The 142,713-nt window shown below is 44.3% G+C and overlaps 4 protein-coding genes and 3 long non-coding RNA genes across 9 annotated transcripts; 5 read left to right on the top strand and 2 right to left on the bottom strand.

The window, feature by feature from the left end:
* Positions 1-1,344: 1,344 nt before the first annotated feature.
* CASP9 (caspase 9) lies at positions 1,345-35,317 on the bottom strand. Its single transcript, XM_036745558.1, has 11 exons — positions 35,164-35,317; positions 30,650-30,857; positions 30,258-30,271; positions 28,205-28,286; positions 21,133-21,179; positions 20,316-20,501; positions 15,852-15,941; positions 12,606-12,753; positions 8,255-8,425; positions 6,702-6,811; positions 1,345-1,903 (listed from the first exon to the last, which is right to left on the bottom strand). Exons 1-11 carry the CDS (start codon positions 35,293-35,295, stop codon positions 1,811-1,813), a joined length of 1,281 nt encoding a protein of 426 aa, XP_036601453.1. The 5' UTR covers positions 35,296-35,317; the 3' UTR covers positions 1,345-1,810.
* Positions 35,318-41,116: 5,799 nt separating this feature from the next.
* On the top strand, positions 41,117-44,729 carry LOC118840302 (V-type proton ATPase subunit S1-like). Its single transcript, XM_036747784.1, has one exon. The coding sequence runs from the start codon at positions 41,401-41,403 to the stop codon at positions 42,826-42,828; it is 1,428 nt and encodes a 475-aa protein (XP_036603679.1). The 5' UTR covers positions 41,117-41,400; the 3' UTR covers positions 42,829-44,729.
* Positions 44,730-45,054: 325 nt separating this feature from the next.
* Positions 45,055-53,779, top strand: LOC118837537. The gene is made up of 2 exons (XR_005009568.1): positions 45,055-45,595; positions 49,106-53,779. It is a non-coding gene; the product is annotated as an uncharacterized LOC118837537 (long non-coding RNA).
* A 626-nt stretch (positions 53,780-54,405) lies between these two features.
* On the top strand, positions 54,406-61,951 carry LOC118837538. The gene is made up of 2 exons (XR_005009569.1): positions 54,406-54,529; positions 57,305-61,951. It is a non-coding gene; the product is annotated as an uncharacterized LOC118837538 (long non-coding RNA).
* A 699-nt stretch (positions 61,952-62,650) lies between these two features.
* Positions 62,651-70,930, top strand: LOC118837536. Its single transcript, XR_005009567.1, has 2 exons — positions 62,651-62,835; positions 66,209-70,930. It is a non-coding gene; the product is annotated as an uncharacterized LOC118837536 (long non-coding RNA).
* A 764-nt stretch (positions 70,931-71,694) lies between these two features.
* On the top strand, positions 71,695-107,561 carry DNAJC16 (DnaJ heat shock protein family (Hsp40) member C16). Of its 3 annotated transcripts, none has more exons than XM_036747248.1 (15): positions 71,695-71,913; positions 74,741-74,925; positions 79,922-79,988; positions 80,948-81,287; positions 91,234-91,418; positions 93,952-94,056; positions 94,705-94,863; positions 96,065-96,195; positions 97,137-97,320; positions 98,197-98,379; positions 99,497-99,573; positions 100,284-100,364; positions 100,457-100,552; positions 103,414-103,584; positions 104,086-107,561. In XM_036747248.1, the coding sequence occupies exons 2-15, from the start codon at positions 74,759-74,761 to the stop codon at positions 104,483-104,485; spliced, it is 2,346 nt and encodes a 781-aa protein (XP_036603143.1). In that variant the 5' UTR covers positions 71,695-71,913; positions 74,741-74,758; the 3' UTR covers positions 104,486-107,561. The 3 variants fall into 3 exon arrangements, with proteins under 3 accessions (XP_036603143.1, XP_036603144.1, XP_036603145.1); XM_036747249.1 differs by having other exon boundaries at positions 103,417-103,584; XM_036747250.1 differs by lacking the exons at positions 71,695-71,913; positions 74,741-74,925 and adding an exon at positions 91,022-91,104.
* On the bottom strand, positions 106,874-117,600 carry AGMAT (agmatinase). Its single transcript, XM_036747251.1, has 7 exons — positions 117,154-117,600; positions 114,593-114,795; positions 112,972-113,020; positions 110,944-111,139; positions 109,682-109,861; positions 108,832-108,916; positions 106,874-108,103 (listed from the first exon to the last, which is right to left on the bottom strand). Exons 1-7 carry the CDS (start codon positions 117,552-117,554, stop codon positions 108,030-108,032), a joined length of 1,188 nt encoding a protein of 395 aa, XP_036603146.1. The 5' UTR covers positions 117,555-117,600; the 3' UTR covers positions 106,874-108,029.
* Between the last annotated feature and the right edge of the window lie 25,113 nt (positions 117,601-142,713).

Genomic DNA, 142,713 nt, shown 5'->3' on the forward strand with positions numbered 1-142,713 from the left:
TAATGGTTTTCAAGGATTTCAACTGTTTTTGATAGTAGACACATCACATTTACCAGTTGTTCAGTCTTTTGTATTTATTTTTATATTTCTTACATCACTAAACTTTCAAGTTTTTTTCCTCCATTCTATTTTTAAGTATGTTCACTACCATGATAAGGTTTTTCATCTTCTAACCTATTTATTCCTTTTCAAGGGCTCTAATTTAATTCTTTATTTCTTATTTCAACTCTTTATTTATTCCTTCCACTCTTGGAATCCTTTTGTCCAATACACTCTTTTTTTCTGGAGTCCTATTTGTAATTGTTGCTGAATTATATTCTTCTAGGATTTTATCTTGGGATTCTTTTAACCTATGATACTTCTTAAAAACCCTAGGACCATAGACTCATGGAACTATAGCTGAAATAGACCTCAGAGACCACTAGTCCAAACCCTATATTTTATAGATTAGAAAACTGAAGCACAGGAAGTGACTTGTCCAAGGTCACGCAGGTACTAATAAGCATCTGAGGCAAGATTTGAACTCAAGTCCTCTTTCCACAGTATCACAATGGCTCTACTACTTATGTCTTCAGTTTTAATTCCTGTATTGGGAATTTGTGCCAGGCCAGGCTTTGCTCCCTACTACAGGGATGAGGTAGCTATGACTATGTGCCCTCCTCTGCCACATTAGTGAAGGGGGATGCTACTGTATCTCTCAATTCAGGTTGGATGTCACAGCCCTGGCACAGCTCTAGATTGGGGGGAAGAGAATTGTATTCTGATTCCGACTTCCCTTCTGTAGCCCAGGGCTGGGAATCTATACAGACTCCTTTCACAGTGCCAACGCTGGGAGCAGGATCCGAGCCCAGGATCCATCCCTCACCACCACCCCCAGGCAGGAGGTCATCAACTTCCCCCTGTGCCTCCTGACACAGCCTGGACCAAGAGACCTGCCAGTTTCAAGCCAGGCACTGAGGCCAAAGATAGAATGCTGAGTTCTCGTGCCGTCTCTTTTCCATTCTGGGTTCCTCCCTTTATCAAATGGAAAGAGCAATCCCTTCCATTCCCCTTTCACAGTCTTGTGGTAAGGAATAAGTCAATTTATGTAAAAGCTTCTTGACAACCATAAAAAGTCCAAGTCACTTCATTTCTCTGGGCCTTAATTGTCTCATCTGTTAAATGAGGATGAGAATACCCAGCCTGGACATATACAGAGCTGTTCTAGAGACAAAACAAGATAACAGACATGAGGAAAAGCATTTGTGAAAATTAGCACTGGCCATACAAACCTGAGTGGAAGGCAAATACTGTTCAGTCCAAATGGCAGAATAAATAGACAAAGAATCAGGATTTATAAAAGAATTTTTTTTATGAAAACCACAAACTGTAGGAAAAAATAAACAATTTCTAAAGCCTTTTTCAAGCTCAGAGGTTTCCATTTTCTAGGATCTGGTGGCACCCATCTTACTTATTGAAGAGTTGAGATTTCCTTGGGTGCCTGCAGCCCACAATTCCAAAGAAACCAAGTCACTAGAGTGGGTATGAATGTCCATAGGCCTTCTCTTACTCCACTCCTTTTAGTCTCTAGCTCTGCTCATCACTGGACCTGCTGCTGGTGGGGGCGCAAAAGCCAGGAAGGTGCCATCTCCTATAGCTCCAGGATCAGCAACATATGTAGCAGACCAGAGGGGGCTGTTCAGAGCACGGTAGGGGAGGCTACCTCCTCCCCATTCCTAGGCAGGAAAGCCCAGAGCCCTTGCCTGCGGCTGCTCCCAGGCACAGAGAAAGGAGAGTTTCAGGTAGGAGGAAAGAAGAGCAGTACCCATGCTCACTTGGTTTTAAAGAAAAATCTTTTCCGGAGGAAATTAAAACAACCAGGAATCTGTTTGTATACCCCTTTAGCAGACACTGCATTAGACACCTGTGGAAAGAAAAGCAGAAAGAGGACTGTGAACTAGCTTGACAATAGGAGGGACAGGCCCTCACCAGCATGGGGTCCTCTGTCAAGTCAGTAATCTTCAAAATCAGTTACTATGGCTCAAGTCCTACCTCTGACCCCTGACACATACCCTGGGTAACTTACTAACTTCTCAGTGGCCCCCAAGCCACTATCTGTGGCAAAGAAAGGGCCAAAACTGCATTGATAGAGAGAATTTCCTCATTAAGAGGAATGATATACCTATACCAATAATATCACTGTGGGTCCAATTCAAATTCAATAAATACAAATATACACACATGTATATATACATGGATATGAGTGGATAGAGTACCCAGCCTGGAGTCAGGAAGACCTGAGTTCAAATCTGGCCTCAGATACTTATTAGCTGTGTGACCTTGGGCAAGTCATTTAACCCTGTTTGCCTCAGTTTCCCCAACTGTAAAATGAGCTGGAGAAGGAAATGGCAAGCCAACCCAGTATCTTTGCCAAGAAAACCCCAAATGGGGTCAGGAAGAGTCAGACATGACTGAAAAACCACAATGACAATGTATACACCTGTGCGTATGCATCACAGACAAATATATTACACATTATATATATATATATATATATATATATATATATATATATATATATATGTGTGTGTGTGTGTGTGTGTGTGTATATAACAATGTATAGATATTGGTAGGTAGGTGAGTAGATAGAAAGCCAGATAGATAAACAGGCAGATGGATGGATAGACACACAGATGGACAGACAGACAGACAGACAGACAGACGGACAGACAGACAGATAGATAGACAGATAGATGGATGGACAGACAGACAAATGGACAGACAGGCAGACAGATAGATGGAAAGATAGATGGATAGATAGATAGATAGATAGATAGATAGATAGATAAAAAGACAGTATAATGTAGGTAGAAAGCTGGCCTCTAAGTTCAGGTCTTCCCTCTGACCCATCCTGTCTATGTGACCCAGGACCTAACACCTTGTACTAAAAACTCTCAAAGACTTTAAGTTGCAGAAAAGGTGCCAATCTGTGTTGGAAGAAGGAGTTTCCTCATTCAGGAGCTCCCTGTTATCAATGAGATCACAAGCCCAGTCTCTACTCCCTGGATTTATATCCAGACATGTATATGTGCATTTGTATGTATATAAATATGTTTCAACAACCATTTTAGAAACCACTAGGTGGCACAGTGGGAAGAACACTGGGCCTGGAGCCAGGACAGAAATGGATAATTGTAGAGACATTCGGGTCTTTTAAGACGGCCTGTCCCTGTTCTGCTGCAAGTCTGGTGAAGCATGTTTAGGAAGTTAAGTTTTGAACATGCAGTGGGGTTTTTACCAAACCTGTACAATCATAAATATTAAAAATTGGCAGGGTCCTCAGATTTTATAGTTTGACCTCCCTCATCCATGTTGTTTGAAATTCACAGACCCACAGAATCTCAGGCAGCTAAATAATGCAATGATAACAGCACTGAGACTGAAGTGAGGAAGCCCCGAGTTCAAATCTGGCCTCAGACAGTAGCTAACTTTGTGACCCTGAGCAAGGCTGTTTGCCTCAGTTTCCTCATCTGTAAAATGGTGATCATAATAGCACCTATATCCCATAGCTGTTGTGAGATTCAAAGGAAATAATTTGTAAAGGACTTAGCACAGGGCCATACAGTAGGCCTTTAAATGCACATTCCATCCCTTACTCCATTTTACTCAGCACCTACTATGTGCAAAGTACATCCACAGACATCCCTCTCCAAGACCAAGACACAGCATGATGGTGACCCTGGGTTCCCAATAACTATATCAACATATAAAATCAACTATAAATTAGCTTAGTTTGGAGGACCTTGTCAAGCTTTACACAGAATTTCTCCAACCTATCCACCTCTGTCAGGGATGCTGTGCATCCAATAAAATGATGTATCTTATGTCCTTTGCATACACAATGAAAACCAGCACTGACAAGTCCAGCATTCATCCACCCAAGAAGGAGAACTTCTGTACCTTTCCTTCCATTTAGCTACAAATTATTTATGTCTTCTGACTTTACTATACAGAAAGAATGTGAACAATGACCCCTAAAAATCCAGTTCTAATGAGTCACATAGGAACAAAAATACCACCAAAAGAAACCAAGAAAGCATCGCTAAGGATGATGAGGTTGTGAACAAAAAAACCAAAGACTTTCAGGATCCTGGGGATATTTTCATCAGTTTCATCATACTGATGGAACAGCTGGCCAAGACGGTAATGTCCAAGAATGGGATTTGGATTTCTGGACCACGGCTTAAAGTATAGGAATAATAAATAGTCTCTTTGCTAGGGAAGGCACAGCCATGAAAAGGGTTTATAACAACCAAGTGGCTTGGAATCTTGTGAACCTAATTAAGAGAGTTTTAAACTAAAAAGGGACAGAGATGGAGAAAATGGCCCAAAGAGATCTGACAAGTTCAATATCACAGACAGTAGAAAGTACGACCTAGAAATGTCACAGCCAAAATCGAGACCTGCCTGACTTTCGACTATTTTCTACCTTCCTTTTTTAACACTCCTGTTCTTCCACCCCTATTCTTGCTTATTTTCTTTTAGAATTTGATGTATTTCTATGTGTGTGAGTTTGTTTAACTCTCCTTTGACCTTCTATGTCAAAGAAAAAGCACGGAGGGCAGGGCCAAGATGGCGGAGAGAAGGCAGGGACTGACCTGAGCTCTCTCTAAAACCCCTCCAAAGATGTTTAAATAATGCTCTAAAACAAATTCTGGAGTGGCAGAACCCACAAAAACACGGGGTGAAACAATTTTCCAGCCCAAGACAATTTGGAGGTTCAGGAGGAAAGATCTGTTGCACCAGAGTGAGAGTGGAGTGCTGTCCAGTGCACGCCACAGCAGCATAGACTGGGCCCCAGCAAACCAAACAATAGACCTTGGGAGTGACTGAACCAGCAGCTGTAGCAACTGCTCCTGGAGCTCTCAGCCCACAGATGGTAAGGGGGTTGAACAACTGCTCAGAAAGAGACCACAGGGGTCTCTTTGCCCAGGCATGACTCTGTTGCTTTGCCCAGACCCTGTTCTGGGTCGCAGTCCTGGATGGCAGTCCTGGATGGCAGTCCCAGGGCAAGGAGGAACAGAGCTTGCAAACACAGGGGAATGGGGACCCTTATCACAGTTACAGGACAGAAAAGAATGCAGAGCACAGGCCAGGAGAGTAGTAAATCCCTCTCCTTACATTGCCTGGAAAGAACTGAGAACTTAGAGATCCCTAGAAGTATCTCTGAAAACAGCTGCACAAAAGCTCTGAAGCTTGGAACAATGTGCCTTCACCCTGGAAGCAAAACCTTCCTTTAACAAAGTTAGAAGTCAAGAAATAGGCGGGGAAAATGAGCAAACAACAGAAAAAAATTCTGACTGTAGAAAGTTACTATGGTGACGAGGAAGATCAGAAGACAACAGCAAAGTCAAAACTCCTACATCCAAAGCCTCAATGAAAAATATGAATTGGTCTCAGGCCACGGAAGAGCTCAGAAAGGATTTAAAAAATCAAGTAAGAGAGGTGGAGGAAAAATTGGGAAGAGAAATGAGAGTGATACAGGAAAATCAGGAAAAAGCAGGCAGGAAGAAGTTCAAGGACTAATAAACCAGTCAGCTTTGACTATACAGGAGAGGAAAGCACAGGGTACAATATTTAAAGGATCAGAAGTCTGCCTGGCTTTCCACTATTTTCTACCTTCCTTTTTTAACACTCCTGTTCTTCTACCCCCATCCTTGCTTATTTTCCTTTAGAATTTGATGTATTTCTATGTGTGTGAGTTTGTTCAACTCTCCTTTGTCAAGTTCAGATGGCAGTGAAGCCCCCAATATCAAGGAGCTCTAATATCCACGTTACATAGAAAATTAACGTAATTATTTAAGACCAAGCACTCTTTGGCAATCGATAAGTAGTCAAAGGATATGAATAAATGATTTTCAAAACAATTACAAACTCTTAGCATCCATATGAAAGACTAATAAAATTAGTAATAAAAAGAGAAGTGCAAATTAAAACTACAAAGAGGTTTTACCACCCACACAGTAATTGGACAAAGATGACAAAAGTCAGAAATGTGGGAAGACATTCAGCTTTAGAACTCCTGCCTGAGAGCAGAGCTGAAGTTATTCTAATTGGTGAGTGATTAAATAAACAGAAACTCATGTGGGCCACTCTGTCTAGCTCTATCCAACAGGTTATGCTTCATATCCCATTCATGGTGGCCATTTTCTTGCTATCTGCTGGGCCGCAGAAACCTCCAGAGACCATGCTCTGAGGGACTTAATAGACTGAGTTCTGAAACTTTCACCCTAGGGCTGAGCTGTTCAGATTAGTGAATGGATCCCTGGACCTCCTCCCACCTTTCTGCATGGGATAGGCAGAAATATTTCTTCCAAAAGGGGCTTTTAAGGGCAGCTAGGTGGTGCGGTGGATAGAGTCAGGAGGACTTGAATTCAAATCCAGCCTCAGACACTTGCTAGCTGCATGACCCTGGGCAAGTCACTTAATCCTGATTGCCTCCCCCCAAAAAAGGGGGGGGGAGGTTAAAAGTTGCCAAGCACTGCTTCATAGATTCCCTAGGAGACCATCAATCTAATCCTGAAGTGTCAAATTTAGCAGCAAAACTCCCAGATCAACCTTAATTTCAGTTTTCTAACCCTCAGGGACTTTTTCTATTTGAGTGTGACATCTCTGCCTTAAGCCCCCACCCATGAAACCCAGAGAAAAAAATCAGACGTCACCATGAGAAGAATACTCAGTAAGTCTTCATGATCTGCCCACTCCTCCAAGACTCTATCCAAGGTCTCTATGTACCATGAACCACTCTTCGTATCCCTCCAGGAGACAAAACCTTAGAAGAAAGATTGACAGGCTACATTATCAGGACTGTACCTAGGAACTTTTGAGCCCCAGGCAAGCAATATAAAACATGCCTTCCACTGGGGCCAGACAGATGGAGGGTAGTGGGGTAGGGACTTTATTTGAACTCAACATCTGATAGTTTCTTATTTTAACTAATTATTCGTGCTAAGTTCGAGCTAAGTACTGTTGTTTCTTTCCTGATGGACAACTACAAGGCTATGAGTGCCCTAAGCTCAGTACAACTCCATCTGTCCATGGTGTCCAAAGTTCTGACTCTAACTCAGCGAATCCCATTGAGGGTCACCTTCCCATCCTGTTGCTCAAGAGCAGGGAGGGGCAGCCCTAGACTTTCCTCCTTGTCACAGATATTCATTCCCAGATCAGTCTGCAACCAAGGTGGTTAGACTTCTGTCTTGGCCTCAGAGGGAAGACCTAGGACCAGTAGGTGGAAGTTACATAGAGGGACATTTGGGCACAATTTAAGGAGGGACTTTTGAGAAAGCTCTAACTCTTAGAGCTGTTAAAAAACAGAATAGTGGTAGTGACTGGTAGTGAGTGCTCCATCATTCAAGTAGAGGCCAGATGATCACTTCTCAGGGGATGCTTTTGTGCAAAAGATCCAAGCTTCAGGTTATGTGACAGTGCAGAGGGAGGGATTTGCCTTTGGGAGACCTGGGCTTTGATCCTAGCTGAGTGGCCACCACGCTGAGCCTTGGTTTTTTTATCAATCATAACTGCAATCCTCACCTCCCAGGGCGGGTGAGAAGAAAGTGTGCTGCAGACTTTAAAGTGTTACAGAAACCTGAGCTAATTTTTATTCTTCATCTCCCACCCAGCTGCCCTCCTTGGGATTCTCCATCAGGCCCCTGAGCTCCATACCTTCTCCCACACCCACACCCTGCTCATTCATCTTCTTTCTGTGTGTTGTGTTCCCTCATTAGATTCTACAGGCAGGGAGTGACTTTTTTTTCATACTTGTATCCTTAGCACTTAACACAGAGCCTGGCAAATAGCAGACACTTAATAAATGTTTGAGGCAGCTGCGGGGTGCCATAGTGAACAGAGCGCTAGGCCTGGAGTCAAGAAGACTCATCTTCCTGAGTTCAAATCTGGCCTCAGACTCTTATTAGCTGTGTGACCCTGGGCAAGTCACTTACCCCTGCTGACCTCAGTTTCCTCATCTATAAAACGAGCTGAAGAAGGAAATGACAAACCACTCTAGTATCTCTGCCAAGAAAACCCCAAATGGGGTCACAAACTGAAAAGCAACTGACTGAAATAAATGCTTATTGAGTGATTATCTGACTGTGGTAAAGAAAGGATTCTAACCCCTCTAAGGTCCCTTCCAACTCTGATATTTTAAGTTCTTCCTTCAAGTCAAGTTCAAAAGACGTAAGAGAGAAGGCTGAGATTTCTTCTAATGCTCTCTCACCAGGAAATGTAGAATAGGACACCAAGATGTCACTAGGTGTGGGTAAGCTGGCCACAGCATCGGGCTGATCAAAGTTATTTTGAAAAGGGGTGGCATCTGTCTCAGGGTCACTGCTGGGGGACTTGTCCTCAGGAGTATCAGAAGACACCTGAAATCCATGGTCTTTCTGATCTGTAGGAAGCAAGAAGAAATAGCGTCATAAAAGAAGTCAGTAGCGATCAGTGGTGTGTGGATAAATGAGTCCGTAAACACCAGCTCTCTGAGGGAAAAATATGTGCTCAGGACATACTTTGAAGTTTAATCTTAATTTTCTCCAACACTGTCTTAAGTGTAGGGTATCAGCAAGCCCTGAGATGTAACATGTGTCAATGTCCAAGGTATAGAGAGACAGATAACAAGATGTTAGGTATAGATAGTTCAAGGTATACTGAAAATTTAGCGATCAGTTCTTGGGAGCGATATGAGCTGACTCCAGTGCACACACACAGTCTCCATGCGCCTCTTAAAAGGAGTATCGATGTGGCAAAGAACTGGAAATTGTGAGGGTGCCCATCACCTGGTGAATGGCTGAACTAGTTATGGCATATGAAGGAGATGGAATACTACCATGCTATAAGAAGTGGCGGGGAGGGGAGAGGGGAGGAAAGGGAAGAAAATCTGAAACTCAAGAACATGTAAAACTAAGTGTTGTAAACTAACAATAAAAAATCTAATTAAAAAAAGTGATGGGGGGGGCAATTAGGTGGTGCAATGGATAGAGAGGTTAGGTGGTACAGATAGATAGACTCCAGTGGCCCCGGAGTCAGGAGGACCCGAGTTCAAATCCAGCCTCAGACACTCGACACTTACTAGTTATCAAGTCATTTAACCCCAAATGCCTCACAAAATGGAAAAAAGAAGTGATGAAGAGGATGGTTTCAGAGAAACCAGGGAAGATGCAAAGTGAATTGAGTAGAACCAGGCAAACAATTTATACAATAACAACGATATTGTAAAGACAAACAACTCTGAAAAACTTGGGAACTCTGTTCAATACAAATTCCAGAAGATTCCATGATTCCAGAGGACTCATGATAAAATATGCTACCCACCTCCTGAAAAGGATCTGATGGGCTCAAAGTGCGTACTGAGACATTTATTTTTTGAACATAGCCAATACGAGGATTTATTTTTTGCTTGAATTATACATTTATGATGGGGGTTTTGTTTTATTTTCTTTCTCAATAGGTGAAGGGAATGTGGACTTTCATTGAATGAAAAAAATTAAAATTTCATTTAAAGTAAATAAAATTTGCATGTTCTCAGAAAAAATATAATGGAAGTTAGAGACTCTAATTAAAATAAAACAGGCATCAACATGAATTGGAGGATGACTAAAGAAACTGTAGTGCATAAATGTAGTGAAATGCTACCATGTCATATGAAGCAAGGGATACACGTTATAATTCTTCTTTGCAATATGACTAATGTGAAAGTGTGTTTAATAGGAATGTATGTGTCAAGACCATATCAAATTGCATGCCGTCTTGGGGAGGGAGGAGGAGAAAATTTAAAACTTATGGAAGTGAAAGTTGAAAACTAAAAAGAAATAAATTAATAAATTAGGAGAAAAAAAGAAACAAGGAATATAAATAATACAGAGATGCATGAGAAGACTTACATCAACCGATGCAAATCAAGTAAGCAGAACCAGGAAAACAATTTCCATGAGGAAAGAATAACCAAAAAAAATGAAAACTGAGGGCTGTGAAACCATAATGACCAAGCTTGACCTTCAAAGGAGAGATATAAAAGGTACCCTCCCTCCTTCTTTGGAAAGGCGAGAGATTCTGGGTACGGAACACTGCCAATAGCGTCAGACTATTTTGGTATCTTGGTGGGTTTTGCTGAAATTACTTTTCCCTCTTTTGTTCTTTGTTATAATCACATTTAAAGTTTGCAGAGCTCTTTACAAATCTTATGTCACTTGATCCTCACACCAACCTCAGGAGGGAAATGTTATTATCTCCCTTTACAGATGAGGAAACTGAGGCAGAGGTTAAGTGATTTGCCCAGGGTTTCAAGTGTCTGAAGTGGGAGGGGAGAAAAAAAGAAAGGAAGAAAAGTAAACCAAAGGCAGTGGGATTCCAAACAGGCACAGCAAGTAACACAAAACAAAAACATATTTTTCCTAATTTCTTATTTGTTGTGCATTCATTTGGTTCTACAGTACCTTGTTAAATGTTAAGGGTTTGTTTGTATGAGATTTTATTCCTTATTCTATGTGTTTATTTGATTATTTCTTTCTGTTAGCAATTATCACATTTATAAAATGTTAAGAAAGAAGTAAGAACCTTAGCATGCTACTTTTTAAAAGCTACCAAGCCCTGAGCTATATCATATCTAGCACAGGGGTCCACAGAGTGAGGGCTCCTACTAGCCCCTAAGCCTCACAAAGGTAGGGACTGAGCAGCCAGCAACAGAAAGAACCATAAGAGCTGACTTCCAGTCTGAGTGTCAACATTTATGAGCTTGTGTGACACTAAGAAAAACTATCTTCTTTTTCTCAGAAATCTTTTTTTTTCCCCAGGGGAAAAAAAAAAAAGCCTTTCTGAGCATCAATTTCTTCATCAGGAAAATGGAAATAGGAAGCACTGTACCACCTACTACACACAGTTGTGGTGTTAGGAAGGTGCTTTGTAAACGTTCATGATGCTTTAGAAAAGTGAGTTACTTAGATGGAGTAAAAATGATACGATACTGTGGGCTCTGTGTTGTAGGCACAAGCTTGCCAGAAGCAGTATTTATTCCTTTCAGAGAATTTAGAGGCAGCTTAGGGGCAAGTGATCACTAGGCATAGAGTCAGAAAGTTGTGAGTTCAAATCTGGCCTCCAACACTTACTAGCTGGGTGACCCTGGGCAAGTGACTTTTCCACCGTCTGACTCAGTTTCCTCAACTGTAAAATGGGGAATAAAAATAGCATCTACCTCCCAGGGTTGTTGTGAGGGCTAAAGAAGATATTTTTAAAACACTTAGGGCAGGGCCTTGCACATGTTGTTCAGGTTTTCAGTCATGTCTGACTCTTCATGACCCTATTTGGGGTTTTCTTGGCAGAAATACTGGAGCGGTTTGTCATCTCCTTCTCCAGGTTTACAGATGAAGAAAATGGGGAAACAGGGTTAAGTGACTTGCCCAGGGTCACACAGCTAGTAAGTATGGGAGGCCACATTTGAACTCAGGAAAATGAGTGTTCCAGACTCCAGGCCTGGTGCTCTATGGCGCCACCTAGCCGCCCCTTGCGGCATTTAATAGATAATTGCTTCCTTCCATTCTAAATAGAAGCATTTTTGAACTTAAAAGAGAAAAATGTCCAAACTGATACAAGTCCCCTTGTGCCCTTGGACATCTCTCTAACTCCAGTCATTATGATGTCCCAATTTCATAGAATTCTTTTTTAAAGTATATTTTACTGTCTCTACTGAGCAAGGGGCCAGAGTTCAGGTAAGAGTTCATTTTTTGCTTCATCCAATGGAGTAAACAGTCACTTAACTTCTGACCCACCCTTGCAGAATCATTTTTTCCTAAGACCATTCCATCCCTCTTTCATTCCTCCCTTCAAGTTTTCTTCTCTCTAGCCTTCACAAGCAAATGGGACAGATACTCCATTACCCAAAATAATCAAAGGGAATTCGTCCTTCTCTTAGGTGCATCATTAATTGCCCTAATGCCTCCAGCGCACGGGGGAAAGAAGCTACTACTCTTAGGTGGGTCAATCCAGATTAAAGGTGACTGGGTATGTGGAATAGGAGACAGAGGTCTTAATCTGGAATTAGGAAGACCAGAGACAAAGGCAGTCTCTGATACTTTGCCAACTTCTTTCAACCTCTGTTTCCCCATATGAAAAACGGGGGAAAATGGTAACAGTACCTCCCTCACAGGGCTGTTGTGAGGACCATGTTGTAGTTGCAAATTTCAAAGCACTACATAAATGCGTATTATTATTACTGTTATCTGTCTTCTCAGATCACCCTACTAATTACTTTAGGGAAGCGCCCTGCCCTTCCTCGGCTGATCTGGAGAGGCAGGAGCAGGACATTATTTAGGAACTGCTAGGTAAAGGACCACTGAGAGGGTTTTGCTTTCAGATTACTTCAGAGAAGGATAATACGAAAAATGCTTTCTTGATATTTCTAAAAAAAAGGAGTGGGGGGTAGAGATGCGAGGTCAGAGTGCTGTGTGTGAGGAAAAGGCCTGCTGAGTGGATTTGAAAGGAAAGAGAGATCGGAGAACCTGATGCCTTTTCCTGGGGCTGATGCTTCCAATGCCCGTGGTCCTAAAAGACAGCAGCAGTAACATGGGGAAAGTGCTTACCCCCACCACAGGCCTGGATGAAGAAAAGCTTGGGTTTCCCTCCCAAGCTGGGGCATCGGGACCCACTGAAGATGTTCACAATTCTCTCGACTGAAATGGAGGCACCGTCTGTGCCATAGATGGCTCCAGGAAACTGGATGTGACTGGACTGAGAAAATAGTAACAAAAAATGTAAGTATGTATACAAAAGTAACAAAAAGTAACAAAAATATAACAAAAAAAGACAACTCACACTTCTTTCTACAATGCTTTATGGTCTCCAAAGCCCTTCCCCACACAATACCCCTAGTACTACTTCCCTACTTTACAGGGAAGGAAAGGCTCTGAGAGGTTAAATGTCTTGCCCAGGGTCACAACATCCTGAGACAGGGTCTGAACCCAGGGCTCCTGTGGCAGCAAGCACCCAGCATACCCAGGATGGCCTGCTAGCACAGGTTCTTTGATCTGCCTTTCTAGGAAACACTGCTGAAAAAGGGGTTAACAATCCTACTTTTAATTACATTCACTAGTTCAGGGGAAGGGTCAGCACCCTGAATGTCAGAGAAAGTACAAGCAGAGAAAATACAAGCAGAGAAATTAGACCAACAGACAGGGCTCTAGCTGCCTGACCAAAGCAATATTGCTATGTGCTTTACATACACCACTGGATCGAGAGAGCCTTTACATCTGAGCAGTCGGGGAATTCTGAACATTCAGCTACTCAGAGTCTCAACCAGGGAATCAAAAGATCCTTCTCATAAGAGAATCCCCAAAGCAAAATACCAAACCAGAGTACATATACACTTCTCAGAGCCAGAAGGCATCACAACCCTCATGACTCAGTGCCTAATCAACTTAGTACCAAAAGCTGTGAAAGCCTTCCTACAAGCAAGCCTCCCTTAATGGGCTCCATATGAGACCTATTAGTGGGCAGGGAAGATCTTCATATCCTATTAACATTACAGCTCTTGACTCCAAGTATGGTGGTCTCTCCCTCCAGGCCAAGCTGCCTCACAGAGAACAAGGGTTCTTGGTACGCAACCCACAAGGGACCAGGACTCCCAAGCCCTGGCAGGTGATCCCAGAAGTGGAACCTTTCTGCTCTTTAGCTCAGGAACAGGGCTGTCTGTCAGGGGCAGGGATGTGAACTTGTGCTGTGACCATGGGGAAGGCACTTGCCCTGCCTTCCACATATTCTCTCCCTGTAAGGCGTGAAGCCCCCTCTCAAGGGGAAAAACTCCAGGAGCACAGACCTGGAGCTGGAAGGAGCCTCAGATGCCATCAAGTCTAGGCCTCTGCTTCACAAATGAGACACCTGGGGCCCCAGAGTGGAAGTGACCTCACCAAGGACTTCAGTCCTCCTCCGAGAGCATGAGGGGAGTGTGGACAGGAAGAGTGGGCAAAAGGTTGATTCTGGTTGGATGTCAGGAAGAACTTCCTATCAAATGGAGCTAGGCCAGGATGGGCTGGGCTACCTGGGCTCCCCCTCACTGGGGGCCTTTGGGAAAAGGCTGGGAGACCCCTTGAAGGGATGTCATAGAGGGATCCATGTTCAGCTTTGGTTGGACTCCATGCCTCAGGCAGCAGCTACACTAGCCAGCATCTACAGAGTGTGGAAAGGTTGGCAAAGCCCCTTACCTAGGGGATCTCACTTGGTCCTCTCAGCAACCCTGGGAGGCAGGCGTTATTATCATCCCCATTTCACAGATAAGGAAATGGAAGCTGAGACAGGTAAAGTCACTTGCCCAGGATCACACAGCTAGGAAGTGTCTGAGTCAGGATTTGAACCCAGCTTTTGGAGGCTCAGAGGCTGGCTCTCTCACTGTTATCTCATGCTGCTGTACAGTGTGTAGATTTCTGAGTGGATCAAACCTGGGGGATCATCACAGTGTAGGGAAGGAAACCCGGTAAAGAAACATCTCCCAGTGCAGATTCGCCCCTGCTTCATCCCTCCCTCTTATCCAGTTGCCTTCAGCCCTGGGAGTTTAGCGATTGGCTCAGGGTGATGAGGCCAGCATGGGTCAGAGGCAAGGCTTGAACTCTGGGCTTCCTGGTTCCATAGCTATCCCAAGCACTACAACTGCCTCCATCAGTCTACGATGAGTAAATTTAATTAGGAGGCTCTTATGGATTTCACTTCATCCTCTACAAGCGACATCAGTACATGATGATCAGAGTGGCCTTTTTGCAAGTGCTTCTCATGAGCACTGAAAATTGAGATGCTCAAGCTGGGTGACCACGGGAGAGTCAGTCACCTCACCTGTGAAATGGGATCTCTCCTTCAAATAATGACAACCTTACAGGATGTTCTTGAGGAAAGCTCTGTCTGTCTCAGTAAACTCATCTGTAAGATGGGGATAATCTGTGTAACTGTAAGGTGCCCCAGAAATGTAGGCTAAGGATGATAACGTAGAAAGACATTTGGACTTGGATTCAGGATTTCCAAGCTCCAACCCCACTTTTGCTATGTGACTCTGCATATTCATTTAATATCTCTGGGTTTCATTTTCCATAAACAGGGTGTCCCCAAAGTCTTAATAAACCAATAAATAAGCTATTAAGGCTTAAAACTGCCCTAAGGCGTGCTGTATAAAAAAAATCAGGGGATTGGACCAGATGATCACTGAGGCTCTCTTCCAGCTCTAAATTTTAGGATTGTTATTATCTTCAAGAGAATCATAGGGTTATAGCTTTAGGAATGTAAGGGAAATTAGGAGGCCATCAAGTCCAGCTCCATCATCTTCCGGAGGAGGGACGTTAGGGGACTTGCCCAGGGTCACACAGCTGGTAAGTGTCTCAGGCAAGTTCTGAACCCACGTCTTCCTGACTGCAAAGCCAGGGGCTCATCCTCTGGGCCCTGCCAGGACAACTCACAAATGCCAGAAGGGATGGGATCCATGCCTTCCCTCCCTCTCTCCTAAGGCACAACTGCCTACAGAATCCTTCTCTTCCTTCCTAGCACAGCTCAGGGGCCATGCCCTCCTCAAGGACTTCTCTCATTCCCCTAGTACTTGAGGCTCTCTACCTCTGGGAATTCCTCTTTCATTCTGGATATACCCTGTGCTTCTTTATCTGTGAATATCTGTTTCTCCCCAGGAGAATTTAAGTTCTCTGAAGGCAGAGACTCTCTCACTTCCCTCTCTGTATCACCAATGACTAGCACAATGCTGGGCCCACAGTGGGAGCTTAATAAATGTGTCTCTTCAAGACTTCAAGCAGATGACAAGTCAGAAGCCTGAACCAGTCATCTCCATGGGGTGCTTGTACCTGACAGCCATGAGACAGAATGACCACCACGCAGCAGTCCAGGGTGCTGTGGTCCCTCTCAGCCAGCTGCTGCAAGGCTGCTCCCATTGCCTGTGGGCAAGAAGACCCCTGTAAGTCAGAAAGCTGAGGTCCTGGGCTCTCTTAGACATCTCCCCAAAACTCCCAGGCTCAGCTGTCAAGAGAAAGAAGCCAGAACAACCCAGGGCGTGACCAGGGACAAGGACAAGAATTTGGAGAGAGAGAGAAAGCCTGAGTGAGAGCCATTTGTCCTGTGCCTGCCCATGCTAGGACCTACATGGATCTGATGGAAGCCACCAACCTGCCATCTAAGGAACTTCTGGGATCTTCTACAAACTTTTCTGGGTCGTATTTCACTCTCTTCCCAAACTTGTGCTGTCCTTCCTAGCTTTCTAGTCTCTGCTCTCTCAGGAGCCATTTGCTATTCCCCACACACTACCATCTCCCATCTCTGGACTTTTGCACAGGCTGTCCCCCACATCTGGAATGCCTTTCTACCACATGGTCCCATTCTTGCAATACCTGGTTTCCTTCAAGACTCAATTCAAGTATCCCCTCCATCACGGAGCCTTCCCCACCCAACTACCACCACCCCCCACTAGGTACTAGTACCCTCCTTCAAGGCTGGTCACCTTGTTTTGGGTGTGTACATCTTTTATTCATACTTTTAGTCATATTTTAGTCATACTTTTATTCAAGTATGTTATCTTCCCCACTAGAATATAAGCTCCTTGAGGGCAGGAGACTCTTAACTTTTCTCTTTGTAAACCCAGCACAATGGCTGATGTTTGTTGATTGAGTGACTGATTCTTATCATCATCATTTTCAAACACTGGCCAGATATGATGTCTAGAAACAGGTTGCAGGAGAGGGGGGAATGAGTGAACCTTGCTCTCATCAGATCTGGCCTGAGGAGGGAATACCATACATACCCAATTGGGAATCTTACCCCACAGGAAAGAAGAGGGAAGAAGATAAAAATAAATGGGGGGGGATGACGGAGGGGAGGGCTGATGGGGGTGGAGGTAATCAAAAACAAACACTTTTGAAAGGGGACAGGGTTAAGGGAGAAAATTCAATAAAGGGGGATGGGTTGGGAAGGAGCAAAATATAGTAAGTCTTTCACAACATGGGTATTGTGGAAGGGTTATACATAATGATACACATGTGGCCTATGTTGAATTGCTTGACTTCTTAGGGAGGGTGGGTGGGAAGGGAAGAGGGGAGAGAATTTGGAACTCAAAGTTTTAAAAACAGATGTTCAAAAACAACAAAAATGTTTTTGCATGCAACTAGAAAATAAGATACACAGACAATGGGGGGTAGAAATTTATTTTGCCCTACAAGAAAGGAAGGGAAAAGGGGATGGGAGGGGAGTGGGGTGACAGAAGGGAGCGCTGACTGGGGAACAGGGCAACCAGAATATAAGCCATCTTGGAGTGGGTGGGAGGGTAGAAATGGGGAGAAAATTTGTAATTCAAACTATTGTGAAAATCAATGCTGAAAACTAAATATGTTAAATAAATTTAAAAAAAGAGAGAAAAATAGAAACAGGTTGCAGGCATGCACCTGATTTAATTCAGCAAACATTTATTAAAGCCTTCCTTGATTTCCGCCTGTGCAGAATGACCTCCCTACTCAGACCTCAAGGCAGCAAGATGGCAAAGAGGATACGGCTAGGAATCAGGAAGACTCATCTTTCTGAGTTCAAATCCAGCTACTAGCTGTGTGACCCTGGGCAAGTCACTTAACTCTGTTTGCCTCAGTTTCCTCATCTGTAAAAATGAGCTGGAGAAGCAAATGGCAAGAATCTTTGCCAAGAAAATCCCAAGTGGGGTCAGGAAGAGTTGGACATAACTGAACAACAACATCAGAAAATAGTCCGTCTGTGATTCCCTTATCATGTGATGTCTATGATAAACATCTGGTTAGTGTCTTAACCCTCTACTCCTTGAGGGCAGGGCATTTCTTATCTTAACTTCATTTGTCCCAAAGGAAGTAGTACAGACTTGGTACTTTGGGGCTGCTTAACAAATGTAAAGAAAATTTTCTAACAATGAGAAACACCCAAAAGTGAAATGAGTCACCCAAGGATGTAGTGAGCTCCCCACCAAAGGAGGTATTCAAGCAGAGGCCAGATGACTACTTGTCACGGATATTGTTTCAATCGTTTTCAGTCACATCTGACTCTCTGTGACACCATCTGGGATTTTCTTGGCAAAGATACTGGAGTGGTTTGCCATCTCCTTCTCCAGATCATTTTTACAGATGAGGAAACTGAGGCAAACAGAGTTAAGTGACTTGCCCAGGGTCACAAAGCTATTAAGTGTCTGAGGTTGGATTTGACTTGATGAAGATGAGTCTTCCTGATTCCAAGCCCAGTGGTCTATCCACTACACCAGCTAGCCAGGGATGTTATAGAGTGGATTTTTGACCAGGCAGATGACCCTTGAGGCTTCTTCCAAACTATTTTGTTAAAATGAATTATTTTATGAAGCATTTACTATATAAAAGGGCAGCCTGGCTCAACTGAACTTAGAGTCAGTAAGACTTGATTTCAAATCTTGCCCCCTCTTGGCTGTGACAGTGACTTCACCTTCTCAGACAGCTACTCCAGTGTCGAGAGACCTCCAGTAGGTCCTGCCAAAATGGAAAAGCTTCAAGCTTGAGCCCAACAATTGTATGTCTTTTATCTGAGGATCGGCCCAGCTTAGTGTGGACAGGCCTATCCTTAGAAGGCTGGCCGCCAAGTGACCACTCTTTCTGACCGCAGCCAACGTTTATACAGTCCTTTTAAAAACTCAGAAGCACTTTACATACATGATTTCATCTGACTATCACAACAACCCTATAAGGAAGGCAGGATTATTCTCATTTTACAAATGAGAAAACTGAGGCTTACAAAGGTTAATTGACTTGTTTGTGGTCATACACATAAGTATTAGAGGCAAGATTCAAATCCAGGCCTTCCTGACTTTATCCCGTTATCTATCCTTCCTCTCTTCCTTTTTTTTTTCTTTTGTAATTCTTTTTATTTTTAATTTATGGAATAAAACAAGCATTTCCATAACATAGTTCAATTTTAAAAAATGATTGTACATGCAACTGTAAATCTACTATGCACAAACTCGCTATTCCTTTCAAATATACAACAAAATTATCATGTACATTTCTTTTTTTTCTTCTCTCCCCCTTCCCCATCCTAGAGATGGCTACCATTAGACACAAATGGGCATAGGTGAATAGCGTCTTTCTTCATACACCCGTTATAGTTAATTTGGGTATTTATAGTATATTTATTCACTCAAAGTCGTTCTTAAAACAATATTGCTTTTACTCTATACTATGTTCTCTTGGTTCTGCTCATTTCACTCTTCATCATTTGTGTAAGTCTTTCCATGTTTTTTCTAAAATCACTGAGCTCGTCATTCCTTATAGCACAGTACAGGACGTTCCTGAAGTTTGGACAAATAGGTAAAAATGCATATTTTCTAGAAATGAAATGAATGAAATTTCCAACATTTTATTCAATTGGAATATTAACAAATAACATGTTCAATACGATCTCCACCATTTGTGATGCAAAGGTTGATGCGCTTTGCAAGGTTCACATGCACTCGATACGATAACTCCACATTGCTGTCAATTTTAGTACATTCACTTTATGCGTTCAATCAAGTGTGTTGCATCTGTAATTTTCACTGAGTACACTTCCTCCTTTAGCATACCCCAGAAAAAGAAGTCAAGGGGGCTAAGGTCTGTTAATATTCCAAATATTTCAAAATACACATTTTTGCCTATGTGTCCAGACTTTAGGGACACCCTGTAGTATTCCATTACATTCATATACCACAATGTGTTCATCCATTTCCCAATTGATGGGCATCCCCACAATTTCCAGTTCTTTGCCACCACAAAGAGAACTAATATAAATATTTTAGAACATACAGGTTCTTTTCCTTTTTCCCTGGATCATCTTTGGAAATAGACCAAGTAGTGGTTCCTAAGGGAACATTTTGTGGCAAAGGTGGTCTCTAAGCCGAGCATGAATTCAGGAAGACAGGGTCTCTGAAGGGCACAGATGGGGAGGTCACATAGCTACTCAGTAACAGAGATGCAATTTGAACCCAGGCCTTCCTGATTCCAAGCCCAGGACTCTATCTACCACTCCAAGCCACTGCTGCCTCCCAGGCTGACCTGCCCCTACTTCCTGCTATGGAGGAGACACAAAACCAAATAAGACACACGGTCCCTCTTCTCATTGTACCAAGGTCCGTATCCTAGACAGTAAATTTTTCCATCTCATTCTGGTCCTTAAGACTTTGCTTGGATTTTGTGTGTCTGACCCTGGCTTGAGAGAAAAGAGGTCAATGAGAAGGTGTGTGGGTTAGCCGCCCTGGTCAAGCTCTGTCTCTCCCACGGGAGCTGGCCCACCAAGGACATTACCTTCGCGCTCAGATTCCACTCAACCTCCACAGCAAAATGCAGCGCTTGGAAGCGTTTCTGCATCTTTTCACAGTCAATGTTGGAGCCTGTTCGGACAGAAAGGCCAGAGGAAGAATGGAAGTCCACGTTGTTGATAATGAGGCAGTAGCCACATGGGTCTGAGTTCAGAGTATATACCTGTCCAACCTGGAAGAGGCAAAAGGTAAACCTGAGCCTGTCTGGAAGAGAAAAAGCCCCTTGGGATGGGTCATTATAACTACCCAGGTGAGATGATGCTAATCAGGCCTGCTTTAGGAAGACTTATATGAACTGATATAGAAAAAAGCAAGCAGAACCAAGAAAACGAATCACAAAAGGACTGCAACAGCATCAACAAGAACAACAAAAGCTGGTATAAAATTTTAATTAATTTAAATAAATTAAATTTAAATTAAATCTGAAAACTGAGTTTAAAAAACTATAGTTTAGTCCCCCAAGAGGAAAGGAGAAAATGCACCTCAATCCTTTCTTTGTATAGGTGGTAGACCATGCATGTAGAACGCTGGTCAATTTTGCTGAGCTCTTTTTTTTCTTTCTGTTTTATTTTTTGTTATAAGGGATGACACTCTCAAAGGGGTGGGAGAAGAGGACATATTTGAGAAAAATGAAAGACATCAATACAATTTTATATGATGTTAGTGATAATAATAATGGAATCTTAGAGGTAGTTGGCTGCCTTTTCATTAGCCCTAAGGGGAAATGTCTGTGGGCAGGGACTGGTACAATGTTAATGAGGAACACAAAGGTGGAAGTGGGCTACCACCTAATGAAGACTCACCACACCAGTGTTTCTCCCACATCTGGTTTGTGTAGGCCCCACAGCACCTGTGTTAAGCATCGAAGAAAACATGACATGTGAACAAAGAAAATAATCCCATATTCACTAACACATTCACAATAGGACTATCTGTAAGAGCAAGAAGCTGAAAACAAATCTGCCAAATTCAGAACCTGAGAATCTCCAAGCAGGAAAGGACATTAGTGACCATTCTCTCTAACCTGTAACTGAAAAAATATACCCCCCACCCAGTCTCTCCTGTTTATAGCTTGTCTGTACATAGTTGTTTGCATGTTGTCTCCCGCCATTGGGAGCTCATCACCATATATTTTTGCTTTTCTTTGTATCCCTAGGGTTTAGCCTAGTGCCTGGCACACAGTACGTGCTTAATAGATGCCTGTATTTACCTCTTTCCACATCTAATTCGGCCCTCAGAGACCAAACATACCAATCTCTCATTTGTCTCAAGCAGCATAATCCTTCAAATATTTGAACACAGTTATCATATGTATCAACAACTCCCCATCATCCCAGTTGCCCTCCATTGGATGCTTTCCAGTGTATCTGTATCCTTCTTCAAATGTGCTGTCCCAAAGTGAACACTGTACTAAAGATGTGGTCACTGAATAAACTCATGGTCTAGGAATATAATGAAATACAAGTATGCTGTAAGAAATAAACAAGCTGGAGAAGGAAATGGCAAACCACTCTAGTATCTTTGCCAACAAAACCAAAAACGGGGTCACAAAGAGTTGGGCACGACTGAAAATGACTGAACAACAATATGAAATAGTGCAAATGAGGAATTTAGAGAAACATGGGAAGATGTGTACAAATGGATAAAGAGCAAAGAAATCAGGACCAAATGAACAATACATATAATGGTGACCATGATGTAAATGAAGGCAAAAGGGAAAGACAGCAGAATTCTATCAAATCCCACAGTGGCTGACACTGTTTCCGGTGACCATCACCAGGAGCCTGACTAGGAGCCCATTATTCACTTCCTTTCTTTTAAGAATCGGTAAACTTTTGTTACAAGTCACAATTCTCAGGTAGGGGAGTAAGAAGCAACACACTTGGAAATAAAAGAGAAGTTAAAAAAAATGTCACTAAAATTTTTTAAGTAATATCATCATTAAAAAGTTATAGTTAGTTTAAAAAGAAAGAAAAAGAAATGAACTCCAGAAGTGGAATGTGCTGTCATTCACAAATGCTGGTTCATGATTTTGCTTACCCTTTTTTCTTTTTTAAAGGAATGACATCAGGAGATCTTGATGCCAACTGTCCAAGCTGCAAACTCCACCTCTGGCAGAACTCAGCTGCCTATCCTGCATCCTGAGCTTCTGATTGGTCAGAACTCATCTTACCATGCCTGGATCAACACCCACTATGCCTTTTCTTGGATATCTCCATGCAGTACCACCATGAATGTTGTCAGTCAACAAGCATTTATGAAACATTTACTACATGGCAGGCAGTGTGCTAAGTGCTAGGGATACAAAGAAAGGCAAAAACTCTGGTCCCTGCCTTCATGGGGCTTACGTTCTAACGGGAAGAAATGGGGGGAACAGCATTCTAACAACCACATATGTACAATGTAAACACAGCGTAAATAGGAGTGAACCAGCAAAGAAGACTTGGAGTCAGAAGATGATGCAGAAAACAGAAGGAAGGTCCGTGTTGCTGGATCATTAAGTACATGCGGGAAATAAAGGGTAAGAAGATTGGAAAGGTAGGAAGGGCCATGTGGTGAAGAGTTTCAAAAGCCAACCAGAGAATTCTACGTTTCATCATGTTCCCTACCCCCGGTTCAATTTCTAATTCTAGCTTTGAGAGCGATCATCAAAATGACATTACCATTCCTGGAAAGACACGTCGATCGATTGTCCAATGACTCCTCTGACTTCCCTGTCTAAAAATTCTTTCCTAGCCGCTGTCAGTCAATAAACATTTATTAAGCACCAGGCACTGTCATATATGTGTTACCTTCCCCATTAAGCTCCTTGAGGGCAGAGGCTGCCTTCCTTACTAGTCATTTTAATCCTCAGCTCCTGGTACATAGTAATCACTTAAATGATTTTTCATTCATTCATACATTCATTCATAGGCCTTTAATGGGAAGTGATTATTATAATAAAGCAATCCAATTTTTTTTAAGATCAGGGTATGATACAGATGTCAATCCAATTTAACTCAATATCTACTAAACACCTCCGAGGCCTAAGGCTCTGTGCTAGGCACCAAGGATACAAAGACAACCAAAAAAGCCCCTGCTAGTGGCAGCTAGGTGGCGCAGTGAGTACAGCACCAGCCCTGAAGTCCGGAGGACCTGAGTTCAAATTCAGCCTCAGACACTTGACACACTTACTAGCTGTGTGACCTTGGCAAGTCACTTAACCCTAATTGCCCTGCCTTCCTTCTCTTAAAAAAAAAAATCCCCTGCCCACAAGGAGCTTACATTGGGGGCTACAAGGCATAGGTAGATGAGTAAATATAAAAAATCTCTATACAGGAATTTCCAGAAGGATGGTACTCGGAGTACTAATAACAGGGCACAGGGCTGTGGATCCTGTAAAATATATCGCCTCTGCTGGGTTTTGAAGAATGCTGCAGGAAACCAAGAGCAGCGGGATGGTCACTGGCACCAAGAAGCCAACCTTAGGGCCCACCGTCCACAGTAAGGATAGCTGGCCCAAACCTGAACTCACTGAGGACCAAAACCAAGAAATTGGAGAGGCATTTGATCTCTGCATGACAGATGGAACTGAGACAGCAGCAGTGAAGAACTCAAAGTGGCCGTGAGAGCTCTGGTCTGTGAAACCAAGAAAAAAAAGAGGACAAGAGAAGCCTGGAAATGGCTGAAAAGGACAGTAAGGAAGAAATTCTGGGTCTTTGGTGATGATGAAACAAGAAAAATCTCTTTCAAAAGCCTAAAAGCTGTGCCCAGAGAACTCAAAGAAAGGCTCACTGGTAAGGAACCACAAGAAATGATTAAAGATGAGCAGCACAGAGGTGAAGGGGTCAAGAAATAGGAGTTCCTGAGGATCATGGAGAAGGGCAGGCTCTCATTCTTCAAATGGGAAATGGTCGATGGATATAAACAGGCACCTTTAAGGGGAAGAAATTCAAGTTATCAAGAGCCATATGAGAAAAAATTCTCAAGGGTCAGCTAAGTGGCGTTGTGGATAGAGCACCAGCCCTGGAGTCAGGAGGACCTCAGTCCAAATCCGGCCTCAGACACCTGGGCAAATTACTTAACCCCTACTGCCTCAAAAAAAAAAAGGGGGGGGGGAGGAAAAATTTTCTAAATCACCAATAATTGGAAAAATGTAAATTAAAACAACTCTGAGGCAAACAACATCCAGTTGGCAAAGTTGACACAAAAGAAAAATGACAAATGTTGAGTTATGGGGAAACAGACACATTAATGCACCCTGGGTGGGGTTGGGAACTAGTCCAGTCATTGTACTTTGGGCTATGCCCCCCAAAGCTATTATACTGTGCATCCCCTTTGACCCAGTGATGCTGATACTAGCTCTATGCCCCAAAGAGATTAAAGAATGAGTTTTGGGCTTTAAGGTACAAAGATGTTAAAAGGAGCTCTTTTTGTTTAGGAATAGAATGGAAAATGAGGATGTCCCCATCAAAATCCATTGGAGAATGGTTGAACAAGTACGGTATGTGAATGTGGATGGTTTGGAATGACGACGTGGATGGTTTCAGAAAAGCCTGGTAAGAATTGTACGGACTGATGCAAAGTCGAAACCAGGAGGACAATTCAAACAATAACAGCCATATTGTAAAGATAAGCAATCTGAAAAACTTACCAATGCAACGAACAACCATAATTCCAGAGGAAACACACTACACGCCTCTTGAGAAGGCACCCTGCAGCATAGATTTTTGGACATGGCCAGCATAGGAATTTGTTTTGCCTGACTACCAATGTTTGTGATTATTTATGTTTTTCTTGCTTTATGAATGGCATGTTGTTGTTGTTTGTCCTTCATTTTCAGAGGACTACAACATCAGGAAGATGATGCCATGTGATGCAAGTGAGCAGTATTCAAAGGAGGGAGGGCTGTGCAAAGTCACCAGCCTCACTTTCTCCTCCAGAGCCACCTGGGGCCAGTGGCAAAATATAAATCAGGACACCTGGAAATGGCCCCCGAATGACATGAAGTAGGAACTGAAGTGGGAACAAAAGAATATTTCCTTTAAGGTGTGGATTTTGATGTAAAATAATCTAGGAAATGGTTCTCTTATCTGTTCCAGTTTAATGACTCTTTTCCTTGTTGACAGAGTCAAAAAGCAACCAGAAGCTTATTAAAATGTTTCTCTATGCTTTGTGCCACTGGAAGAATGTTCTGAGAAATCTGACTCTGTCTTCCCTTATTAGCTAGCAAAATCTCTCCTGGCTCATTTGACAGTTCTCAGTCCAGTTTACTGGCACCTGTAAAATCCAAGGTACAACTGAAAACCAGGTCGCCTAATCTCTAGTCCAGCACTATTGCCAGGACACCAGGATGCATCTCTACACAAACGTCTATCCTTCTTTCAGGGCCTCAAATTGTTGTAGCAACAAAATGACCCTGGCATAACTGAGAAGGGAACAGTCTAGCTTTCTCCTGGTGGGAGATAAAGAAATATATGCACCAACAAGAATTTATTAAGCTGGGCAAAGTGCCAGGCCCTGGGGGTATAAATGCAAAGAATGAAACAATCCCTGTTCCTAAGGAGCTTACAAGCTAAGACCTCAGCTGTGTTCTGAAATGTTAAGAAATAATATTATGCCAGAGTCCCAGAAGGCCTTGGTGTCACTTGGATCACGGACCTAATCAGTCTTCCTTAAAATGATTTATTCAGCTCCAGTAAGGGAATGGATTCTCTAAAACCAAGAGACTGAATGCAGAAACAGAACCGAGAGTCCAGCTATCTTCTATTAAGCCAGACATTAAAGATGTTTTTAAAACTATGGAAAACAATACTCACCTCACTAATTTTTTTTCTCATTTCTCATTAAAAATGTATTTATGATAACATGAAATGGATATTTTTGTTGTTTTTAACTGAATTGATAAGAAAATATTTGTTCTAATTTCTAATATTGCAAATATCAATAGATCAAACCTACATCAACAAAAGCTCTTTGGGTGGTGGTCTTCAATAATTTTTAAGAGGGTAAAGGGGTCCTGAGACCAAACAGTCTGATAACCTCTAGTTTATTCCAATTAAGAAAAGACTCTCTTTGTTCACTTTTGACCAAACTGAAAGGCTCATAGTTAAAAAGAGTCTCAGAAAGATATTTCTCCAAAGGGTATGACAACATTAACATTATTATTACTCTGTTTAAATTCAACTTAGAAATGCACAAACAAAGCCAATGCAACCAAGATTAGAAGGGAAGCAGAAAGCTGGAAAACAATTTTTGTAGCCAGTGTCTCTGATAAAGGCTTCATTTCTAAAATATAGAGAGAATTGAGTCAAATCTCTAAAGAATACAAGTCATTCCCCAATTGATAAAGAGCCAAAGGATGTGAAGAGGAAGTTTTTGGATGAAGAAATTAAAGCTATCTATACTCATATGAAAAAATGCTCTAAATCACTATTGATCAGAAAAATGCAAATTAAAACAACTCTGAGGTACCAGATCACACCTATCAGATCAGCTAACATGACAAAAAATGCTGGAGAAGATGTGGGAAAATTGGAACATTAATGTATTGTTGGTGGAGTTGTGAACTGATCCAGCCGTTTTGGAAAGGAATTTGGAACTATGCCCAAAGGGCTATATACTGTACATGATTCAGCAATACCACTACTAGGTCTGTAGCCCACAGAGATCATTAAAAAAGTAAAAAGGACCCACATATACAAAAATATTTATAGTAGTTCTTTTTATGGTGGCAAAGAATTGGAAATTGAGAGGATGCTCAACATTTGGGGAATGGCTAAACACGTTGTGATATATGAATATAATGGAATACTATTGTTCCATAAGAAATGATGAGCAGGCAGACTTCAGAAAAACCTGGGAAGGCTTGCATGAACTGATGCTGAGTGAAATGAGCAGAACCAAGAGAATACTGTACATAGTAAACAGCAACATTGTTCAATGACCGACTTTGTTAGACTTAACTCTTCTGAGCAGTGTAATGATCTAAGACAATTCCAAAAGACTCATGATGGAAAGTCTGTCCACATCCGGAGAAAGAAGTATGGAGACTGAATGCAGATTGAAGCATACTATTTTCTCTTTTTTTGTTGTTTTTTTTGCATTTTCTTTCTCATGGTTTTTCCCTTTGGTTCTGATTCATCTTTACATGACTAATGTGGAAATACGCTTAATATGACCATACATGTATAGATAGCCTATATCAGATTGCATGCCATGCTGGGAGTGGGGAATGAAGGGGGGGAATTTAAAACTCAAAATCTTATAAAAATGAACGTTGAAAACTAAAAATAAATAAGTACATTTTTTAAAAAAATAAAATAAAAATAAATTCATCTTAAAAAGTTGAGCTTAAATTCTATACCTTTGTTTTGCTCCACCATGGAATATTGTCTTCTGTTTTAGGATTATTATAAAATGTAAGTGGAAATTGCTTGAGTGATCAGGAATTCCAACGAGCAGGGCCACTGTCTATAGGCATCACTCTCCAAGCAGGAATGCTGATTCATTAAGAAATTATCTCTAACCAACTCTGGCTAAAATGATGGGTACAGAGTTTTTCTTCTACAGAGGTGACTAAGTCAGCATGAGAGGCTAACTCGCAGGTTTCCTCAGGAAATGCAAAGAAAGTGAAGAAGGTCATTAATTGTGGTTTTTGTCTTGATTATAAGGAAGGCTCAGTGAGGAAGGGTAGCAGGAATACATCCAGAAACTGATGCAAAAACAAAGGCCAACTTTAGAAGAAGGCAGAGGAGGAGGCCAGGAACTATGTCATCTGTTGGAAAAGATTTTCATCCAGAATAACAAACTTTGATGCTTAAAAAAAAAAGAACACGAATTCTAATGACACAGGGAAGTTACACTGAGCACAGGCAAGAACTGAGTCATACATACCCCGTGCTAGATCCAAGTATGATGCCCCTGGGTCTTCTTTCCTGCTGGTTTGTGAGCCTGGGGTCAGTGGTCTCATGGGAAGCTTCACATCTGGAAGAGAAGCAGTTCATTCATTTCTGAGGAAAAGCCTGTTTCTGAGACTCAACGTTTCATAGACAATATGTTTCCCTCCTATTCTTTGCATATTGAAATGTTCATTTTTGTTGTTGTTTGTTAACTTAAAAAAAGGGGAGGGGGAATTCAATGTTGAATATTCTCCACCCACCCCAAAGCACCACTGGACCACAACAACCCACTCTGGTCCATCAAACGATAAAGGACCATAAGAACAGAGCCAGAAGGGACCCCAGGGGCCATCAACCACCTTGTTTTACAAATGAGAAAACTGAGGCCAGTGAGATAAAGTGATTTCTCTAAGGACCCCAATCTAGTGAGGGTCAGATGAGAGGGGTGAACCCTGGTCCTCAGACACAAGAGTTGGTGTGCTCTATACTGGAATGAATGGTCTGTTAGGTCATCCATCAGGAACCGGCAAAATAAATAAATAAATAATGAATGAATAAATGGATAAAGTGGATGGGAGATAGAGAGTGAGAAGGGGAAAGGGAGAATGAGGCAGAGGGCCCAAGGATGATGCAAAATGAATGGGTTAGATCAAAAGATCTCTAAGGTCATCATCCCCCCCTCCCCACACTCCCTCAGTTCTAAATCTTGTACTGCCATGAAAACCTGTCATCATTTCAAACCAAATCTTAAGAGCTTACACAAAAGGGGAGGTAAAATGTGGGAGGAAAGGACAGAAAACCACCAACTTAAACTCCTGGGTTCTAATTCTGACAGGGCGATTTCTTTGTTTTAAGCAAGACCAACCATATTCAGATGATAGATCCTTATCTATCTCTTTACACATTTTTCTCCAAGGAGTCTATTATTCTTCTTGTATAACCACCTGTGTTTTATAGTCATCTTTTTTTTTCTTTGTTTCACCCGATTTTACTTTGAGTAGTGTTTACCTTATGAATGCTACCCTAAGAATCTGTATTTGAGGAGATTCTTACGTCATGCTTGAGGCAGACTGCTGTCCACCATGCAATCTGCCCTAGCTGAACAGAATAAACAGCTACATTGCTTTAATTGACTCATTAATGCTGACCCCAGCCTCAGGAACCCAAATGGGTAAGCAATGACCCTCTAGAGTCCCTAAAAAATTCCACTACAATTCCAAGAACACTAGCCAACAAGCCCACAAACGCACAGTAAGTGCTTCCACTGTGCTAAGAGCCAGTGCTAAGATACTACCCTAATTCTTTAAGGATGCTGAGGGCATTGGATGATCAAGTGAATGAATGGGGGATGCTTAGCTTGGAGACTTAAGGTAAGACTTAAGAGAGACACAACAGCTGTCTTCAAGGTTGTAAAGGGGTGCCATGTGGATGAGGGACTAGGCTTGCTCTAATCTAGAACTTTTTAATAATGAATGTCTTAAAGTAGAATGGATTGCCTTAAAAGGTAGAATGTTCTCAATGAGGATCTTTGAGCTAAGGCTGGATGACTACTTGACAGGTAACTGTAGGCATTCTTAAAGAGGCTGGAGTACATGGTCTGTGAGATTCCTTCCTACTATGACACGGAATAAGCATTTATATAGTACCTACTATGTGGTGCTCAGCACTTCACAATTATGATCTCATTGGAACCTCACAACAACCCTGGGAGAAAGATGTTCTTATCCCCATTTTACAGATGAGGAAATTGAGGCAAACAGCAGTCAGATGACTTGCCCAGGTTCATACAGTTATTTAAACTTGAGACTTCCTGACTCCAGACCCAGCACTCTATCTATTACACCACCTAGCTGCCTGAGATTCTGTGGGGCTATGAATTTCATACAACATGGATGAGGCAGGTCAAACTAGATGACCTCTGAAGTTCCTACCAATTTTTAACATAGGCAAATTTGATAAAACCACTGCATGTTTAAAACCTAACTTCCCAAACACGTTTCACCAGACTTGTAGCAAAACAAGAACACACAACTTTAAAAGTACTGAACAGCCATACAGTTATCTGTATTCATTCTCTCTAGACCTCGAGATCAAGAGTATAAGTTATATCGAATTCTGGACAAGAATAGCTGGCATTTATATAGTGTTTCATAGTCTGTAATGGGCTCCATAAATATTATTTCATTTGATCCACCCCAGCCACCCTGAGAGATAGGTGCTACTGCTATCTCCATTAATAGTTAAGAAAACCGAGGCTGACCAAGGTCAAGTGACTGCCCAGGGTCATACGGCTACTTGAAGTCAGGGCTTCCTAACTCCAGGTCCAGTGCTCTGTACACTACGGCACCACCCAGATGCCTCTGGATCTCAAGAAACCCAGGGCCCTAACCAACACCCCCTTCTATTCAGTAGGCATACTATCCCATCTTTCAATACTTACTGCTTAGTTCCCCAGATCTGACTATTTCAATTGGTTTGATGTCAATGGGGTCCAGTCGCTGGGTCGTGTTGCTTTCACGGAGCAGAGTTGCTAGAGCCCATTGGCCGGTGTCTTCTAGGCAAGAGATGAATGTAGGAAGGGCACGCCTCCCTCGTGTCTGAAGATCCGTGATCAACTGCCTAGCCTGGTCTCTCCGAGTACCAGCCCTCTATTTGAAAAAATGCATAGAAAGGAGATATATCATTCAATAACCTGGTGAGTTCCACCTTTTCTCCCTTTCCCAACTTGCCAGGACTGTGTGAAGGACACTCATTATTTTGAGATTTTAATAATATTTTTTTTCCAATTACATATAAAAACAATTTTTAACATTTGTTATTTCTAAGTTTTGGGTTCCAAATTCTATCCCTCCTTCCCTCTCCTCTCCCCTCCCTGAAACGGTAAAAAATTTGATATAGGTTACACATATACAATCACGTAAAACATTTCCATATTAATCATTTTGTGCAATAAAATTCAAACAAAACAAAGGAAAGAAAGTGAAAAATGGTATGCTCCAGTTAGTATTCAGACATCAGTTCTTTCTCCGGTGGTGGATAGCATTTTTCAGCATAAGTCCTTTGGGATTGTCTTGGATCATTCTATTGCTGAGAAGAGCTAAGTCATTCACAGCTGATCATTGTACAATGTTGCTGTTACTGTGTAAAGTGTTCTCCTGGTTCTGCTCATTTCACTTTGTCAGTTCACGTAAGTCTTTCCACGTTTTCTAAGATCATCCTGCTTGTCATTCTTATAGCACAATAATATTCTATTACAATCATATACCACAACTTGTTCAGCCATTCCCCAACTGATGGGCATCCCCTTGATTTTCAATTCTTAGCCGCCACAAAAAGAGCTGCTATAAATATTTTTGTACAAATAGGTTCTTTTCCCTTCTTTTTTTTAAATCTCTTTGGGATGTAGAGCTAACAGTGGTATTGCTGGGTAAAAGAGTATGCACAATTTTATAGCCCTTTAGGCATAGTTCCAAATTGCTCTCCAGAATGGCTGGATCAGTTCACAACTCCACCAACAAAACCACACTAATTTTTAAAAAGTATTATTTGTAGGTAGCCAAAAGATAATGAAGAGTTTTCAAAAGAAAGGGGGAGGAACAAATACTTATTAAGCACCTACTATGGACCAGGCACTAAGCTAAGCACTTTACAAATATTATCTTATTTGATCCTCAAAACAACCCTGGCAGGTAGGTGCTATTGCTAACCCCATTTTACAATTGAGAAAATGAGGCAGACAGAGGTTAAACGATTCGTCCTGGGTCACATAGCTAATACACAGCTGAGGTCAAATTTGAACTCAGGTCTTCCTGAGCCAACCTGCTGCAAACTCTCAACACCCAGTTAAAAGTGGCCCAATTCCTAATGTGGAAATATGTTTAATATGATTATACATGTACGGCCTATATCAGATTGCATGCCATCTTGAGGAGGGGGGAGTAGAGAGAGGGAGGAAAATTAGAACTCAAAACCTTATAAAAGTGAATGTTGAAAACTAAAATTAAATAAATTTTTAAAAGATTAAAAATGCAAAAAAGCAAAAGCTAAATAAATAAAAATGGTCCAAATCACTAATAATAAAAGATTTCCTTTATTAAATGTAAATTAAAACAACTCTGACGCTTGATCTCACCTCCATCAGGCTGGCAAAGATAACAAAACATTTACTATTGAGTTACAAATGCTGGAGAGGCTGTGGAAGGACAGGTACACTAATGCACTGTCAGTGGAATTATAAATTGGCCCAACCATTCTGGAAAACAATTTGGAATTATGCAAAAAAGTTCACTGATTATACACACTCTTTGACTCAACAATATCATTAACAGGCCTATTTCCCAAAGAAGTCAAGACAGAGGAAATGGTAGCATATACATAAAAATGATTTCTAGCAGCACTTTTATAATGTCAAAGAACAAGAAGGAAAATAAGTGCCCATTAACTGGGGACCAGGTTAAGAAATTGTGAATGTAATGTATGAATGTGAATATGAAACACTATTACACTATGGAACGCCATGAACTAGAAGGAATTCATAGAGACTTGGGAAGACGTGGATGAGCAAAGTAAGAGAATCGGGAGAATAATTTTCAAAATAAACACAATAAAAAATAAGAAAACAACTCCGAAAGATTTCAAAAGTTCAGTTGTGAGTTCAGAGGGCTTGAGAGTTGGCACATGCATCTTGGCAACAAGTTACACATGAGGAGGTGAGAAAGAATGAGGAATCCAGGATATGAGCCTGGGGAACTGGGCTCCAACCAGTTCAACATCAGAGAGAAACTGAGGCACAAAGAAATTAAATTTCTTTCCAACTGTCATGTGGCTAGTGTCAGAGGCAGGAATGAACCCAGGTCTCTCCTGATTCCAAATTGAACCTGGTAGCGACACAGCTCGGTATGGCAGAAAGGGCACTTGTATTTGGAGTTTGAACCCTAGTTACATCCCTTCCTGTCTCTGAGCTTCAGTTTCTCCCTCTATAAAATGAGTTATACTGGATGACTTCCAAAGTCCCTTTCAGCTCCAGATCTTGGAATCTCCCACCATATGGAGTCTCTTCATGACATATATGAAAGCATTGCGGTCTAGTGGTTTTGGGAAACCCCAAAATGTGAGGGCATAGGGTATGGTCTAGTAGTCTTGGGAAACCCTGAAATGTGAGGGAATAGGGCAAGGGTCTGCCTCAAAAGAATTCAACCACTCAAGCCTTCTTTCTGTCCAAGTAGCTTATCGGGGTGGGTGAGATTCCTAGCAAGTCTGCCATATTTGTGACACCAATATAAGCTAGCCAGATTTTAAGAATCTGTGCAATTTAATGGGGGCAAGATGAACACTTTTGTACAGAAAGACTATGGGAAGATCTGTATGGGATCTAGAGGTGGCAAGCAGCCTGGGGTGGTCTGGAGGTTAACAGATAAAGGGGTCTAGATGGATTAAGGAGTGGGGAGTAGCCTGGACTGGGCTAGGTGCAAACAATGAAGGCCACGATGAAAGGGCAGTTGAAAGGATTATAGACTGGGATGGGCAATGCCTTAGGTGAACGCCAGGGACTGGGCCATGCTGGAAAGTCCAGGACCTTTTAGGGATCTATCATTAGCACCCATCAAAAGCACCCAAAGAGCCTAGGGATATTAAGCACTTTAGGAAAACTAAAGAGTTAAAGGGTTTATTTACTGGTTAGTGTTAGAGCAACATTTTTGGGAGGAAAACAAAATTATTTTTGAATGCTGAGACCTGCATTTGATTGACTTGGGGAAAGTTTTTCATATACATGCCCTCAATCATAAGAAAGACAGGATGCTCTAATGGAAATCACAATAAACCTTGAACTGGTATCAAGAGTCCCAGCTTTAACATTCCAGCCCTCTGAACAGGAAATCACTTAACTTCTCTGAGCCTCAGTTTCCTTGTCTGTTAAATGATGGGGTTGTTCTCAAGGTTCAGCTCTCTCTCTTAGGATCCTAAGTGTCTTTCTTCACCTCTTTAAGTCTTTTTCCTCACCCATGAAATGGGAAGGTCAACACTTGTACTACTTGCTCCACACGGCTTTGCGGAGAGTACCTTAAAGTACCACTAGTCATTTGGGACACTGGAAGTCTCAGGCCTAGAAGGAGAGGAAAAGGGGAAGTGAGATGGCACAGGAAAGGAGCACAAGAAATGGGAGGTGCTTATTCTAGGCCCTGGGGGATCTGGGGTGGACAGGGCTGGAGCAAGGCAGAGTGGCACAATGATCTGGGGAGTCAGTGCTCCCCTCGGAAAGACCACTGCCCCTCTCTAAACCTCTGTTTCCCCCTGTGTAAATGGAGGGAGTTAGACTAGATCAGTGATTCTTAAAGTCTAAAGGGTCCAGACAGCCTTTCGGGGGCCCTATGAGATCAAAACTCATTTCATAATTATACTAAGATGCTTTCATTTCTAATAGACCAAATATCAACAGACACAACCACATAAACAAAAGCTCTTAAGGGAATACTTAATAATTTTTAAGAGTGTAAAGGGGTCCTGAGACAAGTTTGAGAACCACAAGACTAGATGATCCCTAAGGGCGCTCCCAGCTCTGACATTCTGTGTTCTAAGGGCCCTCCCAGCTCTGATATCCTGTGTTCTAAGGGTCCTCCCAGCTCTGATAGTCTAGGTTCTAAAGTCCTTTTTAACTTTCTAGGTTCTGAATTCCTCTGAATTCTGTGTTCCAACATTTCAGGTTCCAGGCTACCTCCCTGATCTCAATTCTCCAACATCCCATGTTGCAGGCTGCCTCCCGGCCCTCAGTTCTGTGCTCTGGCACCCCCTCTTCCAGGCTCCCTCCCGGCTCCCAGTTCTGTGCTCTGGCACCCCCTCTTCCAGGCTCCCTCCCGGCTCCCAGTTCTGTGCTCTGGCACCCCCTGTTCCAGGCTCCCTCCCAGCTCCGTTGCTCCCCACTGGAGCCTAGGAAGGGAAGCCAAAGCTCCTGCCCACCTGGATGTCCTCGATCATGTCCCGAGTGAACAGCTCCCGGGCCAGCATCAGATCCCAGAGCGGCTCCACCTGCAGCTCCTTCACCAGGGGCAGGCGGTTCCGCTGGAGGAGCTCCCGCTGAGCCTCCTCCATGATCTCACCCAGGCCAAGCCGGGGTGAGGAGCTCAGTCCGCTGACCCCCGGAGACCAACCCGCCTGTTTCCGGGTCTGGCCCCGCCTAGGGGGCGTCTACAGACCTCTGCTCCTCCCCTAGCGTTTGCTAGCCCCCGCCTCCCCTTCATACTACTTTGGACACAGCCTCGCCCCTCTCTTCTCGTCTCTTCTTTGGGGAGAGCTTTGTATTCCACCGCTCAGCCACTCACTCCCACCTCCAGCCGGACTTCCACGTGTCTATGCCCCTTTCCCCTTTACTTCCCCTCCTCTCCCCTCCCCTCACTCTTTCCTCTCTTTTACTTCTCCTCCCCATGTTCTGTCCTCCCTTTCTCCTCTCCTCTCACATTAACTCTGGAGCTCATAGATTGGGTAATAGGTCCCTTCCCTCCTAGCACAGAGTGAATGTAAATATCAAATAGTAACTGTTTCTCTTTTGGTCAGGAACCCTGAGGGTCTTCCCTTCCCAGTTTGATTTTTTTTTTTTGAGCTTTTGATTAAAGGGGCTACTCCGTCACAACTTCTTAAAAAGGCCTATTCACTGAATGGGCTTTACCTCTCTCAACATGAGAACCTGAAAAGACCTTAGCTAGAAAGGGCCAGGGTCTCCCAATGCATCCTGGGCAGCCTCCAGTCATCCTGGTGAATATCAGGCCCCTGGACCCAGATGGCTCTGGAGGAGAAATCGAGGCTGATGACCTTGCACAGTCCTCCCTCACTCAAATCAAAGTCAACTGCAAGTCATGTCATCATTTTCCTGATGTCATGGTCCTCTTCAAGAATGAAGGGCAAACACAACCACCTCTCCCATTACCCACTCCTACTCTCCTTATCCTTCTCCCCTGTTTATCCCTCCCCCAATTTTAAAAATTCTTTTCCCTCCTCCCTCCCTCTCTCTGTCTCCCTTTCTGTATCTGTCTGTCTGTCTGTCTCTCTCTCTCCCCCCCTCCTTCCCCCCCCCACCCCTGTCTGTCTCTCTCTCTCTCTGTCTCTCTTTGTCTCTCCCCCTCCACCTGTCTGTCTGTCTCTTTGTCTCTTCCCCACCCCACCCCTGTCTGTCTCTCTCTGTCTCTCCCCCCTCTCTCTCTTTCCTTCTCCCTCCCTCTCTCTCTCCCTCCCTCCTTCCCTCCCTCCTGCTTAGGTGTTTCCACACACTTAGGGTTCTGGCCACAGTTAAATGTCTGAGCAGCCTTCCCTTAGTCTTCCATTAGTCACAAGGTTTGTGCCCTTCTTATTTCTTGTGAGGCTGATATAAAGTCGCTGCTCTGCCCGGAGGTCTATTTACACTTTCCTCTTCTTCCAAAATGCCTCAATCACCCAGAGGTGGCTTGTTGCTATTTTTCATGTCTTCTCTCGTTTCTATCTGGTCTCGAGGATGCCAGAAACATCCTGTGATATATTTAACCGTATAACCGCACTTCCAGAGCCTTTCATCATCTATACCAACAACCACCTGCGACACCAAGGACCCATCCCTCTAGCTGTCCCAAATCCTCTCCTCTCATTTAATAGGTATCCATCGATCAAAAAAATTATTACGTCGTTAGTATATGCCAAGTGCTGTGCTAATCCCTGGAGATACAAAGAAAAGCAAAAAGAGCCCTGTCCTCAACGAGCTTGTGCTCTAATGGGGAAACAACATGTAAATAAACAGCATCACAGAAGATAGGTATAGAATGGGTTGTTAGTGTTAGAGGGGAAGGTCCTGGCAGGTGGAGGAGGGGGGACGGGGGGGATGGGGGGGGGAACGACAGAAAAGGCCCAAGGCAGAAGATTGCCCTTGAGTGGAGGAAGTGGGAAGGGAAAAGGGGTGTCCTGTGTGAGGAACTGGAGGAAGTTCAGTATGGCTGAATTGGAAAGCTTGTGGAGGGGAGTAGAATGTAAGGAGGAAAAGCAGGATGGGGCCAGGATGTGAAGAGCTTTAAATGTCAAATAAAGGAGGTTATATTTGCAATTGAAACTCCTCTCTCCACAGTTCCCAGTGATCTCTTAGTTGCTAAATTGAACAGCCTTTTCTCAGTCTTCATCATTCTTGACTTCTTTGCGACTGTTGCCAGTCAATCACCCTTTGTGGAGACACTCTTCTCCTGGTTCTCCTCCTACCTGTCTGAAGGCTCCTCCTCAGCCTCTTTTGCAGATCTTCACCCAGGTCACCCCCATCTAACTTAGGTGACCTCCAAAGCTCTATCCTGGTCTCTCTTCTCTCTTTTCCTCTTCTTTCCTCTCCTCTCTCTAAACTATACTCCCTCTATACCATTTCACTTGGCGATCTCATCAGCTCCCGTGAATTCAATTATCTCTGTACAGAGAATTCTCAGATCTATCTGTCCATCCTGAATTTGTAATCTTCCATCTCCAAATGCTTATTGAATACCATGAACTAACTGTCCCATAGTCATCTTAAACTTAAAACATATCCAAAAATGAATTCGTTATCTTTCCCCGCAAAAATCTTACCTTCTTCCTGACTTCACTATTACTATCCACCCTTCTAGTTACTCAGGCTCACAATCTGGATGTCATGCTGGATTTCTCACTCTCTCTCACCTTCCCATATCCAACCTGTTGCCAGGTCCTATGATTCTACCTTCCTGACATCCCTCCCTCCTAAATACCCCCTTCTGTCCTTTGACACTGCCACCTCATCAGTACAGCCACCCTTACCTCATTACTGGGCTACTCATAGCCAACTGATTGACCTCTCTGCCTCAAGTCTTCCCACACCAGTCCAACATCCACTCAGCTGTCAAACTAATTTTCCTAAAGATCAGATCTAAGCATGTCACCACCACCACCGCCATCCTCCCCCATTCAACAAACTTCAGTAGCTGCCTATCACCTGCAGGATCAAATATAAAATCATCTGTTTGATATTCAAAGTCCTTCATAATCTGGCTCCCTCCCACCTTTCAAGTCTTCTTACACCATTCAATGGCTCTGACCTCCTTGCTGTTCCTCACACAAGACATTCCATCTCCTGATTGGACATTTTCACTACTGTCCCCATGCCTGGAATGCTCTACCTTCTCATCTCTGCCTCTTGGCTTTCCTGGCTTCCTTCAAGTCCCAGCCAAAAATCTCACTTTCTACAAGATCTCCCTTGATACTGGTGCCTTCCCTCAGTTATTTGTCTCCAATTTATCCTGTATATATCTTGTTTGCACATAGTTGTTTCCATGTTGCCTTCCCCATTAGACTGGGAGCTCCTTGAGGGTAGGTTCTAGTTGTGGTTTTTGTTATTGGGGGAGGGGAGAGAGGAATAGGTAGGAAATATCCCCTATTATATGCCTGGCACATAATAGGCACTTAATAAATGTTTTTTATTAATTTATTTATTTTTAGTTTTCAACATTCATTTCCACAAGATTTTGAGTTACAAATTTTCTTCCCATCTCTACCCCTCCCACCCCAAGATGGCATGTATTCTGATTGCCCCTTTCCCCAGTCTGCCCTCCCTTCTATCACCCCACTCTCCCCCTGCCCCTTATCCCCTTCCCCTTTATTTTCTTGTATGGCCAGATAGATTTCTATACCCCATTGTCTGTATATCAAAACATGTCAAAACAATTTTCAACATTTATTTTTAGGACTTTGAGTTCCAAATTCTCTTCCTTCTTCCCTCCCTACCTAACCTCCTTGATAAGGCAAGCAATTCAATATAGGTTATACATGTATCGTTATGCAAAACACTTCCATAATAGTCATGTTGTGAAAGACTAACTATATTTCCCTCCATCCTATCCCATCCCCCAATTTTCTCCTTTGACCCTATCCCTTTTCAAAAGTGGTTGCTTTTAACTACCTCTTTCTCCAATCTGCCCTCCCTTGTATCATCTCCCCCCTTATCTCCTTCCCCCCTACTTTCCTGTAGGATAAGATGCCCCATTGAGTGTATGTATTATTCCCTCCTTAAGCAAATCCAATGAGAGTAAGGTTCACTCATTCCCTTTCACCTACCTGCTCTTCCCTTCTATTATAACAACTTTTTCTTACCTCTTTTATGTGAGATAATTTACCCCATTCTCTCTCTCCCTTTCTCCTTCTCCCAATATATTCCTCTCTCACCCCTTAATTTTATTTTTTCAGATATCATCCCTTCATATTCAACTCACCCTGTGAACTCTGTGTGTGTATATACATGTGTATATATATGCATATGTATATATGTATGTATATATATGTATATGTATGTATATTCCCTTCAACTACCCTAATACTGAGAAAGGTTTCATGAGTTATAAATATCATCTTTCCATGTAGGAATGTAAACAGTCTCTTACAATTTCTCTTTCCTGTTTCGTGCTTCTCTTGATTCTTGTGTTTGAAAGTCAATTTTTCTATTCAGCTATGGTCTTTTCATCAAGAATGCTCAAAAATCCTCTATTTCATTGAAAACCTATTTTTTGCCCTGAAATATTATACTCAGTTTTGCTTAATAGGTGATTCTTGGTTTTAATCCTAGCTCCTTTGACCTCCGGAATATCATATTCCAAGCCCTTCAATCCCTTAATGTAGAAGCTGCTAGATCTTATGCTATCCTGATTGTGTTTCCACAATATCCACAATATTTTCTCCTTGACCTGGGAACTCTGGAATTTGGCTACAATATTCCTAGGAGTTTTCTTTTTGGGATCTTTTTAAAGAGGCAATAGATGGATTCTTTGAATTTCTATTTTACCCTCTGGTTCTAGAATATCAGGGCAGTTTTCCTTGATAATTTCTTGAAAGATGATAATAAATATTTGTTGATCAGTTGTCCAGGGTAACACTGATAGAAAAAAAAAACCAAAGGGAAGATTTGAACCCAGAACTATCCTGAATCTAAGCCCAATTTGCTATTTATTATGCCATGCTGTCTTTACTAAAGCATAGAAATGTTCTGATGGCTATCAGTGAAGAGGAGCATTCTGGATACTTGAAAAAATAAATGATTATTTATTATCATTGTGATCCTCTATAGGTTATACATAGACCTATAGATTATCTATAACCTTCTCTATAGATGCCACTTCTTTATACCTATCTGTTCATTTATTCCTGTTATATATAATTATTACATAATACTTATATTCCAAATCAAGGCAGTTAGGTGCTTGTAGTCAGAAGGAAGTCCTGAGTTCAAAACCCCCCTAGTATCTGTGTGACCAAGGGCAAATCATTTAATCTATCTCATTTTCCTTATCTGTAAGATGGTGGAAATAATACCTGCCTCACAGACTTCTTGTGAGTTTCAAATAAGATAAAGTGCGATGCAGTTTGCAAATCTTAAAGAGCTATAGAAATACTGTTATTTTTATCATGTGAGGATAACTAATTACACAGTAGATACCATGTTATATTATTTTATATAAGTATATATTAATTATAATGTATATAATTATATTATAATAAACCGTAACAACCTATGTCCAATTTTTACTGGGAAATGTAACACATTTTGATATCATCTGATGCTTCTAATGACTATCCCTAGGACTTTGTCCTTCACCTGTCTCTTTCATTGCCAAATAATGTCCCATGGAGAGGCAGCCCTGTGCAGTTGAAAGAGATCTAGTATGGAGTCAGAGGACCAGTCGCCTGTATCTGGGCAACCCTGGGCAAATCACCTCTCTCTTTAAGCCTCAGTTTCCTCAGATGTAGAAGGAGAGAGGTGGGGGAAGGAGTGAAAATTACAAACTGCAAATGACTAAATGAAAACATGTTCCACATCCCTAATAATAAAAGAAACAAAAATAAAAGCACATCTGAGGCGCGCGCGCGCACACACACACACACACACACACACAAACACACACACACACACACGCTGGGGCCATTCAATGCTGTGAGAAGGGCCAGCTGTCCCTTCTTTCTGCTGTTCTCCCACCCTTCCCCCCTCCCTGCAGCTTAGGCTCGGCTGCTTCCCTCCAGCCCCAGGGTTGTGAGGGGAGGGATGTCGGGGCAGCGCAGCCACGCCCTCCTCTGATCAGGACCAAGCTCTGCCAATATCGTCTCCACTGCGGTAGGCTGTGGAGGCTGCGCACTGTGCGGGGACTGCGGTAACAGCGGTGGCGGCGGCGGCTGGCAGAAGCTTCAGATGCCGAGAGAATGACCAGGGCAGCGGTGCTGCGGCAGCCGCGGGGCTGCCCCGGGCGCCGGCGCATCAGGTTCCTCCGGGGGCTGCTGCTGCTACACTTGCTGCTCCTGGCACCGCGGTCGGAAGCCTCGGATCCTCAGGTACCCCTGTTGCTGTGGTCCAGTTCCCCGGGTTTGCGGCCCTCCGTGGAAAACCCCTATGAAGGCCACATCTACACCCGTCCTGAACTTTACACCTGCCTGGACCCCATCTTGGAGAAGGGCCCCCAGACTGTACTGCTGATCCTGCAGGAAAAGCTGAGGCTGGAGGACTTCACAGCTTTTGGTGAGGTGCTTGGTGACAAGCTGGAGAGCCCCTTCCCCAACCTGCAGGAGGTCCTGGAAAGGGCCCCCTCCTCCTTGGTGCTGCCAGCGGTGGGCTGGTCTGCAGCTGCCACCTTGACCTCTTACCTGACCCAGAAGTTGGGTACCGGACCTCTCCATGTAGACCAGGCATCCCTAAGAGAGCTGAAGCTGAACACCACCCACCCTCTACTGCTCCTAGTGTACATACCCTCAGCTGCCAGCACTGACTTGGGGGCTCACAAGGAAGCCCTTGCTGGCCAAGATAAGATCCTTGGGCAGGTCCTGAGCAGGCTCCAGGCAGAAGGAAAACCCTACACAGCCTTGCTCACTGCTCTTCGGCCTTCCAGGGCAGCCAGAGACTTGTCACTTGTGTCCCGGGGACTGGGGCAGCAGCTCCTGGGGGAGAGCCAAGAGTATAAAGCCCAGCCAGCCTGGCCACAAGCCCTACCACCAGTAAGCTACAGTGACACGGAGCCTCGCATCCTGTTCTGGGCCAGGCACTTCTCGGTGAGCTATGACAGCCAGACACAAGACCTCACATCCCTCACTTTCGGAGCCCCAGAGCTCAATTTGACTGGCTCCAGCTGGAATGACTCCACCGCCCAGCTCGTAATGACCTACAACAACCTCTTCGGTCCCTTCTTGAGGCTAAGGTTCAGTATGATCAATCACTTCTATCCAGGGTCGCACCGGAGCTGGTTCACCATGGAGGGGCTGGAGATCAAGACCCACAACTCTACTGCCTTCTTCAGTTCCGTGCAGGTCATTGCACCCAGCACCTACTCCTATCACTGCCAGTATGTAAGCAGTGACCCCACCAAATGGGGCCTTCTGATGCCTCACGATCTTCGCTCCCCCTGGAGTGTAACTCTCCAGGATTTCCAGATCCAGGCCTTCAACCTGTCTGGTGGCAGCTTTTCGGGGGCCAGCGACTGTGCAGCCTTCTTCTCCCCTGCTATCTGGATGGGGTTGGTCTCTTCTCTCTTCATGCTCTTCTGCATTACCTTTGGGGTCCATATAATCTTTAAACTCAAGTCCCTGAACCGTTTTGATGAATACAAAGGGGATCCCCTCTTTGAGCCCCTTATGGACTGATGCTATGGAAAGATTGTAGGTCTAGTTGTGTGTCTGTTTTCCTCATCCCCTTGTCCTGAAACCCTGAAAAGAGCCTCTGCTTTCACTTTGTTCCTCCTCAATATCTAGGGTTCCCCATGTCTGTTATCCTGCCTAGCTCCTCACCTCTCCCATCTAATTAGGCAAGAATTGATGAGGTGCTTCATCTGCACTCGATGCTGGGGACATGAAAACAAAAAGGAAGAAGACTATGCTCTCAAGGAGCAAGAGTTGTTTTGTTGTCTGCCCATTTGGGGAGCACCTGTACACAGGGTTCATAGATCTAGAGCTGAGAAGGATCTTACAGGCCATCTGATCTGACTCCCTCTTTTCACAGGTGAGGAAACAGAGACCCAAAGTAATTAGGTGGTATCCCAAGGTCATATACCTAGTAAGTGACGGAGAGAAATGGGGTGGGAACTCACGACCTCTGACTCCAAATTATGAATTTTTCCACTGCATCATTTTGACTTCGATCTACCTTCCCTTCCCAACCACTGCCCTTAACAAATATTCTCCCACTGGAAATCTGGGAGAGCAAAGAAAAATGTAGAAGAGAGCTTGGCAGAGTCTTGGGAATACCTTAATATGGTGAATCTTTGCTGGTATGGAGAAGGGAGACACAAATTAATATCCTCTTCCAATCCCTGCCACCAAATCTAGGTCCAATAAGGACTGTTTTATCAGCATGTAAAGAGAAACTCCTCATTTAGGGGGTGGGGGTTGGAAGAGACACCAAAGCTATTTAAATCCCTTTTTCCTCCATTCTGCCTGCTCTTATACATTTCTCCCAAGGCCAGTGTCCGTCCGTCCCGTCCCCCCCCCCCAGCAAATCAAGAGGTAATGAGTTTCCCTTCTTGAAGGCTGATAAGCAAAGGCTAAATTGCTTGTTGGCTACAGTGTCGGGGAGGTGATTGTTCAGGGTATAGACTTAAATAGATGATATCTCTTCCAACTCTAAGATCCTGTGATACTATCAAGAAGGGTTATACAGGGAAAATATTGTCTGCCTGTATGTGAGAGATTTGTGGGCCTGTTTCTGGGCCATATGAGACTCATGAATGAGGACCTTGCATGATAGATGGCTTCATTCCATAGGACCTGCATTTAATCTTGTATAGACTAATTTATATATTTGGTATCCAATAAGGATTAATATCCTCCCCCACCCTAGCACTTAGTATAGTGTCTGATAAATAGGGAGGGTTTAATAAATGCTTTTTTCATTAAATTTATTCCCCTTCTTGTCTGCTGAGCCATAAGAGCTCAGGAGACTCAGGTGGACACAAAGGGCTTTTTTTCCTTCCTGGCTGAGAATCACATAGAGTGGTTCCAGCTGGGTCCCCAGTGTTGGGTGAGAGAGGAGGCAAATGCCCTCTCTCTCACCTGGCCCCCACGTGGTCATGACGTGGCCGCCCTTATATTTGATGTTTGTTCTTACTTAACCTTTGGTGAGTGACTATCCCCTGGTGCATGTGTCCAGGACTGAGTGTGCTTGTGAATTCCCAAAGTCTGAAGAGTACCAGAGGAATGGGAGTGTGGCCATTAATTTTTTCACAAAGCAGGGGTGGTTCTTCACCTGGGAAGCTTCTGCATCAGAGTTTTATGGGCAAAGATAAGAGGTCTGGTGGAATCCTGGCACTTGTTACCAACAAAAGGTGGGCTAAGAATGGTTGGGAAGTGTGGGGTTCTGTGAAGACACTGGTACATCGGTGTACTTTCTGTTGTACTGAAACTTAAATGTTGGCTTCTTAATTTACTGTAACCAGTTATGACCTAAATGGTGTAATTCCTTTTAAACTTATTCTGTGACTGTGTGCTGTGATTCTTTCATGTTCAGCAATTCTTTCAGAGTAGGAATAAACGATTTGTTTCATACCCGATCCTTGTTTTTATATTAACTATCAGTGTTTACCACCTCCCTCATCTTGGTGAAAATCCTAGATTTGCGAACCATAAACTGAAGGATGCCCGTGTAAAGGAGGGGGCGTGTTGAGGGTTGGGAAGGGGGACGGGATAGTCTACGAATCAGAGAAGGAAGCCCCCTCTCAGGAGCGGGCAACAAACACCACCCCAACACCCCGAGGAAGCTACATCCAACAAAGCCTAGGGATGGGAGTGGGAATATAAAGCGCTCCTTCTTTGGGAGCTTTTAGGCAGTACGTCATCCCCAACCCCTGGGGTGGGGGGGGGGGGAAACGAGAGAAGTCTCGCCTCTCTTTGACGTCACGGGGCGGGGCATTCTTCACCAGGTCGCAGATCCTCTGGCGTTTCTGAATGCCCGCGCCCAGCTTTTCTCATACGGTCCTACCAGCCCTGCAGGCGAGGGGTGGGGGTGGGGGGGGGTGCTGTTGCCAGGCAGAAAAACCGTCTTCAAAAGAACCCCGAACCAGCATGCCCCGCGTTGACCCCTCCTCGCTAGGAAGCACGCAGCCCCTCTCTCCACTCCCAGACCCAAGGCTTCTGGAGTAAGATCGCAGTACCGCGCGCCGTGTCCATGGCGACGGCGCTTGGGGAGGGTAGTGGGAGGGACAGAGCTCGGGGCCTGCAGAGCCCCAGGAATCACGTGCCGCTTTGAGGCCTCGCCTCACCATCTTCCTGGTGGGCTTGCGCCTTGGTCCTGCGGCGGAGACGGGGCGGAGCCCGGAGACAGACACTGCAGTACAGCTCTAGCGCCGGGGAAGCTGCGATTCCCGGCCGCCGCTCGTGGCGGCGGCCGACCGGGAGAGGACCGTGACTCTGCTCCGGGGTAAGGAAGGACTGGCCTCGGGGAGGGCGGGCTGATCCGCAGCTTGCTGCCAGTTGTGGGGCTGCGGGGTCCGAGAGCGAGCGACAGCGCGGAAACTGAGGCCCAGTCCTGGGAGGAGCATTCCCGAACTCTTTCTGCGGTCAGGCCCTGATCCCCCGCCCTGACGCGCCCTTAGACTTTCCCGGGGCGGGCCCCAGGCCTCCGGGAAGCCTTCCTGGAGGACGCGGCAGCGCGCTGGCCTGGCTGCCCATGGCCTAAGCGGTCCAGATGCTTCCTCCCTTGGGCCGCGGGCCTCGGCGCTGGGGGGAGGGGCGGTTCCCGTCAGTTTCTGCTGAAAGTGACGTCCTTGGAGCTACGCCGGCCCCCTAGTTTTTCTTCCCTCCTAACGGCCTCCGTGGCGGGGAGCGGGGGGGGGGGGGGGGTGGGGAGGGGGAGGGATGGGAAGGGGGAGTGCCACAGCCAACGTGGTCACCGGGACCTCCCTGCAGAAATGCACAGATCCGCCCCGTTCTGGACTCGAGCTGCGTCACCAGCAGCAAGCGAGTCAACGAGGTGGGCACCAGGGTGGGAGAGACCACTGGACCTCTCTGCTTTCTTACTCCTCGGTGCCCCTTTTAAATGCCCGACTCACCTGTGGCCTGTGTCTCTGCCTCCGTCACTCCAGCCATGCAGGGCCTGTGACATGACTTAGTGCAAGAAAGGAGTGGCAAAATTATCCAGCCTCTCGTATTCCTTTTTCCTTCTTGAGAACACCAGCAGAAGGGAAGGAATGCACTTTGGAGCAATCTGCAGCCAGCCATACCGGATTTCAGAGCCAGTTCTTTTTGGCCTCAGAAATCCTATTTTATTCTGTGGACAGTTTCGTCTGCTCCCCCTCCTTGATGTCCAGTATTGCCGTATTTGACTCCATGAGATGTATGGGGGTTTGTTTCCTGTTCAGCTTTCTGCTGTCCTGAGAAATGTAAGCAATCCATATTTTCAAATAGTCTATTGTGGCATCATGACGGCCCTTAAAACATTTTGAGGGTCTTTTGCCCTTTTCCTTATCCCTGTAAAGCCATGTCCATGGTTGGACACCCAGGTATGATGGACAGGACCCTGAGTTTGGAATCAGAGGATGAATTCTATAACTAAATCCATGGGGGACCTTGAGCTAATGCCACTTCTCCCATTTGGTCTCAGTTTTCTTAGCTTACTCTCCAACTTTTTGAGAAAACAAGAAAAAATAAAAAGTATTATTAATGTGTATTGTCATTCTAAAAAAAAATCCCTCCATTATCCACATCCAAAAAAAAAAAAAAGAAAACATGCTTCATTCTGCCCTCTTTAAGTTCAACAGTTTTCTTATCAGGGGTAGATAGTATGTTTCATCATGAGTTTTTTGGAGTTGTGATTGCTCATTGTGCTGCTCAGAAATACTGTTTTTAAAAGTTCATTATCCATGCAGTATTGTTATTGTATAAATTGTTCTCCTGCTTCTCCTTTCATCGTTCTGTAATAATTCATTCAAGTAGTCGCAGGTTTGCTCTGTAACTATCCCCATCTTTCAGCACAGTACTGTTCCATCATATTCATAAAACGTAACTTATACAGTCATTCCCCAGTGGATGAGCATCCCCTTATTGTTCAATTCTTTGCCACCAAAAAAAGAACGACTGTTATTATTTACAAAGGGTCTTTTGCCTCCTTTTTTGATTTTAGGGTTGTGGATATCGGAGGAACAATTCGGGGTCAAATGCTATGCTCACTTTCGGAACTTTTTGGCCATAGTTTCAAATCACTTTCCAGAATGGTTGACCAAGTTGACCAGTCCACCAATAGTTTTCTCACAGTCCCCAGGATTTCTCAGTTTCTCTTTTCGATAATCCTAGCCAGTCTCATGTAAAGTGGTACTTAGGAGTTTTTTTCCTTCCCATTTCTCTATGTATTAGTGATTCAGAGCATTTTTTCTATATGGTTAATAATAGTTTGGATTTCTTCCACTAAAACCTATTTATCCATTTATATACATATACACCAGTTTAGGCATTGATAATTTCTCAATGGGAGCACAGTGCCCATTCTTGGAAATTTTCCTCATTTCTCCATATATTATAGAAATGACACCTTTATCAGGAAAACTGGTTGCTCAATTAATTTTCTGAGTTTGCAAAAGAATCCATACTAAATACACTGGCTGTTTTTATTGTTGTTCCTCATTTTTCAGTTGTGTCCATCTCTTCATGACCTCATTTGGGGGTTTCTTGGCAAAGATACTGAAGTGGGTTGACATTTTCTTCTCCAAGGCATCTTATATATGAGGAAGCTGAGGCAAGTAGGGTTAAGTGATTGCCCCAGGGTCACACAGCTAGAGTATCTGAGGCTGCCTTTGAACTCGAGTCTTCCTGACTCCAGGCCCAGCTTCCTTCTATATGCTGGAACACCTCGCTGCCCCACACTGGGCGTATATGGGCAAAACTACCTTTCAGGGTGTCATATCATATAAAACAATGCTATTGGAGTTAGAGGTGCAGTATCAGGCTACATTGAGTGACAAAGAAGGTTAAGCTTCCAGCTGTAAATCTGTGGTCCCCTGTTCTCCCCCCAACAATCTTCCCTTCTCACCTTCCCCCCTTTCCTAGTGAAAGGGTATTCTACCGCTCACACTCCTCCCCCTCCTATCCTTTGGTTGTGTCCTTCCAGGATGCCAGGGAGATAGGAGATAGGAAGAAGCTCCATCATCATGGGCTCTCCCTGCACTGAATGAGGAGAGAGGTTTTGCCAGGCTATGTATGACACTCTTTGCAAGCCTTACAGAAGAACTTTCTATAAATGGGACTGATTTATTGTCAGAAAGGTGATTGGGGGTATCTAGGTGGGGCAGTGGGTAAAGCACCGGCCCTGGAGTCAGAAGGACCTCAGTTTAAATGCCTCTTCAGACACTTGAGACACTTACTAGCTGTGTGCCCTTGGGCAAGTCACTTAACCCCAACTGCCCTGCTTTCCCCCCTCAAAATAAAGATTCAGAAAAAAGGTGATTGGAAAGAAGTTGTGAAGGAGAAGCCTGGGGACCTTGCAGGCCCTGCAGTGCAGAGGGTCTTCCAGGAGGTCTACATTAGGAACACCCGTGTTTTTGTGCTTCCTCTACCACAGGGCATTTGATCCCTCCCTGCATCCAGGGGAGGGCACTTTGCAGGTGGGCACAGTGAGGCTCAGGAACTGAAGAGCCTTGGGCCAGGACCAGGGTGGGGAAAGGAAGTTTCCAAGCCAGGTCCTCCCTCTTACTCCTGCCATTCTTCATTGATTTCATGATCACACCTGTAGGTAGGTGGTGGGCTGCATTTTGATAACAGAAGTTACTCTGACAAAGAAGAAAAGACTTGGGGTCTGGCAAACAATGGAAACATTTGGGGAGTGTCCTCTGTGATGTCAGGAAAACAGAGGGCAGCTCTGAGATCCTCTGCATTTGTGAAGCCTGACACTGACCTTGTGTGAAGTCTCTGCTGACTTAATGTTGACATTTCTTTACAGGAGCTGTGTTCACTGCCCAGTGTGGGGAGTCCAAGTCCTGGGATGGCGAGCATCAGGGGATTGACAGTTGGTGATGTTCTCTAGGCCTAGAACACCTGGAGAACCTTTGGAAAGGCCACATCTGTACCCCAGGTTTGAGAAGAGGCCCCAGATTCAGCTATTCTTCCTGCAGGACAAGCTGAGCCTTGATGATTTCCCTGCCTGTGGCTGGCACTTTGTCAACAAGGCAGACAGGCCCCCCCTTTGAAAGTGGAGGATGCTAAAGGTTGCTGGGTGGAGCCTGCTGTGGGCTGGTCTACAGCTGCCACCTTGACCTCTTAGCTGCAGCAGAAGTGGGGAGCCAGCCCTCACTATGTGGAACAGACCACCCTGAGGGAGCTGAGGCTGAACAACCCCACTTTACCAGCTGCTGAGGAGAGGGAGCCAGCCCATCCTGATGGCACCCTCCCCTATCCACCCCAACAGTGACACAGACACATCCCAGGATCAGGGAAACCCAGGCTCCAGTCAGAAAAAATAGCCTCTGCAGCCAGTCATTACTGGGTAACCTCCAGGGTGGCATGGGTGGGGGTCTCTTGTCTGGAGAGCTGGAGGAGTACCTGCTGGGGGAGGGCCTGCCATCCTGGCCATTACCACCACCACAAGTGACATGCAGTGCCCTGGAACTGGGCATATCCAGTTCAAGCCAGGCCTTCCCTGTGACCTGGAACAAGCAAAGAAGAGGTCTGACTGCTCCCTCACCTGTGGAGTTCCCAAGCCCCATCTGACTGGCTCTAGCTGCATTGTCTCCCTGGCCCATCTTGTGCTGACCTAGAGCCCCTCCTTATCCCCTGAAATTCCATCTGGTCTTTTGCCTTCTAGCCAGGATCAAGCTGAGATGGGTTCACAATGGCTGGGCTCCAGATCCAGAGGGTCAGCTCCCTCCCTGCCTCTATGTAAGAGCCAGGAGCACACAAAGGCTGCCCCCCTGGAGCTTCCCAATGATCCCTCCCTCTTTAGTGTGTGACTCCCAAAGTTTCCAGGCTCAGGCCTTCAGAGTGGCAAGTGGAGAAGTCTCCTGTGGCAGTGATCCAGACACCCCTGCCATCTCCCCTTCACTCCCTGTGTCTCCAGAGGGAAAGGCCTCAGTTTGAAGGGGACATGACCCCCAAAGGTCCCCAGGGCCTGCTGCTAATTGGGCTTCTTTGTGGAGGATGCCTATCTTATCAGGCCCAAAAGGAATGCCCTTGAGGAAAGGAAGAAGACTCTGGCTGACACCTGGATGTGGCAGAGGCAGCAGCTAGTTAAGGCCTAGAAGTGAAACTTGGAGCATTGTCCTGGTGTTTGTCAGTTACAAGATTTTGTGGTTTTCTGACTGGGGTCCAACAAGCAATGGTGGAATGAGATGGATTCCAGGGCACTGTCACTTAGAAGGAAGGAAAGAGCAAAGGATGGGCTGGGGGGAAGAGCTGTTGACAGTGACATGACCCAGAGCTGGATCCCCAGCACCTGAGAGGCCAGCCACCTTGCCATCTCTTCCTTTCCTTCCTTTCTGTGTCTGATTACAGCCTGACACAAGAAAAGTTACATAAATCTTGGTGGTCCTCAAATACCTCCATCAGCCCCTGGCCCATGGAGTCATGAGGCTCTCTGATTTGGCCTAAGCTAAGTCATCCACTCTTAGGGGTGGGATGCTTGCTCCTGAAAGAGGTGTATTATCCAGGCTCCAGAGGCAAAGCTGGCATGGATGGCAGCAGAACGCATCCTCTCTGCTGCCCCAGATTGGTCTTGACTGCCTCCCAGCAGGGCTGCAGCATCTTTGTCAAGAACATGCCCATGGGATCCTGGGTCATCATGTTGTTTAGAATGTGGGGTCCTTGTTTCCTTTCCAAAGCTAAGAGTCTCTGGTTCTGCCCTTCCTGGTTGTGTGTGTCACGGATTTTTGCAGTGGATGGACAAGTGTTGCCTGCCTGCATCCAGAGGTCCACACAGGAGCTTGGAGGCCCTGCTTCTGGACCCTGGATCTCCTGGATGAGGGATTGATACTGTATATATGAATACCTTTTCTGTACTGATCTTGTTTGTTCAGACAGATCTGTACATGTGGTCGAATGCAGGGATTATTTGTCCTTTTTTTCCCCAAGCCCCAGAATGTTCCCCAGTGGCTGGCCTGTAGTGACTGCTTTGTAAATGCTCATTTATTTTAGAGGCAGCTGGCTGTCCCAGTGGCTAGAGTGCCAGACTTGGATTCAGAGAGACCTGTCTCCAAATCCTGCCTCAGTCATGCAGTAGCCATGTGACCCTGGACAAGCCTCTTAGGCTTTCTCACCTCTGCTTGCCCATCTGTCAAATGGGCAGAAGGCTAGCACCTCCCCCATAGGGTCATGTGACATGCCATATGTATATTGCTTTGCATACCTTAGACTGCTGTATAAATGCTAGCTACCATGATTATCTTAACTGTTGCTGAACAGAAATTCCCTCAGTTCTCTCCTGAGCCAGAGAAGCTCAGTAGACGCAGATACCTCAAAAGGGTTTTCTTCCTTTCCCTCTGAATCATGTAGACTTGGTTCCAGATGGGTCCCCAGAGGTGGGAGACTGAAGGGGCAGTGGCCCCCTCTCCTACCTGGCCTTCCCTGGCCATGGCATCATGGCTCCCCTCCCCCCTGTTGTTATTGTGTCTGACCTTTCCTTGTCTTCTACCCAGAATCCCCTGGTGCATTTGTCAAGGCCTGACAGTGAGTGGGACAGCTACCCTGTTCTCAGCAACAGGGGCTGAGGTCAGAGCAAAATTCTGTGTCAGGCAGGGTAGCCCCCAGCTTGACCACGTGGAGAGTACTGCCCATGGTCCAATGATGGAGTGTTCCCACACCAGGGTTTTTGATTTTGTTTGGTGTTCCCTTTGCCTCCCGCCCATGACTCTGGGTCTGCCAGGAGGGTCTCCGGTACTTTTTTTTCTTTCTTCTGTATATAAGGTTTCCTTTGAGTCTTCTTCTGACTGTATCATCTCACTCCCATTTAATACCATTCAAAGAGGCTTTATTCAGGGCCTCCTCTGGGTCCAGTGCCGGGGGTGCCAAAAATATTTTCAAAAGCCTTCCCTCACCCCAAGGAGCTGGGAGGAGATTTGTTCTTCCCCTCTACTCATCATCCATGTGGAAATTTTGAACAGGAAAAGACCTTAGAGGCAAGCTATATAATTTGACCCCTTCATTGTATGTGTGTGGAAAGTGAGGCCCATGTGATTAGGCCCTTTTCCCAAGGACAAGCAGGTCAGGAAATCTTTGATTGATTCCTGTCCTCTGATTCCAAATAGAGATTTGGTTCCCTACAGGAGAATGGGTCTCCCTCTGGAGGCTGAAGGTAAATGTTATGGGAGCTTGGCCCCAGAACATTGGGACTGCAGCTGCCCATCCCTGCTGTGAGCACCCCAGAAGTCTCTGCTGACCCTTAGGGAAGGGGTAGGAGCTGTTCCCTTTTCCATTCCAGATTCCCCCAGACACAGAGGTGTATCTGGGCAATCCATGAATAAAGAAAAGTCCTCCTTGGGGAAAGGGCTACCCCTGCTTCCCAAACCCTTTCCCTCTTCCTGTTGCCTTCCCTTTTTGTCCCTCCACAACTGCTGTCTGGCCAAAGGGGGCCCTTCTCCTCCTCCCCTTGGAGAGCTTGACCTAGAGACTATGGAACTTTGAGGTCCCTTGTTCTTCCAGCGTTGTGTGATTGATGCTTGCCTTCTGACATAGTAGAGGGGCTTGTGGAGAGCAAGGGCTGGATGTTCTCAGCCTGTTTGCAGATCTTTGGGGGCCTGCTTCTAGCCAAGTGAGACTCATCCCTGTGGGCTGTGTGTTGTAAATGGGTACTTTCCATGTATTTTCCTTCTGTGTACTGAGGTATATATGTTATCACCCACAAGGGAAGGTTTGCTGTTTCTCTGTGTCCCTGCCATCTAGCAGCTGGTGTAAAGCTGGGAGGGCTTAATCATTTTTTAATCACTTGTTAATTGTTTAAAGATTCCTTTTATTGTCTGCTGAAGCAAAAGCTCAGTAGAATCAGACAGTGCAAAAGGGCTATTTTCCTTCCCCACTGTGAATCCCGCAAAGTGGTTCCAGCTGGGTCCCCAGAGTTGGGTGGGAAAGGGGGCAATGTCCTGTTTCCCACCTAGCCTCCATGTGGCCACAAGGCCATCCCTAGTGTGTGGATGTGAGTGTGTGTGTGTGTCTGTGTGTGTGAGAGAGTGAGAGAAGTATGTTTGCCACCTCTGAGTGGGTGTGTGTGTGTGTGAATCTTAGGCATGGTTGTGTGGGTGTGTGTGTGTGGCATGTGTTTGTGTGGCTGTGTGTATCCTTTCTTAATCCTAGGTTACTAGGAGAATCTTAAGCCTCCAGCAATTGGTTCGGTTTATGGATTGCAAAAGATATAAATATTAGAAGAGGCCTCTGGATGGAGCACTTGTCTTTTCCTCGAGCTGACAGTGTTACTTGGCCAGGAAAGCTATATTGGAGAATATGGCCCCTGGCAACATGTCTCAGTAAACCAGGGCCCAGCAGAGATGAAGTCTAACCTAAAAACCACTTTCCCTTTGGCCTCCTCATGTATTGTAACTCTATGGTGTTCATCCCTTGAGTGTGTGCAGTGATTCATGTGTAGCTACACCTTTTCCGCCTTGTTTGGAATAAAGGACTTGTTCCTCACCCAGTTTTTGTTTCAATAGTCTGTGGCCTTGTCCCTTGCCCCCCCTTTTGGAGGGAGACCTAAACTTGGGAACCCCGGAACGAGGGAGGGAATGGGGACTGCGGTCAACAGGCCCTAGACAAAGAGCATCCTCATGGGACACAGGAGGAAACTGAGGCACACAGAGGTCCGCTGACTTCCCGGTGTTTCGCAGACCTTCCAGCCTATCGGCCCATGGAACCATGTAGCACCCCCAGGGAATCAGGGGGCTGGTCCTAGAGCTGAGCTGGGGCAAAACTGAAGCCTGCATTTCCTGCACCAGCACTGGGTCGGTGACTGGAAGCTAGGAGAGCCCCGCCCCGTTGTGATGTCCCCGGGTGAGGCGTTACCCCAGGTATCCCAGAATGCCCCTCTTCAGAGTTGGGGGATGGTGGCTGCTGCGGCTGAGTTGAAGAACGTTCCTCCGAGGAAGCCCGCCCCGGAAAGCCTCGCATTCCGCCCTCCTTGATAGGAATTACGTAGCTGCCCTTTCTACTGCCCGGCACTGGGCCCCATGTAAGACCGCAGGACGGCGCCGCGTCCGAGACTACGGCAACTAGGGAGAACTGGGGGAGGAGGGCGGAACATACGGAGTCCGCCTCCAGGCGGGGCTGGCACCTGGGTCCGGGAGGGGAGGCGGGTCGGAGCCAGGAGGTGACCGCCTCCTGTGACCGCAGCTCAGCGGTGCCGGCGACTGTCCCTGGCGGGGTGAGGGGACCATGACTCTGCTCCCGGGTAAGGAAGGACGGAACCTGGGGGCTCGAGGCTGGAGTGACGGGTGGTGCCTGCCCGTCAGTTTCTGCTGAAAGTGACGTCCTTGGAGCTGCGCCGGCTCTTTTGCTTTTCTTCCCTCCTAACGGCCTTTGTGGCGAGGAGCCCTGGGGGAGAGAGTGCCACGGCCAGCCTAGGCACCGGGACCCCGCACAACCGCGCAGACCTGCCTCCTTCTGGACTCGAGCTGCCTCAACGGCGTGGGCCCCAGGGTGGGAGAGCCCGCTGGGCCCCTCTGCGTTCTTAGTCCTGGTGCTTCTTTAAATGCTCTCGACCTGAAACTTTGGTTAAAAGAGGCAAACGAGCTAGGTGACATAAATTCATATTGTTTATTCCCCTAAAGCTAGCGAAGCTCGCGAACTTGTACGTACCCGGAGCTTTCTGAACAAAAGAATGAGAAGACTTAAATGTATTTTAGAACAGTCCCAACTCAGCATGTCTGTGTCACTCAAACTTATGATCTCCGCTTATGTTTAATCACAACATAAGAAAGGAATTTCTTAATTGGATAGGTTTGTAAATATAAGAGAGTTGACAAAGTATCAATTGAAAGTACAGTCCAGGACGTATGTATTTTCTCTACCATTAATATATCATAGCATAGTATATATCTAAAAAATATTAAGAAAAAGTCCCATTATTCAAAGTAGTGTCTCGGGTTAAGGGTCTCATCCTTAATGGCCATGAACCGAGGAAAGTATGCTCAAGTCAGCCCCGTCTGGGCTTGTTGACATAAGAAGAGGTATTCTCTGAGTTGACTCAGAGGACAAAGAAGCTGTTAGGTCCAGGCTCTTCTGGTTTATTAGTTCGGGCTCTGGCCCTTATTAAGGTTATTAACTTGATACTAAATGATTATCAGTGCCCAACTCAGCTGTGGCCTGTGTCTCCACCTCCATGTCTCCTGCCATGGAGCCTGTGACACGACTATCTTAGTGCAAGGAAGGAGTGGCAGGAATTATCCAGCTTCTTGTATTCCTTTTTCCTTCTTGAGAACTTAGCTAGCACCAGCAGAAGAAAGGAGTGCACTCTGGAGCAAGCTGCAGCTAGCCATACCAGATTTCAAAGCCAGTTCACCTTGGCCTCAGAAATCCCACTTTATCCTCTGGACAGTTTTATGTGCTCCCTCTCCTTGATGTCCAGTATTGCCATATTTTACTCCATGAGGTTGTATGGGGGTTTGTTTCCTGTTCTACTTTCTACTGTTCTGAGAAATGTAAGCAATCTAAATTTTCATATAGTCTCACATAAGCACCATGACTTCCCTTAAAGCGCACCATTTTGGGGGTCTTTTTACCCTTGTCCCTGTAAAGCCATGGCCATGGATGGCACCCAGGTATGAGTTTGGAGTCAGAGGATGAATTCTATTATTAAATCCCTGGGGGACTTTGGGCTAATGTCACTTTTCCAATTTGGTCTCAGTTTTCTTACCTTACTCCCCAACCCTTGAGAAAACAAGAAGAGAAAAACAAAACCCATTATCAGTAGTTGTAAACATTCTAAAAGTTCCTCCATTTTCCATGTCCAAAAAAGGTGAAGAAAACCTACTTTACTCTGCATGCTTAGTTGAGCCGTTTTCTTACCAGAGGTAGATGTTATGTTTCATCATGAGTTTTTTGGAATTGTTGTTATTTATTATGTTCTTTAGAGAGACTACATTTTTAAGAATCATCAATACAGTACAGTATTTCTGGTATAAATAGACCTCCTGGTTCTCCTTAGATCACTCTATATTAGTGGTTCTCAGGTTTTCTCTGTAACCATCCTCTTCATCAATTTTTTATACTATTTCATAACATTCATATACTATAACTTGTACAGTCATTACCCAAATGATAAGCATTTTCTCATTGTCCAATTCTTTGCCTCCCCAAAAAGAGCTACTATAAATATTGTTAAACAGAGGGCATTATCCTCCTTTTTTGATTTTTGGTGGTGCAGGCCTTGGAACACTGATTCTGGGTCAAGTGCTGTTCTCATTTTCAAAGTTTTTTGGGCATATTTTCAAATGTCATTCCAGAATAGTTGACATGATTCAGAATTTCACCAATATTTTTCTCATGGCCCCTAGCATTTCTTAGTTTCCCTTTTCTGTAATCCTGGCCAATCACACGGATGAGAAGTAGTACTTCAGAGTACTTTTCAGTCCCATTTCTGTTAGTGATTTACAGCATTTTTTCCACATAGAAAATGATACTTAATTTCCTGAGTTTCTTCTGAAGGCATTAAGAAGGAAACCATGAAGGAGGAGCAGGGCTTCACAGCTGCCTGGGGACCTCCCAGGCCTTACAGTGCAGAGGGTCTTCTAGGAAGTCTGCAATAGGAACTTCCATGTTTTTGTGCTTCCTCTACCACATGGCATTTGATCCCTCCCTGCATCCAGGGGAGGAAGGGCACTTTGCAGGTGGGCATTGTGAGGCTCAGGGAACTGAAGAGCCTTGGGCCAGGGCCAGGGTGGGGGAAGGCAGGTCTCCAAGCCAGGTCCTCCCTCTTACTCCTGCCATTGTTCATTGACTTCATGATCACACCTGTAGGTAGGTGGTGGCCTGCATTTTGGTTGAGAGAAGTTGCTCTGACAAAGAAGAAAAGGCTTGGGGTCTGGCAAACATTGGAAACATTTGGGGAGTGTGTTCTGTGATGTCAGGAAAACAGAGGGCAGCTCTGAGATCCTCTGCATTTGTGAAGCCTGACACTGACCTTGTGTGAAGTCTCTGCTGACTTAATGTTGACATTTCTTTACAGGAGCTGCGTTCACTGCCCAGTGTGGGGAGTCCAAGTCCTGGGACGGCGAGCATCAGGGGATTGACAGTTGGTGATGTTCTCCAGGCCTAGGACGCCTGGAGAACCTTTGGAAAGGCCACATCTGTACCCCAGGTTTGAGAAGAGGCCCCAGATTCAGCTACCCTTCCTGCAGGACAAGCTGAGCCCTGATTATTTCCCTGCCTGTGGCTGGCACTTTGTCAACAAGGCAGACAGGCCCCCCCTTTGAAAGTGGAGGATGCTAAAGGCTGCTGGGTGGAGCCTGCTGTGGGCTGGTCTACAGCTGCCACCTTGACCTCTTAGCTGCAGCAGAAGTGGGGAGCCAGCCCTCACTATGTGGAACAGACCACCCTGAGGGAGCTGAGGCTGAACAACCCCACTTTACCAGCTGCTGAGGAGAGGGAGCCAGCCCATCCTGATGGCACCCTCCCCTATCCACCCCAACAGTGACACAGACACATCCCAGGACCAGGGAAACCCAGGCTCCAGTCAGAAAAAATAGCCTCTGCAGCCAGTCATTACTGGGTAACCTCCAGGGTGGCATGGGTGGGGGTCTCTTGTCTGGAGAGCTGGAGGAGTACCTGCTGGGGGAGGGCCTGCCATCCTGGCCATCACCACCACCACAAGTGACATGCAGTGCCCTGGAACTGGGCATATCCAGTTCAAGCCAGGCCTTCCCTGTGACCTGGAACAAGCAAAGAAGAGGTCTGACTGCTCCCTCACCTGTGGAGTTCCCAAGCCCCATCTGACTGGCTCTAGCTGCATTGTCTCCCTGGCCCATCTTGTGCTGACCTAGAGCCCCTCCTTATCCCCTGAAATTCCATCTGGTCTTTTGCCTTCTAGCCAGGATCAAGCTGAGATGGGTTCACAATGGCTGGGCTCCAGATCCAGAGGGTCAGCTCCCTCCCTGCCTCTATGTAAGAGCCAGGAGCACACAAAGGCTGCCCCCCTGGAGCTTCCCAATGATCCCTCCCTCTTTAGTGTGTGACTCCCAAAGTTTCCAGGCTCAGGCCTTCAGAGTGGCAAGTGGAGAAGTCTCCTGTGGCAGTGATCCAGACACCCCTGCCATCTCCCCCTGCCATCTCCCCTTCACTCCCTGTGTCTCCAGAGGGAAAGGCCTCAGTATGAAGGGGTCATGACCACCAAAGGTCCCCAGGGCCTGCTGCTAATTGGACTTCTCTGTGGAGGATGCCTATCTTATCAGGCCCAAAAGGAATGCCCTTGAGGAAAGGAAGAAGACTCTGGCTGACACCTGGATGTGGCAGAGGCAGCAGCTAGTTAAGGCCTAGAAGTGAAACTTGGAGCATTGTCCTGGTGTTTGTCAGTTACAAGATTTTGTGGTTTTCTGACTGGGGTCCAACAAGCAGTGGTGGAATGAGATGGATTCCAGGGCACTGTCACTTAGACAGGAAGGAAAGAGCAAAGGATGGGCTGGGGGGAAGAGCTGTTGACAGTGACATGACCCAGAGCTGGATCCCCAGCACCTGAGAGGCCAGCCACCTTCCCATCTCTTCCTTTCCTTCCTTTCTGTGTCTGATTACAGCCTGACACAAGAAAAGTTACATAAATCTTGGTGGTCCTCAAATACCTCCATCAGCCCCTGGCCCATGGAGTCATGAGGCTCTCTGATTTGGCCTAAGCTAAGTCAGGCTCTTAGGGGTGGGATGCTTGCTCCTGAAAGAGGTGTATTATCCAGGCTCCAGAGGCAAAGCTGGCATGGATGGCAGCAGAACGCATCCTCTCTGCTGCCCCAGATTGGTCTTGACTGCCTCCTAGCAGGGCTGCAGCATCTTTGTCAAGAACATGCCCATGGGATCCTGGGTCATCATGTTGTTTAGAATGTGGGGTCCTTGTTTCCTTTCCAAAGCTAAGAGTCTCTGGTTCTGCCCTTCCTGGTTGTGTGTGTCACGGATTTTTGCAGTGGATGGACAAGTGTTGCCTGCCTGCATCCGGAGGTCCACACAGGAGCTTGGAGGCCCTGCTTCTGGACCCTGGATCTCCTGGATGAGGGATTGATACTGTATATATGAATACCTTTTCTGTACTGATCTTGTTTGTGCAGACAGATCTGTACATGTGGTCGAATGCAGGGATTATTCGTCCTTTTTTTCCCCAAACCCCAGAATGTTCCCCAGTGGCTGGCCTGTAGTGACTGCTTTGTAAATGCTCGTTTATTTTAGAGGCAGCTGGCTGTCCCAGTGGCTAGAGTGCCAGACTTGGATTCAGAGAGACCTGTCTCCAAATCCTGCCTCAGTCATGCAGTAGCCATGTGACCCTGGACAAGCCTCTTAGGCTTTCTCACCTCTGCTTGCCCATCTGTCAAATGGGCAGAAGGAGAAGGCTAGCACCTCCCCCATAGGGTCATGTGACATGCCATATGTATATTGCTTTGCATACCTTAGACTGCTGTATAAATGCTAGCTACCATGATTATCTTAACTGTTGCTGAACAGAAATTCCCTCAGTTCTCTCCTGAGCCAGAGAAGCTCAGTAGACGCAGATACCTCAAAAGGGTTTTCTTCCTTTCCCTCTGAATCATGTAGACTTGGTTCCAGATGGGTCCCCAGAGGTGGGAGACTGAAGGGGCAGTGGCCCCCTCTCCTACCTGGCCTTCCCTGGCCATGGCATCATGGCTCCTCTCCCCCCTGTTGTTATTGTGTCTGACCTTTCCTTGTCTTCTACCCAGAATCCCCTGGTGCATTTGTCAAGGCCTGACAGTGAGTGGGACAGCTACCTGTTCTCAGCAACAGGGGCTGGGGTCAGGACAAGATTCTGTGTCAGGCAGGGCGGCCGCCAGCTTGATGCCTACATGAGGAGTACTGTCCATATTCCAATGATGAAGTGTTCTCACACCAGGGTTTTTGGTCTTTCTCTTCTGCCCCGGGTGCCAGTAGGCCAGGAGGGTCTCTAACACTTTTTCCCATTTCATACTTAAGGTTTGTTTTTTTATTGCCCTTACCTCCTCCTCTTAATATTTAATTCAACAAGCCTTCATTAAGTGCCTTTTCTGTGCCACTGCTAATAACAGAATAACAAGAGTCTTCCCCTTTTCCAAGGAGCTGGGACGTTAGTTTTGTTTTTGTTTTTTTCTCTCCATTCACTCATTACCTATGTGGGAGAACCTGTAGGCTTGGTTCATAGGTTTGATCTAAACAGGTTCTTTTAGAACATCTGGACTTTCATTTTACAAATGTGGACATTGAGGCTCCAAGTGGGAAATGCCTTTCTCAGGGTGAAGTGGGCCCGCACGTCTTCCACAGGTGAGATTAGCACTACTACTTTCTAACACTGAATACACTGATTCACTGGACTACAATGTGGCTTTCTACCCTGGGCTCTCAACCTCTGCCTCAGATAAATTAGCTCTTTCATTACTAGAAATTGAAGAGACTAAAGGTGGCCATGAGTCACTAGATATCCTTCTTCATCCCCTCTCTACTGGAAACATCCCCTGCCAGCCCTACCGCCAAATAGGGTTGGCAGCACTTCATTCTCCATTCCAGTCCAATGTCTCCCCACCCCAGTGAAATGGGTTGTAGAGATATAGCCATTGGGCCTCTCTATAGAGTGATAAAAATCCTCCTTTGGAGAGGAACCACCCAGGCTTCCTCAACCCTTTCACTCTTCCTGCCCTCCCTTATTTTTATTCCCTAATGCCCGTCATTGGGTCAAAATGGCCCCTGGACCTCTTCTTTGAGGTTTTTTTTTTTGTTTTTAAGAAATTGAGTAACTTCGAATACACTTCCACCTTAATGATCGTATGATGCAACTTGCTTCAGACATGTTACAGTGGGATGTACAGAGCATTGATAGTCTCACCAGCTTTGTAGAACTTTAGGGGCCTGCTTCTAGCCAAAGGAGACTGAGGTGCTGTCATTGGAAACCACTACTTTCCCACGACCTTGTATTTTCTATTTTTTGTGCTGACATATGGAATCACTTACCACAAAACGTTTTTACTATTTCTTTGTGTCCCCAGGATGTAACACATGGTTTGAAAAAGGGAAGACTTAATAATTGCTTGTTGAAATTAAAGATACCTCTACTTGTCTGCTGAGCCAAATGGGTTCTGTAGACTCAGATGGAAATTAATGTGCTATTTTCCTTCCCCACTGTGAATCATGTAAAATGGTTACAGCTTGGTCCCCAGTGTTAGGTGGGAAAAGGGCAATTGTCCCATGTCCCACTTGTCCTTCATGCAGCCATCAGTACGTGGTTGCTCTTGTACTTTCTTGACCTTAGGTAAATGAGTATACCCTTGTGCGTGTATCTGGCTTGTAGGGTAGGCGTGTGCATTCCCAAAGATCTTGAGGTTACCTGAGGCCTGTGAATGGGGCACCTGTCTTTTCCACAAAGTGACACTGTTACCTGGCCAGGAAAGCTTCGTTGGAGAATATGGTCCCTGGCAACATGTCTCCATGAAGCTTGTCCCTTGGACCAGGAGTAGTTGGACAGGGCCCAGCCAAGGTGAAGTAGAAATGCCTGATGGATTGTCGTGTAAAACCACTTTCCCTTTGGCCTCCTCGTGGATTGTAACTTGCTTTATCCTGTTCCCTTGAGTGTGTGCAGTGATTTTGTGTCTACACCTCTTTTCCGCCTTGTTTGGAATAAAGGACTTGTTCCTCACCCGGTTCTTGTTTCTAGAGTCTGTGGCCTTGTCCTTTGTCTCCCCTTTTGGTGGGAGGCCTAGACTGGGAAGCCCCGAGGGAGAGAATGGGCACTGTGGTCAACAGGCCCATAACAATGGGCATCCCCATCGGGACAACGGAGGAAAACTGAGGCACATTAGTCCGGTGGCTCTTACGTGTTACCTTGGACTCTGGGCCCAGGGCTAGATGTACCACCCCCAGGGAGAGTCGGGGTGGACGGGTCCTAGAGCCCACCCAGGGCAACGCCTACCCTTCCATGCACCAGCCCAGCTACTGAGACTCTGAGCCGGACCAGCTGGGGAAACCACGCCTCCTCGTGACGTCACTCGGGCGGGGCGTTCCCTTGCCCGCCAGCAGATCCCATAGTATCCCCGAGAGCCCGCTCTCAGCATCCATCCTTCGGTCCACCCCGCCCTGCCGAGGAGTAGAGTGCTGTAGCTAGGCCGAAAAACCGGCCCGGCATGCCCCGCGTCCGTTCCTCCACACTAGGAAGTACGTAGCCGCCCGCTCTATGGCCCACACCGCGCGCCGGGTCCCTGGCGACTTCGTTCGGGGAAGGCAGATGGAGGGATGAAGCGCGAAGCGTACGGGTCCTCTTCCTGACGACGGCGGGTACGGTGGCTGGCGAGGCTCAAGTAACATTGCGGTCGGGAAGATTGACGGGACCGAACCCGGCGCTGGCCCTTTAAAGAGTCACGTGCCGCGTGGTACCTCCTCCTCTGTTGTTCTCGCGTCCGGGTCCTGCTGCAGAAGCTGGGTGGATCGCAGAGGCTGTCTCCCCTGTCGCTCTCCGCCGCCCGGGACGCTGCAGTCCCTGCGGCTGCCCCGGGCGGCGGATGATGGGAACCACGACTCTACTCCAGTGTAAGGAACGAAGGGCTTTGGGGGCGGCCGGGGTGGACCTGGGCGGGGTGGGGTGGTGCCGCGCCTTAGCCTTGGCGACCAGGGCGGATCCCCAACCCGCAGGGTTGCGCCGACTGCTGTAGATGACCTGGCTGCTCCACGGGCCCAAGCTCCTGCTGCCTACGGCCGAAGCCGCCTGAACGCTTCTTCCGTTGAGCCGCGGGCCTCAGCGCTGGGGGGAGGGGCGGTTGCCGTCACTTTCTGCTGAAAGTGACGTTCTTGAAGCTGCACCGGCTCCTTAGCTCTTCTTCCCTTCTAACGGCCTCCGAGGCGGGGAGGGGAAAGGGGGAGTGCCACAGCCAACGTGGGCACCGGGACCCCCCAGCAGAAATGCACAGATCCGCCTCATTCTGGACTCGAGCTGCGTCACTAGCAGCAAGCGCCAGGTGGGGAGGACCACTGGGCCCCTCTGCGTTCTTAGTCATCGGTGCCTCTTTAAATGCCCAACTCAGGTGTGGCCTGTATGTCTACCTCCGGGACTCTGGCCATGCAGGGCCTGTGACACGACTATCTTAGTGCAGGAAAGGAGAATTATCGGTCTCTCGTATTCCTTTTTCCTTCTTGAGAACTTAGCACCAGCAGAAGAGAAGGAATGCACTTTGGAGCAATCTGCAGCCAGCCACACCAGATTTCAGAGCCAGTTCATTTTGGCCTCAGAAATCCCACTGTATTTTCTGGACAGGTTCATCTGTTCCCCTTCCTTGATGTCCAGTATTGCCATATTTGACTCCATGAGGTTGTAAGGGGGTTTGTTTCCTGTTGCACTTTCTACTGTTCTGATAAATGTAAGCATATTTTCATATAGATTGTATTTCCGTATAGTCTAATGTTCCACCATCCCTGCCCTTAAAATATACTATTTTGAGGTCTTTTGCCCTTCTCCTTGTCCTTGTAAAGCCATATCCATGGATGGGCACTTAGGTTTGATGGACAGGACACTGAATTTGAAATCAGGATGAATTCTATGATATAATCACTTGGGAGACCTTGGTCTACTGTCACTTCTCCCATTTGGCCTCAGTTTTCTTTAACTGTGAAACGAGTGGGGCTGATGAATTACAGGCTGCAAATAGCCCGATGAGAACATACCCCAATTTTCTAAGTGTAACAGAAATACACATTTAAAATGGCTGAGGTTTCAGCTCACTTTGTCACACAGACAAGCAAAAATGGCCAAAATTACCTGTCAGTGCTGGAGGAGATATGTGAAGGTAGGCTCAGTAATATACTGCTCACAGGAGCTGTTGGTTGTGGTCTGTCCACTCTGGGAAGCAGCATGGAATTAGACAAGTCTACATATCAACTGCTCATCCTCTCTGCCTAGTGTTCCAAATACTGGTGCTTTCTTATTCCCCAAGAAGGTAAAAAATTAAAAAGAAAAAGGAACTTGCAGAGTGTCACAAAGCACATTCTTAACAGCAATTTTTAGTTGGCAATGAAGTATGATTTTTTTTTCTAAAATTCAGTTTTGTTTAATTTTTAGTTTAGGATTCTTTACCTTGTCCTAACCTATGCCCACATACTGAGAAAGCAAGAACAACAAAACCATATATAGATATAGGTAGTCATGCTAAGCATATCCCCCATTAGCCATGTCCAAAAAATAAAAAAGAAATATGCTTCATATTGTACTCTCAGTCCATGATTTTTCTTGCGGGGATTACGTAAATGGTACCGTTTTTTAGAATTGTGGTTAGTCAGTTGTGTTGATTTGAGTTGCTATGTCTCTAAAAGTTCATTATCTATACAATATTTTCATCTTTGTTAAAATTATTTTCCTGGTTCTCCTTATTTTAGTCTGTATCAGTTCATACACATTTTCCTAGGTTTTCTGGCCATCACTTCCTTCAGTTCAGTAATATTCCATCACACTCATTTGTCACAGCTCTTTCAACCATTACTCAATGTACAATTCTTTGCCACCACAAAAAGAGTTGGTATAAATATTTTTGTACATATGGGTCTCTTTCCTCATTCTTTGATCCATTGCTAAGTCAAATGATATACACAATTTCAGTGCTTTCTGTCCAGATTTCCAAATTGGTTTGCACAGTGGTTGACCTAATTCACTCACCAACAGTGAGTACCTGTTTTTCCATAGCCCCCAGCTTTTGTCATTTTCCTTCTCTGTCATCCTGGACAATCTAATGGGTATGAGGTGGTACCTCAGAGTTCATTTCATTTACATTTCTCTATGTATTAGTGATTTAAGCATTTCTTCATATAGATAACAATAGGTTAGACTTCTTCCTCTAAAAACTTCATATTCTGATAGAATGATGGTTTCTCAATGGGATCATGACTTTTGTTCTTAGAAATTTGATTCATTTCCAAATACATTCTAGAAATGACACCTTTATGAGGAATATCTGCTTTTAAATGAATTTTTTCCTCAATTTTCTACTTTTCCAGAAGAATCAGTCCTGAATCTGTTGCCCGTATACAGTAAAAACTAATTTTGAAGTTGTAGTTTCATGTGAAACAATGCTGTTGGGGATAGAGGTGCTATGTCAGAGGCTAAATTAGGTGACAAATGAGGTCCACCTTTCAACTTTCAGTCCCTAGTCTCTGCTCTCCCCACAATAATCTTGCCTGCCCACATTTCCTTCTTTCCTCATGAAAGGGTATTCTACCGCTCACATTCCTCTCTGCTTATGCTTGGTTGGATCCTTTCAGAATGGCAGTGAGACAGGAGATAGGAAGAAGCTCCATCATTATGGGCTCTCGCTGCACTGAATGAGGAGAGAGGTTTTGCCAGGGTATGACACTCTTTGCAAGCCTTACAAAAGAACTCTCTATGAATAGGAGTGATTTATTTTCAGAAAGGTGATTGGAAGGAAGCTGTGAAGGAGAAGCCTGGGCACCTCCCAGGCTCTGCAGTGCAGAGGGTTTTCCAGGAAGTCTACAGTAGGAACACCCATGTTTTTGTGCTTCCTCTACCACATGGCATTTGATCCCTCCCTGCATTCAGGGGAGGGAGGGAGGGCACTTGGCAGGTGGGCATTTTGAGGCTCAGGGAACCGAAGAGCCTTGGGCCGGGGCCGGGGTGGGGGAAGGCAGGTCTCCAGGCCAGGTCCTCCCTCTTACTCCTGCCATTCTTCATTGACTTCATGATCACACCTGTAGGTAGGTGGTGGCCTGCATTTTGGTTGAGAGAAGTTGCTCTGACAAAGAAGAAAAGGCTTGGGGTCTGGCAAACATTGGAAACATTTGGGGAGTGTCCTCTGTGATGTCAGGAAAACAAAGGGCAGCTCTGAGATCCTCTGCATTTGTGAAGCCTGACACTGACCTTGTGTGAAGTCTCTGCTGACTTAATGTTGACATTTCTTTACAGGAGCTGTGTTCACTGCCCAGTGTGGGGAGTCCAAGTCCTGGGATGGCGAGCATCAGGGGATTGACAGTTGGTGATGTTCTCTAGGCCTGGGGACACCTGGAGAACCTTTGGAAAGGCCACATCTGTACCCCAGGTTTGAGAAGAGGCCCCAGATTCAGCTACCCTTCCTGCAGGACAAGCTGAGCCTTGATGATTTCCCTGCCTGTGTCTGGCACTTTGTCAACAAGGCAGACAGGCCCCCCTTCTAAAGTGGAGGATGCTAAAGGCTGCTGGGTGGAGCCTGCTGTGGGCTGGTCTACAGCTGCCACCTTGACCTCTTAGCTGCAGCAGAAGTGGGGAGCCAGCCCTCACCATGTGGAACAGACCACCCTGAGGGAGCTAAGGCTGAACACCCCCCACTTTACCAGCTGCTGAGGAGAGGGAGCCAGCCCATCCTGATGGCACCCTCCCCTATCCACCCCAACAGTGACACAGACACATCCCAGGACCAGGGAAACCCAGGCTCCAGTCAGAAAAAATAGCCTCTGCAGCCAGTCATTACTGGGTAACCTCCAGGGTGGCATGGGTGGGGGTCTCTTGTCTGGAGAGCTGGAAGAGTAGCTGCTGGGGAAGGGCCTGCCATCCTGGCCATCACCACCACCACAAGTGACATGCAGTGCCCTGGAACTGGGCATATCCAGTTCAAGCCAGGCCTTCCCTGTGACCTGGAACAAGCAAAGAAGAGGTCTGACTGCTCCCTCACCTGTGGAGTTCCCAAGCCCCATCTGACTGGCTCTAGCTGCATTGTCTCCCTGGCCCATCTTGTGCTGACCTAGAGCCCCTCCTTATCCCCTGAAATTCCATCTGGTCTTTTGCCTTCTAGCCAGGATCAAGCTGAGATGGGTTCACAATGGCTGGGCTCCAGATCCAGAGGGTCAGCTCCCTCCCTGCCTCTATGTAAGAGCCAGGAGCACACAAAGGCTGCCCCCCTGGAGCTTCCCAATGATCCCTCCCTCTTTAGTGTGTGACTCCCAAAGTTTCCAGGCTCAGGCCTTCAGAGTGGCAAGTGGAGAAGTCTCCTGTGGCAGTGATCCAGACACCCCTGCCATCTCCCCCTGCCATCTCCCCTTCACTCCCTGTGTCTCCAGAGGGAAAGGGCCTCAGTATGAAGGGGTCATGACCACCAAAGGTTCCCCAGGGCCTGCTGCTAATTGGACTTCTCTGTGGAGGATGCCTATCTTATCAGGCCCAAAAGGAATGCCCTTGAGGAAAGGAAGAAGACTCTGGCTGACACCTGGATGTGGCAGAGGCAGCAGCTAGTTAAGGCCTAGAAGTGAAACTTGGAGCATTGTCCTGGTGTTTGTCAGTTACAAGATTTTGTGGTTTTCTGACTGGGGTCCAACAAGCAGTGGTGGAATGAGATGGATTCCAGGGCACTGTCACTTAGACAGGAAGGAAAGAGCAAAGGATGGGCTGGGGGGAAGAGCTGTTGACAGTGACATGACCCAGAGCTGGATCCCCAGCACCTGAGAGGCCAGCCACCTTGCCATCTCTTCCTTTCCTTCCTTTCTGTGTCTGATTACAGCCTGACACAAGAAAAGTTACATAAATCTTGGTGGTCCTCAAATACCTCCATCAGCCCCTGGCCCATGGAGTCATGAGGCTCTCTGATTTGGCCTAAGCTAAGTCAGGCTCTTAGGGGTGGGATGCTTGCTCCTGAAAGAGGTGTATTATCCAGGCTCCAGAGACAAAGCTGGCCTGGATGGCAGCAGAACCCATCCTCTCTGCTGCCCCAGATTGGTCTTGACTGCCTCCCAGCAGGGCTGCAGCATCTTTGTCAAGAACATGCCCATGGGATCCTGGGTCATCATGTTGTTCAGAATGTGGGGTCCTTGTTTCCTTTCCAAAGCTAAGAGTCTCTGGTTCTGCCCTTCCTGGTTGTGTGTGTCACGGATTTTTGCAGTGGATGGACAAGTGTTGCCTGCCTGCATCCGGAGGTCCACACAGGAGCTTGGAGGCCCTGCTTCTGGACCCTGGATCTCCTGGATGAGGGATTGATACTGTATATATGAATACCTTTTCTGTACTGATCTTGTTTGTTCTGACAGATCTGTACATGTGGTCGAATGCAGGGATTATTTGTCCTTTTTTTCCCCAAGCCCCAGAATGTTCCCCAGTGGCTGGCCTGTAGTGACTGCTTTGTAAATGCTCATTTATTTTAGAGGCAGCTGGCTGTCCCAGTGGCTAGAGTGCCAGACTTGGATTCAGAGAGACCTGTCTCCAAATCCTGCCTCAGTCATGCAGTAGCCATGTGACCCTGGACAAGCCTCTTAGGCTTTCTCACCTCTGCTTGCCCATCTGTCAAATGGGCAGAAGGAGAAGGCTAGCACCTCCCCCATAGGGTCATGTGACATGCCATATGTATATTGCTTTGCATACCTTAGACTGCTGTATAAATGCTAGCTACCATGATTATCTTAACTGTTGCTGAACAGAAATTCCCTCAGTTCTCTCCTGAGCCAGAGGAGCTCAGTAGACGCAGATACCTCAAAAGGGTTTTCTTCCTTTCCCTCTGTGAATCATGTAGACTTGGTTCCAGATGGGTCCCCAGAGGTGGGAGACTGAAGGGGCAGTGGCCCCCTCTCCTACCTGGCCTTCCCTGGCCATGGCATCATGGCTCCCCTCCCCCCTGTTGTTATTGTGTCTGACCTTTCCTTGTCTTCTACCCAGAATCCCCTGGTGCATTTGTCAAGGCCTGACAGTGAGTGGGACAGCTACCCTGTTCTCAGCAACAGGGGCTGAGGTCAGAGCAAAATTCTGTGTCAGGCAGGGTAGCCCCCAGCTTGACCACGTGGAGAGTACTGCCCATGGTCCAATGATGGAGTGTTCCCACACCAGGGTTTTTGATTTTGTTTGGTGTTCCCTTTGCCTCCCTCCCATGACTCTAGGTCTGCCAGGAGGGTCTCCGGTACTTTTTTTTCTTTCTTCTGTCTATAAGGTTTCCTTTGAGTCTTCTTCTGACTGTATCATCTCACTCCCATTTAATACCATTCAAAGAGGCTTTATTCAGGGCCTCCTCTGGGTCCAGTGCCGGGGGTGCCAAAAATATTTTCAAAAGCCTTCCCTCACCCCAAGGAGCTGGGAGGAGGTTTGTTCTTCCCCTCTACTCATCATCCATGTGGAAATTTTGAACAGGAAAAGACCTTAGAGGCAAGCTATATAATTTGACCCCTTCATTGTATGTGTGTGGAAAGTGAGGCCCATGTGATTAGGCCCTTTTCCCAAGGACAAGCAGGTCAGGAAATCTTTGATTGATTCCTGTCCTCTGATTCCAAATAGAGATTTGGTTCCCTACAGGAGAATGGGTCTCCCTCTGGAGGCTGAAGGTAAATGTTATGGGAGCTTGGCCCCAGAACATTGGGACTGCAGCTGCCCATCCCTGCTGTGAGCACCCCAGAAGTCTCTGCTGACCCTTAGGGAAGGGGTAGGAGCTGTTCCCTTTTCCATTCCAGATTCCCCCAGACACAGAGGTGTATCTGGGCAATCCATGAATAAAGAAAAGTCCTCCTTGGGGAAAGGGCTACCCCTGCTTCCCAAACCCTTTCCCTCTTCCTGTTGCCTTCCCTTTTTGTCCCTCCACAACTGCTGTCTGGCCAAAGGGGGCCCTTCTCCCCCTCTCCTTGGAGAGCTTGACCTAGAGACTATGGAACTTTGAGGTCCCTTGTTCTTCCAGCGTTGTGTGATTGATGCTTGCTTTCTGACATAGTAGAGGGGCTTGTGGAGAGCAAGGGCTGGATGTTCTCAGCCTGTTTGCAGATCTTTGGGGGCCTGCTTCTAGCCAAGTGAGACTCATCCCTGTGGGCTGTGTGTTGTAAATGGGTACTTTCCATGTATTTTCCTTCTGTGTACTGAGGTATATATGTTATCACCCACAAGGGAAGGTTTGCTGTTTCTCTGTGTCCCTGCCATCTAGCAGCTGGTGTAAAGCTGGGAGGGCTTAATCATTTTTTAATCACTTGTTAATTGTTTAAAGATTCCTTTTATTGTCTGCTGAAGCAAAAGCTCAGTAGAATCAGACAGTGCAAAAGGGCTATTTTCCTTCCCCACTGTGAATCCCGCAAAGTGGTTCCAGCTGGGTCCCCAGAGTTGGGTGGGAAAGGGGACAATGTCCTGTTTCCCACCTAGCCTCCATGTGGCCACAAGGCCATCCCTACTGTGTGATGTGTGTGTGTGTGTGTGTGTGTGTGTGAAAGAGAGAAGCATATTTGTGCCACCTCTGAGTGGGTGTGTGAATCTGAGGCATGTTTGTGTGGCTGTGGGTGTGTATCCTTCCTTAATCCTAGGTTACTGAGTATCCAAGTCTCCAGCAATTGGGTGGGTTTATGGATTGCAAAAGATGTAAATGTTAGGAGAGGTCTGTGGATGGAGCACTTGTCTTTTCCACAAGGTGACAATGTTACCTGGCCCGGAAAGCTTCATAGGAGAATATGGTCTATGGCAAAGTCTTCATGAAACTTGGCCTTTCGACCAGGAGTGGTTGGACAGGGCCCAACCAAGGTGAAGTAGAAATGCCTGCTCAGCTGTCTTGCAAAACCACTCTCCCTTTGCAAGAGGCTTCCCTTTGGCCTCCTCCTATATTGTAACTGTCATTATCCTGTTCTTCCCTTGAGTGTGTGAAATGTTTCTTGTGTGTCTACTCCTCTTTTCCGCCTCATTTGGAATAAAGGACTTGTTCCTCACCCAGTTCTTGTTTCTGTAGCCTTGCTCTTTGCACCCAACCCCCGCCCCCATTTGGTGGGAGGGAGGCCTAGACTGGGAAGGCGCTGGGGTGGCAGGGCGGGATGCGACAGGCCCTTGACAATGAACACCCCCATGGGACACGGGAGGAAACTGAGGCACAAGCAGGTCCAGTGGCTCTCCATTGTTACGCAGGCCTTCCAGCTTCTGGGTCCAGGGCTCGATGTACCACACCCAGTGAGAGCCGGGGTGGGCCGGTCCGAAAGCCGAGCTGAAGCAAAACCGAAGCCAGGTGTCCCTGGAGGAAACCTGCGGGTCTCTGCCCCAGCTCCGTGTAGGTGGCCCCAAATTGTATGTGTCTGGAGAAGCCCCGCCTCCTCGTGACGTCACAGGGGCAGGTATTCCCTCGGGGGCCCGCAAATCCTTCCGCATCCCTGAGTGCTCTGCCTCAGCAAAACTGGTGCGGTCCTCCCAGCCCTATCAGGGCGTAGAGGGTGCTGTTGCTGGCCGGACAACCGGCCCGGCATGCTCCGCGTTCGCTCTTCTTCGCTAGGAAGTACGTAGCCACCCTCTCGATTTCCCGACCCCGGGCCTCTTGGGTAAGGTCGCAGCACCGCGCGCCGCGTCCATGGCGACGGCGCTTGGGGAGACCTGGGGGAGGGACGAAGAGCGGTGTGTGCAGGGCCCCTCCCTGATAGGAGTGAGGACGGCGGCTGGCGAGGCTCAGGCGCGTTCGGGGCCGGGAAAGCTTTTTGGGCCGAGCCAGTCTCCTGCCCTTTAAGGAGTCACGTGCCGCTCCGCGCCTGGGCTCGCCGCGCCGCCTCCTTGGTGGGCTAGAGCCGGGGTCCTGCAGCGGAGGCGGGGCGGAACCTGGAGGCGGCCGTTTGTGTCGCTCTCGGCCGCCCAGGACTCTGCGGTCCCTGCGGCTGCCCCGGGCGGCGGCCGGCCAGCTGACGGGCGGGCGGTGGGGACCACGACTCCGCTCCCGGGTAAGAAAGTAAGGGCTTCGGAGCAGTCGGGCCAGGCCCGGGCGGGGCGGGGCCTGGCCTTGGCCGCCCGGCCGGTTCCCAGCTCGCCGTGATTGGGCGCCTGCTGTCAGAGTTGGGGCTGCGGAGCCCAAGGCGAGCGACAGCGGAGGAAGCTGAGACCGGTCCTTAGAGGTGGCCCCCCCCCCCCCACCGAGTTCTTTGCTAAGGCCAGCCCCTGCCCCCCCGCCCCGGCGCGCCCTTGAACTTCCGCGGGCGGTCGGACGGTCGTGCTCTCCCCTGGGCCCGAGGCCCGAGACGCGGGAGAGCGGTTCCTCCTGGCCCAAGACCTCCGGGAAGCCCGCTGGCCTGGCTGCCAAGGCCGGAGCCGCCCGGGCGCTTCCTCCCTCGGGCCTGGGGCCGCGGGGCTCGGGTTCGGGGGCGGGAGGGGGTTTTGTTGTTGTCAGTTTAGCAAATGGCTTTGGACGCTTTACCCCGTCCGTGCCCCCTCCCCCAAGGCCAGGCAGCTGGTGTTAGTCCTTTTTTGTAGAAGAGGAGAGGGAGGCTCTGGGACTCTTAGCTGCTTGTCAGGGAGCTCAGAGCCCTGCCTGAGGTTGGGTTCGCCTATCCTCTGTCCCACTGTCCTAGTAGTGTCTTTGCCCTCGTTGTCATCTTTTATGCTCCCGTTTTCGTTTTTTCTTTAAATAAATAGTCACATCCAAAATTTTACGGGGCTTGCCGGCCATACGAAGTCTTATCCTGTATTTTAACGATAGTTTTTAAATTCCAAGTCCCTCCTCCGCTGCCCACACTGCCACAAGCCTCCCTGTTCTGCTTCTTATCATCTTTGCTCCCGTATTTTATGGTAGTTCTATATGCCAGGTGGAAATCACACTTGCTCCCATTGTAAACAGGTGAAAACTGATTCTTAGCTTGGATAATTGTTTACACAATTGGCTAATGGCAGCACAAGTGCCATTTTCAGGGTACAGAATGGTGGCTTAAATAAATTCAGTGACTGAAGTCAGTGCAGTGAATGGCCAAACTGAACTCCCAAGTAAGTCATTCCCACAAGAAAAGCACCCACTGTGTATGCGAAGCACTCTGCTGGGGATCCACAGAGAAAAATAGAGAAATCGTTCTTGTTTTCAAGGAGTTAACCTTCTACTGGGGAGAAACTGGCATGCAGCTAAATTGCAACATAAGTTAGAAGTAATTTCATGGCAAGCTGAGAAAGGAAGAGTGCAGATGATAGCCCATTTGATAGAATGTTGGGACCAGAGTCAGGAAGACCTGAGTTCAGATCCATCCTCAGGCACTTACTAGCAGAGTGACCCTCGGCAAGTCATGTAACTTGTTTGCCTCAGTTTCCTTATCTGTAAAATGTGGATGACGATAGCACCTACCTGCCATTGTTGTTATGAGATAATATTTTTAAAGAAGCTTAGCATGGTGCGTGGTCACATGGTAGCAACTATATAGATCCTTATTCTCTTTCCCTTCCCAACCTCATCGTGTGCCTCAGGATAGGCTTTGTCTAAGAAGTGGAGCTTGGGCCATTGCTGGGAACATGTATCCAAAAAAATAGTAGCCTATTTGTAGATACTCAAAAAGATATTGAAGAACAGTATCCATTTGTCTAACATGGGCACTCTCTGATCATCTTGTTTTCTCCTCTATTTGTCATAACTATTGCCACCAGTATTTTCTCTCAGTTCAGTAAAACCTATGGGGATTTGCAACTGGTGGGCTTCCATGTGCCTTTGGGACATGTTTGTCATCTTCTAAAAGTAACATCCTTGCAGTTGAGGTGGCATATTAGTGTTTTCATCCTTCCAAATTGGATCATTGATGAAGAGGCTGTGGAGAGATAATAGATGCATCATAGGACAACTTGACTGTAGTCATATTTCTAAGAAGAAAGTTAAAGGCTTGTCATGTTCTTACCTCAACCTAGGTCATCTTCAGAAAGGTACTGAATACAGTGATAAGATTTACTGAAAGTGAGACACTGTGTATTCTTCATCATTGACTCCACCTTTAATAGCAAACTAAATATTCTCTAGCTTGGATCTTGCCCCTGTGTTTCTATTTCCATGAGTTCTTACATGACTGTCATAATACAGATGATTAAAAAAAGGAGGAAGTTGCAGAATTATCACTCCTTTTCCTTTCAATAAAATTAATAGGAGGAAAAAAAGAGAAGGAATGGAATTTGAAGCAATACTGAACCTACTGCTCTAAAATTTTAAATAATTTTACTTTGATCTTTTGGACTTAGAAATGTCCACAAGCACCTCCTCTTCACCTGCTGTATCTTAGGGCTTATTCTTAGTTTTTAAAGAGTCTCTGTGAAAGTGTTCATTGAAACAAATTTAGCCCCTATTAGTAAATTAAATCAAACATATTTTGAATGATCTCACTAGAATTTTCCCCTTTTGATTTTCTCCCATATTAATTTGCTATTCTTTGTTCTACATTAGTGTGAATTAGTCTGGTTCTGTTCAGCATTTTAAAAAAATGTCTACAAGTTCAGTGATCTTTGAGCTATTTCTAAGCCAAAGTTGTTTTTTTTAACCACAGCTGTTGATTTTTCAATAGCTGGGTTTTTTTGTGTAATGGTCTTAATTCATGATACTGTTTTTTAAAGGCAGAATTGTCTACCTTGGGCTAATTTAAAAGATCTGTATCTTTTCATCAGACTTGATTTTTTTTTCTGCCAAAGGTTTTGTTAGTTTGGGAGGGGGGGTGGTTTGGTGGAGGGTTTCCGTCCATATGTCTTCTGCTTTTACCTAGACCGGTACTGTCCAGGTTTCTGCTGCCGAAACTCATACCTATTCAATCATTTCAGCTCTGGGAAGGAAGAGAAATGGGAGTGAGAACGTTGAGCCTTTCCTGGCAGTTCTTGATAGTTCTGGTTTTGATCCTGCAAATCTTGTCCGCGTTGGATTTTGACCCATACAGAGTCCTAAGGGTCAGCCGCACAGCCAGCCAGGCTGATATTAAAAAGGCTTATAAGAAGCTCGCCCGGGAATGGTAGGTGGAACAAATCACAAATAGAAGTTTAATGTGAGCATAGAACTTTCAGAAGAGACACATAGCCTAAAATTGGACTGGTTAGCATTAATGTTTGTGTCTATCTGCATTTATACTATACACCTATATGAAACATTCACTGAGTCACCTTTTTTCTTTCTGTGTTTTTGAGCACTCAGGTCTAAAGGTTATGACAACACCTTAGTTTGATCAGTAGCAGTGAGTTTTACAATTCACATTGTCCTTTCCTATACATTGTCTCATTTGACCTTCATAGCTATCCTTGAAGTTTGCGCAAGTACCATTTTCCCAGTTTGACAAAGGAGGCAGTGGACACCGATTCTCAGAGTGATTCTCCCTCAGTCACACAACCAGGAAGATTCAGAAGCAGGACTATAATCACTTCTCTGGCTCCCAGTCTGTCTTCTTGACACTTTGCTGTTTCACTTCATTGTTTATTACCAGTTTAAAAAAAAGGAATATTTCAGAAATCACTAAAACTGAATATTTCTATTTTAAAGGAAATACCTTTTAGAGAAAAAATTCTGGTTGTAGGTATGTACGGAACATGCACACTTTTAAGTTTGAAGGCAGAGATGGTTTTCTGCCTTTCTCTGTATCCACCTTTCTCTGTATCCCCAGCACTTAACTTAGCCCAGTGCCTGGTGCGTAGTGGGCACTTAGCAAATGTTTATTGACTAACAGACTAGTGGAGGTGAGAACTTAGTACAGAAATAGAGTGCTTTGATGTACTCCACTGATAATCCAAAATTATTTTTGGCCAAATACATGTTCAGTGCAGTCTGGCCTAATGAATAGAATTGGCCTCTGAGTCAGAAAGAATTAGATTCGCATATTGGCCATGTGGTGCTGGGCAGGCACTTCACCTCCTTCAAGAAATGCCTTAGGGGGGGTTAGTGAGGAGCTCCCAGAAATAGCCTTGGGTAGAAGTGGCAGGAGGAGAGAGAGACAGAACAGTAAAAAGGACCTGGGTCAAATCACCACTACTGCCTTCCAGCTGCTTACTACTGGCAATAAGTCACTTGGGGCAAGTTATCTCAACTCTCTTAGCCTCAGTTTCCAAATCTGTCAAATGAGGCCTCTGACATCCCTTCCACTCCTTAGCCTATGATCTTATGATCAATGTACAAAACTAGCAGCAGAGGAAAAAGAGAGGGGAAAAGCCTCAGCAGGAATTGGATGCCTAGCCTCCAAAAAAAGAGTCGAATATTAAGTAAAGTTGTGTTACCTTTTGTTCCCAGCTTTCTCGTACTCTATGAGCATCATAACATCACATAACAGCATGATGTGACTGTCAGTAAATACTCTAACAGCTTTGCCAACAATAAGTTGTCAGAGAACCAGGAAAAAAGGACTGGGTCTGAATCCTTTCTGAGAGAGAGGGGCCTGGTTCTGTGGCCCTGACCAAGTCACTAAATCTCTCTTAACCTGACTTTCCTAATCCGTAAAATGATAATAGCACCTACAGGGCTGTTGTGAGGCTCCACCAAGATGATGCCGATAAGGCACTTTGCCAGCCTTTCAGAAAAATCCCCTGTAAATGGGAGCTGTTTATTTTCAGAAAGGTAATTAGAAGGAAGCCATGAAGGAGAGGGGGCTCTCCAGGGCTGCCTGGGGACCTCCCAGGCCCTGCAGTGCAGAGGGTCTGCCAAGGGGTCTGAAATAAGAACTCCCATGTGTCTGGGGCTACCTCTGCCACTTGGCATCTGATCCCTTCCTGCATCCAGGGGAAGGAGGGAGGGCACTTTGTGGGTGGGCGTTGTGAGGCTAAGGGAACTGTGGGCCAGGGCCAGGGTGGGTGAAGGCAGGTCTCCAAGCCAAGTCCTCCCTCTTACTCCTGCCATTGTTCATTGACTTCATGATCACACCTGTAGGTAGGTGGTGGGCTGCATTTTGGTTGAGAGAAGTTGCTCTGACAAAGAAGAAAAGACTTGGGGTCTGGCAAACTATGGAAACATTTGGGGAGTATCCTCTGTGATGTCAGGAAAACAGAGGGCAGCTCTGAGATCCTTGGCACTAGTGAAGCCTGACTCAAGTCTGATTTATTCTTGACTTGATATCAACATTTCTGTCCCTCTTCACCCCAAAGTGTGATGCTTTTCTGTCAATGAGCAGTTTTTTGTTTGGCCTCTCATTTTTTAATCTAAACAGCACTCAATATTAGTGAAGTTATAGTTATTTCAAATGGCACCATCATTCTTTTAGAACTTTAGGGCATCTCCCCCTTTATAAGGTGTTTTAAGAACTCTTACTGACTGTTTTCACATCATGAAGGAATGCAGGGAGATAGCTTGACATTTTCATCTTCCAGAGCTGAATAAGGTCCTGTTGTTTGGATTCATTGAGTCATGTGCTGTTTTCCCTGGAATTCGTTTTCCTAGGAGTATCCATTCACAATAGACATAGATCATGAACGTCTGTGAAGTTTTTCTTTGCTCTTATATTTCCATAATACCCTTATGCCCAATTACTGCAACTATGGGAATGTTTCCTAAGGGAAAGAAATGAAGTTTTTGGTACAAAATTCTTTTCATTTTTTACAAATAGACCTAAAAGTATGAGCTACAGCCAAGGAAAATATGGTGACTTGGGGTCTTTGGTACATCTTGTCTTACTGGATTTTTGTTCTTGTGCTTCTCAAAACTTCACCCTTATCGTTAGCCATTTGGGGGAAAAGCTTTTAAAATGACATGTCCTCTCTATTTCTTATATGCTCTTGTGGTTTTGTTGTGATCTTGGCCCATTTTTGCCCTCAGGAAGACTGTGTATTTATTTCCAGTAGATTAGTCAGTGTTACAGAATTTTTTTTATTTTTTTATTTTTTTTGCTTTTTGGCAGGGCAATTGGGGTTAAGTGACTTGCCCAAGGTCACACAGCTAGTACATGTGTCAAGTGTCTGAGGCCGGATTTGAACTCAGGTCCTCCTGACTCCAGGGCCGGTGCTCTACTCACTGCACCACCTAGCTGCCCCATAGAATTTTTTTTTAAAAAAGATATAAAAGGAATTTAGGCAGATAAGTACTTTAGCAAACTGCATTCTATATTGTTTTATATAATTATTTTCTGTTAGAGTTGTCCTCCAGGCCAACCCTTGTTGGATTTCACCACAGTTCTCTTCTTACTACAGTTTTACTTAATTAGAAGTTGCCAGACCAGGAAGAAGTCACAAAATCCAGTATTTCCTTCGGGGTACACAGGAGGTTGACTCAGCTTTAGAGACCATTTGTTATTATTTTAAAATGTGAAAGATTCTGCTTTGGTTTTTGAAGTTATTTCAGAGTAATTGAAATGGGCATTAGGACAACAGTCCTATAGAGAGATGATTCCTAGGTTATGCCTACTGTAAGGATTCCCCCATTCTACTGTGAGCTAAAAGCTTTCTCCTCTCGGCTTCCTATGTGCTTTTTCTATTTAGCCAGCTTTGCTTAGTTACCAAACTAACTTCAAGCATTTCTCTTTTGACCTAGCCTCTTTAGAAGTTCAATTTTCCTTCTATGTGTAAAGAATTTGGTTGATTACAACATTTTTTTCTCTTTGATTTTTAAAAGTTAAGTTTAGACAACTGAAACATTTTCACTTGTCATCCAAGGCATAATGTTAGAGCCGCTGTCTCTTATTTCTATGAGGCAGAAACTTTACCATAGCTGGCCACATTGTGTTTTTTTCCAACAAATAGCTCAGCTTTCTCTCCCTTTCTGCCCCAAATAATGTCATTGATTCTTAACGTATATGAAATGGTAAAATTTGAGCTGATTTTATTGGTAAATATTTTGAGTGTTTTGTTTCTGTAAGGTCAAAGTATATAATAGATAAAAAGAAAAAAGAAAGAAAGAGATCCAGCCAAAGTGCTCCTCTGATATCTATGAGATATTAAAGAAATAAGAATTTTTAAAAGTATATAATAGAGTTAGTTTTGTTCTTCATTCACTTTCTAGTGACAGATTGACCAACTTTAGACCCTTCCTTATCCCAAGAGGTAGTTATTTACGTTGCTGAAGGGAGCTAGTAGAAAAGGTTTTGTACAGATCACACCACATAGCAAACAGGATTTCATTTATAAAACGAAGATCGACTCTTTCAGCTAACACACAATTATTGAACCCCTACTAAGTGCAGACTATAGTGTTAGCTGCTGGAGTATATAGCAGTAGAAGCTCATCCCAGCTCCCAGGAAGTTTATAAACCTCTGTGTGGAAAAGAGGACATTAGCACATAAAAAGGGAAAGGTGGTACAAGAAGAAATGTCACTAGGAAATATATCATTAATTGCCAAGTGAGTAACCTAGATTGTCAGTACTGTTAGCTCAGATTTATTTTATTTTTTGTTCAAATTCATTTTAGCAATCAAATTTTGAAATCTCATGGGTCCTTTTGCCTGTGAGTTCTTGTGCCATGGGGCAGCTAACAGCACAGGAGCCCAGGTGACCACCTTCCTCAGGAGGTCAGCACCTAGTTGCTGTTCAGAATATGATGGTTCCTAAACAGGTTCATTGAGCAGCAGAAGTGCAACCTGAGCCATCAGATTTAATTAGGGGAAATGCCTGTGCACACCATCCCAAGGCTGCAGTGACATTTTCTGTGTGCTCTCGGAGAAAGAAGTAGGTTCTTGCTGACAGGTTCAATCATCAGCCAAATTTAGCACTGGTTGGTTGTCACTAGATTAATTTCAAAACATAGTCATGTCCTACTTCTTTGTAATGGCATACTAAAAGAGAGACCTGTCAGTAATAACAGGATGGTGCTTTAAAAGCCTGTCTTTCTGTTGTTGTTTCTTAGGAAGAAATTACTTATCTATTCTAAGGCTCCACCTGCATTTTAGCCAGGTGAGACAAACTGACCCCTTGCTAGAAACCATTCTGACCAAGTTTCCTGCTATTTGCCTCTGGCATCGCCAGCTGTGTCCACGGGCATTGAGGGATGGTGTCTAAGAGAAAGTCTTTTCTCACTGCCAGCTTTTTTTTTTTTTTAATTTCAGGCATCCTGACAAAAATAAAGATCCAGGAGCAGAAGACAAGTTCATTCAGATTAGCAAGGCTTATGAGGTATTGTACCAAGCTTTGTCATTTGTGCATCATCTGTTACTCAACACAAGTAATAGTGAGGAGAATAATGATGTCTTAATTTGTATACTACTTCATAGTTTTACACACATTCATACACACACGTAGTTTACACACATTCAGTCATTTGTGTTTACACTCCACCCCTTGGCTTAAGTATTGTCACATTTATTATTTCATCATTACAAATCTTCATGAGGTAGTCCTTGTCATTTTTGTTGTACACATGAAGAAGTTGTCTCAGAAGGACTTCCTTGAAGTCACATGGCTAGTAGTGGCAGAAATGGGACTGGTAGTACCCATGTCTACCTTTGAGTCCTTCAAACAATTGATAAATATTTATTATGTGCCAGGCACTGTGCTAAGCACTGGGGATCCAAAAAGATGCAGACAATAGTTCCTGTCCCTAAGAAGCTTGCAGTCTAATGGTTGGAGACAACATGCCATCAGATACAAATTGGCAAGCTATGCATAGATTAAATAGGAAGGAATTAATAGAGGGAAGGCAACAGAATTAAGGAATGACATTTGAATGCATAACCTAATTCTTGTACCGTCTCCCACAAGGCCGTATTAAATAAGCACATTGATTGGCATCTACTACATGCAAGGCATTCTGGGTGATATTCCTTAATTTTCCTAATCAGAGATTTGTTTAAATTACTCCAGCTCAGTTAGGGCAGAATAATGCTGTTGACCATTACTGTCATATTTGATTTGTCCCATCAAATCTTGTTGGAGAATCACAACCCTTCCGATTCCCTACAGGCCTTGGAAGTTTGATTCATAAAGCCTGAGTAGCTTCACATTCTGTCCGCTTCGATATGTGGTAGAGCATATGTAGGTTGCCCAGCAGGGTGGCTGTCCCTTGTCAGGCTGTCCTTGGCCTGTTCTCTGGGGTGCTTTGAGCCTCCTGAGCTCTTCAAATTTTCTCTTAACAGATTCTTTCCAATGAAGAAAAGAGGTCCAACTTTGATCGGTATGGAGATGCTGGTGACAACACTGGGTACCACCAGCCACAGCAGCCACAGAGTCACCACTTCCACCATTTCCATGATAGCTTTTACTTTGACGAATCCTTTTTTCATTTCCCATTCAATTCGGAGCGGCGAGACTCATCCGATGAAAAGTACCTGCTGCACTTTTCCCATTATGTCAACGAGGTAGTCCCAGACAGCTTCAGAAAGCCCTACCTCATCAAGATTACCTCGGACTGGTGCTTCAGCTGTATCCACATCGAGCCTGTCTGGAAGGAAGTGGTGCAGGAACTGGAGGGGTTAGGTAAGGGATGGTTCCCCTTGATGCCAGCCTCAGAAAGGAGCCTCACACCTTGTGAACGTGACACCCCCCTCCAGAGGGATGAGCCAAAGTGGTTTGGGAGAAATTCAGTGGGCATATTTTGAAAGAAATGTCTACAAGTTTCTTTTATAAACAAAATACTATTTCATAATAATAATGATTTACAGTTATACAGCCATGCACGCACATGAGGAGACTGCACAGTGTAGTAGTACCTTGAAGTCAGGAGAGTGAGGTTTGAGTAATTTCTGTCTCCCCTTTTTTTCCCCTTTGAATCATAGCATTTGGAGCAGGAAGGAACCTTAGAGAGTCTCCAGTTCAACTTTCTAATTGTACAGATGAGGAACTTACGGGCCATGGAGTCTTAGATGAGATAGTTCGCTTTTGAGCTTCAGTTTTCACATCTATAAAGTGGGGTTAATAGTACTTGGTCTCTATCTCTACTATAGGATTTTTAAGAGAAAAGTCCTCGGTAAATTTCAAAGCCCTATAGCAGTGTGAATAAGTATTATCTCCTCTGATCCTTCCATTGAGCGTGTAAGATAGCTAGTGCAGAGCTTGCTATATATCTCTATTTTGCCAGTGAGGGTTAATGTGACTTGCCTAGATCATTCAGATAGTGAAGGATGAAGCCAAGCCTCCAGCTCCACTCTTCCAGTGTTCTTTCTGTTCCATCAGGAAGCCTTTCTGGCAGCTAGGTGGTACAGTGAATAGAGCGCCAAGCCTGGAGTCAGGAAGACCTGAGTTCAAATCCAGCCTCAGATACTTAATAGCTGTATGACCCTGAGCATGTCACTTAACAGTTTGCCTCAGTTTCCTCATCTGTAAAATGAGCTGCAGAAGGAAATGGCAAACCACTCCAGTATCTCTCCCAAGAAAACCCCAAATGGGGTCACAAAGAATTGGACATGACCAAGACAACAACAGGCAACCTTTGGGTAGGCTTGGTCTGCCACAGTATCCATGGGGATGCCTACCCTTGAGAGTCTGAGGCCCATGAGTTTTGCAGTTGGTTTGCAAAATGATTTTACCATCTGTACTGGCCATGAGGAATTTCTTCTGGCTCCAAATCTGTCCTTTGTTGTTGAATTTACTTCTTCCTCCTCCAGGAAATGCCAGGAAAATCCCAGGTTGATTGATTGATGTTGAATGTTTAATAGCTCCTAGAGGTAGGTGCCTCGCTAGTAACTCTTGTTAGTTCATTCTGTGGCCTTCCCCTCTTTTTGGAGGAGGTGCTCTGCTGCTCCTCTCCACTGGTTCTTGGTGCTTTGCACCATCTTACCCTCTTACTGAATCAAACGGTGCATTAAAAACTCGACACTCAACCTGCTCAGGACGTACTTACATTTATATGAACTAATTCCAACAGAAAATATTGTAGCTTTCATATGTTCCCTCTTTGTCTCCGTCACTATTTTCCATTCGTTTGTTCTCATTTACCGTTTCTCTCTGTGGCCTTCCTGTGGGCGCCATTCTTCTGGTTCATTTTTTTTCTTACTTTGCATTAGAAGACCTTCCCAGGAATCTTTGTGTGTTATGATTTGGGCTTGTGTTGGCTTGTGGTTTAGGAAACTCCCTCCAGCAAAGTAGAGCTGCTCCCTCTGTACAGTCATTGAAGGGACAATCTCTGAGAAGAAGTCTCTGAGAAGATAGCTCTCTTAAAAAATAGCATTTTCAGGATATATTTCCAGTGATGCAATTATTGGATCAGAAAGCAAGATTATTCCTTTAACTTTTACTTAAAAATTTACTTTTGGCACTGCCATAATGAATGACCCTCTCACTGGGGTAACTAGAGAAGGGGACCCCTGGCCCACTTTGGCAGAGCCCTAACCTTTGAGGAAGAGCTTTGGCTTCCAGCTGGTCACGTGTCAGCCTGCTGTGGTGGTGCATCAGCTGAAGACAAGCTCTTCTGATGTAGGAGGTTCTTCAAAGCATTGAGCCAATATCAGAATGAACTGTATCTCCAAGAAAGTCAAGTCAGGGGCATAACTGCATATTAGAAGGTCAAGTACACACTGAAGCCAGGAGGGAATGGGAAGTGTGCAGTTGGCCAAGCAGAAAACCTTTTTTTGTTTACACTTGTTGAAAATATTTATAAAATGCATTAGTCCATTTTCCTGCCTTAGTAAGTACAACATAGTGAGTATGCTTGAATTTGTCAATGATGACTAAAATTCTTTGAGTGCCTGTAGAAAAGGGGAATGATTGTTTTAAATATCCTTGTGTTATAGGATCATAGATTTCAAACTGGAAAAGAAATTAAGAAGCCGTCTAATTCTGCCTCCTTATTTTACGGATGAGTAAACTGAGATCTGATAAACATTTATTAAGCACCTACTATATGCCAGGCCCTGTGCTAAGCCTAGGGATGCAAAGAAGGCAAAAGATAGTCCCTGCCCTCAAGGAGCTTACAGTCTAATTGGGGAGACAACATGAAAACAACCATGTGCAAGCAAGACATAGACAAGATAAACAGGAGATAATTACCATGGGACAGTTCTAGAATTAAGAGGAAAGTGTTTAAGAATTGAGTATTAATTAAGAGGAAAGGCTTTTCTATAGGAGATGGGATTTTAACTGGGACCTGGCCAGGAAGCCAGGAAGGAGAGATGAGGGAGAGCATTCCAGGCCTGGGGGATGGCCAGGGAAGATGCCTGAAGCCCAGAGATGGAGTGTCATGTTCAAGGAACAGCCAGGAGGCCAGTGTTACTGGATAGAAGAGATAATGTTAAAGAGTTAGGTGTAAAAAGACTGGTAGGGTAGGAGGGGGCTAGGTTATGAAGGGTTTTGAATACCAGAGGATTTTGTATTCAGTCCTGGAAATGATAGGGAGCCACTGGAGTTTATTGGGGAAGGGGACAACATGGTCAGACCTGAGCTTTAGGAACATCACTTTAGCAGCTGAGTGGCAGATAGAATGGAATGAGGAGAGACCTGAGTCAGGCAGCCCACCAGCAGCTACTACACTAGTCCAGGTGTTAGATGATGAAGCCCTATACCAGGGAGGGACCAGTGTCAGAGGAGAGAAAGGAGAGTCCTCGAGAGATGCTACAGAGACAGACCTTGGCACCAGCTTGGATTGGGGTGAGGGGGAGGTGAGAGGGAGGGATTGAGGAGCCGGGGGAACCAGGAGCGGGGTAGTGCCTTTGAAGGAAGGTTTAGGGGCAAGATTGAGGTCAGCTTTGGACAGCAAATCCAGTCCAAGAAGTCCACTAAGCAGTTGAAGATGGGAGGCTCGTGATTGGGGCTCGATGAGTAGATTTGAGAATCTTTAGCGTAAAGATGACAACTGATAGGAACTGAGGAGATCACCAAGTGAGATAGTGTGGTGGGAGAAGAGAATGAAAATAGCAACAGTTATCATTACTGTGTGCTCAGCACTTTACATTTATTATTATCTCATTTGATCCTTGCCACAAACTCAGGAGGTAGGTGTTATTATCATAATCCCCATCTTACAGATGAGGACACTGAGGCAAAACAGGTTATGTGGCTGTTTGTAAGGGTCTGAGGTTGGATTTGAACTTGGGTCTTCCTGACTCCAGTCCTGGCACCCTATCTACTGCACCACCTAGCTGCCTAGAAGAGGAGCCAGACCTGTAGGATTGTTAGGCACCATAGGTTAAGGAGAAGAGGGAGCTCTCAGCAAATGATGCCAGTTTTTTTAGTAAAACATGAAGCAAGGTTTTCAGCTGAGAGAGTGGGGAAGAGGGAGCCATGGAAGGTACAGAAAAGGTTTGGAAGAGCCACTGTGGAGAGTGGGAGAGGGAGTTGATGAAGGAAGTAGAAAAGGATTGCCGAGCAGCAGTGAGGGCCCAGGTGAGGTTGGGTAACATCAGTTTGTAGTGGACCCAGTCAGAAGGACTGTCTGATCTTTGCTGTTTTCATTCAGAGCACATGTGTAAGAGCAGAGATGGCAGATGGTGGATGGTCCTAGGGTGAACTTGGCAGCGTGTAATCAGCGATATGATAGGAGGCTAAGAGAAGAGGACAGTGGAGAGCTGGACACGTCCAAGGTCACACGGGTTGTAAATGACAGAACCATGTTTCTAATCAATTCTGACAATATAGCTAATGGGTAAGATTGAAGGAAAGAAGGAGAAACTGATCTGAATTCATTTCAGCAAGTAGCTAAGTATTTGCATTCCCTAGGAAATCCCTTAGAAGTTTGATTTTTTTTTTACTCTCTTAAAAGTGAGAGTCCTTGGAAAATTCTGTCAGATTTTAAGTTCCTATTGAGTTCCAACTAATCAAGATTTTGTTGCATTTAAGGGACAGTTGTCAACATCATGTCCAGATGAGGCCAGAGGACCCAGCCCCAAGGCAGGAACTGGTACTTAGGCATAGGAAGCAGGTTTGGAGAAGGCCAGGGCCTTCCTTTATAAATGGATTAAGGAAGCAAATCTTGTGGTCTGGTAAATGACATCCCGTTAGCCAGGAGAGCGAGCTGAATTGTAGCTTGTGAGCACAGTGAGCCGCTCTTCATGGAGGAAGGTGCGGACTGTTTACATGGCATGTTCTCTCCTGTGTTTTGGCTGTGATTTTATGCATTCAGAAAGTGTGAAACATCTACTATAGACTGGACTGAATAAGCAGAAAGGAAACTACATGAGAATAATTCCAAGCAACACAAAATAGTGTACTTCAAGAGTAATTTTGTAAGGTCAGAAGGTAATGTGTCCAATGCTATCTTTACAAATCAAACAGAAAGAACTAGGGAAAGCGAGGCTTTGTGTGATCCTGGGGTGACTGATTAGTTATCAATTAGCAGACCTTCTTATCTGAAAGAATGACTGCTTTCTGTGTGTTCATCAAGCCCTAAAAAGAATCTGTGTTCACTAATGTTCTAAGGGGAAAGGACTATTTGTAAGTATCACAGTCATTTCGCTTTAAATCTGTTTGCTTGATTTTCTATTTGGGGATTTTCATTGTCAGCCATTTTGTTAAAACTTGAATTTAGCAAGACCTGAAATAAGTATAATCTTGGATTTGGCTCTGCCATCCTTTGAGGTTAAGAGGCTACAGGCAGAAATGGGTTTGTATAGTCTGTAGCTAGAGGAGAAGGGAAGGGGATAGGAAAGAGCATTTATTAAGTGATTACTGTGTGCCAGATACTTGGCTGAGAATTTACAAACATCTGACCATTTGATCCTCACAACAACTCTTAGAGGTAGGTGCTATTATGATCACCATTTTACAGATGAGGAAACAGAGGCAGACAGATTAAGTGACTTGCCCAGGGTCACCCAGCTAGTAAGTATCTGCAGCTGGATTTGAACCCAGGCACTCTGTGACACCTAGCTAATGCTAATCACATCCTTAAAAGAAGTCACATGGGGCTGGTGTGGAGACAAATGCAACCTGGGTATCTTGGGGTGGGGGGTGGGAGGTTATTTATTAATTTTATTTTTTCAGTCAATGAAAATCTGCCTTTTCTGCCTTTCCTTCCACCCTCACCAATCTCCTCTGCCCCCAGCGGGAGGACAAACATACATAGTCAAGCAAAGAAAATGGTATAGTTATCTTTTAAAGAGATATACAGTTGGTTCTCGCTTTACATAGGTGAAACATTCCTCAGACCTCTACATAAAGGGATTTTTAGATTTTCATGTCATGAGAATTTGCCTTCTGATATAAGAAAGGCTAGGAAGGGAAAGGGGCACAGTTCAAGGACAGGTGAGGACTGGGAACAGAGAAGTGAGAGCAGGAAGAGGAACACATGGGGGCCAGGGCCTGGCCAGAACTGAGAGGAAGAATGCATGCATGTGGGGGGCAGTGAGACAGGCAGGTAGAATGGGGCAAAGTTTGTCCCCGGGGTCTCAAGCTAAGCCCCAGGTCTGGGACTCAAGCGTCTGGGGAGGAGGTCTCTCTACCTGTTTATTCACATAGAAGACTTTTTTTTTTGGTGGTGGAGCGAGGCCATGGAGCAGAGGGGCAGGAGCTGAGAGAAAGAGAGAGAGCACAATACTTACTGTAAAGTTAACATCGGTGTTTTTTTGGCTTGTGGATTTCTTTCAGAATTCTCTCCATAAAGTCATTTTGTGCGTCACAGATTTATGTTAAAGCAAGCTCTGTCTGTACTTGAAAGAGAAGAAGTGAATATTATTTTTTACCCTAGGTCTTTTCTGAGTGTTTGGGTTGGGCCCTGGAGGCCTGGGCTCCCATCCTAGCTCTGCTCTTTATTCTCTCTGTGACTTTGGTTAAATCACTCAGCCTCCCTGGGCCTCATTTTCCTCAGCTTTAAATCAGGGGATTGGACTAGATGAGGGGCCCTTAGCCTGGGGTCCGTGGAGAGATTTCAGGGGTTTAAACATATTTTGATAACTCTTTCAGTGTAATTGGTTTCCCTTATAATCGTATGTATGAAAGGGTCCATCCTTAGGCTTCCCTGGACACTGCCCAAGGCATCTAGGACCCCCAAAATGTGAAAAATCCTCAACTCTGACCAGATCCTCCCTTCCTTTTTCAGACTGTGGCCTCGTTCAGTTCTGCTTGCCTCCTGCTGTAAAGTGGTTAATGGCATAACTTGTCCCTCTCCACACCCACTCCCCGAAAAAGAGAGACTCTGTTGTCTAGACCATCTGTCCTTCTCAGCTGCTCTGCATCCTTATCATGATCATTGACCATCTCCCAGCTCATTCTCCCTCCTTTCTCAAGGAGTTCAGTCCCTGCCTTACAGTCTTCCTCTCACTTCAACCTTTGCTCTAATACTTGGACTTAAATATGCACATTGTTGTCATCTCAGACTTTGTGCCTCCACTCCCATGACCTACTTGTTCCCTCCGTCTTGGTCATCAGATGGCCCTTCTCTTGATTTCACCCACCAGTACACTGCTTCCATGATGCAGACATCTGAAATTCTTCTTGCTTTCATGACTTTCCTGTCCCTCCATCTCTCTTCACCCTGCTTGTCCTAACCTCCAGTCCCACAACCCTTTCCTGTTCTCCCCGGCCATCAGTCCTACTCTAGCCTCACTTCTCTCCTTCTACAGTCAACTCTGGGGTTGACTAGTCCAACCTTGCCCCAAGTTACCCTTGAATCCCTTCCCCCTCTGCCCTCCCACCTCATGTGCCTTGCCATGACACATCCCTGGGTTACACACAGCATCTGCCTTCTGTGTTCTAATGCCAGCTGAGACCACTGCAAATTCAGGTCTTCAGTACTGTGTGGCAATCACTTTATTCTTCCATGACTGGCTCTGTCACATGCCTGAGCAACTATTCCAAACTTCTTTTCTCTTCAAGCCCCCTATATTACCTGCCTGTGTGTCAGCATGAGTCCTGACCTCTTACTTTGCTGACAAAATGACAGTTGTTAGATCCCTCTTCACCTGTTGACCACACTTCCCTCCCTTGCTCCAAGCTCTGGGGAAGGATTGGCCCTTCTCTGTGCCCAGACCAACTTGTGTTTCTGCCTTCAATCTCAGTTCCACTTGGAGATTGCCCCTTCTATAATTTCCTCCTTTTTCTATAATTTTCCATCTCTTCTTTACCATTGTCTCCTCCCCTGCTGCCCACTATGTGCCTGAGTCTCCATCATCCTTATAAGCCTTCACTCACCTCTAACATCCCCTGAAGCTACTGCTCTTCTTCATCAACCAGACTGAGAGTTGTTTTTCCATATTACCTCTACATGCTCACACACACCCCCACCCCGCCCCCCGCCGCTGAGTTCTCAGTTTCTTGCAATCTCCACTCTAACCCTGCTGCTCCAAGGATACCAGCCATCTCTCAAGTCCTAAATCCAAGGCCCTCTTCCTAGTCCTCCTTCTCCGTGGCCTTTTCGGAACATTTGACAATGCTGATCCCTCCTTCCTTATGGATAGTCTCTCTTCCCTGGATTTTCATGACACTGCTGCCTCCTAGCAGTGACTTTGTCTGTGACTTTGTCTGTTCCTTCTCATTCTCTTGCTAGATCATTATCCATCTCCCACGAAATAAGCACTAATGTCCCCCAAAGAGCTCTCCTGTTCTGTCTTTTCCCCTTCTGTGCTTTCACTCATTAATCTCATGAGCTCAGTTGTCTCTATGGAGATGATGCCCAAATCTGTATATAGCCACCTTCACTCTCCTGAACATCGACCTTGTGCTGCCAGGTGTCCGCTAAACATCATTGACCACATGGTCCATCGGCATCTCAAACTCAGCATGTCTGCAATAAAACTCATTTTCTTTCCCAGAAAACTTGGCCTCTCCACACTTCCCATTCTTGTTGAGGGCACCACCATCCTTCTAGTAATCCAGAGCCACATCTCAGAGTTAACCTTGACTTTTCTCTCTACTCACCTTCTATAGCCACTTAGTTGCCAGGGCTTCCAGATTCTGCCTCCACATCCCTCACATCCACCCCTTTCTTCCATTCCCACAGCAGATACCCTGATCACCTCTCAAATGAACTATTGCAACAGCTTCCTCATTGGTCTGCCTGCTTCCCATCTCTCTCGCATCCAACCTGTTGTTCACTCAGCAGCCAAAATAATCTGGGAGAAAATACACCCTCCTGCCCTTTAAAGCCTTTCACAATCGGGCCTCCACCTACCTTTCATTAAAGAGTGAGCTCCTTCGGGACAAGGATTGTCTTTGGCCCTTTTTTTTAAATCCCCAGCACTGAGCACATTGCCTGGCACATAGTAGGTGCTTAATAAACGCTTATTGTTCATTGACTTTGTAGCTATGTGCACGCTCTCCACACTGCAGCCATTCTGTCCTACTTTCCCCTCTCTGCCGTTACAGAGGCTGTTCCCCAGCATGTGATACCCTTCCTGATTTCCACCTCTTGTTTTCCTTCCCACTGTTACCAGTTGCTTGGAGATTGGCCAGAAACATCTACAAGAATGAACTTTAATAACTTTAAAGTATGCTACTTTATTTCGTTTAGCCCCTCAGTAAAAGAATTCAACACTTCAAAGCTAGGCAACAAAGCATCCATTTGAAAAGCAAATGAATGTAACTGTTTCTGGTTACTCTCTTCCTAGAAGGGTTTGGTTATGGGGATTCAAGGCCTATACCCTGTCTTTACAACCTTTTGTTATACTAGTCCCCTTAAGGATTCTCCCTACCTTTTCTGTCCTTCACTATACCAGCTGCCCCATCCATGCTTTTTCCCATATCTAGAATAGACTTCCTGTGTCCCCCATCTCCATTTGCAAAGTCTTCCCTTCCTTGAAGATTCAACTCGTGTACTTTCTCTATAAAGCTTTCTCTGGCTTGCACCTTCCACTGCCAAGACAAAAATCAATCTCTCCTTCCTCACATCTCATAGCATTTTGCCTGGGTCTTTTTGCCCCCCCCCCCCCACTTATTCCATTCTTCTTTGTACATAGTTATTTGTGTTTCTCTTTATTAGATTGTAAGTTCCTTGAGAGCAGGGACTGCCATATCCATGTTTGTATCATCCATGCCTACCCCACAGTAGGTTTTTAATAAATGTTTTTGGGGGTTTCTAAACTTTAGAAATTAGGAGGAAGTCAGGATTGGTCATAGAAGCCATGTTGCTAATGGTATCTTAGAAATTTTCAAAATCATTAATGATTTAGTATTATTTCTCAGGGTTGAGTTTTGAGGAGGGGAAACTGAGGAAAACAATATAGTAAGTGTTCTCCTTCTGTACTTTCACTCATTAATCTCATCAGCTCAGTTGTCTCTATGGAGATGATGCCCAGATCTGTATATAGCCATCTTTACTCTCCTAAACATCAGCCTTGTATTGCCAGGTGTCCGCTAAACATCATTGACTGCATGGCCCATCAGCACCTCAAACTCAACATGTCTGCAATAAAACTCATATTCCTGCCAGGTAGAAAAAGTTTCAAATTATTTATGGAAAAGGGGACTATACTTTGGTCAGTCTGTCCTTCTCCTTCTGCTTCTGGTCACCCACCTCAGTACCCTAGAAAGGCTTCATGTAGTCTCCCTCCTTTTTCAGGTGTGGGAATTGGTGTTGTTCATGCTGGTTATGAAAGACGGCTGGCCCATCACCTGGGAGCCCACAGTACACCCTCCATCCTAGGAATTATAAATGGGAAAATCTCATTCTTTCACAATGCAGTTGTTCGAGAGAATCTTCGACAGTTTGTGGAGAGCCTCATTCCAGGAAACTTGGTGGAGAAGGTGGGTTTCACAAGGGATTGATCCCAAAGAACATGCAAGCCAGAAAAGCCTTTCTTTGTGGGGGAGGGGGGCCAGGGTGCTGAGTCCATTCGTTGCCTGAGCCTTTGCAGATTTAAGTTTCATGTTAGATTGGGCAATAAACAAAGTAATTAGTTAAACTAAGTCACTTGTGTGTGAAGGGAAGCTAACTAAGCACAGGTGTGGAGAATGAACTAATTAATGATATTAGCTGCTTTTCAAGTGTATGTTATCCTACATTGAGTTGACCCTATAATGAATGATCAGATTGTGGGATCCACAGCAGTTGGGTTAGAAACAGTGATTGCTGAGACATGATAACTCTGTGGAAGGAGCAGAATTCTCTCTGCATCAGATAAAACTACTTTGACAAAACTCACCCCATTCCATCGCCTTGCTTCATTCAGCTTACATGCTGCCCTTACAGATTTCCCCACCTTTGATCGAACTCTTCACTCCCTGTACACAGATCATGTTCCTCCTCGTCTCTCCCTGTTCACATCCTGCCCGTTTTTCAAGGTCACCCAGTTTTTGCCCTCTCTCCCATGACAGCCTTCATCTGCCATGATCTCTTCCCTCCACTAAACCATTTGTTCAGACCTTTCTTACACACTTACCCACACTACCTTGTATTACCATTTTTTGTGTCCTGTGCTGTCTGTCCTTGGAGTGCAAACTCCCCAAGAGCAAGAAAGAACCTTGTCTTGTCTCTCTCTCTCTCACTCACTCTCCCTCTCATTCTCAGCCTCTCTCAGCCCCTGGCCCAGTGACTGTTTTACAGTAGTCCCTTATTCATTAATTGTTGCATTAAATTGAGAACTTTTGACAAGTGGGAAAATTCTCCTGTTTTCTTCTGAAGGGTTTGTCCTTTATATTAACAAAAGAAAATACAGTAGGTAGATCCTACTATTTTCATTACATTCTCTCAGCACAGTTCTCAGGGAGTCATGCCTAGAAGGAAGAAATGGAATGATTATGATGAGAAAAATGTCAGTTCAAAAACATTGATTCAGCACCTACTCTGCGTGTGTCAATCCCAAGAATTGGTGAAGGAACTGTCTGGATGAGGTAGACAGTCAGAGGAGCACAGCTTGGATCAGCATCACTGTGGGTCCTCAGGCTGAGGCTGCACACCCTTTGTCTGTGTGTGACGTTGTTGTGTGATGGGGCTGGAGGCATCTTCCCTAGCTGACATCCTGTGGCAGAAATGACTCAATCCTTGCCTTCATGTTACTTAGAGTCCAGTTGGGGTCTAGCATGTGTGCACGTGCGCATAGGTGCGCGCACACACATACCCCTATCCTACTGTGCCCATAGGGTAATGGAAGAGAAGAGATCTTAGCATTTGAACTGCTTAAAGACTGGGCAGATTTTGGAATCTGGAACCCCACTTTGTTTGGGTTTTTAAATCACCCCCTCATGGAGAAGGTGGGTTTCACAAGGGATTGATCCCAAAGAACATGCAAGCCAGAAAAGACTTTCTTTGTGGGGGGTGGGGGGGCAGGGTGCCTTTTGGGCACAAGCCATTTAGACAGCAGCTTATACAATTGTATAGAGTACTGTGTAGAGACCAAGGGGTATAGGAGGGTTGGAACTTTTAAAAAATACTGTTAAAATGTCACCTTTTCTAAAAAAGCAAAATATTACCTTTTAAAAGAAGAACCAGATATTATCTTACACAAGGATTAGTTTGAAAAGACGGAATGTTTAGTCTGAAGAGGGGGATACTGGAGGGGAGGAGGTGGCAGATCTTATCTTCAGCTTCTTAAAGAGCTGTCACTTGGGACCAGACTTGCTCCGCTCCACCCTAGGGGACACAGCTAAACACAATAAGGCTGAGAGTTGGGGGTGGGGGGACATGACACTAAGTTGCAAAGAGGTAATTTTTAACTCAATATAAAGAAAAACTTGTAACATTGAGAAATCTTCAGAAGTGAAATGTAGGCCCTTCATTGGAAGCTGAATAACCCCTTATCTGGGACAGCATAGAGGGAAGTGCCTGTTCAGAGTTGGGCTGGACTCTGGGGCCTCTTTGGTCCCTTCCAGCTTTGGGCTTCTGAGTTGGCACCAAATATTGCTCATTATAACAAACTTGTCAGAGGGATATAGAGGGAGGTCTGAATGTGCAAAGCTTTGCTCTTCATTCCTGTCACCTCCCACCAAACTGACATGCTTTATTTTAGAAACATTCTTGTCATTAATCAGGTTCCCTTTCCCTTTTTTTAGGAATTTTGTGCATGCTGAATAAATGCCTTCATAGAAAAAGGAATTAGAGAAAGAAGCAAAGTTCGGTGACATGACCAATAATTGTTCTGGAAAGGATTATGATTTTAAAATGATTTTACAAGATCCCGGCTTCTTTAAATAGCTGTAGTAGTAAGAGGGAAAGATCTGTTGGCTACATTTTCACAACTCTTTTAAACATACTTAAAATTTTTTCTCCTTTCAAGACCACTATCAAGGATTCAAGATCAAAACAAACATCTAATTTTCTTTTTTTTCCTCTAATTTTAAGGTCACCGATAAAAATTACATCCGATTTCTCTCTGGCTGGCAGCAAGAAAACAAGCCTCACGTCCTTCTGTTTGACCACATGCCACTGGCACCATTGCTGTACAAGGTACATTCTGTGCCACCACCAGGCTTAGCGAAAGGAGGAGTCTGTGTAGTGAGACTGAGCCAGGGTGTCCTTGTAGTCAATGCCAGCTGATCCCTGGGGAACGTGGGAAGATTGGAGATCTGCAATTTCCTCGTCACTTCCTTTTCTTCTGATTGTCTTATTTCAATGAGTTGTGGGTCCATTCAAAGATTTTCAAGTTGAAAAATATGGCCACCAATATTCCTAGCTTTGTTCTAGTTTTGCTTGATTTGTATGTTTTCTTTACACAGATGCTAAGAACCTGAGCTTTAGGGTTGGCTGGGTCAAAACATTGTGACCTGGGAAAGATGGACAGAAAACTAATAACAAAAGAGTTAGCAAGGTTATGGCCTCCCCAAAGAACCCAAGGGCCTGAATCTGGAGTAATAAAAATGAATAGGAAGTTCCGTAGAGGTTACTTGGTCCCCAGGCCAAAAGAAAGCAAGATGATTCTGTGCCTTGTTTGTGAACAGGAGTTCAGTTTGCCCTTACTTCTGTGTCTGGCACACTGAGCTAATGGAAACCTAGTGGGGCTTTAAACGCCGTGCAGCAAGGGGAGCAATTCCAGGTCTGATTTCAGATGGAGAACTTAACTGTTCGCTTCCCCTTTTTCCTGTCATACCCCACCAGTTGATCGCTTTTGCCTACAAGGATTACTTGTCATTTGGATACGTATATGTCGGCTTAAGAGGGACTCAAGAGATGACAAGTCAATACAATGTCAACATCTACACTCCTACCATGTTGGTCTTCAAGGAACATATAGACAAGCCAGCTGATGTTGTACAGGTACAGGTGGTAGTGGTGGTTGTGTCGTGACCAACTCTTCATGATCCCATTTGGGGTTTTCTTGGCAGAGGTACTGGGGGTGGTTTGCCATTTCCTTCTCCAGCTCATTTTACAGATGAGGAAACTGAGGCAAACAGGTTTCAGTGACTTGCCCAGGGCCACACAACTAGCAAGTGTCCAAGGCCAGACTTGGGATGAGTCTTCCTGACTCCAGGACCGGTGCTTTATCCTCTGCACCACCTAGCTGCCTACATATAGGTACATAGAGGTTTCATTTTGTCCAGAGGCCCTCTGATTGTCAACTAGAGGCTCAGGTGATGTGAATATTGAAACCAGATATAGCATGTGAGGAGGAGAGAGCAAACCTCTTTGAAATTTTGCCTTTATAAGGAAATAAAGATTTAATCATAGTCTTAACTTCACAGTTACCTGTATTTAATCTGGCTTAATACTTAGTCCTTAAGAAAACTTAAACTACATCAAAAATTCTCCTGCTAGAGAACTAGCTAGATCCTTGGACAGCTGTGCCCTCTTCATTCATTCCCTCTGGCTTCTTAAAGGAGATTAATCTGCGCAGTCCTGTACATGATTTCTAATTCAATTACTAATTCTCAACAAGTATGAGAATTGCCTTGCTTTACTTTTTACTGGTATTTCATATTCCTTGTGCCCTATAAACTGTAAAGTGCTCTATAAGTATGAATTGTTCTTAATGTTTATGCCTAGTGATACGTAAAATTTTAAAACAGCCTTTTGTATAGCCAGCTCATTCAAGGGTTTTGTTCAAGAGCTTGCTTCTTCTTTGCGGGAAATACAGTGAACAAAATCCTTGATCTTTATACTATATATGTGCTATACTTCTTTCCATTGAGAGTTTGTAACAGAATCCAGAATTAGGAGCAAATCTAACAAGCCCATATTCCCAAAAGATCCAATATTCATAGAGACCACAAAAACCAGATTGGTATTCCTTAGATTTCTAACTACTGCACACCTTGCTGCATCCATCAGTCTGGCAGGAGGACATTTTCTCTGGTGAGCCACATGTCACTCAGAGCTTCCATTCTGGCCCTGAGCTGATCTTTGAGTCTCTCTGTCCTTGAGATCCCTTGCCTGTGAATGGACAGGCCTTGGAAAGCCTCTGCTCTCTGGTGCAGGAGAATGGAATAAAAGCCCACTGCTCTTTGGTTTGTTTCTCTAGGCTCGGGGTTTGAAGAAACAGACCATCGAAGATTTCGTCTCCCAAAACAAGTACCTCCTAGCGGCCAGGCTCACCAGCCAGAAGATGTTCCATGAGCTGTGCCCGGTAAAGAGGTCTCATCGCCAAAGGAAGTAAGATCTTGAGGCTTTTGCAGCTGAGGACTCAGGGAAGGGACCAAGGGAAGTCTCATATCTACTACCCCATCAGGCTTTTCCTGGCTTAGGGTGCAGGGCTCCATAGCTTTCACAGGATGTATGTGGTTTTAAAGAATTCAGATACAGTAGGAATAATGATCAGGGGTTCAAAAGCCAGGCATACAGAAAAAAGCTAAAACAATTGTGTGCACGTAGTCTGAAGGCTGAGGTGGGGTCACTTCTGTTGTCTCAAATTTGTGACTGATTGAATGGAGCACAGACTAAAGGTAGGCTAAGGAGAGAGGTAGTATTCTGAAAACGGTGAGCACTTAGTAAATGTTTGTCTAATTAAATTGACTTTAATTACCTAACTAGGATTCAATGATTTGAAAAAGATTATTAAATGTTGCGTTGGCTTTTGGCTCAAAGGAATGACTCGGCTTTGGAAAAATAGAACCTCTCTGGGGAAGCAGTGGGGAGTTAATAACCTTCTTTCATCAGTGTGAAATTTCCTGAATACAACCTGGATTCATACTGCAAAACCTGCTGACTTTTTGAGTGGGAAATTAATTTATTCAGCAAGTATTTATTAAGTACTTACTGTGTGTTAGACCCTGGGCCTACAAAGACAAAAGTCAGACAGTCCCTGTCCTCAAGGAGCTTAGATTCTATCAAGAACAAACTGCATATAAACTGATAAATAGATGCAAATGTACATACCAAAGTCATAGGGGAGGGTTTTCTGACAATGGGTGGGGCTCCTATAGGTGGTAGCTCTTGAGCTGGGCCCTTAGGCCCTCTTAGATCATGTAATTCAGATGCTATCTGGTTTCCTCACTGGTCATGGGCTCATGGGCCCAAGACTCACCTCCTGGAAGGTGGTTTTGCACATTGATTCCAGGACTGACCATGGCCTGCTTTCTCTTGGTGCTATGTAGGTACTGTGTGCTCTTGCTGATTCGGGAAGGAACAAAATCAAATCCAGATTTTGAAGCTTTCCTGTCGTTTGCATTGGCGAACAGCCAGGACACAGTGAGGTTTGTGCATGTCTACAGCAACCGGCAGCAGGAGTTTGCCAACACTTTGCTACCCAGCAGTGAAACATTTCAGGGGAAATCTGCGGTGAGTCAAGTGGGGCATTGACTAGTCAGAGGTGTGCTGGGTTCCCATGGTTTAGGGATCATATTTTAGGAAACCCTTAAGACCTCACCCTTCATCATCTCACCATCCTCTCTGACTACCCCAAGCCTTAGTTATAGAGGCCTTGGCCCATGAGAAACTTTTTCCATACCAATAGGGAAGGAAGGGCATTAGCCCCTCTCTCCATAGAGCCTCATCACCACTCCTCTTGATAAAACCTTTCTTCTGTCACTAGGCCTTAGAGATTTTCTCCCCACTTTCCTTCTACTCTCCTGTTTGTGCATTAGCAACAAGTTCCTGCCATAGAGACCTAGAATCCCAGAGCTGGAGTAGACATTGAAGGGGAGTATCACGTCCAACCTGCCACAGGGACAAGAATCCTAGCAAGGGGTAGAGCCTCTGTTTCAAGAGCTTGAGAAGGTGGAAACCCTCCCTGTGCAGGACAGCCCACTCCATCGTGGACAACACCTCCCCATGTTCCCAGTTCATGTCAGGCAGAGGGAAGAACCCCCCTTTCCACATAGGGGCTATATGTTCCTTAGCAGCCTTCTGTATGGTTTGAGTGCTTTATTGTGGTACTTGTGTGAAATCCTTTCCCAAATCCTGAGCTTCCCTGCTCTTGTCTCAGAGACCCCAGAAATGACATCTCTAGGACAGACAGAACAGAGCAGCTGGCTCTTGTCTGATCCTGCCCACATTCTTGACAGAAGGATGAGAAAATATTTTTCTTTTGCCTTTTATCTTTTGAGAACCCATATGACATAATTGCCCTTAGCTGGTTTTTCCAGCACCTCCCCAAAGAAGCAGGTTGTCATCATCATAGCTGAGACTTCCTTTTTTCTTTTGGTTGTGGCTCAGGTTTCTATCTTAGAAAGGCGTAACACAGCTGGGAAGGTGGTGTACAAAACTCTGGAAAATCCCTGGACTGGAAGCGAGAAGGATAAGTTTATCCTTCTGGGCTATCTGGATCAGCTACGAAGAGACCCAGCTCTTCTTTCCTCGGAGGCCATCTTACTTGATCTGGTGGATGAACTTGCTCCTGTAAGCATCACTGGCCCCTGATAATTCATGTGAAATAACTCTCAGTGTGTTAGCACTACAAAGATTTCCAGAATACCCTCTCCACAGCAACCCTGTTAGGTAGCTAATGTGAAGATTATTACCCTCATTTCAACAATGGGGAAATGGAAGCTTGCCAAGGTACAAGCTTCCTCATAGCCAAGCAGCTAGGCAGTGTCAGAGCCAGCTTTCCAGTAGTCTCCTCTACCCTACTACTTCCCAGAGCTCACAGAAGACTGGGTTCATCCTGTTCTCATGATCATAATTGTAGCAAGGGTCAATGGGAAGGTGGAGCAAGGGCTCCATATTAGGAAAGGAGACTGCTAATGCAGCAAGTTTGTTAATAGTTGGTGGCCGCTGTGCTGAGGCCAAAGAGCCTTTGGCTTCTTTCTGAGCTTAGAATGTGGAAGAACAACTCTGTACTTGGCATTTGGGCTACAGTCTTTCAGAAACAATTTATTCATATACAAACATTCCTGCTCAGAGAGAGGTCCAGTCAAGTAATTTCTCTTGCTCATTGGAATTCTCTCTCCCAAGCACTTTCCACTTAGATTTTCTAGTAACTCTAAAACAAAAGATAAAATTCCATAGCAAAATAAAATAAAAGTACCTAGCTTAAGGTTAGATTTTGCTGGGTTGTTGGGTTTTTGGTTTTTTTTTACCATTCAGAATAATAGTAATATCATGGTTGGTACAAACTTGGAGAAACAGCATCCTTAAACCAATCATCTCCTCTTTAACGATTCCCCTTTCATTCTCGTGAGAGGTAAGCAGAGAGATACTTCTTAATTTAATTAAATAGAAATTTTCACCCTTAGCCAACCTAGCCAACTGTTAGCCATAAACAACAAGTCTTGTTTCAGAAAATCAAAATTCTGCCTCTCTGCCCCCCCCACCACCACCACCCCAAGGAAATTGAGTCTTCTGTTCAAAGAATACTGGTTAGGTCTTTAACTGAAGTGAAACCAAAGACTTCCAACTAGAATGCCATCCTCAGTATTATTCCATAATATCTGACACAGCTGCGGCCTTAGCGCTGTGCGTCCGTCAGAAGAAGCACAATCACCATCTAATTTCTTGTTCTTTCCTTTGAAATTAGGTGTTTTTCCTCCGATGGATATACTCCACTTCTGAATACTTCTCAGACTTCTGGGACAGTGTCCTTCACAACAATTGGTAGGAAAGTTGTTTGTGTTGAATGATTGTTCCTGTGCTAATACCAACACTGCTTTTCTCAGGAAGAAACATTCCATCTTGCCATGATTTTTGAGAAGCACTTGTTGACATGGACAGGTGCGAGAACACTCAGGAGTTTTCAGGAGAGAGCAGGGCCTTTCCCTCTTGCTCAGTGGCCTAAGGGATAGATGTATAGTATTTAAGCAAATAGGCACCCAAATGTTTGTTGAATGATAAATTTCTGTTCTTGAATGATTATGGGTGGATCATGTTATCAAAAGACTGGAAAGAAATATGCAAGGCTGCTTCTACTTTGTCTCATCCCTAGCCTTCACAGAGGACTATACTGAAGTTGTCCTAGCCATGGATTTACAGAAAACCAGTCATATAGCCCATTCATTAACCTTTTTCAGTATCTAAACAAACCATTTTCATTGTAGGGAAGTTATTCCTGATGTTTAACTTCATCCTTTATCGAGTGCCTACTTCTTTTCATAGGTTTATACTTAATAAATTCTGCATATTGCTCCTGACGTCCAGAGTTCATGTCATGGCTACCTTTGAGTTAGAGGTTTGGGGGGAAAGTAAAGTTTTTGAAGACAAAAGAGACAAAAGCATTAGAAATGGAAAAAGCCACATCATGTTGGTTTTTTGAAAGGAAAAAAACACTCAGTATAACCTATTTTTCCCATCTGTCAATCTTGTTTCAGGCGAGAAATGATGCCCCTTCTGTCCTTGATCTTTTCCGCTCTCTTCATTCTTTTTGGAACAGTCATTGCTCAAGCTTTCAGGCAAGTACCTGGACGTTTACTGGCCTTGCCCTTGAAGTATTTCTGCAGCCAATCTCCATTCAATTTGAAAGCCTTTTTCTTCATTTCTTTAGTGATTCCAATGAGGAGCGAGAGTCACGTCCTCCTGAGAAAGAAGTCAGTGAGAAGACTGAGAAGACTGAGACCTGCTTCAGCAAAGAGAACAGCAGGTAGCAGCATAAAGTCATTCGTAGTCATGAGCTGCCATCGGCATAGCACCTTGAGACTGATGAAGCCCTGGCCTCTTGGCAGATCTAAAAAACATCCTGGACCTGTGGTTTGATTGGTATAGGGACCTCCATAGCACCTGCAGCTTCACATCTTGGGAGCTGCTTTGAGTGAACTAAAGCCGTGCAGTGTACATACACATGATATATGTACATGTGTGTATATAAATGTACATGTGTATGTGCACACATATAAACTGGTATAATCTTTTTGAGGAGGCATTTTATTCACATCTCCAATCCTTAACCTGAAAGGATTGCTGGCTAATTAATTAGCATTCCCACCTGTTTTCATTAGTTTCTTTTAAACCAATCTTACTGCAGTAATTTGTCTTTGTGTTACCTATATTTCCCAGTGTATTACGCTTTCCCTCCCAGAGAACCATCCATAAAACAATAGAAAAGGAAGAAAAGCATCCCACCAAGCTCAAGTTTGACGTGCTGTACAGAGGTTCAGCCCAGCGACCCCTCGACTAGACAAGGAGGGACTTTCTCATAGCTTTTCTCTGGGTTCAGGCTTAGTGGTTATATTTGGTTTGGATTATTTTCTGCTTTTATTCATTTCGTCACGTTGTTGCTATTGTGTATGTTGTTTTCCTGGTTCTGTTTATTTCACTTTGCATCAATTCATGTAAACCTTCCCGTGTTTCTCTGTCTTCATCATATTGTTTTTTACAGCATAGTAAACATTCCAATATATCCTCATTCTGTGGCATGTTTAGCCATTCCCCAACCAGTGGGCATCCTGCTTTGTTTTCAGTTCTTTGCTACAATAAAAAATGCTGCTACAAAAATTATAGTATATATGGAGCCCCTTTTTAAAGGGGCTCCTTAACCTCCTTGGGTTAATTTCCTTATTCTTAGCAATGGGTTCTCTGGGTCAAAAAGTATGGATATTTTAGTCCCTTTATTTGCATAATTATCCAAGCTGCTTTCCAAAATAGTTATACTGCTTCACTGTTCCACCAACAAAGCACCAGTGTGCCTATCTTTCCAGTGCTGCGGCTTAGTGGTGTGTTATGGGGTCATCTCAAAAGAATTCATAGATTCAGACCATCTACAAACCAAGTAAAGGGATTTATTGAGAATTACACATCTCAGAAAGCAGGCTGAGCTCCAAGAAAGAACTGGCAATTTTAGTAAGACAAGACACGCAGTTTTATAGAGTATATGATGCTGATTACACAACAGAAAATACAAATATTAAAAAGGCAGGAGGGGTTCATCAAGGGATTAGGCAATTAGGGGAGTGGTCTCAGCTTTGGTGGAACTATGCATGCGATTTCCCATAATGCAAAAAGGAAAACCCATTTGGAGGGGCATTAATATATGATAATGATATATCATAATAATGATATCATAAACTGCTCTACGCCATAAGTTTACTTTAGGTCAGTTCTTTACTATTACTGCGCAGCCATCATCTTAGGGAAAGCTCCTTCTATAGTTTGGTGGTCAGGCATCCTGCTTAACATCCTGGTGGTGCTGCTTTCTGATTGGCTGGCTGTTGTGGTCCTGTCTGCGGCTACATGGGTGTGGCTTTTGTGGTGGAGTGTATTTCTGTTTCTGTTGGGGAAAGTTTCTGTGAGAAACATGAAGAAGTTGAGATATTGGGGGTGGAGGCAGCTTTTTAGGACACCATCACCAGAACTCCTCCAGCATTGACTATTCCCATCTTTTGTCACCCTTGCCAATTTGCTGGATTGGATGTGAAACCTGAGTTGTTTTTATTTGCATTTCTGTTATTATTAATGATATGCAGTATTCTTCCATGTGGTTATAATTTGTTACAGTTCTTTTGAAAGCTGCTTATATCCTGTTACCACTTAGTCTCTTGGGGAATAGCTTTTAGTCTTATATCTTTCTGTTAGTTGCCTAGAAATCTTATATATCAGATCCTTGTAAGAAATGCAGAAGGTTTTCACCCCTCAATTGACTGCTTCCCTTGTTGCTATTCTCCTCGTTATAGCTGCTTTAATTTTGTTTACACAAAAACTTTTCAAATTCTTGTGCTCGCAATTAAATATTTCATTTCTTGTGGCCAACTTTATCCCTTTTTTGCATAAGAACTCACTTCCTACCTGTGGCTCTTTTGTCTCTTTTCTGATTGTTTTTATGGTTTCTCCCTCTGGAGTCAAGTCAGGTATCCATTTTGAGTTTATTGTGGTATGTGATGCAAAAAAGTTGGTTCAAACCTAATTTCTGCCAGACTGCTTTACCATTTTCCCCATCATTTCTTGTTAAATAGAGAGTTCCTCCCCAGGTAATTTATGTTTTAGAGTTTATCAAACACTGAGTTTGATTTTTAATGATTTTCCTTGCCCCATCTGTTTTACTGGTTTACTTTTCTGTTTTTTAAGTGATACCAAGTAATTTTGATGAGTACTGCCTTGTAGTATAATTTGAAGTCTGGAAGTGCTTATCCCTCCTTCATTCCCACTTATTTCCATTGTTTATCTTGCTACTGTAGACCTTTGGTAGCATCAGTTTTTACTAGAACACTTTGGGCTTATGATAGTCGCCGCTACAATCTGATCAGGCATCAGAGGACTACTTTAGTATGGAGAGATTGTGTCTTTTGTGCCAGGGCCAACTTAGCTAAATTCAGAGAGACTCAGACCAAAGGGCGAGGAACTTGGGGAAAATGCCACCCCAAAGTCCACTAAGTTTTGGAGCATTTCTGATATCCCTTCAGTCATCACAGCAGGGAGTGCCCACCCTTGGCCTGTGAGATCTCTGAATCACTGAGGCCTTAGCCACAGCCTTCTCCTGCCACCTTTTCACTTGTTGATATTTCTCCACAGCAGAATTCCCAAGAAAGGTTTTGTGGAGGTGACTGAGCTCACCGACGTCACGTACACGAGTAACCTAGTGCGACTGAGGCCAGGCCACATGAACGTCGTCCTTATTCTGTCTAACTCCACCAAGACCAGCCTGCTTCAGAAGTTTGCTTTTGAGGTGTACACATTCACTGGGTAAGCTTCGGGGTGTGTGGCGAAAGGCAGGGAGAGAGATCCACATGCCCACGTTGGAGCAGGGGTTAGTTTTGTTGGGCTTTTCCCCCTTTTATGCCCTTTAACTTGGGAGCCCTCTGGGTAATCCAAGCCAGACACAAATGCGAAGCCTGGATTTGAAGTGGAATCCCTCTCATGTGTACCCAAGACCCATGGGTACAATCAGACATAGAAGAAAGGGCATTTGCTTTCAGCCTTGGCCTCAGGTTCTTTTGCTTTGATTGAGCCAAGAGATTGAAAAGATTCCAACGTTCTGGGCCCTTTACTAGAAACTTTACCCTTCATTTCTTGTGAAATGGTGAGTGAAAGTGACCCAGGGATAGGTTTGTGGTAGAGGGAGCCAACCTGGGTCAGGGCCCTCTGAGCCCCTCCTTCTCCTGGGTCTCTGCCCCAGCAGAAGGCATTTGTCCACAGGTGAGTCTAAGTAGATTCTGGCTCACCTGGCTGCTGTTCTTCCCGCAGGAGCAGCTGCCTTCACTTCTCCTTCCTGAGTCTTGATAAGCACCGAGAATGGCTGGAATATCTCTTAGAGTTTGCCCAGGATGCTGCTCCCATCCCAAACCAGTATGATAGGCATTTCTTGGAGCGTGACTACACTGGCTACGTCCTGGCTTTGAACGGACACAAGAAATACTTCTGCCTTTTCAAGCCCCAGAAAACAGTAGATGACGAGGAGACCATTGGTTCTAGTAGTGACCTTGACTCTTCCCTCCATTTGGGCGAGACCCGAGGGAAACCTTTCTGTAATTCTGGATCCAAACCCATCAAAGGCAAACTAAGCAAGCTGTCCTTATGGATGGAACGCCTTTTGGAAGGCTCTTTACAGAGATTCTATATCCCATCGTGGCCTGAACTAGACTGAGAGGATTTTTTTAAAAGAGATTCAGCCCCTCCAGAGACTTCGTAAGAAGACAAGCAGGACTGTCCAGACCATCACACCAGACAGACAATAGGTTTTAGATACTCTTCTAAGACAGTGTCTAGGAGAATCCTCCCTTTGTCTTGCTCTAACCTAAGAGTGAAATATACCACAAGTTGAATTCTCTGTACCAAAATGTTTGGGGTTTTTTTCCTCATTTGGATGCCGCACTATTTAAAGCAGACACTCTCTCTTCCTCTTGTGTCCTCACCACATGTGCTTCCCATACTTTGTCCTGTCTCTTCTGTGGAGAGACCCAATGACTCAGAGAGGACTGAACCTTATGAAGCTCATGGGCAGAGGTAGTCACACACACACACCCCCTCCGTCCTCATCCCTCTCTGTCCTCCTCCCACTGTGCTCCTGCCTCAGTGCCTGCAATAATCCTGGGGCGAGGGTGGAGGGGGGGCACCCTGGAAGTGGCCAGGAGTGTATTTGGGGGTATCCCTCTTTAGCAGACTGTGAGCTGTCTTTCCTGCACTGACAGGCGTGAGCAGGGGCCCTGCATGTGCATTCATTTTTCTTTCCAGGGGAAGGGAAGAGCAAAAGTGTCTGAGACTTTGCAGTTCCATGTTCTTGTTGTGGCCTAAAGCATCCGGACAAGCCTCACCTGCTCAGCCCATAGCCCAGGTGAGGGGGACACCGAGGGAGAGCTGCGGCCACTCTGAGCCATTGCAACGTCTATTGTCTTCAGATGCCTTTCTGTCTCAGCCAGTCGTAGGGCACTCTCTTAACTAGTAGCCATAACCTCTGGTTGGGTTCTCAGATGTAGGGACAAGCTGCCATGAGCCAGTAGATGCGTAGAACCCAAGTCAAGCACTCCTGCCTTGTCTCCAGTCAATGCGAAGGAATCTTTTCAACCCCCAGGGCACAGCGTTAGGACAACAGACATTTCTTTGCATCAAGGAACTTAAAATTTGTCAGTGATTTTATTTTTTTTAATTCTGTTGCCCCCACAGTGCTGTCAAAATCTCTGTCACCGGTGGAACCACTCTAATTGTAGCAACCCATTTAGACGATGCTTGGTTGCAGCCTCTGGCCTGTTTTGATGGGCCATCTCAGCTGTTTTCCATATTAACTTACAATCATGCTCTGCAGCTTCAGGGTCAAACTGAAATCATCAGTTGTTTCAGCTTGCCTGACCCCAGTGCTTGCTTGGCTCCAGATGGGACAGTGCTAGAGCTGACCCCTTCTTTAAGGACAGAGTTGCCAGGAGAGGCGAAGGCTGACTGGCTTTGAAAATGTCAGCATGACCTACTCATCTCTAAAGGCAGAAACCAGAGACAGGACTTGTAGGAAAATGACGTGCGTTTTTTAAATTATAATTGCTTTAGACTTTATTATTTGACTGCAAAATAACCCAGAAGTAGTTACATTGTGAGTGCCTGCAGGGGTAAAGTGGTGAATAATTTAAACCAAGGTTCTTCCCAGTGCCAGGCTTCCCTCTCCCCTTGATCCTCCAAGAAATGCTTGAGTAGCCTTGGCAGCCCATGTCTTGGGACCCGCTGACGAAGAGCTGGAGCATTAGAAACAACCAAGTCAGCATTTGGACTTTGTGGTCCATCGAGCTCAGCCTTGTCCCCAGCCCCGCCTGGTTAGGATGAGTAGGGCTGCACAAGAAAATTGGCTCCAGTGCACCCTTGGGCTTTTGTTTTTGATTCCTGTTTGCATGGGCTTCCTCACCTTAGGTTCTGAAAACCAAAAACCTCTTCCTAAACTTGCTGCTTCTTTTTTTGCACTTTGCCTTGTGTAGACAATGCAAACCAAGTGGCCAGATATACTTTCAGCCCCACTCCTACTAAGACAAGGCCACTGTGTTTGGACTGGAGCCGCTGCTGGGGAAGGTGCTAGTCCTGACAGCTCCCCCAGAAGTCCTTTTTGGGGAGAGGGGTTTTTGTAACGTTAAAAGAAAAATTTTAATCGAGGGACTTGGTAAATGATTGCTAAGATCCCTCCCAACTCTGACACTGTGTTCTAAGGTCTGTTAGAACGGTCCTACCATCCTATGGTTATGGGTTTATGATTTCTTTTTGTACAATATGGGTTTTGCTTTTTTCTTTTCAAACCGAACCCCTTGATAATCTAAGCCTTTCCTCCAAAGATGCATCTCAACTGATATTATTTGCCCTTGTTTCGGAGGCACCTGCATAAAGGATGAATTGTTTATTCAAACCAGCTTTCTAATTTAAGGTGAATTTTGAGGTATGACCAAGTTGATGGAGGAACTTACAACGTTGGCTTCTTTGTTCCTGGTTGATAAGGATGCTGTGTGTAAGTGTGTTCTCTGCTGAAAATAGATACATAAAAGCATGACAGCTGAGCCAGAACAAGTTTGTGCAGAACATTGCTTCATTCCGAAAAAAGATGCCTGTTTGCATTGCCCTCCCAGTCTTCAAAGCCGTGAACTTGAGCAGAGCAATAATACTGTGAGCCCAGCTCCCTGTCACTAACCACCCTCAGACTCTCGCCCCAGCCCCAGCAACCACAGCCTCTGCCTCATCAAGCTTCCCTCCCAGATGCCGTCTGGACCCATCTACCACTGCCACACGTGTGTGCAGGGGCTCCCAGCTGAAAAGCAGTAGGCTTGTGTGGGTAGGAATTAGGGATGGGGAACACACACAGAGGTCCTATTTTTATTTTCTTTTTTAGTAAAAATTCTTAGAAAATGAAGCAAAGTATCTTTGCAATGAAGGGAAATGTAGCTGACAGCCAAACCCTGATGTTGGAGAGCAGCCTGACGGGGCTGTAGTCAGCAGCGCCGCCCCCCACCCCTGGTGCTGGGGCGAGCAGGCTGTCAGCTCAACGCAAGTCTGGAAAGGGAGTGGTCATCCCTGGGAGGGAGGTCTGAAAGGAAGGTGAACATTTTGCACTTTTGATACTCTTAGCGACAAATAACTTATTTAGCAAATTGTCTTTTTTTATGTTTGTTTTTTGTATTGTGAACGGGCATTGATGTCGATGTTATTTTCCTTTTAAGACTTACAGGCTGGAAACTGAAATAAACTATTTTAATGTGTGATGATGTTGGGTCAGCTCCTGGATCGTAACGATGGCAGCCTAGATCACAGTGGCTGCAACAGAGTGGCTCCCCTCACCATGACCGCAGGTGTCACATGCACCCCCTGCATGGGCTGGTTTCATGGGCGGCTCTTCCTTTCTTTGTAAGCCCGACATTTCTGCAGGTCTTACGTCCAAGATGTAATTGCAAACTCCCAATCGGTTTAGTAACTTCCCGGTGCAAAGCCATCTTTTTGTCTAATTTTTGTTTAATTGTAACTATGTCCTTGGAAAGAATTATATCAATGACCATTTTACTTTGCTATTTCTAGAAGTCAGATACCTAGGACACATTTAGCAGAAAATCATGATTTGGCTTGGCAAAAACTTGTCCTCTTGGCGCTTCAGCTAGGCCACTTACTAGGACCTGTCTGCCCTGTGGCCAGTCCACTCTGATAAGGAGCTTTCCCTTTGAGAAGCCAGGAACAGCTCAGGCAGTTTTCACTTTGGGGAGAACACACAGCATCTCAAACAGCAGATTGGCTGCCAGGAGAGCTGTGTTTCCTGAAAAGGAAGAAGACCCATGGGAATTTGCTAAGCAGCTTCCCCCCCCCCCCCCCCAAGGAACTCCTCTCACAAAAGCTTTAGAATGAGAATGGGACCACATGCCCAAGAGGAATTTTTTTCCACTGTCCATCCCTCCCTTAGGACTCCCAACTACATGACATCCATCTTCCCGAGACTGGATTTAGTCGCTACTCCTTTGTTCAGCATCAGTATTTAAAAGCTCAGTTGGAATACCCTTTTTTTTTTAATCCAGAAAGAGAAATTTCCTGAGGAAAATTTGTCCTAAGTATCTTATATAATGTCATCAGCTCTTTCAGTGAGCCAGGCCCTAAACCTAGAGGCCTTTTGCATCTGTCATGTATATTTGCTGTTGAAGCAGCCTGTTCGGTAATGCAGGCCGCTGCTCCAAGTGTTAGCTTTTCAGTGAAATGTTAAAGCAGAAATATAAAATATTAAAGCAGGTTGGCTCCTCTATCACAGAACTGCAGGCCTAGCTTCTTTTTCTTCAACAGACAGGTGGGAAAAGCTAATAATATTTAACTCTCTCCCAGGGGTTTTGTTAGGGTTAATTAGCTTGCGTTGGCAAGGAGCAGGATCAGAAGCTGCGTTGCCTCACTATTAGAAATGTTCCCTTCACTGAATGAGGAGAACTTCACGTATCCCAAGTGACCGACCAAACACTACTCTGGCCTGGCCATTACTTGTGACTTTGTCCCCATACTCACCAGAAGGATCATAGATAGGCGCGACTTCCACGAGGTCGCAGCCCACCACGTTCAGGCCTTGACATCCACGGATAATCTCCAAGGCCTAAGCAAGGTAAACAGTCATGTTAGGTAAGGAAACAGGAATTCAGCCTGTCAGGCACAGTGAACCCCTCAGTGAACCTCATGCTGTGACTTCTAAGGTCCAATCTACAGCTTTCTAACAGAGTCCCAAATGAATCTTGGTCCCTGAAGTACCCCGCCCCTGCCCAAGTGTTAGAGATAAATGGATTTTGAACTGGAGGTAATGTCCAAGATAATTCACAGTCCACTAGATGCCCTGGAGAGAACACATGAACAAAAGTCCCCGCCTTCAAGAAGCTTGTGTCTTACCAGGGCAATGTATACACAAAGCAACTTAGAGACTAATACCTGGGGAAATCAGGGCCGGTGTGAAGGTCACACCTGAACTGTGCTGTGAAAGAGGCTAGAGAGATTGCACAGCAGAGGAGAGGAAGGAAAACATTCAGACAGGAAGCCTCTCTGTAAAGGCATGGAGGTGGCCAGGTTAGAACAGAGTGCATGAAGGGAACTGAGGAGAAAGACTGGAAAAACAGGAGCCCCATTTTGGAGGGCTATAAGTGTACTAGGCTCAGGACTGCATTTTCTGCTGGCAGCAACCCTCTCATTTTACAGATAAAGAAATGGGCCCAGAGAGGTGATTATTTGTCCAAGCTGGCATATTACTGCAGCAAGTGAAAGAGCCAGAATTTGAACCCAGGTCTCCATTCTTTGACTCAAAGCTGAGTGACTCTGCAGCCATCTATTGAAGTGGAGAATTGAGACATTTATTCTTTCAGAGCCTCCTTACTTGACTTGGTGTGAGGCCAGCAATCTCAGGAGTCCCCGTCCCTGGGGCATAAGCTGGATCCAAGGCATCGATATCAAAGCTGATATAAATAGGTTTGTCTCCCATCTGCTGCCTCACTTCCCCCATCAACGGAACTAGCGACTTCAGCCAGCAATCTTCAGCCAGGACCACACGGAAGCCCTATAGAGGGTGAAATTAAAGATCTCTGGAGAACAGAAGAGTTTCCCAAGCCAGAGAAGGGAAAACGACTTTCTCTGCTGCTGTTATGGGAGAGACCAGGGAGTTTTTCCAGTCCCTTTCTGTTTTATCGCTATTCCCTTCCTTCTGTCCCCACTCAAAAATCAGTCACTATCGAACTGACTGAGCACCCCTAAAGGCATCCAGAGACCACACTGGGCAGCTCCTCATCCTCTGAATGGCTCTTTTGATTTATTCTTCAAGCATTAAACAAAATGAAATGCTAAGTTTCAGTTACATGTTGGTGAAAATAAAATCCTTTTTTCCCCATCGAGTTCCTGAGTAGGTGGATACATTTGAACTGATTCCAGACTGGACCTGTGAATTAATTGGTATAGAAAACTCCCTTTACCAATGCAGATCTACATATGCTTTGCAACTTTTAGAGAAGTGGGGCCCTGAAAAGTTAAAAGGCTTGGCCCTGGTCCCACAGCCAGCATGCAGAGGAAGGGACTTGAACCTAGGGCTTCCTGTTTTCCAGGTCAGTTCTTTATCTCCTATGTTAGGCTGTCTTTTGATAAATATAACTTAAGGTGGGAGAGATCACCAACAGCCAAGGACAAGGAAAGGGACTTCCTGGAAGAGAGGGCATGTGAGCTCAACCTGGCAGAATGTGTTGAAACACTAATAAAGCTGTCATGACTGGGCTTTAAAAACTTCTCCCTAGAATGAAATAATTCCTATCATGTTTCCTCAGGCTACTGTCCCATCTTGTATATAAGAAATGCATTTGGGGTCCCTGCATCCCCGTCAAACGCTGCTTAGCTTGTTCCTGGGAGCAGCTGGTAATATTCTTGGTACCATTCCACTAACACCCGCCTCCCTTCTTATTTCCTCACCACCAAAATGTGGTTTCTCATCCCATAGGCCAGCATCCTTGTCTATGTCTCGTGTAACACTTCTGGTAAAAACAGTCTGTCAGCCCCAGCATTCCAGGCTTCGTGACTAAAGCAAGCCCTGACCACCACCTTACATAAGTTTTAGGGAGAGAAGGGGAGAAGAACTCTTCTTGTCCAGTCCATCACCTGGTCTCGATTGTATTTGTAGGGATTCAGGGTCATGGAAGATCCCCGGATGCCTATCTGCACCACTCGTTTACAGTCCAGGAGTCCTTCTTCTACACAGCGGCGAAAGGGGGTCCCGTGGTAGAGCTTCTCTCCCAAGGCTTTGTCAGCTGTATCTGTGTGGGCATCGACGTGTAACAGCCCAACAGGACCATGCCTAGGGACAGCGGAGGGACCAGAGGGGAGAGTCATGTCTTTGGGTTAATAGAAAATTTAGACAACACACAGTCCCTGCCCTCATGGAACTTATAGTCTAGTAGGAGAATATAACATACGGATAACTTTGATAAAAGTAAATATATGATAAACACATCCAAGTATGGCGAATGAAGCATCCTATGGGAGGGCTAAAGTAGAGAAAGATGATTAAAGAGATTGGGTTCAGGTCCTAGGCTCAACTACTTACTAGCTCTGTGATTCTGGGCAAGTCACTGAAGACCCCTCTATGCCTCCATTCTATAAAATGAAGGGTTTAGACCAGCTGGTGTCAAACTAATAGAAAAAGGGGCCACTAAACTATAAGCTAGCCACATATTGACTGAGTTTTAAAATGGAGTGTTATCTGTGCTATTGCACTTTTATTTATTTTGTTAAATATTTCCCATTTATCTTTTAATCTGGTTCTGGTCAAACTTGGGAGTGTGGTGGGCCTCGTGCTCATGGCTGACACCTCTGGATTAGCACTTTTCATCTTGATTCTATGATTGACTCACTGGGATGGGCTAGAGAAGGCTCCCTAGAGAAGGTAGCATTCTGATTGGGGCTTAAAAGGACGTACAGAAATTCAAGAGGGAGAGGCGAGGGGTGAGCATGGCAAGCATGAAGGACAACATGAATGAAGACTAGCTTGCGTGTGCGTATACATGAGATAAATGGCCTTCCCCCAAGGGAGTACATGGGAGGGAATAAGTCATATGATACATGGCTAGAGAGAGAACATGGCAGCCTTCAATGCCAGGACAGAAAAATCTCAACCTCACTCAGGAGGAAGTAGGTGGTCCTACTCTCAAGATTTTCCCCTATTCCACAATTCCAGGATTGGTTTGGTTTTCTTCAACTGGCCTCTTGGTCCCAAACCTTAATCAAATGATCAAATCACACGGTTGGGGACAGTGATAAGCTTGCAGAAATGAGTCTGGATGTGTTGATTGCCACCTGGAACTTTTAGGTTTCTTAGGGCTGTATTGTGAGAGCTGTTTGAAAATGGATTTAGAGATGAGAGGGGAGCCTTGAGATTATCTAGTCTAACTCCTTTGTTTTATAAAGGAGAAAATGGGAGGGCTCCAGAGGTTAAGTGACTTGTTGAAGGTCACACAGGTAGGAAGTAGCAGAATCGGAATTTGAACCTGGGCTCCCTGGCCCCCAATCCATCTTTTCACCACGCCATGCCACCCCCATGGTGGCCATAGGCACACCACAGGACTACACCAAGTACAGATCGATCCTAAATGGCCCTTTTGTTCTCTGTTCTCCATCCAGGCGACAATGGAGCATTTCCCTGTTCAGCTTCTCCTAGGAGAAACCCATCTGTTGTGTGGGTAGGAAAGAGCCACCACCTCCCCGCCCCCACCCCCGCCTCCAAGCTCACCCTAATCTAAATGCTCAGTCCTTCCTTTGTCATTGAATGCTGAAACCAAACCAAATAAAACTCACCGTCATCTAAAGATTGAATACTTCACTCCAGCTCTTGAAAAACCAGAAGGAAAATTTAAATGCTGAGCACACTGGCCAGAACAAGATAGAAGCATGCACCAGAGGGTCAATGTGCTCTGGAGACCCAGAAGATTCTGACTCGAGCCTGGCAAATGACAGATGCTCATGGAGCCGTTCTTCATTTATCCTAGATGCACACCACCAGCCCAGGTGTTTGGCTAGGCGACCTCCTAATACTTCCCTACCCCCAACCAACGACCTAAGCTCATATGACCTCAGAACCAACAATGCCTGGGTTTTAAAAAACTAATTTGTTTTAGATCTCCTGAAACTCACTTTTCTGCCAATGCCTGCAGTATGGGGTAAGTGATTGTGTGATCTCCTCCTGTAATGAAAGAAAAAGAAAAAAAGTCACCCTCCTTTGGAATTACAGGGAGGAATGATGGACTCTGCATAGTACATAGATTATAACAAGTTAAAATGTGCCTAATTTGGAGCTCCTTTCCATTAAGATGAAAGAACTGAAGCCAGAGATGAAGTAAAAGTGGGTTCCATGATGGGGTGGCAAGGATTAAGGCAGGGGAATAGCTTCCATTTGAACACTTTCGAAGCACATTAAAGAAACTGAGCCACCCACTAAACCATGCTCAAGAAAATACTTAAAGGTGAAGCTGATACAAGCATAGGGTTGTATCCCCACTGCCTCAAGCCATCAGGATCGCTCATCTCTCTACCTTAGTAGACAGTTTTATGGCACCTTAGGTCCTAAGCTGAGGTGAGAAGCTTGAGGGCACTTCCTAAGAAGGGACATACACATGTAGCCCACTGTGGGGAAGGTATTGACTCAAAGTCTTCCCAGTCTGGGAGCATCTGCTGGGATAAGCCCACTCCTCCCAATCCCACCCACCCACTCAAGATCATCTCCACGTCATCTTGAAGAGTCTAAAAATGGCTTTTGTTTCCCCAGGAAAATAAAATGTTCTTGGACCTTCAGTAGCTCATAGCATATGGGACAAATATGTCACATTAAGCAGTCATGAAATCAGCAGGGAGTTGAGAGAGGAAGGGAGGTTGAGCAAGGGACTTCAGCAGGCACGCCAATCAACCCTGGCTATGCAGGATTGTAGTATCTGCCTTCTGAAGGCTTCACATGGCCCAGATCCGTCTGTGTGAAAGAACTCAACTGACCCATGAGTTTCTTTTAATTTTGTCATCCTCCCACTCCCAGGTAGGACAATGAATGACATTTCTCTCTTTTTCGATTCCAATTCTGATTGCTCCCAGGCTCCCCATCTTGGTACCAGACTTAGTGTGAAAACTCAATCCGCTGCCGCCCAGGACTCCAGTGATTCACCACCTGAGTTAAAATCCGGTCTCTGATACTTGACTGTATGACTCTAGGCAAGTCACTTACCCTCTGCCTGCCTCTATTTCCTCAACAGTAAAATGGGGTCATACTAGCACCTAACTCCCAGGGTTGTTGGGAGGATCGAGTAAGATAACTCTTTTTAAAGTATTTAGCACAGCGCCTTAAACACAATAGGAGCTTAATAAAAGTGGTTTTTTTCATTCCTTCCTTCAGCTGCAGGGACTACAGATGTGGTTTCACTATGTCTGCAGAATGAGTGAAACAGTAATCCATCCTTGCCCTGGGCAAGCAGCTAGGTTCAAAGCTATAAGAAAATTAGCTCATGGATGCTGGCATTTACATCACACTAAGCATTTTACAAGTGTGATCTCATTTGATCTTTACAACAACCCTGGGGGGCAGATGCTATTATTATCTGCCTTTTACAGTTGGGGAAACCAAGGCAGGCAGAGGTGGTGTGACTTACCCAGGGTCACATGGCTAGTAGATGTCTGAGACCAGGTGTTTGAATCCAGGACTTCTAGTGCTCTATCCACTGCCCTACCTGGCTGCCTCATGATATGAAAATAAACTGCCGTGGTCCCTTACCCAAGGTGAGAGGAATACAGCCGGCCTCTGCAATCCTCTGATAGGCTTCGCGAATGAGCCGGCAGCTGTCTGGCAGGTTGTACAGATTGACATCCACGTCACCAATGTCAGCCACAGAGAGGGACTGGAAGGGGAGAGCACCAGTGCTTGGGTTAACTGTCCTCAGCAACACAGATTCCTCCCGGATCCGTCGAGGTCCAAACCTGGGAGAAGAGGAGCATCATGATTAATCACCTGCAAAAGGAGAGGAAGGCCCTGGGTGACCTTGTCACAGCACAAAGCCTCTAGGAGCAGTCAGACGGCTGTTACCAGAAGCAGTTTGGAAGAGCCCTTCTCTCCAGACCTGCTTCTTCTGGGATAATAATAGTTTCTATTAATAATATTAATTAAACATTAATATAAATATTAATTAATAATATTTATTATAATAGCTAGCATTAAGTGCCTACTGTGTGCCAGACACTATACTAAGCACCTTCTAATCATTATGTCACTTGATTCTCACAATAAACCCAAAAAGTAGGGGCTAATATTATCCCCATTTTATAGTTGAGGGAACAGGCAGGCAGAAGGTAAGTGACTTGCCTAGGGTCAAATAAGTAGTAGTCGTCTGAGGTCAGAATTGAACTCAGGCCTACCTGACTCCAGGCCCAGTAAGTAGCCTGTCCACCAAGCCCCATATGTGCCCCATATGTGCAGGACAAAATAATTTTCTTTTAAACAGCAATGAAGTATAGCTTGTTAGTTTTTCAGAAATAAGAATTTTTAGGAGAAATATAAAAGTAACCCCCCCCCCTCCTCCACCACCACCAAAAGAGTTTTGAGGGAAGCTAGGTGGCACAATGGATAGAGCACTGGGCCTGCAATCAGGAAGACTCATCTCTCTGAGTTTGAATCTGACCTCAGACACTTCCTAGCTATGTCACCCTGAGCAAATCACTTAACCCTGTTTGCCTCAGTTTCCTCATCTGTAAAATGAGCTGGAGAAAGAAATGGCAAACCACTCCAGTGTCTCTGGAAAGGAAATCCCAGATGGAGTCACGAAGGGTTGGACACAACAAAAATGACTGAAGAACAACAAAAAACTTCATCGATTTTTTCCTCCAAAAGTACAAGGCATAAATAAGCTTAATGCCAGTCATTGGTCTGCTTGGATAAAGTCAAGGAGAATCCTAGTATTTAACAGGCTGCACTCTTGGTTCATCTCCCTTCTGCCTCCTTGTTACCATCCCCCTCAGCTCATCCCTCTCAGCTGATTCATGGAAGAGATTGTGCTTTTACCAAGGCCACAGACCCAGCTGTGTCAGCTCAGGCTGCATTATGAGCATTCAATTCGATACGTCAGGTTCCCAGGATTTGGCCCTCCTTCACCAGGGCAGATTGCAGCCCCCAATGACTTAATGGATGGTCTTTGGTACCTCTTTGTGATTGTTCAGTCCTTTCAGTCACGTCCGACTCTCCATGACCATTTGGGGTTTGTTTTTTTTAGCAAAGATACTGGAGTGGTTTATCATTCCCTTCTCCAGCTCATTTTACAATGAAGAAACTGAAGCAAACAGGGTGAAGTGACTCAACCAGGGTCACATAGCTAGTAAGTATCTGAGGCCAGATTTGAACTCAGGTAGATGAGTCTTCCTGACTCTAGACCCAGAGCTCTATCTGCTCTGCCTTGGCAGCTCTAGCCACCAAAAAAAAAATCACCCTGCAGTCAACCTGGTGACAAGGTTCTGCAAACCCAACTGGTCTGGTCCTCCAAAAACAGAAATCTTGTCAGTCGGTCACAGAGCCCATGTTCCAAGTCTGTGTAAACTGGCGGGACCTGCTAGATTAGTACTCTGCTGACATAGCCTCTGATAACCTCTACATCCGTAATAACTAATTAGCAAACCCACTCCATTAAAGTCCCGATCCAAATGAGGTGCACTGTGGAGGGACGGCCAGACCTGGAATCAGGAAGACCTAGTTCAAATCCAATTCAGATGCCAACTGGGTGGCTCTGGGCAAGGCACTTAACCCCTCTGTACCTCAGTTTCCTCATCTGCAAAATGGAGGGCCTAACAGCACCTACCTCCCAAAGTTGTTATGAGGATCAAATGTTTAATGCCTTGATAACCTTAAAATATTGTATAAATATGTAAGTTTTCAAAATGCTGTTTGTTAATTCATTTGGTCCTCATAACAACCCTGGGAGCAGGTGCTGATATTATCCCCCCTACAGAGGAGGAAACTGAACCCAGAGGGGTTAAGTGATTTGCCCCAGGTCATATGACCACTCAATATCTGAGGTCATTTAAAACTCCAGGCTCCCCTCTACTGTCCCACCAAGTGGAAGAAGTGGTTAATAGCTTCTCTTTCATTCATTCATAGCAACCCTATCAGGAAGTACAGTAATGGATTGTTACTGCCTATTTTACAGATAAGAAAATTAAGGCTTGGAAAGGTGAAGGGCCTTGCCCAAAGTCACCTAACTAAGAAAGTGTGAGAGCTGGAATACATGCCAAGCCTCCAAACTCCATGTCTGGGGGACACTGGGCTCTCTGTTGCCTCTCGAGGGAGCTTACCTTGTCCCAGGTCGGTTAGAGGTGCCAATATCTAGAGGAACTCCCACAAATGCAGCATCCAGTCCTTGAGGGGAGCTCTGCAAGGGCAGTCTCATCATGGTGCAGACACCCACTGACCGGGCTACAAACTCAGAGCTGGGAGGCATGTTACGTGTGGCACCCGAGGTCCAGCGGCTTGCGATGTCTGACCACTGGAGGTGGTTCTTGAAAAGCCTGGGAGCAGAGCCAGCTAGGCAGCCAGAGTGGGCCCATGGGAGCAGGGGGAAGGCCCTGGTCAAAGGCGTTCGGCAGGTCCCTGACCATCGTAGTATGCTGAGTCCTGAGGAGGCCCTCACATGGACGACATTCCTCCACAAACTGGCTTGGAGAAGTCTTCGGCCATGGCAGAAGAGCTGCTCCATGCTGTCCTGGGGCTGGTGAAATCCTTCCTGGCCTTTGGCTTTCCTCTGTAGCAACCAAGTTGATTGATCAGTAACTTAGTCCTGCTCAAAGGGCAGAGGAACAGAGAATATCTTCTGGGGCCACTTTAGTTCAAAGGCAGTGGGGGAGGGAATTCCAAGGCCAACAGAAAGGCTCATTCATTCCCCACTCCCACCCCAGCCCCAGCTCCGTTAGAAGCAAAGCTGGGCCTCAGAAAGAACACTGTGGCAAGTTCCTCTGGCACCTGTCCAGTATGAAGATAACAATGATAATTCAAATTTCTCCAGCACGTGGTTCTTGACCTATAGATAAATTTCAGAGAGGTGTGTGAACCAGCATGGGGAAAAAGTTCCACCCTGATTTAGTATTTTCTTCAGTTATGAGTTATTTTTTGTTTTAGTTATTATTTTCTAAATTACCCTGAAAAAGGGTGGCTCCATGAATAGAGTGCCCAGGCCTGAAGCACGAAGACCTGAGTTCAAATCCAGCCTCAGACACTTACTAGCTATGTGATCCTAGGCAAGTCACTTCACCCTATTTGCCTCAGTTTCCTCATCTATAAAATGAGTTGGAGAAGGAAATGACAAACCACTCCAGTATCTTTGCCAAGAAAACCCCAAATAGAGTCATGAAGAGACAGATGTGACTGAAATGACTGAGCAACAAGAAAGGGTCCCCAGGCTTCACCAGACTGCCAACGGTGTCCAGAAGGAAAGGGAGGGAAAGAAGGAACAAGGATTTATATCACACCTACTATGTGCCAGGCACAGTGCTTAAGCACTTTACAAATATGATTTCATGCAATCTTCACAACCACCCTGGGAGGGAGGTGCTGTCATCACCCCCATTTTACAGATGGGAAAACCAAGGCAGGCCAAAGTGAAATGACTTACCCACAGTCACACAGCTAGTAAATGTCTGAGGCCAGATTTGAACTCAGGTCTTCTGGACTCCAAGACCCAGCAGCTATATCCACCTGGCTGCCTCATCAAAAAAAAAAAAAAAAGGTTAAGAATGTGACACACACACACAAAGGTGAAACTACCCCTATCCAACTCAACATGTTGGGGTTTGCAAAAATGTTTTTCTCATTAACTGTCCAGTAAGGCAGGTAGTTTGAGTGTTAATATCTCTATTTTACAGAAAAGGAAACTGAGGCTGTGAGAAGTTGTGATATGATAATGTTCCCACAACTCGTAAGCACCTGAGACAGGATTCAAAGACCTGACTCCAGGGCTAGCAATCTATCCACTGCACCAACAATACGAAGACACACCAAAATGCAGGATGAAGCCAAAGCAGTATTTAGGGGGAAATTTATATCTCTAAATGCTTACATCAATAAAAGGGAGAGAGAGAGAAGATCAATAAATTGAGAATGCAACTAAAAAAACTAGAAAAAGAACAAATTAAAAATCCTCAATTAAACACAAAAATAGAAATCCTGAAAATCAAAGGAGAGATTAACAAAATTAAAATAAAAACTTTGAACTAATAACCAAAATTAGGAGCTAATTTTATGGGGAAAAAATAAAATAGATAAACCATTGGTTAATATGACTTTTAAAAGTGAAAAAGGTGACTATATCACCAATGAAGATGAAATCAAAGCAGCTATTAAGAACTACTTAGCCCAATTATATGCTAATAAAACTGACAATCTAACTAAAATGAATAAATATTTGCACAAATATAAATTGTCTGGATTAACAGAAGAGGAAATGGAATACTTATTATCTTAGAAAAAGAAATTGAACAAGCCGTAAATGAGCTCCCTAAGAAAAATTCCCCAGGACCAGATAGATTTACAAGTGAATTCTACCACATTTAAGGAACAATTAATTCCAATTCTATTTAAACTATGTGAAAAAAAATAGGTAAAGAAGGAGTCCTACCAAATTCCTTTCATGACACAAATATGGTTTTGATACCTAAAGCAGGGAAAATAAAAGTAGAGAAAAAAACCATAGACCAATTTCCTAATATTGCTTCAAAAATTTTAAATAAGGAGACTATATCATTATGTCACAAAGATCATACACTATGACCAGGCGGAATTTATACTAGAAATGCAGGGCTGGTTCAATATGAGGAAAACTGTAAGTACAAATGACTACATCAATAACAAAACCAACAGAAATCATATGATTAACTCGATAAGGCAGAAAAAGCTTTTGGCAAAATACAACAGCCATTCTTATTAAAAAAAAAAAACCACTAGAAAGCATAGGAATAAATGGAGCATTTCTTAAAGTGGTAAGTAGTGTCTATGTAAAACCAAGAGCAAGCATTATCCATAATGGAGATAAGCTAGAAGCCTTCCCAATAAGCTCACGGATGAAGCAAGGATGTCCATTATTACCACAATTATTCAATATTGTACTAGAAATGCTAGCTGTAGCAATAATAAAGAAAAAGAAATTGAAGGAATAAAAATAAAGAATGAGGAAACAAAATAATTACTTATAATAAAAAAGACCCACACATACAAAAATATTTATAGCAGCCCTTTTTGTGGTGGCCAAGAATTGGAAATTGAGGGATACCCATCAATTAGGGAATGGCTGAACAAGTTGTGATGTATGAATGTAATGAAATAGTATTGTGCTATAAGAAATGATGAGCAGGTGGACTTCAGAAAAACCTGGACTTACATGAACTGATGCTGAGTGAGGGGAGCAGAACCAGGAGAACATTGTACCCAATAACAGCCACATTGTGTGATGACTAACTTTCATAGACTTCGCTCTTCTCAGCAATGTAAGGATCTAGGACAACTCTAAAGGACTCATGATGGGAAATGCTGTTCACATACAGAGAAAGAAGTATGGAGTCTGAATGTAGATAGAAGCATACTGTTTGCTCTCTTTTTTTCCTTTGCTGTTTCCTTTTGTTTCTTCTTTCTTATGTTCCTCCCATTGGTCCTAATTCTTCTTTACAACATGACTGATGTGAAAATACGTTTAATACAAATGTATATGTAGAGCCTATATCAGATTGCGTGCCATCTTGGGGAGGGGGAAGAGAAGGAAGGAGGAGAAAATTTAAAACTCAAAAGCTTAAGGAAGTGAATGTTGAAAACTAAAAATTAATTAATTAATCACTCTTTGCAGATGATATGATGATACTTACAAAATCCTAGGGAATCACCTAAAAACTAGTTGAAACAATGAATAAGTTCAGCAAAGATCCTGTATATAAGTCCCATAAGACCCATATAAGTCATTAATATTTCTATATATTACCAACAAAACGCAGGAGGAAAAGATAGAAAGAGAAATCCCATTTAAAATAATTGTAGACAATATAAAATACTTGGGAGACTACCTGCTGAAACAAACCCAGCAACATTTTTCACACAAATATAGATCTAAGCAATTGGAGAAATATTAATTGCTCATGGGTGGGCCAAGCCAAGATAATGAAAATGACACTTCTACATAGGTTAATTTACTTATTCATACCAAAGCATCATTTTATACAGCAAGAAAAAATAATAAAGTTCATCTGGAGGAACAAAAGATCAAGAGTGTCAATGGAATTAATGAAAAGAAAAAGAAAAAAATAGTGTGAAGGAAAGTGGCCTAGCAGTTCCAGATCTCAAACTATAATACAAAATGGTAATCATCAGAACAATCTGGTACTGAAGAAGAAAAAGAGTGGCTGACTAATCAATGGATTAGATTAGACACACAGTACACAGTAGTAAATGATCATAGTAACCTAGTTTTTGATAAACCCAAAGATCCAAGTTTTTGAGGAAGAACTCACTATTTGACAAAATTGCTCTGGGAAAACAAAAAAGCAATTTGGCAAAAACTGGACCTAGATCAACATCTCACACAAGAGAAGGTCAAAATGAGTACATGATTTAGAACAAAGGTTGATATCATCAGCATATTAAGGGAGCGTGAAAAAATTTGTCTGTCAAATCCATGGATAAGGAAAGAGTTTACAAGCAGACAAGAGAGAAAGAGTATCACAGCAAGTAAAGTGGATAATTTTGATTAAAAGTTTTTGCAAAAACAAAACCAATGCATCCAAACTTAGAAGGAAAGCTGGAAATTGAGAAAAATATTTTACAGCAAGTTTTCTGATAAAGGCCTCATTTCTCAAATAAATATATAGAGAATGAAGCCAAATTTATATAAATAAGAGTCATTTCTCAATTGATAAATAGTCAAAGGATATGAACAGGCAGTTTTTAGATGAAGTCAAGGCTATCTGTAGTCATATGAAAAATGTTCTAAATCACTAACAATTAGAGAAATACAAATTTTAAAAACTCTGAGGTACCGCCTCATTACCTATCAGATTGATTAATATAATAGAAAAGGAAAATGACAAATGCTGTAGAGGATGTGGGAAAATTGGGACACTAATGCACTGTTGATGGAACTGTGAACCCATTCTGGGAACATTTTGGAACTCTTCCCAAAGACCTATAAAACTGTGCATACTCTATGACCCAGCAATACCACTACTGTATCCCAAAGAGATAAAAGAAAAAGGGAGAGGAGCTATATATACAAAAATATTTATAACAGCTTTTTAAAAATTAATTTATTTTAAACTTAAATATACAAGAAAAGAAAATGAAGCATATTATAAACTTAAATATTAAAACTTAAGTACAAAATAAGAAAAGAAATAAAAGCATTGCCACGTGCACAACAGAACATAAGAGAGGATTCAAAATATATGGCAATAAATTTCCATTTCAAGAAAGCCTATATAATACATATTATGCATTGTGTTCAGAGCTGTCCATCTTTTCTTATAATTTTTTTGTTCTCTGCTGTGCTCTTCTTACTTCATTCTTTTTCTTCCCCTTCCTCCCTCCCTCCCCCAAGAAAGCTATAATAATAAGTGCAGATAGATATAGATATGGATATGGACATGAATGTATGTGCACATATGTGTATGGATATATACATATATAAACATATACATGCACTTACATGCACATACATATACTCAGATATCTATAATCATATATACCTACATACATGCATGCATATATATATATACACACATACATATTCATATATAGCAGCTCTTTTGTGGTAGCAAAGAATGGAGATTGAGGGGGTATCCATCAATTAGGGAATGGCTGAACAAATTTTGGTATATGATTATGATGGAATGCTATTGTGCTTTAAGAAATGATGAGCAGGATGGTCTCAGAAAAACTTGGGACGATTTATATGAAACTGATGCAAAGTGAAGTGAGAACCAGGAGAACAGTATACACAGTAATAGCAATATAATTACCATGGTCAACTATAAAAGACTTAGCTACTCTAATCAGTACAGTGATTCAAGACAATTTCAAAGGACTCACAATGAAAAAATGCTATCAATATCCACAGAAAGAACTGATGAACTCTGAATACAGATTAAAGCATGATTTTTCACTTTTTGTTGTTTTTTTCAACATAGCTAATATAGAAATATGTTTTGCATGACTTCACATGTGTAATTGATATCATATTACTTGCCTTCTCAATGGGAGGGGAAGGGCTGAAGGAAGTGAGATAATTTGGAACTCAAAAAATTTTTAAATGAGTGTTAAAATAAAAAGTATATTTAAAAAAAATGCTTTGTATAACCAATATCAAATTGCTTTCCTTCTTAATGTGGCGGTGAGGAAGGGAACTTGGAAATCAAAAAAATTTTAAAACAAATATTAAAAATTGTTTTTACATATAATTGGGAAAAAAATATTAGATCGATAAAAAGAAATGCTTGCCGGGTTGAATTGGACAAAATTTAGCGGTAATAGTCCGTAACAAGTATTTAGTATTTGAGGATGGCCCCTCCTTCCAAGACAGAAAACCAATTTGGACTATTTCCAGAACTGCAGCCACTGCCCACCAGAGATTCTAGTTTCAATATTTGGTTTCTCATCTCCTGAAAGCACTGATGGTAGCTCTTAGATAATTAATATTTCAGCTAAAGCATATGACAGCCAGCCAAAGTGTGAATAGAAAGCACTCTGTGTTTCCGCGATCCTCATGGATTCCCTTCGGCCCCTGTGAATGATGTAACAATTCCACAGAAGGTGTCATCAAATTGACTTGTTCAGTCCCCTCCAAGGTTGGGAAGTATTCTTCAGCTCTTCCTTATCGCCAAGAGATTCCTTGACCTCCTGAGCCCTGGGGTATTACATCAGCTCATCCTCACAGCCCTTATCCCCTGGGACTAAAGGAAAAAACACAGATAAATTTGAATTTTGAGAGTATTTTTGCCTGAGCACATTAAGCTTCAGCTCTGTGATCTCTTAAGATGCCCTCTCCATCTTTAAAAAGCAAAAGAAAAATGAATTTTAAAAAAGATGCACATTGATGTAGTATTTTTTTTTGCAATATTTAAAAAGACAAAGGAAATGGAACAAACTAATGTACTGTTTCATTGGTCTAGAATGGACCAGACCTCATTCCTCTAGTAATTTGCTTATAAAGGAACATAAACATGGATCAGGGAGCAGGGACACTTTGCTCCTGGTTTCTCCACATGTACATTGCAGAAAGCACATTAGTATTTTCAGTGACTGTCACTTCATTGCCTTCATACAGTGGGATCATTATTAGCAGAAGCATCATCATCTCTGATTGTAAAGAACAATAATCTACATTATGACCCTTCTTATTCAAACAATGAATTGATTCTACAGTCTCCTCACTGTCTCTGAGTGTGCTGTGGATCTGCACTTGTCCTACCAGTATTTTAGTTAGACATCAAGTAATTATGTGCCTCTGGGGCCACGCTTTCTCTATCTTCCATCCCTAAATGCAACTCACAAGGGCAGTGTAGCATTAATTAATCACCCAGGAAGGGGGTGGTGTGCTTTGAAGGGACAAAGAATTGTTATTTTATCCAGTGCAGTTTCAGCATCAGGCCAGAAGAGGGCAAAGAAGACTACCTTTGGACAGTCCATGGAGGCCTGGATGGAATGAGACAATGGAGAGAATTTTCATTCTTCTCAGCTGATAATGGACAATCACCAAACATCTCACAAACTGTTTATAGTGTAATCGAGGTCATTAAAAAAAGCATTACTGCCAAAATTCATACTGACGTACCATAACACTTTTCATTAGGATATTTCAAATACATAACAATGACTTTTGTATGTCCTTTTGAACAAAATGTTTTATGTACATTCTCTCACTAGAGTCTGAGATAGGGTACTCCAGGCATTATCACCACTATCTTATATAAGAGGAAACTGAGGTAACTTGCCCACGGCAACTTGTAAGTATCAAAGGCAAGACTGGAATCCCAGTCTTCCTGATTTCCAAGGCCAGCACTCAATCTGCCATACCATACTAAGGTCAAGCAGTGGAAAGCTATGTTGGAGTCTTAAAACCTGGTCTGCCCACAGACAGGTCACTTAACCTCTAGGCGCCTTAGTTTCCTCATCTGTAAAGTGGGGATAATACTAGCACTACTTACCTCACTGGGTTTGTGTATGTGGTTGGGTATTAACAGGGAGCAACATATAACCAACCAGAAACAGCGAAATAGAATAGGAGTGAAGACACCATCAAGGAAAAGAGGACGAGCTGGTCACATGGTGAGAGATGACAAGTGAACAGTCGGATGGCTCCATTTGTGATGTCAGGAAAAAGTTTAGAAGACCAGGGCAAATTGATAAACTGCCTATGGTGAATTTTTGGGAAAATTGCTTTGAGTATCAGCTTTCTGCAAGAAGCCATTAATGATCCCATTTAGTCCTAATGCCTTCCTTTCTTGGTTATTTCCAATTTATCCCATACACATCTTGTTTGTTTGCCACTGTTTGCATGTTGCTCCCCACCCCCTCCATTAGACTGTGAGCAGGGATTGTCTTTTTGCCTGTCTTGGTATCCTTAGAGCTTGGCAAACAATGGGTGTTTAATAAATGCTTATTGGCTGAGAAAACAGATGAGAATAATTACAAGATAGGGAGACATGGATGGGAATTATCCCATCTGAGTTGCTGGGGGAAACTCTTTAATCTATGAGATCACAAATCCATTAGAGACAGCCTGGAGGAGCAGTGGATAGAGAGGAGGATTTAGATTCCAGAAGACTTGGGTTCAGATTCACCCTTAGAGATATTTACCAGTTGTGTGACTCTGGGCAAGTAACTTAAGCTCCATCTGCCTTGGTTTTCTCATGGAAAATAGGGATGATAAAAAGAGCACCTGCCTCTCAGGGTTCTTGTGAGGATAAAACAATATTTGTAAAGCACTTTGCAAACCTTCCAGTGGTAGAAATGCTAGCTATTATGACTCAGCATTACCTCAAAGGGGTGTTCTATAGAAAGCACTTTTAGAAATCTTGAACTGTTACCAAAACTACTACATCAGTGTGTGCTCCCTCTTCATTGAATCAGGTCATGGTCTCTCCATAACTTAGTGGATAGTTCCATGAGTTGCTTTGGACAAAATAATCCCTTGCCTCATGATCAGGCTTTATTCACATTGAAGTAGGTTGGTCCTAGGATAACCAACAGTCTTTCACTAGGTTTGCAGTTGAGGCCTTTCCAACTTGGGTAAGACCTGCCAGAAATCACGAAGGCAGAGTTTTCCACCCAGAATCATCACCATGAAGAAGCACCAGAATAGGATTTTAGTAGAGAACAAAATATTTTATGACAATGTTCCAATGCCCATTCAAAAAAAAATAAAATTTCATTAATGTTTTATTTTTTACATCATCATAATTATTCCCCATATCCTTCCTCTCCTCACTCCCAAATTACTCTCTGGGAGTATAACAAATGATATTTTTTAAAGGAAAAAAATCAACACAACTGATCAATACATTGAAAAAGTGTGAAAACATATGCAATGTGTATTACCTGTGGACCTTCCACCTTCACAAAGGAGTAGGTTGGAAGTATCCTTTCACCTCTTCATTTGAGTATGTTTAACCTTTATAATTTTGTTATATTCACTTTTGATTTTTTTTGCTCTGTGGTTATTCTTTCATTTACTCGTTGTAGTCATTGTGTACACTGTTTTCTTGGCTCTGCTAACTTCACTACGTATCAATTCATATAAATCTTTCCACACTTCTCTGTATCCATCACAAACCTAATTTCTTATAGCACAATAATATTCCATTACATTCATATACCACAATTTGTTTAGCCATTCTTCAATAGATGGGCATCTACTTTGTTTCCAATTCTTTATTATCACAAAAAGTGTTACCATAAATTTTTTTTGGTGTACATGGGGACTTTCTTCTCTATCAAAGACTTTCTTGAGGTATAAGACCAGTAATGGAATCTCTGATTCAAAGAGTATGGAGATTTTTGTCTCTTTACTTGCAAACCTATTCCCATTTAATCTTGTCTTGAAATTTTTATTTTGCCTCAGTTTCAGATGTTCTCTTCCTCTCAGATGACAGTATTTCTATACGATTACAGATAAAGCAGTTGGTTTCTGTGGAGTCTATTCTCCTCAATTATAAAATGGCAACTTTTACAGCTGCCCCATGCTTGATTCGCAGTGATGACATATGGATGAGTGAGAGAAAGTACTTTATGCTTCTTGGTCCTTGGAGAATGACATTAGTCAAATGAAAGGGGTTATTATTAATAATGAACTATACTCAGGGTAAACAGAATGGACTTGAGTTATTAATGAGGTTGAATGTTTAATAATTAATGACCAGGGGGATTTCAGCTTAAAACAAAGGCTTTATAGTGGCAAAAAGATCCTTGATGTATGCAGACATGTATATAATGTATGTATACCTATATATATTTCATACTATATACACACATTGCCAGCTTTGATCAGTAATCTAATGTGAGAACAGAAACCCTGCCATAATAATGCTTCCTCCTTTGGTGGTGAAGGGGACCAAGAACAGGCATGGATCACATACATATTATATGCTTTTTAAACACAGCATTAGGCACTGGAGAAAATACAAGGCTAAAGTAAGACCTATGCCCTCATGGACTTTAGAGTCTAGTAGGAGAGATAAGACATACACAGAAATAATGATGATGCAGAATAGAACATAATGCTGACAGAAAAAGCACAAACCAGTAACCATCAGAGTTCCAAGGAAGGAAAGACTGTGTTTCATTTGTTCTACTGCAGGCAGCTGGGGGGTGCAGCTGTTCGGGTACCCCAGGGCTCGAAGGCTGTCCGAGGAGCCTGGGTGTGTCTCTCCTCTAATAACATCAGCTCAAGCCCCCACCAGTGTGTTCCCCCCAGAGTCAGTCTCATCAGAATGACTAGCACTAACCAGCACTTAGCACTGAAGGCACTTAGTAAAAGCTTATTTACTGATTGATTTGCTTTGATTAACTTTTATTGGTTTGCTCTGAAGATATAATAAGGAAAGAGAAGAACAAATACCTGCCCCCTCCCTCCCCACCCCCACCCTGACCACGGGGAGGGTGAGGTACCCTCTCTCCTTTACCAACTCAGGCTCTGGAAAGAGCAGGCTCATTTTTTAGCACAGTTTCTATATAACATTGGTCCCACCAAATTCACATCTAAGTGTGTCACCGAGGCAGGATAAATCTAAACTACCACTAAGCTGGATCTCAAAGGTAACTCCTAAAGGTCTCTCCTTTCTCTTTGGAGCATCAGTGCCAGGCTGGTTGCAAAACCTAGCAAAGACTTCCCTGAGGTTAACCCTCTTGACCTTTAGAAATTCACAAGGTCATAGTCTTCAAAATTCCATTACCTAAAAAGAAAAAGAAAAAAAAAAGCAGAGACAAAGAAATGAGGCCTCTTTACTACATGACAGCCTCAGTGAGAAGGCCCAAGTCTCTTCTAATACAATATTATATCTCACCAGACATAGTAGGGGAAGAAGTCAAACCAAGAGAAAGCAGTGAAAGAGTTTGTCTGATCCTCTTGTTGCTAATGTCTTTTGAAGGTACTCTCAGTTCCAGCTAGATAACCAACCAAAAAGATTTCTCTTTAAGTATACAGTTAGTAGACCAGAACCAGTTACCAAATGCCAATGCATACTCAACTTTTTCCAAGGCACTTACATTAAATGACATCATAACTCTCTCAGAAGCAAAATCCCCAGACTTCCAAATGGGGAGGAGCATTCAAAGCTCTCTGCCTGCACAATTACCCAATCAATAAACATTTATTAAGCACCTACTATTGCCCAGCACTGTCCTAATTACTGGAGATAGAACAAGAGGCAAAAGACAGTCACCTATTACAAAGATGTTTCCCAAGTTGCTGGACCAAAAACATTCATTACTCGATAGGGTTAGATGAACATGAGAGAAATCCAAGCAGAGTGGCCTCACAGAAGCCAAGGGAGGAGAGAGCATCTAGGAGGAATGGGTAGGTCAGCAGAGTCAAAAGCTTCAGAGAAGGCAAATAAAATGGAGAATGAAAACAGACCATTGGTAATAGCCACAAGAAAAAACGCTCAAAATTACAAAAAATTAGAGGAACACAAAATAAACCAACTCAGAGGTTCTACTTCACACCCACAGGATTGACAAAGTTGACCAAGAAAAGCAAAATGTCAAATATGTTAGAAAGGCTCTGGGGAAATAGGCATATTAGTATACTCTGAGTATACTGGTAAAATTCAATTCTGGAAAGCAATTTAGAGCTATGCCCCAAAGTTACCAAACTGTGTATACCCGTTGACCCACCGTTACCACTATATTAGACCTATACCCCTAAAGAGATCCAAGAAAGAGGAAAAGGACACATGTGGACAAAAAATATCTATTTTTTTTAGTGGTAAAGAACTAGAAACCAAAGGGGAATCAGCTGAGGAATGAGCAAGTGAATGTAATGTGAATGTAATGAAATGCTATAATATGATAAGAAATGACAAAAGAGGTGACTTCAGAGAAACCCAGGAGGACTTGTATGAACTGATGCAGAGAGAAGGGAGCAGAGAGAAGCAGGAGAACAATTTAGACAAGGACAACATTGTTAAGACAAAAAACTGAAATATTTAAGAAATCTGATCAATGAAATGAACAAATACAATTCCAGAGGGTTCATGACAAAGCAAGTATTCTTTCTACCTTTCTCATTACAAAGAAGCAACAGACTCAAGGTGCAGAATGAAATCTACTTTTTTGAACATGGCTAATGTGAGAATTGGTTTTGCTTGACTATACATGTTTATTACAAATATTTTTATTTTTATTTATTCATTGGAGGTGGGAGGGGGAGAAAATAGAATTTTGTTAGCTTAAAAAGATTTTTAAAAAAAGGAACCATTAGATTTAGTAGCTGAGAAATACCTGGTAACCTTGGAGAGCAATGGACTCAGAGCCAGATTGTAAAAGGTTAGAGTGTGAGGGCAGGAAATGGAGTACGGCTGTGAAAGGGAGAAGAGATGTAGGATGACAGCTTAAGGGGATGTTGGGGTAAAATGCAGGCCCTTTAAGGATAGGTTAGGCCTGAGTGTATTTCTACATAGTAGGAATGGAGCCACTGGATAAGGAGAGATTATAGATGAAAGCAGGGATGGAGGAGGAAACTCCTCAAGGAAATGAGAAGAAATTTGACCAGAGGAACAAGAAGATATTTTGTTTTTGGTAAGGACCAGCTTCTCAGAGATTGCAACAAAATGCTATGGGAGTTGTATGATATAGAAAGGGTTTTAGTATAAGGTGGGCAAGAAAGGGATCTCAGGATAAATGACCTCAATTTTCTCATTAGAAAGTAGGCAGTTACCCTGCCTGCCTCTATGAGAGATGGGTAAAAGTTAGGGAAAGTTAGGTTTCCACAGAAGAGTTAATTGAGTTCCACAGAATAATTAATTATCAGCTGAAACAAAGTAGTAAAGATTAACCAGGATGAGGGTCCCCAACCAATAGGGCTTTGCAGAAACCACAGATTCAGGATGCTATCCAGGATGTTAGGAAAACTGGTCTAAACTGGCCAGATAACAGGCAGGGTTAAGGAGAAAACTACCATGCATGCTTAATTGGCTTATTGAATATTACCTCACACACCCAGAGCGAGGAGTTTTCTGCCATTTTTCAACATGGGAAGTAGGTTGAGGAGAGGGGAACATACCAAGGAGTTTCATGTTGGGGGCGTATAGGAAGACTGACCTAGAAGGGAGCAGAGCAATCCTTTCTTTGAAGGGAGGTACTGAGCTGTTGGCGCACCAATCTATGTCAGTCTAACAGAATAAAGTTGGTCTCACTCCTGTACTCCCCACTCCCTCTTCCTAAAGAAGGATGGAGTCCGCTCCCTCAGTAATAATAAATTGCCCTTGATAACTGAATTTCAGCGTCAAGCTTATTTCTAACACCTCTTCCGAGGAAGGGTAGGTCAGATTTGGCTCTGACACTTTTCTCCCTGGTCAATAACATGAGGCATGTTTGCCTAAGGCAGAGGAGCACTGCTTTGCTATGGCACAATTAAAATTGCCCAGATGGTCAGAAGACACTCTTTCTTTGCCAAAAGTCCACATCAGTATGGACTGGGTTCAACTTCCAGAGAACACTCACCTCTTGCTTGCTCAGTGGGACTGAGTTGGACAAAAAGGAGTCACATGCATTCTACCCTTCCAAGTTCTGTGTAATAAATAATTGCTTCCAAACCCTCTGATGTTGAGTGTATCCTTCCTGTCCAAATTCTTCCCCCAAAGTCAGTCAACAAGCATTTATTAAATGTGTGATGGACACTGTACTAAGTACTGGCGACACAAAGAAAGGTAAAAACAGTTCCTGCCTTCACAGAATTAACATTCTAATGGAAGAAACAACATGCCAATAACTAGGTACACAGAAGATATAAACAGTAAATGGGTCATCTGAGAGGGGAAGGCACTAGCACCTGGTAGGGGAGGGGAAAACTTCAGCCTTTAAATCTTCAGATTTAAAGAAGGTTTAAAACTAATGTAGTGGTTAAGAAAGAATGAAAGGATTAGATTATCAGGGGTGGGGAACCTGCAGCCTCACTTTACCCTCTAGGTCCTCAAGCAGACTGAATCCAAATAGGCCATAGGTTCTCCACCCCTGAATTAGAATAATAAAAACCTACTTGAGATTAGATAACAAAGATTGATTGATTGATGGATTTTAGTCATGGTATTCAAGTAGATCAATGACTTAATTTTTTTCTCTTAAATCTGTTTTTCAGGTCATTTATTTTTGCTATTAGATAACTTAGTTTCTTCTACCTTTTCAAGTATTTTGACTTTTTCATAGTTCTTGTTGTCTCATGGAATCATTGATTTCTATTTGGCCCATCCTAATTTTCAGGGAATTTATTGTTTCAACAAGATTTTGTACCTCTTGAGTTTGGATGTTAATTCCTTTTTCCAATTCTTTCTTACATAGCTCTTTTTCTTTTCCATTCTTTCCCCTTAGTGCTCTCATTTCATTTATAAAAACAATTTAAAACTCCTGCTTCATTCATCAATTGCAGAAATTCTAGCTTTGTTTGTCCCAAGCTGTGTTCATCTTTAAGGCTTTGCTTGTAGATATTTTGGAGTCATTCTCTTCTAGGTTTGTGTCTTGAACATCCCTGTCACCATAATGTTTTTAATGCTGAGATTCTCTTTTTGTTTGCTCATTTTTCCAGTCCATTTTCTGATTTTGGACTTTGTGTTAGGGGCAGTTTCTGAGTACTTCTGGAGGCAAAGTCTGCTGCTTTTTTGGAAGTACAGAGTGTTGTACATTCTAGACCCTCAGAGATAGCTCAGGTTGGTGACCTACAAGGCTTTCAGAGAATTCTAAGTGATCCAGTTCAGGGTATCACTGTCCCCTTGGTCTGAACTCTGCAAGTTCCTGACCAGGGTTTGAATCTAAGCAACCGTAGACTACTCCTAGACCCAGCCCTCCTGGTTCAAAAATGACAGAACTATAGACTTCCCTTTGGCCTGGGGTTATATTTCCTTTGGTCTGCCTCGGTTATTCTTCCACTGTCAATTAATAATCTTCCATAATTAATTTCTTATTTTTCTTACTAAGCCTTAATTTCTTATTAAGCCTTAATCACTGAATGGGTGTTGCCTCAGTCAAACTGAGACCTATTAAAGACCTTAGCTTGAAAAGGTTAAGGTCCCCCACTGCATCCTGCACCATCTCCACTTGCCTGATCTCTATCTGGCCAGATGGCTGCAGAGGAGAAAGTGAGACTGGTGACTTTGCACAGCCCCCTCTGTGGCCAGAATGGCCTTTGTTTTCTTTGGGTGGCTCAGTTTACCTCATTGGGCCTTGCTGGGTCTGCTGCTCCTCTTCCGGGACAGGAAGCCCAGAGACCATGCCAGGAAGCAGAGAACTTCCTGTGTGATGAGTCATGGGGCTGGCTGAGGGGAAGTGTTAACTCCAGAGTGGGTGTTAACCTAGTCTATGCTAGGGGGAGGGGCCAACTCAAGAACCAATCAGCCCTGGTCATTCAGGTGGTGTTTGATGAGGTCAAAAACTCTATAAGAGGGGAGAGGACAGCTTGAAGAGCTCTCTTTCCTTTTCCGGGGAGCAGTGGCGAGCATGACTCTGGGCCAGCCCTTGCCCTCGGGTTGAGCCCAGATGTTGGTAACTATGAATTGTATTGGGTCTGTCTGTTGATATTTGTAATTTGTTTGTATTTTGGTTTTGAGGTTCGGGGTGCTGGTTCTTTCCCCCCCGAACTAAATGAATGTTCAGCACCTCAGGGGGCTGACTTTTTCCCCTGAAGTAAGTGAATGAATCTGTATTTGGTCTGTCTTTTGATGCTTGTGTATATGCTCCCCTGAACTAACTGAATGCTAACTGAATGCTGGTGTTTTCCCCTGAACTAAATGAATGTTGTCTGTATGCTAACTGAATGCTGGATTAAAGTAAGCTGGTCAACCCCTTTACCATGCTTTCCTTGTTTAAGCAGATAAAAAGAATCTGTGCTTTCCCGGCAGCCTCCCGGGTGCCGGCTGTGGGGGGATCTTACGCCCCAACAGAAGCTGCTAGCTGGATTGTTAAAACATCCTCTCACTTAAATCCAATTCACTTGCATGTCATGGCATCCCTTCCTTGATGTCATGGCCCTCTTTGAGAATGAAGCACAAATAGCAGTCAATTAATAAACATTTAGAAAGCACCTACTATGTGCCACTGTGCTAAGTGCTCTGGATACAAAAAGAGGGAGAAGACAGTCTCTTCCCTCAAGGAGCTTATACTCTAATAGGGGAGGCAACATGCAAATATAGAGATATAGAGAGATATGTCTAGATCTCTCCATATCTATCTATCTATATCTCTCTGTATAGATATATATTAAGCTATATACAGGATAAATAGGAAATAATTAACAGGAGAAGGCACTAGAATTAAGAGGAGTTGGGGAAGTCTTCCTGTAGAATGGGGGATTTTAGTTGGGACTTAAAGGAATCCAGAGAGGTCAGTAGTTGGAGTGGAGGAAAGAAAGCATTTCAGACAATGTGGGACAGCCAATGAAAATGCCTGGAGTTGAGAACTGTAGTGTTTTGTTTCTGGAACAACCAGGAGACCAGTGTCACTGGGTTAAAAAGTAGGTGTCAGACAGGTGTAAGAAGACTGGGAAGGTAGGAGGAGGGAGCTAGGTTATGAAGGGCTTTGAATGCCAAACAGAGCATTTTGTATTTGATCCTGCAGGCAACAACCACTGGAGTTTATTGATTGGGGAGTAGGTGGTGGGGAAGAAGTATATGACATGATTGGACCTGAACTTTAGGAAAGTCACTTTAGTGACTGGAGGATGGATTGAAGTTAGGCTTCAGATTGGGCAAAAGCTGGAACTGAGACTCCTTTCTGCTCCTGGAGTCTAAGCCACACTACTGCTACTTGCTTCTGAACTTCCCCCTTACTCAATACACAGGGTAGGGCACATGACTGCTCCTTACCCCTAGGCATAGGTCCCTTCCTCAGTCTGCCCTGGATCTGTAACCTGGAACTTGATAGCCGGAGGTCACCTGTTCCCAAAGCCTACACAAGGTCTTAGTGCCCTGATATGGGTCTAGTACCCTCTCTTGATCCAAGGTATAGCATCTCCCTGAAGTACTTGGATCCATAAAGCCAAGCTTTTGGCCAGACCCTAGTCCCAAGTGTCCACAGACCTCTCTGTCTCCCTATGCTGAACTGGGCTAGAAAAACAATTACTCATTTCCCCCTCCCCGTTTTCCCAATCAGGATTCTTTCTGGTGCTTTTAAAAGATCTGTTTGGAAGAGGCTGAGGGTAAGAGAGCTTGCTGTACTTCTTTCTGCTATTCTACCATCTTGACTCTGCCTTTGAAGATAAAGTTTAGATCATGGTCCTCCTTGAGAATGAAGGACAAACCACACACAGATCCAGTGAGAAAGAAGAGATGGGAGGACATAAATTTACAATTAGAGAGAAATTTCAGTTGAAGATAATGGATCCAGCATAGTTATAGGGGGTGATTTGGTGGAAAATGTGACCATCCCTGTGGGGGATAGAGGATGGAATGAAAATGTAGGTTACGTGACCTGAGAAAGTTGAACTGGGAGGTCAGAAAATTCAAAGATATCAACATATACAGAAGTGTCCATGAATCAAACTATCAGAGATTGAGTTTTCTCAGTTGTAAAGTGATGATGTTTTAGAACAGATGGCCTCCAAGTCCCTCAAGCTCTAGATCTAGGAAGAATGAATGAAAAAATGTTTATTAAGCACTTCTTATGTGCCAAGTACCTGTCATACAAATAGAAAATTGAAATGTTCCCTGCTCTCAGGGAGCTCGCATTCTGTCTCTAAATATAAGGTGTATTCTATTAGCCCACTTCCTTCTTTCCTCTGAATTCCCCTGATGCATGCTGTCATTTTCATCTCTGAAACAAAACTGTGAGGCAACTGGTCACATGCAATGCAGAAACTGAGGAAACCTAGTGGTACACTTTCTCAGTGTTCAGAGTTGAGTGGTCTTACTTGTCAGGAGGTAGTGGCCTAAGAGGCCTTTAGCTTAGCTATTTAATATTATTTGTTCATTATTATAATTATATATTAATTTTAATTATCTTGTAGATAAATGTGGAAAAGGATTCCCACATGCTATTATCCTAAAAAAAACCAGTGGCCTAGCTGTATTCTGCCTCAGACCTCACCTTTTCCCTATGTGTCATATTTAACTTCATCCCTCTTTTCTTGGGCCCCACCACTTAGTTTTGGGGGCAAGTGTCCTGTCTGCACCCAAGCAGTTCAGTGATTTTTCCCAGGTCACAGAGTGTGATGGGCCGAATTGAAACTAGAACTCAGGTTTTCTGACTTTCCAATAGAATGCATTTTCTACTGCCTCAGGGATGGTCAAATTGATTTTTAAGGGGTAAATAAATCATATATTTCTTATGGATGAGTGCAGCTGAAGAGGACTTGCCACAAAAATTCCATTATGTTTTTAGCTTGCTGGCAAAATGGAAAGAAACATATGCCAATCAATAGATCCACTCATTCATTCAGTAAATCTTTATTATACCAGGTTATGCCACAACACTGTTGTAGGTGCTGAACAAGACAGAGAGAGTAAGCTACAGTCTCTCTTTTCTGGGAAGTGACAATCTAGCTGGTATACAAAAAAATCACAGTATATATTGTATACTATTTTTTCTTTTGAGTTTCCTTTTGCAATTCTTAAAGCTACTCTCCTCAATCAAGATGTATCTATATTTACAGCTACACACACACACACACACACACACTTACATACATAGGTATATATACAGAATCTTGAGATTTATAATAATATTTTAATTGGTTGGTGTTTTCTTTGTTTAAACATCTCTCCAACTTTAATTCCTGATTTTAAGCTTTGAATCAGGACCAAGCTGGGCTTTTGAATGGAGTAGGTATCCCTTCACTGTCTCCATCAGGGTAGTTTGACTTCCTTTGAGACATCCACTTCATAGAACCTTCAAGGTTCACCTTCAGGTGAATCAGGACAGACCTTAGAGTCCTGGACATGGGGTTTGTTCTGGTCTGAGCACTGCTGGTTGCTAATCCCCATGGCTTTCAAGGTCCTTGCTGTAGGTTTCTGAACTCTCTGGGGCTTTCTCCTTGGAGTCTTCTGTATTTACTGCCTCTGGACACAGCCTCATAGGCTACACATCTCCAAATCTATACCTGATCATGCTAGGAGTTAACCAGCTTATTCACCCGTACCAGAACTGACTTTGCTGCTATTTTCTATGGCCTGTGGGCTACTGGCTGATTTTTTTGTGCAGTTCTAGAGTGGGAGAAGTCATTTACTGTAGTCTCTCGTTGAATTTCTTGATCATTATGTAGTCTTGGGTTAATTTCAGGTTTTTGCTGGAGTAGGTATGTGGGAGCTAGGCAGTCTGTTTTTGGGCAAGAAGTCCTGGCCGTGGAATTTTCAAAGGCAACAATCCTTGAAGCTCAGACAAGAGCTACTCCTAAGGTGAACTTCATGAAGATTTCACGAAAAAGAAAAGGCCTTCCAGGACCAGGAGTTGGAAAATATCCCTTAGCTACACGTGTTCTCCACACATATACCTCACTAACCTGTCTGCCTCAGTTTCCCCAACTGGAAAATGAGGGTAATAATGATGCCTACCACGCAGAGTTGTTGTGAGGATAAAACAAGATAATATCGGTAAACTGCTTAGCATAGTCCTTGGGAGCTAGGAGGTACCATATACTCCTTTCTTTCTCTCTACCCCCACTTTTAAAATGATAGTACAGAAAACTTCAAATCTTTGTTAAATACAGCTTGTTTGGGATTTGTTTTTGTTTTTGTTGTCTTAAAGCATCTATCATCAGCCTTTCAACCAAGCTTGGGGAATTTTGAATGCCCCTGTGTATACACAAGGAGATAAGACTCTAAATTGAGGGATGGAATCCTGAGCTGAACAAAAATGTTATTTGTGAGAATGAACTCCTAAATCTGAAATAGTTTTAGAAAGAAATTTATTAAGTCATTTGGTAGAGGAGAGTAAGTTGGAAAGGAGGCATGGCTCCCTTTCTCTCAGGTTCTGGAAGGTTTATATTATATAGGATTTTGACAAGGGTATTACTCACAGGCATCACTTGTACATAGTTGAGCAATCTAGCCCAAAAGGCGACTTTTAAACCAGGCCAATTGAGACAGATATCAGTAAATGTAGACATTCAATAAAATTTGGGTAGAAGCCAAAACACAAGCTTGGGTGAACCCACCCAAAACAAGTGGACCCCAAACAAGACCTGGGTGTGATACCCAAAACAGAAATATTTTGGGGACCTGACCAATCCAAAATTCCTTGCAACAATCTCCAGCATTCCTAAAGAGTTACTGAGGTCAGGAGGACATTCTGGGTTCAAACAATCTCTAGTCACATAAAATTAGATTTAAACAGTATAATCATTAATAAGTTTTCCAAATAATATAATAAATCATTTTCCATAATGTAAAACAGAGTTCCTGTGCAAAGGGTCCTAGCTTCCTGGGAGAGAGACAGGCATGGTTCCAGACACTCTTTGTGAGAGACATTAAGAAAGACTTGGAAGCTGCAAGCATTTAAAGAAAACTGGCTCCTCAACATGTCCCTCATTTCCAGTTTGCCCCAATTCCAGTTTTCAGGGACTGTCCTTTTGGGTGAGGCTGTGACCTTTCTACTGATTTGAGATGAGATCTCATCTAGAGAACTTATTCCCTCTTGTGTATTTTCTGACATATTCTAATTTTCATAATCTGATTTCTACTCACCGTTCACTTGAATATGTAACCATCTTTTGGTGGAAAGGGGCCACACCTATAGGCATAAGTTTGCAATTATCCTTCCCCTTAAGAGAATTAGAGAAGTAGCTTTCCTTTTCAACTCCCTCAAAAATCATACCCGTGGGCCAGTGATATTTGAGAGGGGCAGAAAGACATAAATCCAGCCCAATATACCTCTTGGAGGTAGGTCCAGCTCTGGCCCTTTGCCTGTTCCCCTCGAGGTGGAATCCCATTCCCTCTTGGTGGGAGATGGACCAGACTCCAGAATTATCTATCATTGCCATCTGTAAGCTGCATGTCTTTACATTTACACAATCCAAGTTGTTTATACATTTTAACTACCCACATGGACATGCATATCTCACATGAACATACGCATCTTATATGTACAGTTTAGTACATTAAGTCCAAAGCTGTGTTTTCCTTTGCATTTTATTCAGTTCAGTGCATTTCAAAAAATACTTTATCAGTGCTCTTAACATTCCTTTTTTTCTATCATTATCCTTCTCTTCCCTTTCCCCACCAACCCAAAAACTTTGTCTTGTCATCAATAAGCAGTTAATGAAATCAATCCATGTTGGCCATGTCCAAAAATATAGTAGATTAAACATTGATAGTTTTAGATAGAACAGGAAAGGGCTCTCCTCCTGAGGGTCTCTCTGAAACACATGAGGCTATTCATGAATTACTTATGGTGAATTACGGCACCACATTTCCCGTGGGTTTGACAGGCTTTAAGACGAGGATGTCATGTTGAGGAAAGAGCTACCGTCAAGCCATAAGAGGTCCTCAGAAAATTACCTTTTTTCCTATTTCTACTTTAGTTTCCTGATACATACTTGTCCTACCTACTTAACAGGGCTAGTGTGACAATCTGGTGAGATAATGTAAGGTAATTTAATTACCAGTTATTAAGATGAGATCATTTTAAACCCACTTTGTAAGGCTTACAAAGTGGGATACTTCAAGTGCAGGATAAATGTAAATTATTATTTATACGGTAAAGAGCACTGGGCCCAGAGTCAGAAGGCCTGGGTTCAATTTCCAGCTTTGCCATTTAGTAGCACCATAGTCAAGTCACTTAACAGTTAGCCCAAGGTTCCTTATCTGTAAGATGAAATACTACTATTGGAACTACTTACCATCTAAGGTTGTGGTCTGTAATCCTATCCCTTTATATAAATGTGAGCTGTTGTTTCAATTCAACAAATTATGGTACATGAACACACTGGAATTATCACCGTGCTATAAGAAAGGATGAATATGATGGCTGCAGGGAATCATGGGAAGATCTACATGATCTCATACAGAGTGAGGTAAGCAGAGCCAAGAAAACAACACAGAGGATGACTATGAGAAGGTAAATAGAAAGAACAAACACAAAGTTATTGTTGCAAAATTGCAAAGAACAAGCCCCAAAGAAAATAGAAGCCATCCCTACCCCACTCCTTTGCAGAGGTGGGGAGGAATATGCGTGTGGCACAGTACCTATATTTTACTCTTCTGGTTCATTGATTTTGCTGATTTTTCTCATTTCTTTTCCTTTGAAAAATGTTATCTGGGATGACTCTGTAGGAGAGATAAGGGGAAAGGATACAACTAGGTGGCTCAGTGGTTGGAGTAAAGGTCCTGGAGTCAGGAAGACCTGAGTTCAAATCTGGCCTTACTAGCTGGGTGACTTACTAGCTGGGTGACCCTGGGCAAGTCATTTCACCCTGTTGGCCTCAGTTTCCTCATCTATAAAATGAGCTGGAGAAGAAAACGGCAAACCACTCCAGCATCTTTGCCAAGAAAACCCCAAATGGGGTCAAAAAGAGTCAGACAGGACTGAAAAACCAACTGAACTACAAACGAAAAAAGAGGCCTGTATTGAGGCCACATGCTAGCCCCAGGTGAGGCCTGAGGCCTCACTCCATCTAAGACTTTATAGCATGTTCCTCTCAATCTAATACCAGCCATGCAGGAAAGACAAGGAACAAGAGACTTGCATCATTGATTAGCGCCTTCTCAATGCCCTGGCTGGTGACAGTTCCAGAATGTTTGACCATGCGCCAAACTGAGGAGCAAGGAGGGTCCTTCCATCCTCATTCTCCTGCCCTTCTGGAAGCAGGTTCCCCACGACTGCACATGCTCTCTGAGCATGGAGCTCTGGCTGGGCCACTGTTAATAACTATAATACATGGTAACAGTTAAGTAACTCAGAAAGGTTTGTAACAATGTTTTGTCTGATGTGAGGGAAAACGGATTTGGGGGTGAAAATGAGGAAGGCTCCATGGAGGAAGAAGCATTTGAGAGGGACTTTGGAGAGATCCTTCAAGATCATCTGACTTATCCTGTCATGTCTAGGAGAGATGACTAAAATACAGCCTGAAGGTTTCTATTGACTGTACCCTAGATTTCTGTTTCTTTGTCCTGGAAAGTTTCTTTATTTGGGGGAGAAGTGATTTTCCCAAAACTCACAATGCTCATTTTCCTCCTCTTGTTCCAGAGCAGAAAATGCTAGATTAGTTACAGGTGTCTGACACTTGGAGCAGCAGGAAGAAGAGATAGTCCGGAGGGGTCTGAGTCTATCTCTATCTGTCCTCCACTTTCATAAAAGTCCTTTAAATACCTGTATTTAACATCTCCCCCTAAATCTTCTCAAGTTCCTTCCATTAATCCTTGAACTGCAGTTCCCTTCATCCACTACCCTAAGTGCCCTCCTGTGGGTGTTCTCCAGCTAGCTTATGAGGTCATGTAGATCTTCCCATGATTCCCTGTAGCCATCATATTCATCATTTCTTATAGCACAGTGGTAATTCCAGTATGTTCAGGTACCATAATTTGTTGAATTCAAACAACAGCTCACATTTATATAAAGGGATAGGATTACAAACAACCTTAGATGCCAAGCTGTCCTGCCCCTTCCTAAGCTGTGAACAGTGTTCCAGAAGTGGTCTGATCAGGGCAGATCTGGACAGCAGGATCATTACTTCCTTAGTCCTAGATGACCACCTTTCTAGTTTTCCAGTCTAACTCTTCACTGACCCCACAGCACACCAGTACTGTCCATGGGAAGGGCAGCTAGATGGCGCAGTGGATAGAGCACCAGCTCTGGAGTCAGGAGGACCTGAGTTCAAATCTGACCTCAGATACTTGATACTTGCTAGCTCCATGACCCTGGGCAAGTCACTTAACCCTGACTGCCTCCCAAAAATTCACTTCTTAAAGAAGCTTGAGAACTTGAAAAAACCTTAGCCTGAAAGGGCCAGATTCTCCTATTACATCCTGGGCCATCTCCAGTCTTCTGGGACCCAGATGGCTCTGGAGGAGAAAGTGAGACTGGTGACCTTGCACAGCCCTCCCTCACTCAAATCAGTCAACTGCAAGTCATGTCATCATTTCCCTGATGTCATGGTCCTCTTTGAAAACTAAAGACAATCATGCACACTGTCCCTGGCGTTTACTTGGCTAAGACAGTGGACTGATTTGCCATTTCCTTCTCTAGTAGATTAAGGCAGAGGTTAAGTGACTTACCCACGGTCACACAGCTAGTAAGTATCTGAGGCCAGATTTGAATTGAGGTCTTCCTGATTCTAAGCCCAGAGCTCTACCCACTGGGCCACCCAGCTGCCTCCATCACCTTCAATTCCTGACTCTGCTCCTCCTCCTCCCCTACCCCATCTGTTACAAAGTCCTAAAGATTTTGCCTTCATAATGTATCTACTATATGTCTTCCTTCTCACCAGACACTATTACCACCCTGATGCTGCCTCTCCTCACCTCATGCCTGGACTACTGCAATAACCTGCAGGTGAGTCAGCCTGCCCCAAGTCTTACCCGCTGCAATTGTCCTCTGCTCAGCTGTCCAAGTGATCCTCCTAAAGTGCAGGTCTGGCCACAATCACGGAGACCACCCTCAATAAACTGCAGGGACTCCCTATTACCTCCAGGAGCAAACATAAGCTTGGTTTGGTGATCAGTAACCTTCATAATTTAGTGTAATAGTAACTAAAGTGGGACTTTTTGCTGTTGACCTTTAATGATTCTGGCCTTTGTTTGAATGGGGCAGATAAAGTGGGATGTTTTTGCATTTCTCAGCACTGAGACAACTGGGAGCCATTGATTTGTATCTGATGTGATATTGGGGGTGGGGAACTTCTCCATGCCCAGCCTGGGTGAGGAGTGGCATGTGATTCTGGGCCGGCCCTTCTAATGGGCTCCCCGGCTGTATACCCAGATGTTGATAACCACGAATTGTAGTTTGGTCTGTAATTCAGGGTGCTGGCTTTTTCCCCTGAACTAGGTGGATGTTATTTGTATGCTGGATTAAAGCAAGATTGTTAACCCCTTAACGTTGCTTTCCTTAAGAAAGCAGATCAAAAGGACATGTGCTGGCAGCTTTCTGGGTGCCGGTTGTTGGTGGATCTTACACCCCCACAGAAGGGACTAGCTGGATTGTTGATACATTCAGCCGTCTTCTCCCACCAAAACCTTAGCAGCAGCTAGGTG

The sequence above is a fragment of the Trichosurus vulpecula genome, chromosome 2 (assembly GCF_011100635.1).
Source record: "Trichosurus vulpecula isolate mTriVul1 chromosome 2, mTriVul1.pri, whole genome shotgun sequence".
NCBI lineage: Eukaryota > Metazoa > Chordata > Mammalia > Diprotodontia > Phalangeridae > Trichosurus > Trichosurus vulpecula.

Coding starts and splice junctions, on each gene's coding strand:
- CASP9 (XM_036745558.1), bottom strand. CDS start 35,295: ATGGAGGAGGCTCAGCGGGAGCTCCTCCAGCGGAACCGCCTGCCCCTG. Junction 8,426..12,605: donor CATCCAGGCCTGTGGTGGGG/GTAAGCACTTTC, acceptor TGCTTCCTACAG/ATCAGAAAGACCATGGATTT. Junction 1,904..6,701: donor TACTGAGTATTCTTCTCATG/GTGACGTCTGAT, acceptor TTCTTTCCACAG/GTGTCTAATGCAGTGTCTGC.
- LOC118840302 (XM_036747784.1), top strand. CDS start 41,401: ATGACCAGGGCAGCGGTGCTGCGGCAGCCGCGGGGCTGCCCCGGGCGC.
- DNAJC16 (XM_036747248.1), top strand. CDS start 74,759: ATGGGAGTGAGAACGTTGAGCCTTTCCTGGCAGTTCTTGATAGTTCTG. Junction 81,288..91,233: donor GCAGGAACTGGAGGGGTTAG/GTAAGGGATGGT, acceptor CTCCTTTTTCAG/GTGTGGGAATTGGTGTTGTT. Junction 94,057..94,704: donor TGGCACCATTGCTGTACAAG/GTACATTCTGTG, acceptor ATACCCCACCAG/TTGATCGCTTTTGCCTACAA.
- AGMAT (XM_036747251.1), bottom strand. CDS start 117,554: ATGGAGCAGCTCTTCTGCCATGGCCGAAGACTTCTCCAAGCCAGTTTG. Junction 114,796..117,153: donor TCTAACCGACCTGGGACAAG/GTAAGCTCCCTC, acceptor CTCTTCTCCCAG/GTTTGGACCTCGACGGATCC. Junction 108,104..108,831: donor GCCTATCTATGATCCTTCTG/GTGAGTATGGGG, acceptor CTTCCTTTTCAG/GAAACACAGCTCTCCTGGCA.